This window comes from Amblyomma americanum, chromosome 9 (genome assembly GCF_052857255.1).
Source record: "Amblyomma americanum isolate KBUSLIRL-KWMA chromosome 9, ASM5285725v1, whole genome shotgun sequence".
NCBI lineage: Eukaryota > Metazoa > Arthropoda > Arachnida > Ixodida > Ixodidae > Amblyomma > Amblyomma americanum.
Window position 1 is genome coordinate 50,917,028 of NC_135505.1, and position 144,179 is coordinate 51,061,206.

The following is a 144,179-nucleotide window of genomic DNA, read 5'->3' on the forward strand; positions in this document are numbered from 1 at the left end:
ATCCGTGCGCAATGGATCCAGAACACACTGTATAGCAGCAGCGCCTTAAACCGACGAAACTGCCGGTGGCGCCTACTTTCTTTAAGTGCAATGATTTTGAAAGCACTGTGCACTACTTGTGTTTCTGTTGGTGCGTTTGTGGTAGATTACGCCTGTGGTATTCTCTGCGCTTGTGTAACTTAGTGCGCGTTGGCCACAAAACCGTACAACTTTCGGAGTTATTGCCAATACATGCAGAATTGGTGACTCTCTACCTAACATTCATATATGGCACCGAGTACTCGTATTCTCACGTTGGCGTTAAGCGGCCGAGAATCACATTGGAGTTAAGCGGCCTAGAGTGAGCAGCGACGTAGCCCTGGACGAGCGCTTCTTCCTCTTCTTCTAGCGTGTTCATCTGCACGAGCGCTGGCTTCATTAGCCCCCTCCTACGAAAGCATCTGCCCGATACTGAAAAGAAATCAGCAGGTCCCTTGAAGAGTTAGGGTATCCTTGCGTAGTAGGGCTTCAAGCGAACCACGTGGACCACCTCGGGCCGGTGGTGGCGTCGATAATGTTGAGTCTTATGAGGGACGACTTCATAATTCAGGGCTCCAAGGCGTCGCACGATTTGGTAAGGACGGAAGTAGTGGCGCAAGAGCATTTCACTCAGTCTGTGTCGTCGGATAGGAGACGAAACCCAGACAAGATCACCTGGGTGGTATTCCACATGCCGCCTCCGTAGGCTGTAGCGTTGCGCGTCTTGGCCCTGTTTTTCCTGAATGCGAACCTGTGCGAGTTAGCGGGCAGCTTCGGCGCGTTGTAACTATGACACAACGTCGTCATTTGGGTGACCTTCGACATGAGGGAGCATGACATCGAGTGTTGTCGTCACCTGACATTCTCAAACTATGGCAAACGGTGTCATGTTGGTTTTTTCCTGCGCTGCTGTATTGTATGCAAACGTGACATAGGGTGGGACTTCGTCCCAGGTTTTATGTTTCACGTCCACGTACACGAAAAGAATGTCTGCATGCGTCTTGTTTAGACGTTCCGTCAGTCCGTTAGTTTGGGGATACGAATTTGTCCTACGGTGACTGGTGTGACTGAAAATTCGAATATGGTGCAGGAGCGCATAGAAAAAAGCAGCCCCTCTGTCGGTAATCAAAACTTGTGGAGGACCATTACGTAAGACGATTTGATGAACAAAGAACTCGGCTACTTCGATGGCGGTGCTACTTTGAAGAGCTGCTGTCACTGCAAAACGTGTGAGATAATCAGCGGCTACTATTATCCACATTTTTCCGGAGCGTGATGTAGGAAAGGGCCCGAGCAAGTTCATGCCGACTTGTTGAAACGCTTGCTAAGGCGACTAAATGGGCTTGAGAAATCCGGCTGGCTTCACGGGCGGAACTCAGCGGCGCTGGCAATCTCGGCAAGTGCGGTCGTAATGCGCAACGTCAGAACCCAGGCGAGGCCAGTAGTACTTGTCTTGAATTCTGGCTTGTGTTCTAGTAACACCAAGATGACCGAAAGCTGGTTCGCCATGACAGGCGTGAAGAATTTCGTCGCATAGGTTCACTGGGACGGCCAGCAATTATTGTCTACTGTTGGCGTGAAGAATTTCGTGGCGTAGCTTCACAGGGACGACCAGCAAGTATTGTCTACTGTTGGCGGGGAGATTTTTTTCTTGAAGAGAACACCGCTTCATATGCAGAGAGACGACACAGCTCGCCTAAAGGTTTTGGAAACCCTCCTGCTGGCACCTTCAAGATAACGAATGATGTCGTGGCGGTCAGGGTTGATGCGTTGATGTTCGGCGAAATCGTTCGCTGGTATTGCATTCAAGAAGAATTGATCGTCGTCAGCAGCGTCACCCGGAGCTGCTTTCACGGGATCACGAGATAGGCAGTCGGTGTCTATGTGTGTCTGACCGGATTTGTAAATTATGGTGATATCGAACTCATTGAGCTCTCGGCCGAGAGTGAGCAGCGGCGTAGCCCTGGGCGAGCACTTCTTCCTCTTCTTCTCGATAGACGCGTTCGTCTGCATGAGCGCTGGCGTCAGTATCACTACCAGCGTAGTGGTGCAGCGGTTATTAAGCGATGCGCCGCTGTGCTGGCCGTTGGCTGCTGCTTTCAGAGCCACCTTTAATGATTATGCAACCCATGTTGCTCTTCCCGAGCAACTTCTTTCGCTTCTGGCTGGAAGCTCCCCCGAACAGAACAGAGCTTACCCGAGTTACTGTGTGGACAGAAACTGTGGACACCTTCTGTAAACGCCACGCTGAGGCAAGCAATGCTTTCCCAGTAAAAAGGTACCACTTCCAATAATTGTAATAGCTTCAAATTTTCAGGACACCCTCTGTCCTTTGACTCCTCAGGCCGCATCATCAACCTTAGAACTTTTTCCATCGAGAATTCGGGTGCTCTGAATGATTGGGGCATGCTAGAAAACGGATCGATGTTCGACGATAGTGATGTATGCCACTGCCTTATCGTCAGTATCGTACGCATGGCTATCTCTATAGCATAGGGCACAGTTGGGCCCTAAACTAGCCATGTAATAATGCGTTAATGTATTAATGCGTTATTAATTTCCTACCCCCGCCAGTGCGGTCAGAGTGCGCCGAAACCACCGAGCGCGTCGGCGGCCAAGCGCAGTTGGAGTATAGAGGGTCTCGCTTTGACCGACGTGACTTTGCCGCAGCGTAAACGCGCCTTAATAACAGAGCCTGCGCTTAGCCGCTAACCAAGGTATTCAGCGGCGACATCCATGGGAGCCACAGAAACACCCCGCCCGCTCACTGAATAAAAGTAAAGAAGTCCGGTGCCGAGGTTCGGATTCGAACCAGGGCCTTCGGCGTCTGAGGCGGAAACGCTACCGCTCCGCCACGACGGCTCAAGTTACAGCTCTCAATAAAGGCGCACCTTGTGAATGCTTTCTTCTCATGCAGAAATCTCCGCTCTATCGCTAGGTATATCCTGGCCTAACAGAGCTAGGCGATCAGGAATTTTTCTGAACTGCCTTGTACCTTGTCTCCCGGTCCCTAATAAACGATTTCCGTTAAGTAGTTTGAAGTTGACTGGCACAACCGGGAATGTGTCGCCGGGCAAGCGTGCGAATACACAAGTGCTGCCTTGTACGATCACCGAACATCGTGCCATCATAGCTTTTCATCGACCGTGGCGATCATCTGACAAGCCTTCTCAGGCTCCTTCAAAGGTTAACTAGCACTTGAAGCGGCACTTGGAGTTCCTCTGCTATTCGGCGCTCGTAAATCGAAGCGCGTCGAAAACAAACCCACGGGGCACGCAAAGCTCATAGACGCGAAGCGCCATAACAAATCGAAACTCTCCTGGCCGCCTGTGGCGCCGCCAAGCATCCGTTTTCTTTGGTTCCAACATTCAAGTTGTCTTCTGCCTGCCTTCGTTGTATGATAAAAGTGCACTATTGGTTTTAAAACAAAACTTACTTTAATATTGATCTGCGCCACCTACCTTTGTCAGCCTCAGAGATTCGCGTGCCAAGTAGGATGGAAAATTCCTCCAAGGTGGCGTCTCTTGTCCTATGGCGTCACCACGCTTGTACTTGCGAGATTGGCCTGTGGTGGCTATACCTGTATTTTGGTTCTTGCTATTTTCTACCTTACAAGAACTTTGTTTTCAGTAAGAGCGGCGTTTTTGTGATCAGGAGCTGGCATTCTATCGATACAAGCCAACTTCAATTTCTCCTCAGTGTCCCTTTAAGGAAACTCGGGAAGAGCAACCTAGTTGTACGAGGCTCTACATGTGCCTCTGTTTGAAACAGGCACCTCCCGGGCAGTGGTACATCGCTTAACCGCTGCAGCCCGGCGCCGGTAGCGCTATGAAGATTGGTTTGGTTTGTGAAGGTTTAACGTCCCAAAGCAACTAAGGCTATGAGAGCTGCCGTAGTGAAGGGCTCCAGAAATTTTGACCACCTGGGGTTCTTTAACGTGCGCTTACATCGCACAGTACACGGGCCTCTAGAATTTCGCTTCCATCGAAATTCGACTGCCACCCGCGTCTTTCGGGATAGCAGCCGAGCGCCATAACCACTCAGCCACCGCGGCGGCTATGAAGACCTCCCGCAATCTATGAATGCAATTTAGACAATCTTGACGCCATCGATATCACGTGTTCATTAGGAGACAAATCATAGCAACTGCCAAATTTTAAAAATGTGGCACTTTGCCCGCCTCCAAAAATTCAAAAGGACCCGCAAAAATTGGTGAGGCCCACCCCAGAAAATGAGTTTAGGGTATTTAATGGCTACGATTAGTATAATTCCCTAGCAGACACCAATGGAAGGTGCTAGAAGAGTCCACAACATGATGACTCACTCATTCATTCCATATAATCGTAAGCGCAATTAAACTGGTTCGAACCGGAGTTTAGTCGGAAAATAAGAATAACAATAGACACTTGTTTATAGGCACCATAAAAAGCAACCTTAATGCTACCCCTTCTTTAAGAATGCGGTTAAGAAAGTCCCTAAGTTTTTTTAGGCATATTTAAGGCCCGCTTGTGTAAAATCTAGCGAACTTAGGTAATACGAATTTGCTTATTTTAGTGTAAATTTATGTTGGCCTTGACAGACTTACAATTATTTTGTGGCGATATGTAGATTCATGAATTTTTGTCCGAATTTATGTTTCTTGTTCTACTAATAAAAGCGCACAGTGTAGATGCTTGCACCTGTATCTGAATGCGTTTGCGTTTCTGTGTTGTTCACGCCAAAAAAAATGCACCCTTCCACGTCTTCGTGTTTTTTAATAGGGGGTAAAACGCGAACTAAAAGACATTTTAAAATATTTGATGTAAAATAAAAACACAACATTACATGAGTTTCTGACGGAATTAAAGCGCACTTCAAACGCTTCCTAACAGCCACTACACAGACAGTCAAAAGCAGCATAAGTGTTTCGCATTTTTTCTTCTTCCTTTGCATCATTGGCACTCTTTTTACTCTCATTAAGACACTTTCGACAGTTGTCGATATCGCGCAACTGTATTCCATGGGATACCATGAGATATATCACAGCACATTTACTCAGCCTGCCACAAGTACTGAATCTAAGAGCTGGACCTAAGATGGCAGTCTGGAAAGGTGCATTTTATAGAAGATACTCATTTCTGTGCGTTTGCAGACGACGTGTTTAAATGACTCATTCAATTTTTGCGTTTTCAAGGGGGCGAGACTTCGGCGATTCTTACACTGGTACCTACCGGAGCACACATTTTGTGGGCGATTTCCCTGCCCGATAGCCAGCAGGTATGTAAAACAGCCTTGTAAAAACAAAGAGTGTTTACTCCTAACTTTCCAGGCATCGATAACTTAAAAAGCAAATCCAAAGAAGGGCAAACAGTGTTCAAGACCGGACGCTAAGAGTGCGAAATAGTGACAAAACGCCCTTCTATTTAAATACTGAATTCTGTGACCCGTTCTATGCAACAAAAGCGGAAGATTATGGCTTCGGCAGGATATTCTGGAGAACGCACAGTGAATAGCATGCCACCGTAATGAACAGAGCAGATGACTGCCTCATTTCTGGTCTGAAGAACTCATTCCGGCGAATATATCTGCTCGATAATTCCAGTTCATTTAGCTATTCCGCGCAAAACTTTTGCTATATTTTACTTTGACTTGCAATTAGTTTTAAAGGATGCTCGATATCAAAAAGATTTTCTTGCGCTGCGTGAGCGGTGACAGCGTTACGCACAGGCAAGAGAAGAATTTACCTATACAGACAGACGAAAAGTCGAATCAAGCAAAAGAGTTAACTGGTTTGCCCATAGAAGGTTGCTTCGCGGCTGCGGAGCAACTGGCCAAGGCAGTGGTCAGACCTTTGACCCAGTGGAGAGTGCTAAGAATCACTGGCTCTGGAGTGGCCGCCATTGGAACCTGAACCTGGCAACGTTTAACGCTAGAACCTTATCTACTGAGGCTGGCCTAGCAGTTATGTTCGAGGAACTCACGGACATTAAATGAGATGTCATAGGAAATAAAGAAGTTAGGAGTACAAGGTGAGGCCTATACAGTCCTAAAGAACAGACACACATTGTGCTATTGCTGACTAGCGGATAGATGACAACTAGGTGTGGGATTTTTCATCAATCAAGCTGGCAACATCAAACAATTTACAGTATTAGTGAGACCATGGCAACTGTAGTAATTATGCTCAATATTAGGTACAGGCTGAAGGTGCTGCAGGCCTACGCGCTTACATCCAGCCATGATCACCAGACTGTTGAAAGCTTTTATGAAGACGTCGAATCGAAATGAATAAAGTGAGATCACAATACACTGTACAAATGGGAGCCTTCAATGCGAAGGTGGGAAAGAAGCACGCTGGCGACCACATGGTAGGTGACTATGGGATTAGTTCTAGGAATAGTAGGGAGGAGCTATTTAGAGTTCACAGATAGAAGAAATTTACGGATCATGAACGCCTTCTAAAACGACCGAACAGGAAGTGGACCTGGAAGAGCCCCAATGATGAGAAAAAGAAATAGACTTCATACTATGCGCTCAATCTAGCATCGTTTAAGATGTGGACTTCCTCGAAAAGGTGCATTGTAGCGACCACAGAACGGTAATGTCTCAAATGCACCATTTCGGAAATCACAGCGCTGCGAAAAAACCTGGCGGGTAAGCGACGCATTTTGGCAAAAGTGAGCGAGCGCCGAGCGACCGGCCATCTTGTCTGCATCCTGCGTTTGCTCAGCTGTGGTGTGTGTGTGTGCGCGCGCGTGCTTCTTTTGGTTTGAAATGTCGTGTATGCTTGGTGGTGGGTGGTTGGAGGTGCACGATATTAAGTGTTACGTACCTGTGGGTCGCTTAGAGGCCGCAGCTTCTACTGGATGCGATGTTGTCGAAGTCCCGAGGCGGTGGTCGGACTTGTGTGCCCGGTTTCGACAACACGCTGAAAGACAAGAACGTTTCATTTCATGCGTTCCCTGCAAGTGAAAAAGAAAAAAAAACAGTGGGTGAGAAGAATAAACAGCCAGGCAAGTGCTGGCAGCTTCTCTTTGTGGCAACCTTATAAGCACCACCGGATATTCGGAGCCCACTTCAACGGAAGTGAACGCCGTAGTTATACAGACCGGCTGCCAGCAATTTTCCTCCATAAAGTCATCAATCAACTATCTCATTGATTCAATATCGATAAGTATATAAATTCAGGCAGTTATACCACAGTATCATAACTTCCAAATCTTCTGCAGTCGCGAAACTCAAGAAGACGAGCTCCCATACTGCATCTGCCAGCCCGGTGCTCCTTCTGAAAGAGTTGGAGATCTGCTGCGCAGTTGACGTGGCCCAATGCGATCAGGGTAAGTGAAGCTATAACTGTGCTATCTTTTTCTCAGACTTCGGAATTGCGTGTGCGCATTTACATGAAAGCGCTTTGGGCTCAGAGAGCAACGTATTTCTTCTGTGCACCGGCTTCACCTCGCACGAAAACGGAAGGTTAGTGATGGTTCAAAATTCTTGCTTTCTGCATTCCACTCTGAAAAATTATTTTTCGCATTTAACGGACTCCTATCGCACCCACTGATATAGGCGTGCAAAGGTACTGTAGCAACCGGTATATTAATAGTGACCGGCTTCGTCATCCAGTGAAAACTGACACAACTTGTTCCCGCATAATCCAGTTTTTCGCGAGTTTTTGCTGTTAGCCATGGCATGCCTGCATGCTAGGAGTGGCAGAACCTCATGTGTTTTGTTACATAAATGTCATCAGTGACTTATACCGTGCATGTGTTATTGCTTCAGCCAGTTTTCTGATAAACGCGGTACCTCTGCTACCAGTGCACGCATTGTGAAACTTAACCCAGTTCATTACTTTAACCTCGACATTGTTCTCTTTACCCCAGCTTGGAGCAATGACACAAAGGTCAGGCTATCCAAATGTAGTGCAAATTTGGGGGACATGCTGGGGGCATGAAACCTAGAATCTATGAATTTTGGTTCACTACGGATACGGTAATGCAGCATGATTGGCGATTCCACACCGTACACTGGCAGCACAAGCTGCAATGTCGTCGAACTGCATGCTCAGGAGGGGCACATACAGCTCATAGGCTTAGAAGTATAACTGGATAGAACTGAGCGGGGCTTGCTGCTTGGTGAGCTGCTTGCACAGGTGGATCAGTGGAGTGAAGGAGAGTTGGGCTCCATGGCGTTGCCATCCTGGTTCTTTGTTGTCTGTATATCAATGTAAGCCAAGAGTAAAGGTTCAGAACACCCATAGTGGGCTGAAGTGACTATTTCAAAACCTGATATCTGCATTAAAGCAGGGCCTAAGTGTTCGCAAATCAATAAGCAGTTCATTTATTTTGGTGCCGACTACTCGTACTTTACGGGACCTCCAGACGCAGCATCTGCTGCCACACTAAGAAAACTCAACCACCTTCTCGAACACTGCGAAAAACTCGAGCATGAAAATAGCTTGGTCCGCAAAGACAAATCTGTGCTCCAGAAGGAGTCTGAGGATCGAAAGCCTCAGTTGCACTATGTGAAAATGAAAGCACTCAAAGTGAAACTAAAGGTAAAGGATGCTGTCACCTAAGTAAACGATTTTGTTTCAGATGAGAAACGATTGGTTTTATACGGCCTTTAAATTGATGCGTTTGCAGAACATTTTGAAGGTGTGCAACAAGCACTGAAAATGGGTTTTGGCAGGCCACCAGCACTAAAAATGAAAGAACTGCTCATTGCAGTGCTTTGCAGGCTCAGGGTTGGCTTACAAGAGCAGGATTTGGCATATCGTCTGAAAGTGTTCTTCGACCGTGAGTACTATGTACATATTTTGGATATGCTAATGAAGAAACCACTGTGGCCATTACGCAACACAGTGGACCTGTTCATGCCAGACAATTTTAGTGAACTGTACCCATCTACACGCATTGTGCTCGACTGAATAGGAGTTTTTATCGAGAATCCGATTGACTACAATACACAAAGCGACACTTTAAGCTCGTATAAAGGACATAACACAGCAAAAGCGCCCATTGGGATTATTCCAAACGGCTGCGTTTCTTTCGTGTCTAATCTTGCTCCTGGAAGAGTCCGATCGAGAAATCACAAGACGCAGTGGCCTGTATGAGTTACTCGAGGAAGGGGACAGTGTAATGGCGGATAGAAGATTCCTCATTGAAGATTACCTCCATCAGCTTGGGGTCAATATAAACATTCCACCTATGTCGTATGGCAGCACGGAGCTGTCACTGGCAGATGAGTTATTAACACGGCAGAGGGGCATTTTGCCAATTCATGTTGAGCGTGTCATCAGGGAAGTTGCAACTTCAGGATACTAAGTGCTGTTTAAAAAATTACAGCGCGGAAAACGGGAGCTACAAGGGTAGAAAACATAGGACAAGCGCTGATTTTAAGCTAAAGTTTAATCACAGCAAACAGGCAAATATAAGCGAACAGGCAACAACCATACATTAAAACCACAAGGCACGTGCACTATGTTGGGTCAAGATAGGCAACCTCACTGTCACGCAGGACAATGAGGTTGCCTACCTTGACCCAACATAGACAATGCACAGTACACGAGCCTCTAGAATTTTGCCTCATTTGAAATTTTACCACTGCGGCCGACACTTGAAAAGGTAATGGCTGACATATGTAAAAGGAGTACGCAAGCTGCATAGCACGTGAACAAATACTCAAGTTCAGTTATGACTAGCTGTATAGTGAGCTAGCAGTAAACAGTTACAGCATTAACCCAAAATAAATTGTTAAGGCGGATGAAGACAGGCATGAACGTAGGTGCTTAGGGATTCTAGGAAGTGTTCCAAGAAACCCGAGAGTTCCAAAAAACGAAGTTTGAGAATCCTTGCTGCAGTGCGCGGCATTGAACTTGCGTTAAAGTACACTACTTCATGTACAGCAGACTAGAGCAGCACATCTTGCTCTGGTTAAGTATGTCTGAATTCATTGTGCAGCCTATTAGGGCTGCAATGACTTATTCCTTGTCGGTATTGTGCAAATGATTTGAGCATAGATTGCGGCAGTACTATATCTGAGTAATGATTGAGACCAAATCGCCAGTCTCATTGCTGAGCTACATAGACAAGATGGAAAGCTGTTGTTTGCAGCCATTGTCTTTTCTACCACAGATTGCCTTCCCTAACTTTTTGGATTGAAATCTGTAAAGTGCATTTTACTTTGTCATTTTTACATGTTTTAGTGACGTGCTCCTATTATATATATATATATATATATATATATATATATATATATATATATATATATATATATATATATATATATATATATATATATATATATATATAGTATGTATTTATCACCAGACAAAGTTAAGGAAATGAGGGGCTCGTTTGATAAACTTATGAAGGTAGCTAACAGTTACCGAAACCAAGGTGCACAGGGGAATGTTTTTTTAACGTGTAGTGCTGATCCCCAGTGGGATAATATTACTTCGATTAAACTATCGCTTAATGAAAATTACTTATAAAGCAGCAGTCATATATATATATATATATATATATATATATATATATATATATATATATATATATATATATATATATATGCACAATGAGAAAGCCACAACTGGTACGATTATCTTGGTTTATTCACCAACGGTTTCAGGCTGTGAACCGTCCTTCATCAGGGTGTTAATGCGAATGAATAGAGGGATGTGCGTATTTAGACCTAAATGCAGAGGGAGAGAAGGCACTCTTTTCTATGCGGAGAAAAATATACACACACATAACGAAGTAGAATGAAATATTGTCGGCGTCCACTAAGGGGAAAAGAGCAGGATTGTGAAACAAGTTAAAAAAAAAGTTAAAATACTGAGGTGACCGACATGTAGCAGCGGCTGAGAGGGTTGGATTTTCGCCGAGAAGACTTAAGAAAGAAAGGTTTCCTTCTGCGAAAGCGAGAAGTTCGATCAAAAGGGGAAAAATTGCAAAACACGGAAAACAAGAAAAAAGAAAAAGAAAAACACCATATTACACTGCAACAAAACACAAAAGCGCACATAGCGTGACTCGCTCCCCAGCGGTGCAATGACTCTTGTAATGTAATTTACTGTAAGCTGTCAAGACCGCGTCATTTCACCCTGCTCAGAGACACCAGTGACCGGTAGGACGGCGGCGTGCCGCCGCAGAGGCGGAAAATCGGTCGTCCAGACGCCGTGCGGAAACCCGATCCCCGATCCCGCAACTAGCCGGAGCAGACTGCAACTACTGACCGTTCGTCAGAGGGCGCCTGCGCCGCGCGTCCCACCGCTGACAATTCCGAGAAGGGGGCTAGGAGGACAAGGAGAAAAAAGGGGAACCGGCATGGAGAAAAAAAGGAACAGGTCATGGTGAGCGGGATAAAAACAAAACGAATGAAAAATAACAGACTGGAGCTTCTTTCTCAATTGGAATGGTTTTTGAGGAATTCAAAATTGCCCAAGTTATCATTGATTCCATGGGTTAATGTCCGAAATTTGTGCATGAAATATGATTCCCTTTGTTCTCTTTGTCGGCCTGTTTGAAAACCCGACTGTAGGAGGATGACCCGGATGCTTTCGAATGTATGTTGTGGCAGACATAGGTGCTCGGAAAAGGGTAGGTTTGGCAGTGTGTGAATGTGGGCCTTGTGGTTGTTGAATCGCAACCTGAACGGAGTTTCTTTCTGGCCGATGTATTGCTGCCGCACACACTGCAGTGAAGAATATAGACCACATTTGCACTGCCGCAATTTAGAGTTTCTTAGATTGTGAAAGTAAAGTCAGAGAAGGGTACCCTTTGCAATGTTTGTTGTCAGCATGTGACAGAAACCTTGCAGCGTGGTTTTCGGCAGGGTTGACACCCGGGGTTCGGGTTAGCATTGGGCGATGTTCTGGATTTAACTAAAATATCCTTGAGGTTCCTGCAGCACCGGTATACCGCTCTTTGTGGCTGCTTAAAAATGCGGCACCGGTGACTGCTTTGCTGAATAATATTAAAATGTTTTGAGAGGATATTGTTCACGCGTGTTACGTTTGATGAATGCGTGACAACAAGGTTGGTTTGCCTTTCACCTTGCTGGAAGTTTTGGGAACAACTCAGTATTTTATTTTTCTGTACATATATATATATATATATATATATATATATATATATATATATATTACAGGACGTGCTACGTCCACCGCTATGGACGAGGGTGGCGCTGATGAACACTCTCAAGGTTCGCTTACACGGAAAAACATAAATGCCCACGAAAGCAGCAGATTGGACAGCCGTCGCCGTAGCTTAGTTGGTAAGAGCACCGGACGCGATATTCGGAGGTCGTGGGTTCGGATCCAACCGGCGGCATGGTTGTTTTCTCTGCTGCTTTATTAGTAATTTTCTTTAAAAAACTAATTCATTGGCACCAGATATTAAAAAAAAGAAACATTCCCCTATGCACTTTGATTTCGGTGACTGTTGGCTTCCTTAATAAGTTTGTCAAACGAGCCCCTCGCTTCATTTGCCTTGTCTGCTAATAGCTTAACGGGGGTCTCGGTTCTGGCAGTCTTGATGCCATAGGTAGCATAAGAGGGCTCTCGCACAGTTTCCGCCCTCGCCGTTAGATGACGTTCTACGTCACACTTGCGGTATTACAGGACGTGCTACGTCCACCGCTATGGACGAGGGTGGCGCTGGTGAACACTCTCAAGGTTCGCTTACACGCAAAAACATAAATACCCACGAAAGCAGCAAATTGGACAGCCGTCGCCGTAGCTCAGTTGGTAAGAGCACCGGACGCGATATTCGGAGGTCGTGGGTTCGGATCCCACCGGCGGCATGGTTGTTTTTTCTGCTGCTTTATTGGTAATTTTCTTTTAAAAAACTAATTGATTGGCACCAGATATTAAAAAAAAGAAACATTCCCCTATGCACTTTGTTTTCGGTGACTGTTGGCTTCCGTAATATATATATATATTGTAAGGCTAAAGAAGAAGATGCGTCGGATGATTTGAAAAGACGAAGACGAGGTGACAGTGTTCTCGAGAGTTTTTGCCAGCGCTACGCTTGTGTGTCTTTTGCCGATCTGATCCGAGACTGCTGCCGTTGCCGTTCCCGTCGCCCCAGTACCTCGTAACAAACCCCCCGTTACATTTGGTGGAGGAGCCGGGTAAAAACATCGGCCCTGGAGCTCCGTAGTCGTGCTCTCCCGGCGCGCACGATGCCTGAGGACGTCCAACACCAGGCCGTACAAGTGGGCCAGGCTGTCATCTGTGCCGGCTCTCTTCGTCAACGGGACCCGACCATTTTCAGCGGGACTGACGAGAACGATGTGAAAGATTGGCTCACATCGTACGAGCGGGTGAGCGTATACAACAAATGGGACGATGTGACGAAGCTAAACAACGTCATCTTTTATCTCGCCGGTGTGGCTAACCTCTGGTATCGCAACCATGAGGCAGATATTCAAACCTGGTCCATTTTTAAGACTAAATTTGCAGACGTATTTGGTCGACCGGCTGTCAGGCAACTCCGAGCCGAACAGCGATTGCGTGAACGATCTCAGCAGGCTAGTGAAAGCTTCACTAGCTACATTGAAGATGTCGTCGACTTGTGCAAGTGGGTCAACGCTCGTATGTCGGAAGCCGACAAGATCCAACACATCTTGAAAGGCATCGATGACGACGCTTTTCAGATGCTTCTAGCGCGCGACTTGCGTACCGTTGCTGAAGTCGTCACGCTGTGTCAAAGCTTTGAGCAGTTGCGCAAGCAGCGGATTCTGACACGCCAGCGGCCACAGCAGGTTGAGTCGCTCGCTGGGCTCACGCCTGCTCCTGATCTCCGCCGCCGAGGACGGGAGACCGTTCATGTCCAGCGCCTCAAGCCCTACTACGACCCCGCCGTCTTGCCATCATCCTAAGTCACCAGGATGGCTCCTCTTGTCCCCGGGGTGATTGTAAGGCTAAAGAAGAAGATGCGTCGGATGATTTGAAAAGACGAAGACGAGGTCACAGTGTTCTCGAGAGTTTTTGCCAGCGCTACGCTTGTGTGTCTTTTGCCGATCTGATCCCAGACTGCTGCCGTTGCCGTTCCCGTCGCCCCAGTACCTCGTAACAAACCCCCCGTTACAATATATATATATATATATATATATATATATATATATATATATATATATATATATATATATATATATATATATATATATATACTGTATATAGGTACAAAATTTGTATATGTATGCTAGTATTTCATGCCAATGAAATTTGAGAGCTTTAATACCATCTCTCATGTAATGTCCTGCATAGAAGCCTTGAGAAAGAATTTATATAAATCAATGGTATCGCACTCAATACCAGGTGCAATACTCGAGATGCGGCACAAGCTTGAGCTTGGTCGTCGAACCAGTGCGAGCCCACCGCTGCTCGAATCTTGTGTATTAACCCCTCAGAGCAGAGATCAAAGTATGCTGAATGTGCACTGTGGGAGCTCTCTGAGTTACTCTAAAGCATAAGCCTTCGTTGGCTCACTCCAGGTATGTTACAAGTCGTACTGAGTGCAAGAGTACATACACTACGGAGAACACACTTGTCACTTTGCAAAGATTTTCCTTGAAACTTTCAATGCGGTTTCCTTACCGAGAACATTGTGAATTCACTTCGCCATCAAGTACAGGAAATGTAGAACTATGTAGCTGCAAAAAAACAGCGCGAACAAACGGGGACTAGACGAAGAATACACAGGAACAAGCGCTGACTCTCAACTAAAGTTTAATCACAGGAAGCACACTTATAAAAGGAAACAGAAAACGAAAAAAACACAAAATCAGAACGCATGTGTTGCTATGTGATGTCCAGATATGCAACCTCACAGTCACGCAGGAGCAGGGATGGTTGGCTGACACATAATCTTGGTTTCTTTGTCATGTTATACGCCTCGATAATTTCCCTGGTCAACTGGTCGGGGTGTTTGTACAAAATGTCAGTGAAATGCAAGGACGGAAAACATGATTGACACTCTCGGCAATGATCAACTAGATTAGTGGAGCGATTAGATTCTAATGAATTGAGATGTTCTCCGAGAACATCTCAATTCATTAGAATCTAATCGCTCCACTAATCTAGTTGATCATTGCCGAGAGTGTCAATCATGTTTTCCGTCCTTGCATTTCACTGACATTTTGTACAAACACCCCGACCAGTTGACCAGGGAAATTATCGAGGCGTATAACATGACAAAGAAACCAAGATTATGTGTCAGCCAACCATCCCTGCTCCTGCGTGACTGTGAGGTTGCATATCTGGACATCACATAGCAACACATGCGTTCTGATTTTGTGTTTTTTTCGTTTTCTGTTTCCTTTTATAAGTGTGCTTCCTGTGATTAAACTTTAGTTGAGAGTCAGCGCTTGTTCCTGTGTATTCTTCGTCTAGTCCCCGTTTGTTCGCGCTGTTTTTTTGCATTATGTATCACCAACTCGCCCGCTTATCTATCCTATGTAGCTGCCCAGGTTCCTGGGACTAAGAGTGCATTATGCATGTGTTCAATGGAAGAGTAGCAAGACGTGTGGTGCTTGATATTTACTTTTTACACACCAATTAGTTGCACTCACATTTAAATTGATGGTGGCAGCACATGCACGTGGCCATATTATATTACAAAAAAACACTTTCTTCATTTCTTCATGTACTCTAATGGAATACAAGATATTTAAAAACCAAATATATGTAAATGTGAACACATGTAAAGCATGTTATGAGTCTGAGCACCTTTGTCTTGCAGACCAATGTAACTGAAATAAGTCATTCAAATTCACACACAAGCACACTGCTCTTGGTAGTTCTTGTAGCATTCCAGAAAACGTGGCAGCATTTTGGAAATCCAAAGCGAGCTGTCAAATGGGATTCCCAGAAAAGTGCAGTCTGTGCCATTATCAACCATAAAATTACACCATGACAGTCCAGCCAAAGCCATTGCACCTGACCTGGTAAAAACACTTCTGCGTTGGTTTAAGAACTCCATTCTTCAGGTAGGATGCCGTATTCACAGCAATTTCTAATTCATCACCCCGTCCCTTGGCAGCTGAGAGGGTCTTAACTTCAAGGAGACCATTATCTCCTCCCTCCTCTACAACACGATGAGGAGTTGCGCTAAGAGAGATAACAGAGTTGACGCACAATCCACAGCAGTACATCCTGACTGCCACATTTCTCTTCTCTATGTAACGCTGCACGGCTGCATCTTCATTCCTTAAACCATCAGCCATATATTTGGTATGCGTCTTGCTAGATCCGAACAGCTGCTTAAAAAATCTTCTCGTCAGCTGGCCTCTGCCATGACAAGTCCGAGGTGTTAAACAGTCAGGCGCTTGGATCTCTCGAAGCGGCATGCTGTAGAGCAGCTCTGCATCCTAGTTGCTTGCTCGAGGGCCCATGAGTCTTCTAAAGTTAGCTCACAGGAGCCGAACTTGTACCAAGCTGGCATATGCTCAATACACAGGGCTTGGACCGGTAACCTGATTGCCATCTGACCTAGAGCCTTTTCTTGTTGTGTTCGTTTCACGCGTACGTGCAGAAAGTTTGTCCTCCAGCGTCTTGCATTGTATGGCGTTTGCAATATATTTCTGTGTCTGATGCATTCTCTTGATATGGTATTCTGTCACTCTCAGATAAACTGTGGTTTCTTGAGTCAGATGCCTGCCAGCTTTCATTGGCATATGTTTCCCAAAACGTAGTTGTGAAAACTCGCATGTGTGCACGTTGGCCTTCTTAGCCCCAGTACCCCATGCTCTCGGTTTGTCTGTACACAACTGCGTGTCTCGCGCGTAGGCTGCCACAGAGCGCTTCAGGTCTATTACAAACCATTGTAATGCAACTACATGTTTACAAACACCTGCAGCTCCAGCCGTCGCCAGCAGTTCTAGGTTCCTTCAACAACACTTCCATTTGACGAGAGAACATCAGCAGGGTTATATAATTTTGCCAAGGAGAACGATGCCTCCCCGGTTCCTTTGACAAAACTGCACCTGTCAGACTTACAAATAAGAACATTGTGAGCATTCTCTGATTTAAACATCGTGTATCCGCTTACATTGCGCTTCTGAGCACCATGTCCATTCTGATGTGCCAAGATTTCTTGTTCTGAGAACCCATCTGGCACGTCCTTACACTGCTTTGTCCATGGTCCTTTCGATAACATTGCTTGATGAGGAAGTGCATTATAAATGGCTCGTAGTGGTTCCCTGCATCTTGGGTATAAGCAAGTGTCAAAATGTTTTTTTTTGGCACTCCACATCTAAACGGAGCAGGGAAGCATACACAGCTGATCATGGGATCAGCAATGCGATCACGAAATAAAAGTATTCATACATTGCGTCTTGGTCACTTGTGGCAAGCATGCTTGAAAAACAACGCTGCACCTGCTTCGTTTACTACGCGCGGCCGTGACGAATGTTGCACAAGGACGGGCTCGGTAAACCACTAGCTAACTTAAAAATCTGAGGCTGCCCAAGCACAAGGTACTGGCGCGTCCATGTTTTGCCGGTTAGCCAAAACATCCGCCGCAGTTTTTTTCGACCGCGTTCACGTTACTTGTAGCCACGGAGGCACGTTCATATCTTGGCTGCGTCTAACTCCACTCCACGTTAGTAAGAAATAGACACCGCGACCGAGAAAGTACGAGCTGTCAAACTCGTTGAATATAGCACAAGCAGCAACTGCTAACTGTATCGCGATGCTATGCTAAGCTACAGAGAATGTAACAGTTCTAATACAAGAATTTGTTGATTCTGCTTCGTACTTGCTGCGAGCTATTCAAACAACACTATAGACAAGAGAATGTGCTGGCACAACCTAAGTGCAACTCAACCACTTCTTTCTTGCGAGGTGTACTTTATTGAACGTATGCTCTCTCCGTTTCTTTCGACAATATACTTGTTTCAGACTCGTTCGTAGATTAAATAGCACTCCATAGCCAAAAGGCTGAATCGGCAGTGCTCGATATTGAGGTATTTCCCTGAAATACAGCGCATACATTCATACAAGAGCGTATCGCACAGTTGCAACAAACATTGATGTACATTACGCTACGCACTACGCCTGCCGCCGGGACAGCCGCACAAATTTGGGAGGTTTGCGACGGGCGAGAAGTAAACAAATACACTGTTAGCGCGTGCTCACCAGCAAAACACACTTGCTCGCCGTAGGATCGCGCTCATGCCTTCTGCAGCATAGCTATAAAACGCTGAAAACGGTGCTGCTATGCAACGCAAGCTGCGAGCGCGAGACGATGCCTCACGTGCGAAAATACTTGCTTCGTGCTCGTAGCGTCGGCTGCATAACCACAAAAAAAGTTGTATGGCAATGTAAAGATCGCTTGCGCGGCGCAAACATGCCACAAAAGTATTACAAGTACTTGAAAAAGCGTTTTTTATGCCTGCTGTTGCGCGGCGTCCATGGCGTACCACTCCTGCGGTGGATCCTGCACGGTAACCTCGCTCACAATTCCTAGCTTGCTTTGCGGCGTCCGCGCAGGAGGCGCGCGCAACTTTTCGAAATCGTCTATTAGCTCAGACTTGAAGAGGGAACGCTCAGACTTGAAGAGGGAACGAAGGAAGCTTGGGAATAGAAAGTCCATTAACGCGTTAGAGGTAGGAAGGAAAATAGAGGAATTCAGTATAGCACTGCACAACTGATATTCAGATTTACCTGAGGAAGACGATATTAATGTTCATGTAATAAACGATAATCAAACAACTATCATAAAGAAGTGCGCAGTAGAAGTAGGCGGTAGGTCGATTCGACAGGATACCAGCAAGCTGCCTCAGGAGACGAGAGATCTGATTAAGGAACGCCAAAGCATTAGGGAGTCTAACGCAATAGCAAATTGGAACTAAAAGAGTTATCTAAATGAATAAATAAGCACAAGTTAGCCGACATAAGGAAGTTTAAGATGGAGAGAATCAAGCATGCTCTAAAAAAACGAATGTAGCCTAAACAAAGCGGGGAAGAGGAAACTAGGTATAGGAAAAACCCAGATGTATGCTTTAACAGGGATGGAGGGCAATGTCTTTTGCAATATGGATAAGTTAGTTAAAGTAGCTGAAGAGTTCTAAACAAATTTATACAGTAGCCAATTTAATCAGAAAACTAATGAGAGCAACCGTAGCGCACACCAAATCGTCATCCAGCCAATAACAAAAGAAGTAAGGAAAGCCTTAGGAGCAATGCAAAGAGGGAAAGCAGCTGGTGAGGATCAGGTAGCAGCGGATATGTTTTACGACGGAGGGGAGATTGTGCTAGAAAAACTAGCCACCCTGTATACGCAACGCCTTATGACCTCAACCCTAACAGATGTGGGGAAGAACGCCAGTATTGTCTTAATTTTTAAGAAAGCAGACGCCAAGCCCTTAAAAATTGCAGACAGATCAGCTACTGTCCGTTCCCTGCAAGGTATTTACTAAGGTAACCGCAATAGAGTAAGTACAATCTTAGTCATTAATCAACTAAATATTCAGGGAAGCTTTCGCAACGGATACTCTAAAATAGATCATATTAACACGATCAACCAGGTGATAGAGAAATGCAGCTGATCCGTATCATCAGAGGGAAATAACTGGAAGGATAAGAATGGAATGGAGCGCTTATGTCAGGTTCTGTTAGATCATGAATGGCCGTTAACTAATATCCTTCTAGAGAAAAGTGTACAAGAGCTGTATCTTTAGGGCGCAAACGTGGAGGCTAACGAAAAAGATTAAGTTTAAGTTAAGGACAACGCAGTGAGCCACGCCAAGAAGAATGATAGCTCTAACTTTAAGAGACCGGAACGGGCAGAGTGGGAGAGGAAGTAAGCGCGGGTTAATGACATCCTAGTCGAAATTCTTAAGGGCAACGGAGTAGATTCCAAGGGAAGACAAGCGTAGCAGGGGGCGGCGGAAGGTTAGTTGGGCGGATGAGATGAAGATTGCGGGCATAGGGTGGGCACAGCTGGTGAAGGACATGGCTAATTGGAGAGACATGGGAGAGGTCTTTGCCCTTTATGGGGTGCATTCAGGCTGATGATCCTGTTTCCATCCTGCCAATCAATGACGCTACACGCCAAAGACACCGTTGGAAGGCAGATACGGCCGCGAACTCACTTCTCTCTCATCATTGAATAGAACACACTTTAGTGTTCTGCTCAGCTCTCAAAGCATGTCTTGCTGCGCACATGGTCCATTTTATTTTGTTTCAGGCACGTCTTCAGGCCAGCTCAGATTTTTTTCTGGGCGGAAATTACGTGTCCAGGGCTGCTTGCTCGTCTTCGTGTCCTTGGTAATACCTTATCTTTTTTATGCTGTTCTTCATTTCAGTTTCTTCTATCTGTTGGAAAAGAAGAAAACATGTTCTCTGAGCTTTTTAAACGCTGCACCATTGAGCAATTTTTAAACACAATATCTGAAAAATACAACAGTCAGAAAAATATACCAACAGATATAATGACTAAGTGTATTTTTTACGTTCTAATCTTGAGACATTGGCGATACTTATGTACAGAACGATACTGTCGTCTGAAACTGCATCTCAGGTTCATGTATTGCGGCGTTCAGCTTTTATGCTATCGGAGACAACATGCAGTGCGTTCGCAAATTGCAGCAAATCATATAGCAAACATCTATGATGAATAATGTTTTCTCTCAGAGCCCGAGCTTGTTATGATTGGGCACAGACCTAAAGTCCAAGGATATCAGCTGCGGTAGCGGCTCCTATCGCACCCACACCAGCGGTGGCGACAGCAATTCTTGTGTGGAAGCAGCCAACACAGCTTTGTCAGTGCACCTTCTGCATCGACGAACATTGCTCCCAGGAATGCCGTAATGGACCACGCCTTCCATCTGACTCCAGTCACCGGTCCTGGCCGTGTCACAGTGCGCCAGCCACAAACCGACAATAACGGAGAGCACTGCTGATTTCTTACGTGCTGTGATTTTCAACGCATGCACGCGGGGTGTCGACTGCGGCGATGGAATACTAGTCTGACGCGTGATACATCGTGATACATCGTGATACATCTGCAGTTTAGAGCGTGGGGTGTTGTGCTGCGTTGATGTCGTACTAGTCTAATGCAGTGTCCATCGAACCTGATGTGTTAAGGCCGCTCAAATGGAAGTTGATGAAGACAATACCCGACGCCAGCACGAGAGGCTTGCAGCTTATTGCGCTGGGTGTTGTACTTCGATGCAACTTAAATAGAATGATTGAGCGCCCAAAAGAAATGTAAGTGCCGATTAGTTCGAACCAGAGTGGCATTCACTCTTCACTGTTGTGGTCTTCGAGACTTCTTTCTTGTGTTTGGTTGCTTAGGTGTGTTTTGTTATGCATTGTGTTTATTCGCCACTTCTTCGTAATGTTTGTAAACAGCTCATATACATACAACATTCCACCACTGTAATAAATAACACGTCGATAAAAAAAATGGCGGCTCTAATCAAGTGGCCAGTGAAGCTGATTTAATTGTGCCGGCCTTGTTTCTCAATATACATCGGGAAAAATCTTATTTGTATATTTGGTTTTTCTTAGTTTTTGGTGATGTAGGCGCAGCTTATGACGTTAGGACGTCACGTGGGTTCTCGGACCGTCTGGCGTGGACAGCAACGCTTCATGAGCAATATAATGCTTTCTAATTGAAAGAAAGGCACACTGGAATATGAGCACAAAAGATCCCATTCTCGGTGCCTCTTCACATGCGGAGACCCGCCGTGGTGCGCTGGTTTGTATTATGCCAAAATGCAGCGGCTATGTTCCAAGGCCAAGGACCAGTTTCCGTAGGTTCCCCTCCCGCGTGCCGGCGTCGCGCTTGGGGTGTTTGGTGTCGGCCCGAGTGGCGACCACCAGTTGGCCATAGGAAAGCGCTTGCTGGAAAAGAATCTTCTGCATTCTTGTGATGTATTTGGAAGTGAACAGCAAAGAACGTTTTGCACTGCTCTCTTCCGAATGGATCAACAACATGCGGAAGCTGCCATTCCAGCATGGGATGTTCCATAGCCAACTGGTGGTCGCCACGCGTGCCGACGCAGAACGTTTTGCGCTGTTTCCTTCCAAGTTGCATGTTGACATACCGCAGTTAACGCGACTTCGACGGAATCCTACCCCTGCAGCTCAACACGTGACGGGGGGAAGGGGCATGTCGAGTGAGAGTGTGTTCTGGAGCGTCAAAGTGAACTCGATACTGCACTCTCACCACGACATGGCGTCCTCGATAAATATAGTTTAGAAAATGATAATACCATAAACGTCGGCCATGATTGTGGTAGAGGAGACTCTCCCAATTGCTCCTTACGTTTTACAAAGTGTAAACAAACCAGTCCACTTCGTCCACCCTTCACCGAACTACTTCCCTCGGCGGCACTCCTGTCTCGGTTGGATTGGCCGTCTTCTTGACCTAGGATCCGCCAAGCGTTAGCTGAGGCCTATAAAAAACAAGCTCCATAGCATTTAGCGCTTCAGAAGCTGTGGTAGACAGGAAAGCATTTCATAAGCAAAGGGTTTCACAGCAAATCTTTGAAACGTGTGTCCAACTGCGCCCCACGCGTGGCACCGCTCAGAAATCATGTGACAACGCTCTGCATATTCCTCGCACTGTCTTTGTCCTATCCCAGATGGCGAGCGCGCTTTGGAAGAGGGAGGAGGTGGCAGGATTTGGAGCGAAATTGCGTTACTATACCCTGCATCGGCCCCAGCTTTTGCATTGCGTAGTCCTGCTCATCATCGGATGGAACTTGTGGTCATGAGGCGCCCTAACGCTTCGATACGCCCGTGAGATGTTGAACTAGGAGTTAAAAATCAGAAGCCATGCGGCTGGTCCTAATTTTTTAGAATCCGCTTGGGGCGATGCCCCAGAACGCGCTTCCTCAAAACATCTGCAGATATGTGCCCGCGCATTTTACAGACAGAATTTAACAGCGTTCACGCCAGCCAGCGTAATGCGGCACTCAACACATCAGTACCGCATCTCTGAATTTTGCTACTGCGAAACCCCAAAGGTAGAAAAAAATATTGGTGGCGTCTTAGCTCTGGTTAAACCTGGATTGACGCGATAGCTACTGATCGCCGAGTGGAACTTTCGCAGCTGAATTGCAAAGTCACTCTTTCGCCGCTCCGTTTAGCTGGGCGCACATTCAACATCTTCGTCCCACTTGACACTGCGCATGCGTACAGATGTGGAAGCCCGGTTTCGCCGGCGCGCCGCGCAACCGGCAGCAGCAGCTGCTCCGCACCACGTGGCTGGTCACGTGAGCAACCAGGTGACGAACCACGTGATCAGCCACGGCGCCGCGCTGCCGTCAGCAGCCCCGCCCCACGTGACCAACCACGTGACAGCTTGGTGGCGCAGCCACAGTGTGGCGGCGTGGCCAATCTGTGGCGCAGCCACGGGGCCTTCAGAGTAGCGACGCCACTCCACTCTGAAGGCTCGAAATGCTGCCTTAATGTAGCTCTCGCTACAAAAGAAAACTTTGCTGAGAACTTATCTATCGCAAGCATAGTTTACGGATAATTAGTAAACAGCCGTGCTCTGCAGGTCATCGCAACGTCATGAACTTTTCATGAATTTCTTAGCCAGCGCAAAGATTTGGCGCAGCATGCATTTTCTTCTCTATATGTCGCGCTTTATTATACGTCGCACCTTTGCAACTAAGCTCTCTTTCACGAGAAAATTCCTATTTCCAATCCGCCGACCTATATATTCCATGCCGTCATTCTCAAGTCACATATATGTTGTCAGAAATTCGAGACGCAGCAGTGCAAGTTAGGTTATTTCTTCTGCCAAGAAATCCGCTGCAGAGACTCCAAAGAGTACAGACCTCCTCCAGCTGCCCGGCAAAAAATTTTAAGAGGGAGGCACGGTAAGTGCGCCAATACGGGCATCAGATCTTTAGTATGCACTAGGAGATGCGCCAGAGACGCTTAACATTACGACGAGGGGTACAGTCGCGAGTAAAAAAGGTTCGCACTAGGGACGTGCCACAGGAGCGGCACAGAGCCACTCTCGGCACTGCGGTTACGAAGACGCCGATAATGAAAGTGTCATGTGTATTCCAAAAGCACGGCGCCCGGCAGCCGCATGATGCAAGTTTCGCCGCTACAGTGACGTCATTCTGTTATTCTTTTTTACTCGCGACGGTACGCTATAGGGTAACGTGTCATAAGACGAAAAGCGCTGTGCATGTTTTGCATGCAAAGGGAAAAATGAGCCCTTGAGCACATGAGTGAGGTTATGCGGCCAGTGTTGAGAGCGAGAGGAGATTATGAGACGAGGCAAAGCACGGTAAGCATCTGGTGAAGAGTTCTTGCTATCTCTCTCGGCGACAAACGAGACAAGCGCGGTCGACTCTTCCCGCCTCCGCGTTGAGGCACCCTTCCTGTTTCATTTTCTTCCACACCTGGCCCTACCCTTTTGATGTGACCGTTCGCAGCGCGTCCGCTTGCGCGATGCTGTTGTCCCTTATAGCGCAACCTAAAGGGAAAGCCCTGCAGCATCTGTTGTGTTGTGTTGTGTTGATTTCAGTGCTGGCGACGCTGCAATGCCAGATGTGGCCACTTCTGCATGAGCTCCAGTAAGTTCGTCATGTAAATGGAGGATGTTTGGCAGACAGCTAAGACATAAATGCGGCTAGAAGTGGTGCGGAGATTTTAGAATGCGATGCGGACGGTGGACAAATCGGCACTCTCTCCTCCTAGTAACCACCCCGAATATATGAATTTTATATCCTTGGTAAAGCGACCTCCGTGAGACTGTCTCCTATCATGTTATATATTGTTTCGTTCAACCTAGTTTGTCTCCGTTCTCTTCGCTAATTACAAAGTATCCGGTAGGACTGCGCTTGCACGTAGGCATCATACATTCTCCCGGTTATTCCGCGCACCTAGGGCGACTACATAGCCGACATTCGTACTGCGTTCGTGGTTTGATTCTTATGCAGGTACTGCGATACATGAGGTTCCGTCTTTCTCGAGCTCTCTTTTCGAGAATGCAACTCTTGTGTACCCGTTCCTGGTTTTGACTAAGCGGCTAGCGCTGGAAGAGAGGAAGGCGGAACCGTAAGGTAATAATTGTAGGAGGAGGGTACGAGAGGCAAGCACGAGTGATCGCGCTAGGTTTGGGCGGCGGTTGCATAATGACTTCCTAAAAGCGTTTACAGTCATACCTAGAACGTGCCTCGCAACCACCTGCGTAAAACTGACTGGTAGCAGGGAGATGTCTCAGCAGCCCCTCTGTTTCATGCGGCACAAGTGAGAGGGTTTGTGAAAAACAATGCACTGCCTTGCCAAAGTGAAGCGATTCCTTACTCCATGGTTGTGGACCCCTTAATTGCGGCACAGGTGCGCAGCTGGTTGTGTTCGAATCCAATTAAGCTCTAGTCAAACGCCTCTATAGAAAATGCACGGAACCACGAAATTCCTTCGTTATAGAGGCCAGTTCTTTACAACGATCGCGCCCTCATACGGCCTCCAATTAAAGAGTATTACCATTTTGACAGAAACCAAGAATTATTCTGCTAGGACGGCCTATATTAAGTAGATGACGTAGAGAATTTGATTTTTCAACGCTATGCTTCCCAGAATATGTAACACCTAATTTTGTCAATCCCGACAACATACTGAGAGTCAAATGCCTCTCTTACATCAAGGGTCATCATCACTGTCCGCTTGGTCAAGTCGCAGTATTGTTGAAGGTGGCGCTTCAATCCCACACCACTGCCACCAGTTAGTGGTTGCATGTGGGGCTCGAAGTCACTCTCTACGGGACGTGTCTTGGTGACGGTGGCGGTTGTCAGAGCAAGCGTCGTTCCTGACCTGTGGTCCCGTCAGAGTGCAACTCCTGAGCCCCACACACAGCAGTATGCATATCGGCTTGCGAGCTGCCTGCGAGAGGCGGCTGCGCTGCCCTCGCACACATCACATAAGGTGTGTCGCTACCAAGAATTTCAGTTTACCTATGCTCTCGCTGTGTGTAATTTGAAGTGCCAGGCACAGCAATTTCATACTAAGTGTCCGCCGCGGTGGCTGAGTGGTTATGGCGCTCGGCTGCTGGCATGAAAGACGCGGGTTCAATCCCGGCCGTGGCGGTCGAATTTCGATGGAGGCAAATACCTAGAGGCCAGTGTACTGTGCGATGTCAGTGCGCGTTAAAGAACCCCAAGTAGTCTAATTTTCTGGGGCCCCTCACTACGGCGTCTCGCATAGCCTGAGTCGCTTTGGGACGTTAAACCCTCTAAACCAAACAAATTTCAGACTAAGCTTCGACGCAAATCCCATTCAAATATAACTAGTCGCATCGTTCCAGTACCTTGTTTATTGCTCCTCCCACTCCCCCCACCACGGCCTAAACTGTGGTGAAACAGGTAAATCGCGAAACTCCAGGAGGTGCCTTCTTCCGGGCGATCAAATTAGATGGCACTAGCACTGCAAAACTCAAAGTCAAAGCGCCTTTGCTGCTCCGGGATCATTAGTATACGCACGTACGGATGCACGCACACATGAAAGTCTTTCCGGTGTCCGCTAGACAGGTTGTCTGATGATGTCATTGACCACAACTCTGATTGCAGGAAGTCGCTTTCGCTTCCCGTCTAAAGAACAGAGTTGTTATTGTCTATGCTGTCTGCTTAGGCTGCTTTTATTCTTGACACTGCGGCTAGTCGTGGCACTTGAATCGTCGTACCCTCTAACCCTGAAATTATTGCCGAAGGAACCGTCGTGCCTTGTCATGTATTACGATTTTAAGGTGAAAATTGTGAGATCAGTAACGCGTAAGCATTTCGTTAAACACCTAAGTTTATTGGTGTTGTCAGCACTGTAGTGGCGTTCGGAACACTGTTAGAATAGGCAGCTGGCCAAAATCAAGTTTCCTCATTCGTTAAGCAGGTCACTTCATAGGAGCAGCGTTAATTGTAGAACCGTTCGACTGTGGAACGAAAATGCTTCTCGCACTTGAGTCATGCGTGAATCGGCAGTGCACCCACTGACCATAACATTTCATGGAAACGGCAACGCGCTACTCTATGTGCGGGCCACGCCCCTCCTTCCGCTCCAAACGAAGCCGCGTCTTTTGTGGCTTCAGCATTTCTGCTTGAAGCAATGGGACAAGTACGATTCAACGCGTTCTGACAGGAAGCAGCAACAGCGGGAGAGGACACAACAACCGGGCAAGGGTTGCACCGCTATATAAAACTAAGGAGCGTTTGTTCATTCCGATAGTTTAGAGGCCTTGTGCGAGAAAGCTGCAATGCAATGCTTTGACGTTGTGCTGTTAAGGATAACTTAAGAGGCACCAAAGCTTTCTGCTTTATTATATCCGCGGTGGCTCAGTGGTTGTCGCGCTCGGCTGCTGACCTGAGGGACGTGGCTTCGATCCCTTCCGCGGAGGTCAAATTTCAATGGAGGCGAAGTTTTAGATGACCGTGTACTGTGCGATGACATTGCAAATTAAAGACCTCCTAGTGGTCGATATTTCCGGAGCCCTTTCCTACGGCGTGCCTCATAGCCTGAGTGGCTTTGGAACGTTATACCCGCATAAACCATAAAAAACATATCAGAAAATCAACCTGCGCTCAAATTTCTCAGTACAAACTACTGAAATCATCGTACAAAATTTTTTAACAATGTAGTGAACATTCCTCAGACTGCAGCACGAAACATGAAAATAAAGTTCCAGAATTGTTACCTATGTTGGTGTTTCACATATTTGTCTCAAACTGTATCTGTGCGATAAAAGTTAACAAATAACGTTTACGTTGTATTTTAAATATTATTGAAAGTGTACCTAAAGTGACAAGCTAATCAAGAGCTCTAAATTTTTTTATATTTTAAAACTTATAAATACACTATGAACAATACGAATATATTTCACGTACGGAGTCCCAGAACTCGTTACACCATTACTACAGTAATTAGGGTCTTAACTGTCCGACTTTGGCTAGGCGTCTCCCGGATGTTTGCAGTCATTGATAACATGCAAAGTCCGGAAACATTATCAGGAAAATTTCCATGTTACCCATTCACTGCAATCACATTTTAGACATCCTTTCTGGCTAGCTATAAAAGCCAGGGACCATGGTATGAATTCAAAGTTTAGTGCATGAGTTGCACGGATTAGCTGCATTGCGTTGCACGTGGCATTTGTACTGCAGCGATTTAATGTAACTCTCATTGCTGTCTGCTGCTCACAAATTTTTCGTTAAATATGTGTCCTTTCACAACTGGTGGCTCTCTCATTGCAGTGTTATTTTTCCAGTTTAGCTGAAGTTGCATATATTTGATGCGTTTAGACGTTCTTTCAACGTTGTAACGTTTTGTTGTTCCTGTAGACATTGCAAACACCTTGTCTGAGCAAAATGCTTTCAGAGAGATGTTTTGTGCCATAAATGCGATAAAACGTTATGAAATTCCTCCCCCCGCCCCCCGACTAACCCTCAGAAATATGCTCAGATGCCGGCATGGGAAGACAAAGTTCGTATGCAATTTTTTATAAGTTGATGAGAATGGACGGGTGAAGCGCGGACGGTGTTATCATAAGAAATTGAACTGCTTTTGTACAATTTTCTACCTTCAAGTAAAATAATATGCTTGCTGCCTTAGCCATTCACCTGTCATTCTGAGAAAAAGCAAACAATATATATCATAAAATAGAGCTGCTTCTCCTTCAAGGAAAGTTTGCAGACAGGTTTCTCCCATAATGAAGAGCCTTTGCAATTTACCTTATGCTCTTTGCGGACATCTCAACTCAGTACTAATGCTAATTTTTATAATCTAATTTCTCTATTCTTCAATCAAGCTTCTGCAAAGCCTAAAGAAATCTGCTAAGGAACTTTGCCTGTGTGATTTCGTGCTGTTTTTTATGGAGATTTTTTTGGCAATTCCCTTCCTTCATTCCAATCATTTGGCGGTATTTCGAGCGGTACATAACCATAAATATCTGTCTGAATATAGCCGCTGGTCTTTAAGGTTAACGGAGCGGATTCGATGAGAAGGTAAGGGTAGCAGGGAGCAGCAGAAAGTTAGGTGGGCGGATCAGATTAAGAAGTTTGGAAGCAAAGGTTTGGCGCAGCTGCAAATGACAGTGTTAATTGGAGCGATATTAGAGAGGCCTATTTCCTGCAGTCGGTTTGGTCACGCTGATCATAATGAATGAGGAGAATACGCATGTGCAAATGCAGTGATCAATCAAATGCGGCAGATCAAACAACCTAATGGGAGCAGTGGTGATTTTGCTTCAATGATTTAATAATGAACATTTTTCCAAGCGAAGCTTTTCTTTGCCGCTGGCGACGAACAATTTGATGTTGCAATAGCCGAGCTCGCTTTAATGCATTATCTGGTGGCGGTTTTTTCTCTGTCTAGCCACACACAAGGGCTGCCTGACCTGTCTTTGCTGCTCAGCGGGACAAGCAAGCCCAGACGCCTGTGGGCCCTCGTTGGAATGCTGGGGCACGGCCCGCGAAGTGGGGGTTAAAGCTGTATTCACACGGGGGACATCGGCGCGGAAGAATGATGTGATTAGGAGGTGAGCGCCGTCACCGATCCGCGGAAGTCCGCCTCTTGTCTTGGATTCTCTATTCACATAGCGAGCAGGGAGGCATCCAATCGAGCAGGGAGGCGCCTAGAGGGACGAGCGAAGCTGCCAGGCTGTGGGGGCAGAGGAGCAGGGGTCGAAAATGAAGGATGGGGCCAAAACAATATCCCCTCTAGGGGTTGTTTGTGTGTCGGGGCACTGGAGGCAAGAATAAAAACACGAAGCGGGAAACAATGGATGCCCGAAAGGAGAGGAGATAATAGAGGAAAGAAACCAGAGGGAAACCGCCAAAAAAAGAAATACGGCAGCGGGCTGCACCCCACGCATGCTGCCGAAAGCCACATCTCCTGGAGAATCAGGTATCGGCCGAATTAACGGTCCCCTCCTTGATCGGCAGCGGCTGCCGGAGCAAAACCGTAAGCTGTGTCGCCCTGAGCACTCTCGAAGGCATGACTTGTACGCAGCCGCCGTCACTTAGGGATGGATTATATCGTCCTTGTGCGTACTCCTTAAGAGTCAGGAGCACCCTGAACAAGGACTGACAATGCGCGCATGCGCGCATTTCTCGGCAGTGCAGCAAGACACTTAAGCAAAAAAGCAAGGTCCCAACAGCGCAAGCGGAAGAGGAATCAAAGCATGGCCGTGCCCCCTTATTGATATCATCGCTGATACGAGCAAAGCCCGACATCAGTTGCTTAAAGGCACAGTGCTTTCCTTCTGATCACCTTAGCGATCGGCGCTGCGTGGGGCTCTCTATTGATGTTATCCCTGGAACGATCGTCGCCACAAGTTTATAGCACTCCCCGTTGCTATGCGCGCCTTATTTGGTGCCTTCACCTCTTCATTCCGAAGGCGAGGTGCGCGAGGCTTCACTTCACCCTGACCGCAGATTCCCATTGGAGAGTAGAGTACCAGTGCTTTCACACTGGACGTGTGGGAACGCAAGGTAAATAATGTCTGTCAAATTGCCTTCCTTGAATCAAGCTTCTGTAAACCTCTTTAAAACTTGGGTGATGCGTGTTTGGATAGGAATGAAAGCCATATTGCAACAAATGTAATTTTTCATTGAGTCGTCATGACCGCGCAAGGTCCTGTCGTAATTATCTGTAGGCCGAATAGCTGAATGTAAAGTTTATCACCACGAACATTTGTGCTTAGAGTAAGATTCTTTTAGAGCAGAGGGAGGAGGGGTGAGAGACTTTAGGTTCGTCAACGCATGTGTGTTATCTCAGCCAGAGATCCCGTGCTCACCTGAAATTTGTTTCGCAGAAATCTGAATCGCCTCCAGAAATTTACGAACAGCGGACTGGTAAAGCGCAAATTTCTTTCTGCGTTTTGACCACCACCTGAAAAAAATGTACCATATGAAAATGACCCTTTAATAAATGCAGGTTTGTTATTTTCTAACAGTGGGTCTTTGGGAGCATGGCATGGTAGTAAGACAGACCTAGTTTTCACCGTTCTAGAAGATATTTGCAACGTTAAAATCGAATAAAAGAAACACCAAACGTCATGTGAAGACTCGCAAAAACGTCCCGGTTCCAGCATGATGCTTGCTCTCTCTGGATTGTTTATCTATAAAAGACAACGTTGGAGCGGATTCAAAGCGCTTTAGTAGCCGATTTTTTGCTAAGAGAAAAAACACTGTAATACCGGGAGTTCCAAGGAGAACTAACCAAGGTTTTTAAAAATAAGGAGCGCCCAAAGAGGCAAACCCGTCAATTTCTGTTGAAAGTTGTCCTAGTCAAAGTTTTGTTTTTTTAGAACCAGTATTGATGAAAAAATAGCAACTATTTTTTTTTAAATATTGGGTACAAGAATATAAGACCAAAACAGAACTTGTAGACTGCCCTGAAAAAAAAGCTCGTTGAAATGTTTGCACAAAGGAACTATTTATGTAGCTTTATTTTCAAGCCTCAAAAAGAGCACCACGAGACAAAAAATGCAACCATATGACAGCTGTGCTACTTAGCCTCCCTAGGTGCGTCTGTGAGAGAAAAAAATCTGCTTTTCCGACCCTGGCTCCGATGGGTCTTTGTATCTGGACTGCGCGAAAGACATGCTCGAGCAGCTGTCACGGTGTGGTTTATTATTATTCACGGATTTCATCTTAAGGTTGTAAAATACTTGTGTGCACGTTACATCGGTGCACATATTTCAAAGAGCTGTGCTTTAAATGCGGTCCACAGCTGCTGAAATGACACTTTATTTGCGGGAGAAAATTAGAAAGTTATCCAATTACTCCTTAGTAATTATTTGTGCTTGGTGGAAGTTATAAAAAGACGCTCAGCTGTTTTCGCTTGAGTTGGACACTTCAGCTTTTATAACCTTAGTTATTTTCAGCAGGCACTTCTAGTAGTAAAGCAGCAACATTGCAGCGTTTTTTGTGCCATTGAGTGGATATCAAGCGGATATGCAATTCCTCGTGGCAGAAATTTATGTCCTACTCGCCACATGTACACCGAAATTCTCAAGGCGTCTTAGCAAAGTTCCTTTATTTCGACAACTACACCCTGCATAGACGGCTCACCTGTCATGAGACTGAGGGCGGTTCCCAAAACCATGGTCAGCATCAAGCCGATCAGAGATATCCAGTAGTACGAGATCTGGTACAGTGGAAATACGGCCGAGCTGCGTATCAAAAGAAATGGGCGCTCTTATAATTATTACTGCACCAAACCGGAAGAATACTTGCATGCCCAGTGTACAACTCTATAATCTCTAAGTGTGTATATTGCAAACATCGATCGAAATTAAAACGTATTGTGGTGACTTCGATTTATATAAAAAATGTATTTTCCCCACATTTGGACTTACGTGCACAATCAGATGTACTGGTCTTCACAAACGTGTCGAGATTGCTCCTAGGATTACGGTTTTTAGAGCAAGTGCAAGTGTATTAGATCAACACTCCCTTCCGCGGCAATATAGGCCAGAGGTGGAAATTTTATACAATTCTTCGGCGTTTTCTGCTTGAAATAATTGATGACGAATTCGGCTCCATTTTAATCAGAGCCATAGTAGCCATGGTAGTGCGTGAATAGAATACTCGGCGCGCATTCAGGGTATCTTCTTTGGTGCCGTACCACAGCGCTTGCCCAGTGGCCGACATGCAATAACACACTGTCATCGCCAGTATCAGTGCATTGGAACGTCGCTCTATGCAGGGTTGGGATGTGGAACACCGCATGCCATAATACTCTGCCATGCAACTTTCCCAGGTAAGTCTTTACGTTAGGGGTGCAGTGGAAAACCAGGACAGCCGGAGGCACATGAGCTAAGAGTGCAGAGCCCATATGGGCAATAATGGCCATGTGGAGGACTCCAGATTAATTGCGGTCACCTGCGGTTCGTTAAAATGCACAAAAAACGCCCAGCACACACTGGTGTTTCTACGAGCTTTTGCCTCCAGCAAGAAGCGGCCACGAATGAGGGGTTAAATACCGTGTCCTTGAGCGTAGAAGCTAAATGGCGTAACTATTACGCCAGTCTTACGGGTGCATAGTACAATAGCAGCCATCCGTAAAAAATTCTGAAGTAGCAATAACAGCAGCCCATAAAACAAGATGCCCGACTTTAACAATTATCGGCGTGAACACTGAAACTCGCAGTGTACCGGGCGACCCTTTTTTAAAAGAAGCAAGAATTGCTCGTGGTACCATTACTGGAATCTGCAGGGAGCTCAAAGCGCGTTCAAAATTATTGTCACAGATAATGCACAAATGGGCGTGGACGCCGGCAAAGCACACACCGTAATTGAGAAATCGTCTATTTCCAATCGCTTCGCTACAACTATGTCGTGCGACCAATCCATAATTTTTATGTGCCGGGATTCACAACAGGCAATATGGCCCCACATTTTCAACATGATTGGTAACGTTACAGAACCACCCACTCATTATCATGGTTGGTTGGTTATGGGGGCTTAACGTCCGAAAGCGACTCAAGCTATGAGGGACGCTGTAGTGAAGGGCTCCGAAAATTTCGACCACCTGGGGTTCTTTAACGTCCATTGACACCGCACACTACACGGGCCTCTAGAATTTCGCCTCCATCGAAATTCAGCCGCCACGGCCGGGATCGAACAACTCATTATCATGACCCCTGTAGGGTCGTTATAGTGTTAAAGAATTTAACGTCCTAAAGCGGCCCAGTATCTGAGGGGCGCCGTAGTGGAAGGCTCCGGAAATTTCGGCCACATGGGTTTCTTTACCGTGCGTGGATATCGCATAGTGCACGGGCCTCTAGTATTTCACCTCCCATGATCCTTTAGGACAACCGGTTCCTGTCTAGCCAACAGGTGGAAAATTACTGTCCCCGCATGGTGATGGCAATGATGTTTTCCCGCGCTAGTGAACAAAATTATTAGAGACGAATTCAAGTGAAGCAAAGCAATTTTGTGACATTTGACGGGGCGGCAGGACTTTCTACCTGTGGCTTAAACAGCCAGTGGATGGGAAGATTTCCCCCACGGAGAGAATTGAAATTAATTTTAAAAAATGATAATCGCACAATTTCCCACTCTTTTACATCTTTCCATGAATTTCGTTCACATCCTTTCCAGAAGTAGCGTCTGCGTCATTGTACGTCGCAAAATATGCCCGCGTTTTCCCAAGCTTCTTCTCTATATGAGCTGCAGTGTGAATGCACCCGACAAAGAGCATTTCACTGGTCCAGGTGGGCCCCATTCAGGAGCTTTAATATAATAGGGGAGTTGGGGTGCTTCATAGGTATTGTTGCGAAGACTTCGCTGCAACAGCTACTCAATTTAAGGGATTTCTACATAAACTAGGACTTTAGACTACTTATGCTGAAACACGCTTGTTATATATAGAAGAAGTTAGCGCAAAACTTAGACGAAGACAGAGAAGAAACACACAAGACGACAGACGATAGGGCAATTGTCACTTCTATTTTTCGTACCCGACACTATACACCAAAAGACCTCGCACTTAGTCTCGCCAGTCATTGGCAGCGAAAGGAAAGATATAAGTGTGCGGTTCAGCAAGTGTACCGGATGCCAAATGGAAGCTATGGGCGCAAGGCGCTCCTGGCTGCCTGTACTCTTCCATGTTGTTGTAGTGGTTCGTTGAAGTAATAATAGGAAGGGAAAAAATTTTTGCTAGCCCCGGAATCTGCCATCGATACTGAAGCATCTGAGTTGGGGCAGCGAATATTAAGGGTAGGGGACAGAATGGAGAAATGAAATGAAAGAGGTGAGAGGACAGGAAGAGAAGTGCCGGCGCTGGCTTGAGCAACAGATATAGTTATAAGATATATTACTTTTTGGAAAGAGGAACAAGCATTGGGCAGATATGACAACAGCTTTGGAACAACACCTTCAAGCACGTTTCAAGCACGAAGATCTGTGCTTTCCCGAAGCGACTTTTATCGTGTGTCTGCCATTCTTTAAGCCCACGTGTACGCCACAAAATGCTTTGACCTTTTTGTTTGGTGGAGAGCGAGCGTCTATAGTCGATTGCCTTATGTAGAAGATGGATGGATGGAAGATAGGAGCGTCTGTTTTAAACGCGGTTCTGGCAGTTGCCACCGTGCTAGGTTTTTTATGTTTATTTTTATTTACCAGTTCCAAAGTTTGCTCAAATTCCTCACTTTCTTAGAAAACGTTTTCATTCGTACACTTCTAACCTTACGTCACCTCGCCGCTTTTGTCTTCAAATCAGTTTTTGCCAACTACCACAGGAGATTAATTTTCACGACCACTATTTCCTCTAAACACTACGGCCTCAGCGAGACTGACTGTGCCTGCATCGACATCCGGATCAATACCACTCCATTCGCAAAGTATTCGGAGCTCCAACTGAGTATGTCTGGCGCGTAGGATGTAATCAGATGCTGGAGAAGGAGAGTAATAGGATCCAGCTTTACAAAACTAGGTGTATACAATCGCTAGTTGCGTTCATAGTTTCCGTTATAAACGAATCTACGAGTAGACTCAGTTTTGCAACGTTCTTGAACGCAATGAACCAGGAAATGCTACATTGTTTTTCATGCATTATGAAACAACATGGCGCATTTATGATGCAAAGTTCAGGCTTTATTGAGTTTTCTCGCAGTTTTAACGAATCAAGCACTCTGCTATACCGGGCAGCTTGCTAAATTGAAATCTCGCCAATTCATGGACATAATTTTCGCGGCTATCTCAATTCATGCGCCTTCCGCCCTTGTCTTTTGCATTACAACGGCTGCTCTTTAAAGATCTGTAATTATTTCTATCTTTTCTGGAATTCTAGAGGCTGTACTGTGCGATGTACTGTGCGATGTCAGTGCACGTTAAAGAACCCCAGGTTGTCGAAATTCCCGGAGCCCTTCACTACGGCGTCTCTCTTAGCTTGAGTCACTTTGGGACGCAAAACCTCCACAAACCCATAAACCCTAATTCTATTTTTATTAAGACCGCTAAGCATAGTCTTCGGTAGGCGTTGGCGGAACATAAAACATGCACGTGTGAAAATAAGACAGGGCGACGCGCTACTGACAACAGTAGCTCATCATCCTGTCTAAATTTCACGTGAATGTTTTATGTTGCACCAACGCTTACCGAAGAAGATGCACCAACTCGCCCAGCAACAAGTTTTATTTGATGGCCGCTGAATTTGCACCGGACGCGACACTGCTTATCCTATAAGAATTCTTCTGCTCCAACTGCATCGTGCGTGGCGTCACCGGCATGATGCTTCCCGTTGAATAGCACATATTACGATAGTTAAGACAGGTGAAGATAAGCAGAAACAAAGGTTTATGCCATGCTGCCATGAAATAGGCGCAGTGACCAGAGTAAATGCATGTTATCTATTTTGTTAGGAGTTATATGGGGCCTATGGAGCCTGCCGCGTTGACGCACGAGTATGTACATCTGTGATCATCAAAATACGAATATTCATATGATTCTTGCTTTCATGAACCGAAAATATGGCGCAACTGCAAGTGAGGTGATGCAAAATGACACCCACTTTTTTGGCGTGAAGTCCCCCGCCATACTAATATTTTCTGTATTTGTATCGGTAGTGTTGGCCAAAGGCGGGCAGCGGTCCAGACTTTTTGGAAGCAAGGGAACTGGTGCAATATTCGACAGGCTTCTTCCAACTGCGTGCCACAGCTGTAGCCCGCATACCAGTAGGGTCGCCCATGCCACGCCCTGAAAAAGAACCACTCCAGTATAATACACACAGTTCGCTTATAGCGTGTCCTCCAGACAATTATAGAAACCGTAAGATATTGAGGCTATTTTGGCAATTTATTTGGTACTGTAGTCATAAATAGACCGAGCCAAGAGGTATATTAATGAGTCAAAAGCCGCATTCAGGATTTTGGTCTTGCTCTTTTTCTGTTGTTCGCAACATAACAGTATACGTGCTGTTCTTTTAACATGACTGCGTAATAACAATACCAATATACAATGGTGGCGAGAAATTGACAACATAGAAAACATAAATGATTGACTAACCTAAAATGACATCCTTGTTCCAGCTAAATTCAGTATTGCTTCCTTCGACAACAGCCTAAGTAGCCACAAAGAAATATTTTTTATTTGTTAGGGATAAATTTGTTAGACCTTCATATTATGCGTTTGCATATACCCTGAGTGACTGCTTACCTTAAGGCCCGGCCAAACGGAGTTATTTTGCAGCGGCAAGTCAGCCAAATCTACCCTACTGCGTCCACTTGACGCCCGGCGGCACAAAATGCCGGTCGCCGTTAATATAGACTGATTAGATACTGGCGATTTTTTGCAAGCGCTAGCTGGCACAGGAGCGCACACGCACACACGCACACACACGCACAAACAGGCACACACACACACGCAGACACACAGACACACGCACAGACACACACATACACAAACACACACACTTACACACACGCAGACACACACACATGCACACTCACACACATGCACACTCACACACACACTCACAGACACGCACGCACACACACATACACACCCACGCAGACGCACACACACAAGATCCGGCGCCAGTTAGCGCTTTCTAAAACTGTATCATGACATACTAACTAGCCCCAGTAGTCATCATCAGCCTGACTATACACCCATAGCAGGCCAAAAGGCTCTCCTGCTCTCCAATTAATTCTGTCCTTTGCCAGCTACGTTCACTGTATGCTTGCAGACTTTTTAATCTCACCCGCCCACGTAATTTTCTGCTGCCCCTGGTGCGCTTGCCTCTTCTTGGAATCCACTTAAGGACCAGCGGTTATCTTCTCTTGACATTACATGTTCTGCCCAAGCCCATTTCTTCCTCTTGATTTCGACTAGGATGTCATTAACCCGCGTTTGTTCCCTTACCTACTCTGCCCGCTTCCGGTGTCTTAAATTTATATCTATCATTTTTGTTTCCATGGCTGGCTGCGTTGTCCATAAATTCAACTGAACCTCGTTAACCTCCACGTTCCTGCCCCGTTGGTGAGTAAAGGTAAGATACAGCTGTTGTGCGCTTTTTTATTCAAGGATATTTGTAAACTACCATTCACAATCTGAGAGAACCCGCCATATGCGCTCCACCCCATTCTGACACTTCCAGTTATTTCTCTCTCATGATCCGGCGCAGCGGTCACTACCTGCCACAAGTAGACGTATTCCTTTACCACTTCCAGCACCTCACTGCCAACTGTGAATTGCTGTTTCCATTCTAGACTGTTGAACATTACTTTGGTTTTCTGGATGTTAATTTTTAGACCCAGCGTTCTCTGCCTGTCTAACGCATTGATCATTATTTTCCATTGTTCTCCTGAGTGACTCAGCAAGACAATGTCATCAGCGAATTGCAGACTACTCAGGTATTCTCCATTAACTCATATCCCCAAATGTTCACATCTAAGGCCTCAGAATACCTCCTGTAAGCAGGCGGTGAATTGCATTGGTGAGATTTTGTCTCCCTGCATGACGTTCTTAGTTATTGGATGAAGAGCCCCAGTAATAGTTCTTCTAGATACTGACGCGCTGTCTCCTATGATGCCAGGAGCGGCAGGTAACGTGAGCCAGTGGCAGGGCAGAAACGTTTTTCCAGGTTGACAGCTCGCACTGGTCGCCGCCTACAGAGCCGCCATTGCTAACGATCTAAGCTGTTAGCTGGGTACATCATCATAGTTTTAATTGAAATGAACACTTTATCAAGCCAATAGTGTCACTTTTAAACGCAAACGTGGCCCAATATGGCGGTTAAAATAACGTGTTCAATCCCTGGAGAAAACTTTGCAGAAAAAAAATGCTCTGCTGGTTTTAAGGAGTGATCGGGCGTCCCAGTGTATGTGATTACAGTATTCCGAGAACGCAGAGGCATGAATAGATCTATTCGCGCTTGCTACAGTTAGTACAACGCCACTTAAATGAGCACGTTAGAATTTAACAATAAAGTCAGCGGCACTGCTCCTACATACCTACGTGAATAGTGGTACTGAGCACCTGTTTATTACATTTTGCTTGGCGTCAAGAGACACTCGCTGGCGCCCGACCCCTTTTCGCTACTTGTATCAGCACCTAGCCACCACTTGTAACCATGTGACCCCGTAACAATGTGACCCCGTTGTAACCATGTGACCGAGTCGGGTCTAAATCCTGTCTCAATAGATCTTATGAGTACGAACTATTTGATCCCATTTTTATTGTAAAAATTGATTCTATAGCTATCCACGCAAATGTCGTTGTTTTTCTTGCAGCAAAATAGGGCTCTTTGCGGAGAAAGTTAAACATAAAAATTTCCCAGCCCCTGGATTCAAATTCGCGGCCTTCTGAGCCGATAAGGACGCCATGATCAGCATTTGCAAACGAATGGGTTTTAGCCTGGCCTCTTAAACCAGCGACTAAAAAATTAAGTAGCGAAATCCGCCAGTTGATGTCTAAACATTTAATTGATTTTTGACATTCTCTATCTATAAAAAGCTCCATTTGTGTGGAAGCAATGTTATTTTCGTTAAAATGCAGTAATCTGCCGTAAGGTGTCAATACAGGCTAACTTCCTTGTGTCCTCAGTGTCCCTTTGAAGTATTCTTGGGCGCTGCCACCAGACACAGCACTTAAAATTTTTATTGGTCTTTTTTCTGCCTATCAGCCTGTTCAGGTGTCGTACACATTTTCCAAATTATGTTCTCTGCCACATGTCAATGCACCGTACAATGAACGGCTACCTTGGAGTTGGTCCATGGAGAAGATATGGCGAGAAGGATAAGCCCAGTGAATGGTCCCGCCGCAGAAGTGTAGAATGACATGAAAAGCTGGAGGAAGAAATATGCGGTTGAACAGCAACCATATATAGGCGAGAAAGTCAGAAATATAAAAGGGGAGGCTGATGAAATGAATATACGTACACTAGCGGCTGTGCCCATGTACGGCACTGCAACAGCACACAGGGTCATTATGGTGCCGCTTGCAAACGCTGAAAAGAGAATCTGGTTTTTCACTATCATATTTTATTCCTATAATCAAAACTTGCTTTTACAGCACGGAAATTCTTTTGATACTTGTAGGACCATATTGGGGCAAAATTTTCTGTCTGGCGAAGTACATATCCACAATTCCAGGATGTTCGCTTCTTGCGGAGCTTCTGGATGTCGTTATGTGTGCAAAGCTAAAGAGTGAATGTGCTGATTCTATATGAAATTTATATTTGTATATACATCGCGTTTGCAATTCTGGAGTCAAGAGCGAAATTATAGCATCACCTGCATTAAAATCTGGAGGCGGAAAACATTATCTGAGCTACAGTGCTCTTATTGCAAAGGAGTTACTATGAAAACGAAATACTTAAAAATGGACACAACACTCATAAGAACTGGCAATTGATTAAGGAGTTTTTAAATCTCTCGGACCAAAACCGCAACATTACAGAAATTAATGACGGTACGCGAAGTTTAACTAACCCTACGGACATAGCAAATGCGTTTAACTCATTTTTTTCACAGCTTGTCAAAACGCCTACCGCTGAAATCACACGACCCACTCGTTGTCCTTTCTCTTTCTATTTGCGTCCAACATCCCCAGATGAAGTTATAAACGTAATAACCAGCTTAAAAAATACCGGGTGTGGCTTAGATTCTATCCTTCCATCTAAAATTAAACTTGTTGCACACGAACTGTCGCCCGTTCTCACTAATGTTATCAATAAGATGTTTAAGTCTGGTGACTTTCCATATCAACTTAAAAACGGCAATGTTATTCCTATACAGAAGAGAGGCGATAAATACAGTTTGGCTAATTATCGTCCGATAACTATTCTTCCATTTTCAGTAAAGTAATCGAAAATCCAGTTGTTAACCGTCTAATGAACTACCTTCTAAAATTCAGCCTTCTGATACCTCATCAATTTGGTTTTCGCCCTAACTATTCCACTGAGCTTGCACTGATACAATTTACTGACAAAATTAAACACTTCATTGATAACGGACTTTGGGCGGCAGCTGTATTCATTGATTTTACGAAGGCATTTGATACAATCAATCATCCCATACTCCTTTTAAAACTAGAAGCGCTGGGAATTTGTGGGCCCACTCTTAGTTTACTACGTAATTACCTCGCTAACAGAACTCAGTTTGTACAAATATCAAATACTTTATCCCAACCAATTACAATTAATCAAGGAGTTCCGCAAGGATCTGTTTTAGGCCCCCTTCTATTCTTAATTTACATTAATGATCTGCAAAAATGCCTCAATAACACTGACTGCATTCTGTATGCAGATGACACTACGATATTTTCTTCTAGCGATAACTTAAGTTACCTAACATCAAAAATTAATGCCGACCTTATAAATTTAATGGAATGGTGCCACAGCAATCTTTTACAAATAAACCCAATTAAAACAAAGCTAATGATATTTCACTCAGAACTCAAACGACTTGTCAGCGTCCCAGATGTATACCTAAATAATCACATTATTCTCCCATCAAGTTCTGTAACATTTCTCGGTGTGAAGCTTGATTCACATTTAAAATTTAACCTTCACACTAAATCTATTAGCAAAAAAGTTGCACTCGGTATACGTATACTAATTAGAATGCGTTATTATTTCCAAGAGCATATTCTTCGCTCACTTTATTATGCATTCATTCATAGCCACCTCAATTACTGTTTATCATCGTGGGGTAACACGTACTATACCCATCTTTCTTCTTTGTGTCATCTTCAAAACCAATCAGCTAGAATAATGACATTCAGCTCATACACCGCATCCAGTGCTCTCCTTTACCGCCGGCTCAATATCATATCTCTCCTTTGTTCACTCCAACTGAAACTAGGTTTATTAATTTATCGCGCCCGTCACAATAGCACTACTCTCCCTATATTTACAGGTTCCTGTTTGTGTAACGTTAATAATACTAGATTCGCCGAACAACATAATATTTTGCTTCCGAATGTCAAAACTAATTATGGCAAACAGTCCGCTTTATTTTCAGCAATCACTGTCTGGATCTCGCTACCCACAACCATCAAATCATTCCGCACCGAAGCACAATTCCATAAAAACTTGAAAAACTGTGTACTGCATAATTGCCTTCAATTGCCACGCCAGTGAAACCTGTTAGTATTGTGTACGACTTCTATTGCCTGAGTGCTTGTTCTATGTTCTCTTTTTGTGTTTGCAAAATGTGTTTTTAAAATTTAGCATGACTAAACTGTTATTTCAAATCTTACTTTTCATTGCACCTGTGTTCCGCTATGTAATTGCTATCTGTCATATATTTATCGTACTTCAAATATGCAATTAATTACAGGAGGTCCCCCTGACAGTTTCCGCTTTGGGACCTCCTTCTGTAATAATCAAAATATGTACATCTTACCTATGCATCTTTTTCAATAAACTTTCAAACTTTCAAACAAGCACAGTGATCCATACAATATGCACAAATAGAGAAGCACCAATTAATTTGCGGCTTGGCATTGCTCGACCCAAATTGTAGTTAGTAATGCCAGCTCGACTGAAGACCTCCATGGCTATCCTACATGATGCATACAATTTTTTTCAGAAAAAACCCGAGCTATAGACGAGCAGACAGAATGAATACAAAATAAAGTAAGAAAATATAACTTGTAAGGTTAAGCATATACATAGCCCACTTTTACAGCAGTTTTGCTCTGCTCTTATTCCCGTGCTTAAAAATCGAAGTGAGGAAGTGAGGAGAGTTTTTCGCGCCTTGCGCGACTATCATACAAAGCACTTAGAATCAAAAGTGCAAAACAAGGGAAAAGTATGGTATAGAGACGATGTCTGCCGATTGGCCAATGTGCTCCAGAAGGCACAGGCAGGGTAAAACGAGAGCGTAGGCAAGTCGATTAATCGTAAGAGACAGACTCGACATGTGTGCGGCACTATCACAGCCGAGGATGTGAAGGAGATCAAGTTTTTACTGGAGAATAGCTGTGTGCAGAGCAGTATTTCTAACACGGGTCAGCTTTTTCACGCCATGGACAAAAGAATACAATATGTGATAAAAACGTTTACAGTATTTACCCAGTAAGCGCATAACGAAAACGGCTCTCTGATCACTTATTTTGAAGTATGGCATGACAAGGTCGATGTAAAATATCGCAGCATGGGAGTTTACTATTGACGACACCGTGCTGTGGAAGAAAAAAAACAAATATTTAGTTGTGTCACCGTTCACTGGCTCTACACAGTATAGCAAAAACTACGATATTGTAATTAGTGTAATGAGAGCAATTTCCACACAAAATAGACGCATTGAAGTATGTGTTAACGTGAAACAGCGTAGTTTTTTGTGCTGATTACACTAAAGTTAAAGATCTTTATTGTTTCCAAGTCGCCCTTTACGGACAATATTTCATAAACATTTCTTGATGTTAATTACCGCAATTTCTCTACATATTCCAACATTATTAATTAAGGGTGTGAAGTTGGTTCGTAGTAAAAAAGCAACCAACTGTGACAGCGCCTTCTTCCCCCGCAGGAGTCGTTATTTGGCGTATTTTTTAAACTGGGCTTTCATTTAGGCGCGTATGTTTCCCACGGTGTTCTTTATTCTCGCGCAGTAGTAAAGATAAGTATTGTCTGAAAAAGCTGTGCAGAATGGGCAGCGCTGGACAAGTAACGCACTGATATTTATTGATGTTGTGACGTTCCTTGTGTGTGCTACTAGGGCCGCGTTCGACGGCGCGGCGTAGACGGAGCCCCCAGTGGCGGCAGAAGCACTCAAGGGAAAGCAATTCAGCTGGAAGAGAGGAGATCGGCGACAGCCGGTCTCGTTTTGGAAGCAGTGAGCACACATGTTTCTGCTGTATATGGCTGCAAGCAACTTGAGTGGGATTGCTTTCGGGCCTGCCGCCATGGACCACACGGAGAAGACCCAGGTGACAGCTGCGTCCAATTACCGAGCCATACTCGTTGAGAGTGAACGACCAAAACGAAGGGGTTTAAGCACAACCGGACCCCCTTTCCATAGTGTCCGCACGTGTCGAACGCCGCCGCCGCGGGGAGACGGGCGTTATCTTCCCCAATTGCCGTGACCGTGCCGGGGACAAAGGGCCTCGTTTTGACGGGCCTGGCCCCGTGACAAGACGGCGGGCATCATCACCAGCACTCCCGAGCACATCCTAGGACAAGGGACCACTTTGCCGGCCTTTTGGTGACCTCGCGTTCCGGCCTTGAGTGGAGAGTGTCATTTGATGGAGAACGGAGGTCGGTGACCCGCGGGAACCGTCAGCGGGCCAGAGACCGTCTACCACAGCCGACGCTCCCTCGACGACAACCTTCTTTCTCTCGGAATCAACACGTGACGGGGGCGAAACCATAAGTGCGGTGGTGTGTTTGCGCGCCCAAGTGAAAGCCCTAGGCCCCTCCCACTCCGGCGTGGGCGTCCTCAACCTAGGGAATGTGGGGAATAAGAAGGATATAAAAATCGACAAGGAGTACGGAAGAAAGAAACGCTCAGGACGACATCGTTCGCCAAGGGGGCCTTCAGCGCCGAATCCCGACGGCGTGCAGCTTCTGCCAGCAACCGTTCGAGCTCAACTCCGGAGCCCCTCCATCGTCCTCATGAAGTCGTCGGCACGTAAGCTCGGACACCCCAGCCTCTGATGTATAATCATAGTCATGTATAATTATTGAATATATCTGTTTGTTTAAACTGAGCCATACGGTGTCTCTTTGCCTCTCCGTCCCGTGTGGACCTGCGCATTACGGGGGTCGTCACAATGTATTGTCAAGCAAGCAGCAGTAACTGAAAGCGCCTGTTCTTAAGGCTTAATATTCGCACACTATATTCTTACGACGGTGTTGTCACGTAAGACTGTTTCCCTGTGACCGAATAATATCTGGATTGCATAACGGTCGACGGAAATGTTTTGCCCAAGTATCTGTTTGCATCTGATACCAAATTAACGCGATAGCGTTAGAGGCGTTGGGGCAGCCTTCATTAACAAATCCTCATTGGCCAATAGGATTCTGATTTATAAACACTCTTTCGCTAAAAAAAGAAAAAAAATCGGTTAAGCAGAATCAAATCTCTGCCTATCGGTCCGGAAGCTGGGCACGCTACTTTTACAAAACTGAGGAAAAGTCGATCAATGGGTTAAATGGAAGCCTTGTATGGGCACCTCACACAGCACAGTACGCCTGTTATATTGCAGGAACACTTAGTTAATTAAGGTCACTAGCTAGTGTTACTAAGTAATCTGGACTATAATGTCTAATAAAGCAATTTGCGACGGCCACAAGCGTGTATATAGAAGTCTACGCAAAAGTGTGTCAGGGAACGCCCAAGCGACCCTAAGAACCAGTTAACTCCATCGCGTCATACCCTTGAGGTAAATATATGTGAGCCACAAGTTTTTCTGCTTGTTGTAGTGCAGTGCGTCCATCACAAGAGAGAGATACAGCCAGAACACCAGCAGTAGAAAAAATACTGGCTGACTAACTTCAAAATAGAATGCTTCCGGCAGGCTCAGGTGCGCGGAGTCTTTCTTTATATGCTTTTTAGTTTACAACTGGTTAACTTTTTTATAGCATCAGGCATGCTTACAAGGAGCGGATTTAACAAAAATCTCGATGGAGCCTTAATGTCATATATGAAGCAGAACTGCCTCACTTCTCTTGCAAAACCTTTCTCTGTGGTCAATTATGTGCTCAGATAGGACAATTTTCGAATAGCTGCCCTTTGCACAAAGGAAAAACTCGCAACACATGAATCATACCGAGCCAAAAAAGTCACAGTGCCTACAGCCGTCTTCCTATATTGAGAAAGGCTCCTCCCGCCGCTTTATGTAAACGTCCCATTGAAGACGAAGTATGCGTCTCAATTATTGTGTTTCTTATTTGACTTAGATATGACGTTCGCATTCGAAACTCAAAAAATTTCTTTTCATTGTGGTTGTGGCTGAAAAGTGCGTTCAAACCTACTGTTACATATTCGATGTCCTAGCTGATAATTTTATATTTTCATCTTCGAAATGACTTGTTATATGATTATCCTCTTCATAATAAAGCTGATGACAAGCACTGAATGAGAATGCCAGGGAAAAGCGCGGGTGTCAGACCTTTTACCTAAGTAATGCAGATAGCAACTTCTCACCTCGTCGAGGCCCCAACTAATCCAGCCAAGAAGATACCCCTGAGCACAGGAACGTCAGAGAGGCTCGTCTTCAGGTAGTAAGGAACGACCTGATAAATGAAGGAGACGGTTATTACAGGCCGATAATGAAGCAATCGTATGAGAGGCGTTCAGTACGTTTCGGAAAGACAAAGATGGGTGTGATACTTTCCTGTTACATCATGATGTAATATTTGGGTTAACACAAACGAACGAAGAGACCACATTTTGAGAGTACTTCGTAACAATTTCTTCTATAGAATGTAGCCGGTAGATCTAACACTATATTTCAGTAAAAGGTAATTGATCTGTTTAAGTATCAATATTGCCTTGACACCACGTCTTGAAAGCTCTTGTCTAGTGCCTAGTAAAGCGCGTAATGGTTCTAAAGACCATGTGCTAGCTTCCAAACTGTAAACTGCATTTGTTCCAGCTAAGCAGCATTAAGAATTGCTTGCAATACCGTTTACTTTATTTCTTAATAGGAGATAACGTAACCGAAACAAACCAAAGTTTTCCGAGTGCGGCTTTAAAAGCTGTAACGAATTCACCCAAGCTCTAAGCTACAAGGACAGAATTACAACTTGGTAAACAACAAACAAGTTCATTTACCTTCTTTCACGGCGTATTATATTGTTCTTTAATTAACCACTGACTCACGGTGATTTTTGACCGGCAGCCATTTCCGTACTGTATACAACAAAATACAGATTAAAGATGCTATTGTAGGTAGCCAGGCCTCTAGCAATAAAGAATATAACAAGTTCAATCTCCCGGACACCTGTTAATCCAATAAAGTTTCCCCTCTGCGGATTCCTCATCGTCCTACAAGTGTCTAACAAGAAGTAGCAGAAGGCAATGCTATTTGGTCACTTTCCGTGCAGCTCTCTCCGGATCACTATACATGCAATTGTCACGACATGTATTGCTTTCTGAGCGCAAACATTCGAAAAGTGTGTATTTTCATATAAGGACTGCGATCGTCGCATAAGACGTTTGTTATCTCAAAATTATATTATATGCAGCTAAATTCTAGAGTGAGTGAGTGGCTAATTTACAACTGAACGTGCTCAGCGAGCTATTGGGAACGTGCTGGCATAGAGCCTGTTTGAAATAAATTCCTGTCCTGTGTCTTTAGTGGGACCTTTGCGGTCTATGAATGTTCTAGGCTACTCATAGATGAACGTCACCTGATCGTAACTTGTGATGCTTCCACGCAGGACAGGGTCACAGTCTCTGAACCAATATATGATGGCGATGCCGGTGCAGTCTCCAAGGAAGAAGAAAACAAACACGAAAAGAGGGCCTGCGATTGCTATTCTGAAAAGCATTTTGAAATAAAAATTTTGTGGGATAAATATTTTGATAAATTAACAACATTTAATCAAGCCAGCGCTTTGAGATGCGACACACACCCTTTTGCTTCCCGTAGTGTTCTGGCAGCCATGAACCTCTGCACTGCCATCTGGTCGAAGCCCGTACGGACAAAGCTGAAAGCTAGGGCTCCTGCCATTCCACTCCAGAAGTTCTCGTCATTCGTCGCGTCGAAGCTGGTCCTGCGCGTCAGCATGAGTGAGTTTAAAGAATATATATTGACTAATATGCATTACACAAGCCTAAGCGCCTACATCCTTCATGATGACCAGACAGTGAAAAGTTTCCTTGAAGACATAGAGTCAACAATTAGTAACGTAAAAACAGTGCACTGTAGTGACGAGCGACTTCAAAGCCAAACAAGGCAAGGCGCAGGGAGAAGACCAGACTGTGGGTGACTTTGGCTATGGTTTTCGGAAAAGCACAGTGTGTTATCAGTAGAGTTCGCAGAAATAAATATTTGACTTTTCATGAATATCTGCTGCAAAGCGGAGAGCCGTAAATGGGCTTGTATCAGCCGGATAGGTAAGACTGAAAGGAAGCAGACTTCATATTGTGTGCTTACCCTAGCTTCGTGCAGGGAGTCGGGGTGCTCGGTGCGGTGAGACGAATTCATCACAGGATAGCAAGATTTCAGATTAGCTTAGACTTACAGAACTAGCGTTGGGCGCCACGGTAAGCTTTGGCCCTAGAAAAGGTCGCGGCTTATCATAGATTACGTAACCCTGACAGCGGAAGTAAGTCGCGTCCTTTCTCTAGGGCCAGTTTGCCGTCCCACCCAAAGAGTTAGGGCGATAACATCTTTTTTTGTTCGCCAGGTGTCTCAACAAGCTTCGACCTAGGTAACAGCTTGCGGTATTTCGGATGTTGTTGAAGTGATTGACCGTTGAGAGAACTAAGAATCCCGTCTACTCGTTACACGTGTCCCATGTTTTCTACGCGACTGGTCTCTGTGTTCTTCGGCCGTACAGAGAGAGTGGCTTCGTTGTTCAGCCTAGTGAGGTATTTAAATCAAAATCGACAGATGCTATCTCCTCTAAGCTTCGCGCTTCGCATCCCAAAGCATCTAAGGCTAAGGGACACCGCATTCGAGGGCTCCGGGTAATTTCTACAAACCCCGGGTTCCTTAAAGTGTACTGACGTTGCACAGCTCATAGGCATCTAATATTTCGCCTCCATCGAAATGCCACCACAGCGGCCAGGATTGAAACCGCGTTTTCAGGTCAGCAGCCGAGCACCGTAACTGAGCCTCCGCGGGGGCAATTACCTCTATGTTCAATTTCGAACGAAGGTGTTTCTGAATAACTATAGTCCAGCACAAAGAAATTGTGGAACCACTCAAACTTTCAAAACTTTGACGAAGGCGATCGATAAAAGCAAGAAAAAAATTAAAGGACTTTCTATTCCAAAAACGCATAATGTTGACGCAGAACAAAGAATCATTGTTTTAAAACATGGACAGTGGCAGCACTCAGTTGGTCTCTTCTTTCAGCTTCATATAAATTTTTGTCGGTGGACAACGCTTTCACCGTAATTCTAATCACGTTTTAAACAGAATTGAACACACACAAGAGCTGCCAGTCTTTCTCTCATTTGGTATTAAATATTTCTTTTATTCTTCGCCCCAAAACATTATTCTTGAATGCATTGGGCGTTCTATCGACAAAATATGGGTCATTGTTTAACAAAAAGCTGCCGGGGTTAACATTAATATCGATTAATATCTTGGATCAGGCTGGTTGGTGAGTCATCATGACAAGTGGCAGAGTGAAGCCATCAAGGACGAAGGAGAGACACAACGCAGTGCAAGCGCTGACAAGCGCTGAGTCCGCGTTGAGTCAGCGCTATCCCTCTGTTCTTTTGTCTCTGTTTAGTCCTTGTGGCTTCGCGCTGCCGCTGCCGAGGCTCTAGTTTATTGTTTTTTTAATACCTTTTAGCCTTTTATATACTGTCAATCTACATGAAGCTCGAAGGCTCACTGCACTTCCAAAAATATGGTGTAGCATTGAGACCTGCAAAGCCCCAGTCATCATTGACTTAGTACTTGCTCATTTTAATCGAGTTCTTTACGCCTCGCTGATGGAAAAGAATGTTCTTTAATACTTCGGCTTTGTGGATGACTGTTTAGCTGTTTTAAATTTTTAACAACGCGCCATTGAATGCGGAACGAGAAGGTGATGACAGTGTTCCAGAATATCATCAGCCCGCCGTAAATGACCAAAGTAGATTTTTAGATTTCCGGCTGCGTTTTAAAGGTGTTGGTCTCTGCTGGTGCTATGAACAGCGCGCCAAACAACCACTTCTGCCTTTTTACTCCGCCCACTCAAAGCTTGTTAAACAAGCTATCGCCACCTTGTACCCAAAGCTCAAGGCAAATCTTGGCGGCGCCTTGTCCCAGATGCGTTCAACCATCAACCTGAAAGATTCCTTAACGCCGGATGCCTTTATAATCTCATTTCGGTCACTGATAGCCTTCTAAAAAAGATGTGCACAAAGCTTGCAGATGTGAGGCCCGGGCACAGTGTAGGCCGAAGGTGGCTGTGAAGCCTTACGTTTACACGTTATCGCACAATCTTGAAAAGGCGGCCTAGCGTTATAACGCGAAAGTCGTGTTCTCTCCTCCAAAAAGCTGCCAGACCTCTGCCAAATTACACACCTAGCTGCATCCCAGCAACGTGACTGCAGCATGAAGCACAGGGGCCTTTTATTTAAAGCGCAGAAGGCGTAGTAAATAAAGTTCGGTTAATGTGCCGAAAAGTGTACGTTGACCAAACTGGAAGATATGCTAACGGCAGGTAAAGGAAGTGCGCGGAGAATGTAAAAAATGCGCGTGCAGTTACACTGAAGCTGCGTAACTTGTTGTCCTTGTAAGCAAGACGACAGGCATACGCGCGAGCCGCATGGCCATCGCCTGGTGCATGCTCCTGGCTGGACTAGCGGACCTCGGACTGCTCTTTACCCTGCTCTCGTTAAGAAGCTTCTCGGAATAAACCCCACCTTACATTTGGTGCTGGTGCCGGGTAATAACCTCTCGCACTGGAAATCCACAGCCGAACACTACCCCCTACCCCAAAGCCTACGGATGCAAACCACCAAGCCGTACAATTGAGCCCAGCTGCCGTCGTCTGGGCTGGTTCACCCTGCCAGCGAAACCTCGGTGTCTTCAGTGCCACGGACGACCACGACATTGAGGATTGGCTCACATCGTTCGTATGAGCGGGTGAGCGCACACAACAAGTGGGACGCGGAAGCCAAACTGAACAATCTAATTTTCTATCTGACGGGCGTGGGTAATCTGGTATATCAGAACCACGAGGCGGACATTACATCATGGTCCGTTTCCAAACCAAACTTCTCAGAGGTATTCGGCCGTCAGGCTGTCAGAAAACTCCGTGCCAAACAGCGCTTGCGTGCGCGGTCGCAGCAGGTAGGAGAGAACTTCATGAGTTACATCGAGGATGTCGTCGATCTGTGCAATAGGGTGAACGCACAGACGTCTGAAGCCGGCAAGATCGGGCATAATCTTAAGTGCATTGATGACGACGCCTTTCAGGTGTTGTTGGCGCTATAGACCTGCGCTCCGTCGCGGAAGTCGTCACCCTATGTCAGAGCTTCGACGAACTACGCAAGCAGAGGGCTCAGAAACACGAACACACCGCGAACGTCGACTCGCTTGCTGACCTGAACGATGCAAGAGACCGGTCATCGCTCCTGCCGCACATCAAGAGCTTCATCCGTGAAGTTGCTCGGCAGCTGTCGCTTATTTCACGGCATCGAGAGCCATCACCACTCATAACTCCGAATCTGCGGGACATCATTCAAGAACAGGTCCCTGAGGCTCTCCCGCAAGCTCCTCAGCACACAGCTTTCGCGGCACCGCTGACATATGCGGACATTGTTGCGCGACCTCGCCCATCTACCTATGCTCCACCTCCTGGTCCCGTTCGAGAGCACGCTGCTTTTATTCCACCGCCTGCGCATCTGTGAACCTCCTGAGGCGGGCCTGATAATATTCGACCACCTGCTCAACTGGGAAACTCCTGGCGCGCGGTTCACAACCTCCAAATCAGCGAGGTTTGCGGCTTGCCAGATCATGTGGCGCGGCTTTGCCGTCGACGCATAAACGTCTCACGACCACCTCCTGAAGTTTCCGGTTACTGGTCCCAGCGTCACTACTCACGTCCTGCTCAGCCACCCCCTAAGCCGCTCTCTGTCTCCTGAGCGCACCGCACCGCCTTCTCTTGACGCAGTTCACCTTCTCCACGTCGGCGCTCCATCTCTCCCATTCCGACGGCGTCCCTGGGCCGCTAAAGAGGAAAACTACGTGCCGCAGATCATGAGGCGAGAACTGCGCAGTCGTCAAAATTTGAAAGGCCTCGTTTGTCTGCAGCTAACTTAGTTAAATTTTTTTTAGAGGGCGTATCTGCGAATGCGCTTGTGCTGCGATTTCTGTCATGGATGCAGCGCCTTCCCGCTCTTTGAGGAAACTGAAGACGCGCCTTTCTGGCCTGCCGTTACGAAATGGAAGTGCGCACCTCATCCATAATAATAGAGGAGCGCGTATCAAAACAGGACAACAGGAGGAACACAGAACTACACGAGCGCTCCTGTTGTCCTGTTTTGATACGCGCTCCTCTATTATGATAAATCACCAACTCGCCCAACAAGCAACACTTCGGCACCTCATCCAGCCTTAGCAGCGTGCACTGCTCAAGCAGTCACTAAAACATTTTATATTTGGTCGAGTTGATTGTTCTACCTTCAAGTTTACATTCCATCACATTGGGCTGGGAATTCCTATCGCTCCACGACGCGGTCGTCGACTGTGCTCGGGCTCAAGTAGCGCTCTCTACGTTGCCGAATCTCGTGCCAAAACATTATATTTATGGCGCCCAAAATTCTGCCAAAGCTTTTGTCGCCGACAGTACCAATGTTCCTGCTTGCTCTTTCATGATTGTGACTCTCTCCTGTGACAGTGTTCGCGATGCCAGTATCATCTTCACGCAGTCTCCTACTTTTCTACGCCGTCATTGTCTGTCGCTGCCTTATGCCCAGCTCACTTTATGCGCCGGCCTCACCGCACTGTGGGTCTTCAACCCGTTTTCAAGCGGCTTAATTTTGCGCCGAGGGGATTGCGTCGGAACTTTGCAGCTCTTTATTTATTCTGTTTTCATCCACCCCGACGCTGCCGCAAAATCACCGCCGGTCGCCATCGACGCCCTCAGCTCACCTACTCCTGCACCAGCCCCGTCGTCGACCGACCTATTCATTCGCCCTATAGACACCAGTCTTCTCCAACTCAGCGAACCCAGCTTCTTGCGCTTCTTGAAGAGTTTCGCTCCTCCTTTGATTGCCACCAATGTGGTTTGGGGCGCACGTCGACTGTCGAGCATTGCATTGACACCGCCGCCCATGCCCCTCTGCGAGAGCGCCCATATCGTGTTCACACCCCTGAACGACGAGTTATTGAAGAACAGGTAGACACCATGCTTTAGAGCAGCGTTATTCAGCCTTTCACCAGCCCCGGGGCCTCCCCGGTTGTCCTCGTCAAGAAGAAAGATGGCTCCGTTCAATTATGCGTCGATTACTGCCGCATTAATAAAGTTACACGCAAATACTCCTACCCTCTGTCTCGTATTGATGACTCTATGCGCTGTGTACAAGGCGCAGAGCTAAGCTATTTTCTTTCCTCGATTTGCGCTTCGGTTATTGGCGGATCCCAATGGCAGTTGCAGATCATGCCAAAACCGCGTTTGTGAGCCCTGATGGCCTCTACGAGTTTACCGTTTCGCCTTTCGCTCTTCGTAACGCTCCTGCTACTTTCGAGTGAATCATGGATACCGTTTTGCGTGGCCTCAAGTGGAAGACATGTCTGTGCTACCTGGACTATATAGTTATCTTTTCGCCTGACTTGCAAACGTATCAATGTCGCCTGAAGCACGTCTTGACATGCCTCACAAACGCAGGCCTGAAGCTGAACCAAAATAATACACCTTTGCTCCCCGTGAACTAACACTTAAGTCACGTATGTGTCGAAAGACGGTGTACGTCCTGACCCCGCGAAATTTCTTACCCTGACTCAGTTTCCCAAACTTTGTAACCCTAACGAACCAGCAGTTTCTTAGGGCTCCGCTCTTGCTTTAGGCGTTTCATTCCCAATTTTGCCTCAATTGCTGCCACTTTGACTCAGCAGCTCGCACCCAATGTCGATTTTTCGGCTTGGTCACCCGCATGCGACGACGCCTACAACACCTTGCGTCGTCTCCTCAAGGCAACACCCTTCTTGCGCCATTTCGACTCGGCAGCCCCGACTGAAGTCCGCACGGATGCCAGTGGTATTGGTCTCGGTGCAGAGTTCGCCCAGATAAAATATGGATTCGACGAATATGTCGTTGGCTATGCGAGCCGCACACTTACCAAGGCTAATTCTCACTACTCTCTGACTGAGAGTGCCTCCCTCTTGTGTGGCCTTAGGAAAATTTCGCCCTTACGTGAAAGGCCATCATTTCGATGTTGTTACGGATCATCACGCCATTTGTTGGCTTTCTTCACTGAAATATCCTTCCGGCCGCCTGGCGTGATGGGCGCTGCGTCTTCAAGAATGCAACATCCGAGTCGTCTACCGGTCGGGCCGCATGCATCAGGACGCCGACGCCTTGTCTCGCTCCCTGCACCCGGCCGAGCTTGCCAGCCTCTGCTAAATCGGAGCCCCTGCGCCATCTCCCTCCATCAGTGATCTGCCTTCTGAACAGCGCAAGGATCCCTGGATTGGTTCTCTTGTCAATATTTTCTTCGACCCGTCGGCGGTTGCACCAGCCCGCGCGCTGCAGTCGTCAAGCTTCCCATTTTGAGATCCGAGATAACCTGCTGTATTGCCGTAATTATCAATCTGATCGACAAAAATGGCTTCTCGTCATTCCTCGCCACCTACGGTCCTATATCTGCTCATGTTTTCACGCTGACTTGCGACGCGGTCATGAGGGCCTTTTCAAGACTTACACGCGCCTCTGCCTCCGCTACTACTAGGGTGGCATGTACAATTTCATTTTTAAACACGTACGCTCGTCCCTCCACTTCCAACGCCGCAAGACACCCACTAACCGTACTGCTGGCGAGTTGCAGTCTCTATCTTGTCCGATTCGCGCTTTCGACAGCGTTGGCATTGATTAATTTGGGCCCCTCCCGTATACTGCATCTGGCAAACGATGGGTCGTTGTCGTCGATCACCTCACGAGGTATGCTGAAACCACCGCGCACTCTGCTGCTACGGCACAGGTTGTGGCATCATTTCTTCTGCGTCGGTTCATCCTTCGATATGGTGTCCCTCGTGAACTCCTCAGCGACAGAGGCCGCGTCTTCCTATCTGATGTCATCAAAGGTCTGCCCGTGAGTGCAACGCCATCCATCGGACTTGCATCGCTTAGCACCCTCAGACCATCGGCCTCACTGAACGCTTTAACCGCAATCTGGGGGACATGCTGGCTATGTACGTCTGTTCGAAGCACACGAATTGAGACCTTATTCTCCCGTATTTTATGTTCGCGTACAATACTGCTACGCAGTCTACAACAGGATTTTCTCCTTTCTTCCTCCTTTATGGCCGACATCCTTCCGTTCCTGTTCATACTGTTCTCCCCTACCTACCATCCTGACACTTCTGAGTGCACCACCGTTTCCGAAGCCGCCAGGCATGCCGAAGACTGCCGCCAGACCGCCCGGTCGCTCACGACAGCTACCCAGTCCCTTCAAAAATCCCGCCACGATGAAGATAAACCTCCCCAGCATTTCTCGCCCGGCTCTCTTGTCTGGCTCTGGATACCTCCCCGCACTCCAGGCCTCTCCCGGAAACCTCTCGCTAAATATGAAGGGTACAATCGCATCTTGAAGCAAACATCTACAGTCAACTATATTGTTGAGCTCCCCACATCGCCACCCGATCTCCGACGCCATGGCTGTGAGACTGCCCACATCCTGGGCCTCAAGACATACTACGACCACGCTGTCTTCTCAGCCCATTTAGTCGCCAGGGTGATAGCGCCTCACCTGTCCGGGGGCCATTCTAAGGAATAGGACCGGCGTGCGTGCGAGCCGCACGGCCATCGCCTTGTGCACGCTCCTGGCTGGGCTATCTGGCCTCGGATTGCTGTTGGCCCTGCTCCCGTTAAGAAGCTTCTCCGAATAAACCCCACCTTACTTCCTACATGTTCCAACTAGTCTGCAGCCTCGCCAGCTGTGTGTTTGAGACCGTCATAATATTCACCGGTGATCCGTTCGTTCTGCGCCCCTAGTGGTTGTTCGGGCAGCTCAAGCACTGAGGATTGCTACGGTGCGTCAAACATCAAAACAAGAGAAAGACATTGAGCGCGCTGCCCTGTACTAGAAAAGAAAAGCTGCTGATAGCGGCGTCGTCTAAAACACCAAAAGCGACGAAGGCTGTCGTGAGTGCTCTCCAGCTTAGAAAATCTGTGATAGGGGGGCCCTTCTGAAGACAAGAATACAGCAAGTGACACCATGTCCATTGCACAGCTCCAATAACACGAACATGTGAGAGCAGGGCACGATCAGCTTCCGGATGGCTGGAGCCATGCCCGAGTGTGGGTACCACCATTAATGAGGCGTGCACGAAGCACTCCACCATTCCTGCAGTGCTTTCATGCTTACTACTATCGACGATGAGAGCGACTATCAGCATTCCAAACAAAAGGACACTAGATTTTTTACTATAAGTGGATTCTTACAACGGTATCGGAGTTGAAACCTAGTGCCTCAGGCACGTGAGGCGATTCCTTTACCTCTACGCCACCAGCGCATCTGAAAGACCTCAATCCGTCAACACATCGGTGCATGAAATAAAGAATTGTTAGCTGTCAAAACGATGAAAAAATTAACAGTTCCCGTCTCTGCTCCGAGAGCACTGTACTATTCTCGAGAAGTGTATAAATTTTTTCCTCGTCTTGTAAATATTAGTGATTTTTGAGAGAAAAAAACTGACGGAGTAACTATCTCACTTCTCGGTGAGCACCTCAATCGTGCTGTAAGAAAAGAGGGAAAGATGGCAGTGAAAGAAGGAAGCGGAAAAGTGGTTTCATAGTGAAGGGCTCCTGAACAATTTCGACCTCCTGGGGATCTTTAACGTGCACTGACGTCACACAGCACGTGGGCGCCATTGTGTTTTTCGGCTGTATCGAAACGCGACCGGCGCGGTCGTGTTTGAACCCCAGTACTCCGGCTGAGTATACGAGTGCCTTAACCACGGAGCCACCACGGCGGGCTTGTCTTGTAACCTCCTTCTCTCACCACTAAGTTCCACCAAAGAGATAGTCAAAAGGATTTGTACGACATTTTCTGCCCCCCATTCCTCGGCTCTTATTACTGCTGAATCTCGCATAGAATTTTGTGTAGTGTCTCAGGGCCGTTTTCTTAATCCCCCTCGTCATTTGGTAATCAGCCGCACTCTTCACGGTTGGAGCACCCACCGCAGTGGCTTTGAGCTTACTGAGGTGGAATACTTAGCTGCGAGCCAGGCGTTGGCTGTAGCGTTTCGATGGAGGCGAAACGCAAACTCCGGCCGTGTTCTGTGCGATGCCACTGCACGATAAAGATACCCAGGAAGTTCTCTTTCGGCTTCCACACCTCCGTTACGGCGAGGTTCAAGGGTCCACCAAGAAATGAGGGTGTTACGGCACCTCAACTTTCTTCAGAAGCAATTTTTAAGGTTGCAGCGAGAATAGGAAATATTTTATGGATAAAATTTTGACTTAAACGGCAGTGAAAACTTCCCGAATGTAAAAGACAAGTAATTGAACACTGTCAAGCATTTTTTTCATACTGGCCCTCTTTAAACAAACGCAGCTTCCTTAAAAGGGCTCAAAGCATTTCGGCTATAAGGCGCCCGCCTGCCGGATATGTCTCGATGACTTACGTTTTGAGGCAAATTTAAGCGTAAATGAGTTCTCGCCATTTACGTCGTCAATCTGCGTAACCCGGTGGAAAGTGGCTAAAAACTGAGCTGCCTTCCTTACCGAAACCAGAAGTCAGTGAGGTTAGCATCCGTCATCGGTCTTAATGGAGGGCTGACAAAGTTGGAGTCATAGATGACCTTGGAAATGATGACCAGGGGTGAGAGGACCATCACGAATGCTTGAGCGCAGTCCGCCCACACGACTCCGCGCAGACCGCCCTTCGTGGAAATGACAAGCACGCTTGAATGCAAGAAAAATAAGTGTGCTTACTCATCAACAACTGTCATTCCTTTCCTTGGTGTATTATATTGGCTACGCATCATAGCTCCTAGTGCAGAAATTGCGGCAGTAAAATACGCAGCACACAACTTCAAAATGATATTGACAATCAGCACAGTAATTCACCAATTCGACAATTGCAGTTGGTACAAAGCAGACGTGGAATGTCTCAGTCATTACGATGCAAACTAGCGAGTTACAAAATGAGCCGGCGCTGAGGCAGCGATAGAATATCGAGCGTTAACACTCCCAACATAGGTCACCGGCTCGAATACTTGCCTCCAGCTGGACGTTAACTTAACCAGGCAGGTTATGCTGCGCAAAGCGCGAAATCGTATGCCACGACCCCGAACATTGCGACAAACGGTTGAACCGCAAAGCACATATGAAGATTCTAAAGCCGTGGATTTAATGGTACATAGGTCGCCGGTTCGAATACCTGCTATGAGCTAGGCTCTAACTTAATTATTAACTTTATGCCGCACGAAACGCTGACCCGTATGACACCATCCGGAACATTTAGCGGCAAACGGTTTGCCCACAAGTTTTACACGTATGTCTGGACCAAGTGGCCCGACAATGATATCTGCCAGACAAGGATATATATATGTGCCGGGTCAACATAAACTGGGTTCGGGCTGTAGCGCTTGGTGATCACGCTGCTGGCTTTTGTTATTTTATTTCGTTATGCAACCACTGGGTTACGATTTGAGTTATAACTCTGAGACCCGAAACGCGAGTAGAAATTAAAGGACTATAGACATCTAATTTTATGGCATGTTTTTTTTTTCTTTTTTATAAGGCAATATACTTTATAATAGATGGATCACCGCATGGTTTTCGTATGCAAACGCTGAATAGTACATAACTGAATTTCTTCACATATTGTTTCGGTTTCGCTTTCATCAACGGACCGATGCCAGTGGCGTGTAGGTGATGCTTAGGTCACGAGAGGCAACAAAAAAAATACACCAATGTAACTGCTGATTCTTCTTTTGTTATAATTTTATGTATTGATTCAGGCTGTTTTATTTGCTTTAGTGAGTTAGAATCAAGTGTCAGTGTTTTTATTGTCGTTTTTTTTATGCGTCCTACAGCACAGCCATTGTTCGGCTGATGAAACCTAAACTGAAACTGCGTCAAGAAAAATTTAATTATAAATTATTTAGCGGTCATAGGTGAATACCGCGGGGTGCTTTGTGAACACCAGCGTGTAGAGCGTCGTTTGAAAGAAGAAACACGCAAGTAAAATTTTTGGTGTCTATATTCTTTTAACATTCTAATAAAATGTCGCTGCTATGGAGGCCGCCATTTTCAATTATAACCGTGGTAGGATCATAACTCGGAGGCTAGAAATGCGACCAGTAGAGATAACAATAAAACACTCTAAAACAGCATAAGTGACGGATAATGAGCGAAGTAGAAGCAGGCAGGGAGAGGGCGGGAGAGAAAGATGAACAGAAATGCAGGAAGATTAATTAACTAGGCAACGTCCAGTATGCTACCCTGCCCGTCAGGAGGGGAGTAGAAGCAGAAGTAGAAAGGAGACAAAGGAATGGGAAGTCACTGAAACAGGAAAAAACGAAAAAAGCATTCGAAGCGATTACGACTGCCCAGCCTACTAAATCACCCTTGGAGGGAGGGTTTGAAATGGTGCAGCACTTTAATTACCGGCGTTAGAGCCGCTCGTTTTCATACCAAGTCTTCGATTATCGCTCACAAGTGCTAATCGTTTTTACTAGCATCTGTGAACTGGAACAGAAAGAGATTTTCACAAGTCGTATAACTATCCAGATGGAATGCGCAAGGAGACTTCTATCGTTACCGCAATTCGAAGCTGTGTTAAAGCCAAGCACGTGAATCTGTTCCGAGATAAGCAACTGATATTGAATGTTTATACCCAATAAACCCTGGCATTACCTTTTTACGTACTTTGATCCGCCTGCATCCGTTTATATTGTTAGGTTTTTTCGACAGAGCTCTTTCTTGACTTTATTTGTAAAGCTGTTTTCGACGTTCCAGCAAAGTAAACTTTTTCAACCCAGTTGTGTGCTGCATGTTGATTTGTCTGCACTGAGCTGCGGGTGCCGGAGTTTGGCAGCCATCTTTTTGAGACAAGCATCCAGAATGTTCCACGTCAAAAGGTGTAGCAGGTCCTCACCAGAGCCGTGTAAATGGTGCCAGCCAGTCCAATTCCGATATCACAGTACGCCAGCGGCACTGGAAACACTGAAGAACGAAGAAAATTTTAAGGACTTTAAAGAGACATTACATTTCGCAAAAATGCAATTCTTATTGCCGTCTCTCTATTCAACGAGGCTTTCCAAGCACCCTTAATCAGCTAAAATAAAAAAAAACATATTATGAAGCCTTGCATCAAACAGGTGCGATCATGAAAGGAGGCCGCACTCACAATTACTCTAGTTTTTCTATATCTAGCCACTGACGGGTTCTCATAGAGGATGCGTCTTAAATATTAGCTGTAATTAAGCGCAGCCGCCAGAAATAGGCATCGCGCATACAGAATGCGTGTTCTTGCTTCTTTTCAGTTCCTCATATATATGAGAGAGTTAGAGATAGTGAGGCGTGTATTCCCTGCACACTAATCAAAATTCATATCTAGTCACATTACTGAGGAGCAAATTCTAAGCCTGCAAAACTATTTTCCCGCCAGTGGGACACATTGAATCCTGCGAATTAATTTCGTTAATAGTTCAGTAATGGCGGGCGAAAGCGTGGACTGTCGCCAGAAAAAAGTACAAAGCATGTTTTCTTAAAAAAAGAATTTATTTGTTCAACCCCTTACGTGAATGACCAGAGTGATCACGCCGAAAAAGATTTTTTCCGCACTCCTCAATCACATCAACGTCCACTGCTGATATATGTTTTTGTTGCGAAAGCAACACTACCCCAGCCAGCGAGCCATTTCGGCTCGTCGCGCACTTCAGCCATGTGCCGCATGCCGTGGCCGACGAACGACCTTGAGCCGCCGTTGCCTAGCAACGCCGCAGCCGCGCTCCAACAGATGGCGCCGCCATCGACGCCGCTCGTTGTGCTCTGCTGGGTGAGGAGGTGTCGCCTCACAGTGGATATATATATATATATATATATATACGCAATAGAGTGGGCGCACGGTGGAAAAAGTAGCAGTCGTTATTCTAACGTTTCGACCAGGGTCTGGCCTTCGTCAGAGTACTCTGGCGAAGCGGTGGCCTTGTGGTAGAGCATCCGCCTCGCATTCGGGAGGTGCTGGGTTCGATCCCCAGTGCTGCCGTGTACCCACCGGTTTTTAATAGGTACAGGATTTCCCCCGGCCTGGTGCTCGGCTCTTCTGGGTGAGATGCTTGGGAAAAGGGTCTTGACCACAGTTGCTCTGATGATTCAGCGATAAGTTCCGCAGTCAACAACGTTAAATCCGCCTCGTGCGGTAGAAGCCCATCTGTGGCCCTTTTTTTATGAATATACCTTCTAACCACGTTGGCCGAAGGTTTACGTTCGCTGATGGGCGAGAACTCGACCCGCGAAGGCCGCAGCGGGGTTTACGGAGCCTCTCCCAAGCGAACACCCCTAAAGGAAGCCGGGGGCCGCTTGTACCCATTTTTACCGGTTGGTGTCCGGCGGTGGGTTTCGAACCAACCACCTCCCGCAGCCGAGACGGGCGCCTAACCAACTAAGCCACGGCTGCGGTGTTTCCCCCGGCCAGGGTTTCTACCAGGGTCTGGCCTTCGTCAGAGTACTCTGACGAAGGCCAGAGTGTGTGTGTGTGTGTGTGTGTGTGTGTGTGTGTGTGTGTGTGTGTGTGTGTGTGTGTGTGTGTGTGTGTGTGTGTGTGTGTGTGTGTGTGTGTGTGTGTGTGTGTGTGTGTGTGTGTGTGTGTGTGTGTGTGTGTGTGTGTGTGTGTGTGTGTGTGTGTGTGTGTGTGTGAGTGAGTGAGCGTGCGTGCGTGCGTGCGCGTGTGCGTGTGCGTGTGCGTGCGTGTGCGCAAGCGTGCGCGTGCGTGTGTGTGTGTGTGTGTGTGTGTGTGTGTGTGTGTGTGTGTGTGTGTGTGTGTGTGTGTGTGTGTGTGTGCGTGCGCGCTCTTCGCCTCAGTGTATGGAAGTTGTTATGGAGAGCGCGAAAGAGAGGCACCGAAGCGAAAAAGAGACAACGCGCTCAAGAGACGCCAGAAGAACGCGCCGCACGACTCGAGAAGCGTCGTAACGAAGGTGCGGCTAGAAGTGCAACGTCCTGCAGTCACTCTTCAACTGCGGAAGAGACCGGTTTGAGTTCTTGCGAATCTCGGAATGAGACACTGCGTAGACCACGTGCTGAGGAAACGAAGCTTTCGCAATTCAACTAGGGCTAACCAGAGCTAAAGCACAGCAAATTTTTGTTCCTAAATTGTGCAATCTTTTCGCTGCTGTTCCAGTCACGTTCAGCCGAACGCAGTTTCACAATAGCCGTCAAATCTGCGCCAGTATTAATGACCTTTGATGTCGAATACAACTCTCGAATGTTAATAAGCAGAGGAACAATTCGGACTTGTAATTAGAATTCGAACCAAGGCTGGTTCAAATGGAGTTGCTTCCTTTTCGCACGCCTCAAACCATTCGAGAATTGTCGCAGCAACCCAGAATGCGCACTGTAGCTGGTGTAGACGTTTTTTTTTTTATTTTGTTAACACTGCCGTTTAGCTCCAAACCACTTCCCGTGCGCAGAATTTGGATGGGTGCATTTTTAGAAAGCTGGTGCTTCACCTGCGCCTGCACCGTCTCAGATAAAGCGCGGAATGCTTCACTTGACACGCTGCCTCATCTAAACCAGAGCCACATGCGTCCTGTAAGTGAGCGCTCTTTCAATCGCCGCGCGACACGCGTTGTTAACACCGGCGCAAACATTATCAAACGCCACGCCTTTGATAACGGAAGCGCTAACGGAAGTACCAGGTGATCTAATAGTCACAGAAAAGTTAAAAATTAAATACTTACAAAAGTCTGCATACTATAACAATTCTGCTATCCCATAAGTGTATAAAAATCTCATCAGATATTTTATCTATCAATTAAAAAAATGATTGTTATTTTTCACTATCTATTGACATAACTAACGCGCTATATGTGGGTGGAAAATATCATTATTGTGGCAATAAAATGTTTACTTAAAAAACGTAATTTTTTAAATATTTCAGTGAAACACCCTATTGCGCTACTTTCAATACTTTTTGAGTGACTGACTTTTTAAATTTTCTGTTACTTTTTCAATACCCTGTAGGCGCGCCTCATTGTTAGGTCACTGAGATTTTTCTTAACGGAGCCAATTTATCCCCATGGGGAAGGCTTCAGATGTAGTCCAACTTCACTGTAGCTGTAGAGGGGTAGGTTTAGAATGGCACGAAATTAGCCTGCGCCGAACAGATTGCAACGCACTATAGTCGCGGTTTGTGTGCTTGGATGGAAGCACAGGTCCGTAACACATTGGGCTGCCAGAAAGCAGTAGGATATAAAGCTTTCCAACCTGGGGGCAGCCACATCGCTCTCTGAGCTGCTGTGTGATCCTGGCGCTAGCGCTTCCAACGTACTTGGGCTAAGTGCACACAGCGGTCGAACGAAAAGTTACTCCCAGGGAGCGCTTGATAACGCCACGTGGACAAAAGAGGCAAATGATCAATACGCCGCAGCCAACGTTTGAAAGGCCTGTAGATTCTCACGGTCGTGATCGTCTTTTTTTATCCGTTGTTCGCTCCTGATCAGTCCTCAGTGGCAGCCTAGTGGTCGCTGTACAATGGAGCGAGCCGAATGCAACCAATAGAAGTATCTACTAGATAAGGAACGCTGTGCGGGTCCGACACCAGAGCGAGGAAAGGCTCGTTGTGTCACCAACGGCAGCTTTATCGCGCTGGAGAAAAATTCGAAAACGCTGCCAAAGCTGGCGAACACGTCGTTGGGCCGAAAGAAATGCGACCTCGACTGCGACGCGTCAAGCACCGCAGACAGTAGGTTTCCTAGCGTGGCGTGCAGAACAAAGAACAAAGCGATAAAAGGCTGCGGCCTGTATTACGCACAAGAGATGTCACCGAGACATAATGAAACAGTGCGAATACCGCCACCTGTGAACCGCGTTAAACTATGTTAAGCGGCGACTCCACGGAGGCCTGCGAGGTGTATGCACATGCGTTTCTGTACCCAACGCCACAGCGCACCAGGCATCGAAAGGGGGTATGCATCTCCACATGGCTGCTGCTGGCTGTCCGCACATCTCACGCCGATTGAAAGTATTTCAATCCGTGAAGAATTCTCGAGGAAAGCCCGGCGGTCCTCAGATTTTTGCCAACTGGCGGCCGCTTCCGACGTGTGCGCCTGTGCGCGAGAGCGGGCTCCGAAAAGTGTACAGCTTTGTGCGCCATGGTCGCGTCTGCTCGCGCCGAGTGCGAGCGCATGCGCAGACTGGCTCAAGAATACGAGTGTGTGCGTAGGCGGGCAGCGCTAAGCCTCAGAAGTGCCCTTGGGAGTCCAGATTTTACGCGTTTCCTGCTATATATTTCATGTCTGCACAGATTTTCCCGAATGGTTAAAGAGCAGCTGCAATTATCGTTTGATTTTTCGTTTCAGTCGATTTATTTTTATAGCTTCGATAGGATTGTCAGTTATGACTTCCGCTTTAAAATGTCGAGTGCACTCAATCATCCGTTGCCTTCTAGCAGCGTTATTTGCAAGTGTACATGATATTTCTGTTTTTAACGCTGACGGTTTTTTATTTTTAAAACGTGAGAGATGCATTGGTTTTGTTCTGCGATGCATCTTACTGCTAGGCAGATATTATGTTCTTAATAGAGGTGAATGACTACACAAATTATGATATAAATTACATAATTACGTATTTGTTTTTATCTTAAGGAGGCAAGATAATATTGCGAAATTGAACGGCGTCAACCTCGAAAGTGCGCCTAGTCTTTAACTGTTCTTTATCGGCAGCCTGGTTCGAAATGTCGAATTTCATATTTGCGCACTTCCAAGCTGGGCGCATCGGCGTTCTCGCTTGGCATATTCATGAAATATCACTGGGCGTAGTATTCTTGTTGAAATCACGTTAACTGCTCCTCCGTCATAAGACACACTAGCGACGTCTGTGTCTGCAGCCTTAGAAATGCGAGCTACGCAATTCATGAATTTCCAACGCGCGAAAAGCAAATAAAAGACCTTTCAGATTTGTATTTTGGCCGTTTTATATTTATAACCCTATTCTCGATAAACAAAATTAAAATCTGAACTCGTTTTGGACGTTGACGTCCTTCAATTTCGCACCATATAATCTCGCCCCTTAAAACCAAAAGTAAAAACTCTGATCGCTGAGTTATATTTCATGAAGTGCCTTATTACTGATTTCTTACACGTTCATTTTGTCAGCCTTGCCATACAATCTACCTGTGTAGACTGAACCGACACATCTCCGGTAGCTCTAAAGCAAAACCCTCTGAACGTTTAAATATTGCCCGAAAATATGAGGGCTATAATTAGTTGGTGGAAGCTTTCACTCCTGCGAAAAACCTTTTGCATAACAAAGACGAGTAAACTTCTTCGACAACGTTCTTTCGATTTAAATATTCAGACAGATAACTTACTCGTTGATAATGCAATTGCCGAGCTGAAGATTCCCACTGCACCTACACTTTGCTGCAAAAAAACATATTTCATGATGTGAATATAAAGAGTCGTGATTTTTGGTGCGAACCAAGAGAATCCGCTGGTAAATAGAGCATAAGCGACTGCACTGCTGCCATAGTAGAAATCGGCGCTCAATCTGTCTAGGGAGAGTGGATAAAAAAACAACCGATGCTAGCTTTTAGTGAGCAATCATCAGCTGGCGCCATGACATTGCACTAGTGGGAGCCGGCCAAACTAAGACTTTTGCTTCGTTCTGTTTGATTCGGGAGACTTCCCTGTTTCCTAGTAGGTTCCTTTTATTGCATTTTGGTTCAGTGGGCGCCATCAGGAATAATTAACGAAGTAATTGAATTGGTACAAAACATTCAACCGGAAAGAATGCAGGCCCATTCATTTTAGGTTTTCAAACTTCTCTGGTTGAAATGCCATGCGTGCAGTTTAAGAACATTCTTGAGCGTCATGATCTTCCTGTTAATCACATTGGTTTCTGCGTAGCATTGCTGTCCTCAATTATTGTTGTAATAAAATGATTATTCCTAATGCCACCATAAGTCACATCCTCCGCCGATCCTCATTTTGAAAGAGCATGCCGTGGTGTTGCACCAACAGTTAAATGTAAGCATTCTTTGGAAGCAATGTAAATTTCGGGAAATCTCGAATTCAAAGAAGCTTTTAATTTTTTTCTCTTCACCCACAGCTCTCTATAGTGACTAAATATATACTATGCGACAGCGACACAGCCTCTTAAGGAAACTGCTGCGGCACGCAAGGAATCTAGCACTTATGGTATGTTTCTGTACTCTTTACTCAGCTGCCTGCCTATTATTATTGATATTCTTCTTCAACTCCTTCCCCTGACCATGCTGAAATTATGGCGCTCAATTCAATAATAATAATAATAATAATAGCTTTATTTCCATCAAAACGATGGAGGGGCCGTGGGTAAAAGCTGCTGAACAGCTTGACTAGAGCCCACGGTCCCCTCTACAAGGCAGTACAGGAGCATACATGAAACATACAGGAATACAAACATACAGAAAAGCAAAATTGATTCCATTTATTGTATCAGAAGGAAATCAATATTAGAATTGTTCAAAAACATGACATATCACGTGGCGCAGTTCACGAACTGTAGTGCGACCTAAATCAATTCCACATTTATTCAGATCATTAAGAAGTTTAGGCAAAATGTACGATAGTGTACCCATAGAATAGTTAGCACGGGGAGTGACCGCCTTGCAGTATTCAGACTGACGTATAGTGTACGATGTAGGCTTTATTTCTAGCTTGGCTAGGTTGCGAAAGAAATTTCGATTTTCTTTGAATTCGTACTTAAAGGCAACAATTAGTCTATAGCTAAACAATTTCCAGACAGGCATTATATCTGCTTTAATGAACAGAGCATGTGCATGAGAATGGTAGGGGACATCAAAAATAAGCCTAATTATCTTTTTTTTGCAGGACGTAACCTTTGTTAAGTTTGTTACTGTGGTAGATCCCCATACCAAAAAGCAGTAAGAGAGGTGAGAGTAAAAAAGAGAATTATATATCAGCTTTTTTACGCTGAAAGGTAATATAGACCTACATCTGGATAAAATACCAACGACACTTGACAATTTAGTGCAAAAAGAATCTACATGAATATCCCACAGCATATTTTGCGAAAACGTGACTCCAAGAATTTTAATACTATTTACTATTTCTATTTTTCTGGTGCCATAGATAAGATCTACGTTCATATTTACCTGCTTTGATTTCGGTCTAAATAGCACAGCCTTAGTTTTGTTGGTGTTAACTTCTAACTGATTTGCTACAGACCATTCCAGAAGTTTTACAAGGGCGGAGTTTGCTATATAGCTGATTTGCTCACAGTCTGTAGCGGAAAAAAATATGCTGGCATCGTCGGCGTACAATATATATTTGGCTTCAGCGCATGTATTTACCAGACCATTTATGTAGATATTAAAAAGAAAAGGTCCAAGAATGCTGCCTTGAGGCACTCCTCTTGCAATCGGTTTTTGGTCGGAACAGTGCTCACCTATTTGAGCATACTGCCTTCGATAGCCAAGGTAAGATTTTATAAGATTCCAGCAATGGCCACGCACTCCATACAATTCAAGTTTTTTGAGTAAAATGGAATGAACAATGCAGTCAAATACTTTCGTGAAATCAATGTACAGGCCCAGTACAACCATCTTACTTGAAAACTGTGATAAAATAAACTCTTTTTGTTCTATCAAGCCTAGTTCCGTGGACCTATGCTTTCTAAATCCAAATTGAGCTGGGGTTAAAAGGTCATATTTCTGAAGAAAAATTGAAAGGCGCTCATGAATATTCTTTTCTAAACATCTCTATTATAAAGTTTCTTTATGCATCATTCTGTACCCACCTCATTCCTTGCCTGCCTTTCACTGTGCCAATAAGCCGCTGTTTTTGTGAGCGAGAGAAATGCCAGTAGTATGTTCAGTGTTGCCGAATACCTCACTCCCGCAGGTTTGAAAGGTGCTCGCTCAGTAATTCCCCATTGTGAGTGCTGAACATAACGCCAGGCAAGAGGGAGCACTCCAGATTTCTCTCTTCGTTTCTTCTGAATATTCGGTCTTCTTGCCAGTAGCATGGCCTCCACGCTTGCTAATGCATTTCATCCCACACGTGCCAAATTCAGCGAGCATCACCGCTTGAGAGTCGCCAGAGTTTGCGGCCGTACTTTTTCGTAACATCTGTCAGAATTGCCCAGTAAAAGCGAACACCATCGCGATGGTTCCTGAGATCCGCAGACCTGCCCATGCGCTATCGCGTCCCTTTGAACATGATCAGTTGAGTCAAACATACTTCACAATATAACGTGTTTTGTATGCCTACACATAACAATAAAAAATTCCAACAGCCACCTAAACCAGGGAAAGCATAGGGAATGCTTTCTTTTCTAATTGCTCTTTTAATCAACAGAAGATAAATAGCGTATATTATGCCCTAAAAGATGAATGATTAAAAAGTAGAAGAAAAATCAACCATATGACTGCAGTTACATTCGAACCCACGCCGGTATGGATGAGGATGACACTAGCGAACATCTCAAGTTTAGATTACCCACAACATAAATATCATCGAAAGCAGAAGATTGGACATTCGCCGCCACACCTAGACCTGTGTAGCACCGTGCACGAAATCCGGAAGTGCTAGGTTCTGATCCCACCGACGGTAGAATAAAAAAAATACTAGAAAACCTTCTCTTATGCTTTTCATGGTTTTGGTTGCTGTTAGCATTCTTCCTTTTCATGTACATACTGGCTAAGTTTTGTGTACCTTGCAAAATGCTGAATAGACAACCACTCTATACAGATGATGAGGTTGTGTAGCGGTATCAAAAAAAAAGGACCCAGTTGAGGTGCCAGAAATAATGACACGTCCCAGCAGTATATATCGTACTATATTGTTTCGTATTATTATTAATTTGCACATGAATTATGTTATCATCATAGTACACTTTTTATGTGTTTATAACACAGATTAACATGTGAACGTCCACAACATAGAAGCCCACGCTAAAAAAAAAAGTTAGTGTTTCACATTGGTGCGAGCAAAACTGCTTTGACTTCCGTTGCATAGTCGGCTTTCTGGAAGTGCCTATTTTGCATTCTTGCAGTGGTAAACTAAAAAAGGGAAATTTTATCACTTCCCACTTACGCTGAGGATGAAGTAGACGACACACGCTGTGACGCCAACCTTGTTGTCGAAGCGCATGCGTAGGTACTGCCATGAAAAATAGAAATAAAATAGCAAAAGTTTTTGTTTGCCACTTGTTAGAACTCTCAAAATATAAGCGCTATGTAATAATTAATTACTACTGAGCCCGACTGCGTTGTCGCTCATGCTCGAATCTCTGCCTTTCCAGAACCACACAATCGGCGACGGAAATTTTACTGTTTTTTGATGAAGGTGATTATACTTCGATATCTGAGGAGCTTTCCAATTTTTTGCTGATTACAGCAGCCATTTAGTTAAATAGAAATAGCCTAAGGGAAGCACCTAGCCACAACTTAAAACTTAATCTACAAAAATATTCGTGCTAAACTTTTGACACTAGTAAGACGCAGAGATAACCCTCGCGTATACCGTCAAACTTAATGAGTCATCTAGATTCAATTAGCTTCTTTTATCCCCACCAACACGGATTTTGAAAACACTATTTTTGTGAAACAGTTGGCCGAATTCACTCATGACATCCTACACTTTATGGACTTTCAAATGCACTTTATTTTTTAGACTTTTCCAAAGCCTTCGACCGTGTTCCTTATTCGCACCTGCTCGCAAAACTCTCCACCCTATTCATTCCTCGCAACCTAATGACCTGGATTGATCATTTCTTAAATGGGCGCATGCAATTCACTTCATGCAATGGCTACCGCTCATCCCTTCTTACCGATGTATCATCAGGTGTCCCACAGGGGGCTGGCTTATCCCCACTGCTATTCCTCATTTACATCAACAATCTTCCATTAAACACAAGCACCAAATTAAGACTGTTCGCGGACGACTGTGTAATACACAGCCCCCTTCGTGATCCCACCGATAGTCACCTGCTACAAAAAGATATCGACAAAATAGCCACATGGTGCGACACATGGCTGATGCCTTTAAACCTTGATAAATGCCAACTGTTGTCGTTCTCTCGCAAATGCGCAGCTATTCATCATTCATACAATATAAGCCCAGTCCCAATTGTCCCAACAACGTCATATAAGTATCTTGGATTGCATCTGACATCTTCGCTATCTTGGGTAAACCATGTCCAAAGAATATGTTCAGATGCCTCCCGTGTCTTAGGTTATCTACGACGTAACCTCAAGTCAGCATCTCCCGAAGTAAAAAGCTTGCTTACCTAACATTTGTTCTTCCCAAACTTGAATTTGCATCATCCATCTGGCATCCCTCTGAAGCCTACCTCACCGCCGAACTTGAGGCCATCAATACCGCGCGACCCGTTTTATCACCCCAGAATACACAAAAGAAACTAGCATCACTGCACTCAAAAGTTCTATCTCCCTCCCCACACTTGAGTCACCCCGCATTATTTCACGCCTTTGCCTACTACACAGCTTTTTTTACCATCCGACGTCAAAGCACCCCCTGCTGAAACCACCAATCCGAACTTCCAGTCGCCTCAGCCACAGCCACCCCATAGCCAACATCAAGAGCCGTACTTTAGCTATGAGCAGCTCTTTTTCCTGACGCAATAACCCATTGGAATGCCCTGTCAAACGACATAGTTTCATGCAACGATCGCAAAACATTTCGCGCGAAACTCACTAGTCATTTTCTGAACACTTGAACCTGTAGTTTCCCTGTACTTTTTCCTGCACTTTTTCCCCTGTATTTTTGTGCTTTTTACTTTTTTGCTTACCGTTTTTGTAACCACTTGATCCTCCTTTTTTAGTGTTTTTTTAGTGTTTACAGTTCCAGTGTTAAGTTCATTGTGCCTATGTTTTCATCATGAGTGCATTTACACAAAGCCATTTGTAAGCCCCTCGTTATGTAATGCCTTCGGCCCTTTAAGGATGAAATAATTGAAATGAAATGAATGAAACTTGTAACGCTTTGCCTACCACCCCGGGGATTTGGGACCCGCGAATTGATATTCTTTCACGTACGCTTGGGGGGTATATAACCGCGCCGCTCAATTTGTTTGTAATAATTGCAACTTTACTTGCAATGCTACTTTTGCACCACTTTTTAAGGATTCGATGCTATTCAAGGGTTCGTAGCTATAGAAGCGCTATGTAAAGCATGGCAAGTTCTTTCGCCCTAGTATTTAAAATATTGACGTAGTCGTCAACTAAATTTTACGCTTCTTCTCCACGCACAGCAGTTGTGCGGAGAAGCATATTAAGACGTCACGGAATGCAGGATTTCAAATTTCCGCTGCCATCAAGCACCCCCTGCCATGCCTCTTTGGGTACTGTACACAATGCTCAGTGGCATTTGCCTTCAGTGGCGTTGGTTTTTTTTCTTGAAAACAAAGGTTTATACGTTGGAAATGTGCAGGTACCGTCGATGACGTCATGACTCCCCTACCCCCCCCCCCACACCCGCCCACTTGGCGCCTGGGACTGCGAACAATGTTAAAGCCGTCGTGGTTTTACCGGCGATTACATCAGCATCTGAAACGCTAGCCCGAAACATCTTGTCTTGATTTATCTTAAAGTTTCACACTTTTGACCCCTTTATGCTCGGTCGATGTCTAAATTACGCATGCAGTTGCGCTTTAACTAAGGGTTTGGACGGGAACTATTAAGCAAGGGCAGAAAAAAAGACGCCGTTAGAGATATTCTTCATAATTTCGGCATATTTCGGCATAGTTAAAGTAGACAGGAAAACTTTCAATTTGCTTCCTCGTTTTACGCCTAAGAGGCGCGACCATAAATAAAAATAAGAGAATTTACTTGCCGAACAGTCTTTCACTGCTCATTTCTTCCGAAGACCATCAGCTGAGAGAATCAACTGAACAAACAAATATCTAATGCGAAACGAAGTTTCACTTCGGGCAATGTTGTATGTCTCTCGGTTCGCACGATTGCCAATTTTGTTATTCGTAATTTTGCTTTCTTTGAACCGTTAGCTGTTTATTGTTTATTTCCAAATGTGGGCTTCATGGAAATGATCTGTATTCTTTCCCCATGCAAAAATGCCTCAAGGCGCTGCAGGCATTTTAAATACATAATATGTTCATGGTTCCACACAAGCTCAAGTGCACATACCCATTCGCTGCACGCAGTTTGTAGCGTCCCATGACAATAGCGAGTTTGCCCGTCACACAACACCTGTGTTTTTCCCGCACCTAGAGCAGCTGGCATAATTTCGAGGCTGGCACGATGTGACCGGTGTAGAAGGCGGACTGAAGCCGTCGTTGCTGCCAAATTAAACGTCAGCAACTCCATCCTAAGCACTCCTTTTTTAGATTGCGAGCGCAGCAAACAGGCATGTGTTTGCACTTTTTGCGGACTATTCTAAGCTGCACTGCTCCGCTTTTTACGATGCTGCGGCAGAGAGCATTGAGCAGGGGTCTGCCGCTTTGTTGCTTAAATAGCGAGCGCTGTGAGTGACCTAACAATCTGCAAAAAGGCAAACTGTGGCTTGTGCACGTTATTTTAATACACACTCATAGCTAAAAGTTAAACTATGGGCTCAATTTTTTTAAATATTTGTTCTAGAGCATCGAAGCGCTAGAGACGTGATGCATCAGCTCAACTACGGAGAGGTTTCCGTGAGGGCTCGGTCAAATTAGCGATAGTTACCAATGGTTTCTCACGGGAATGTGTGAGCTATATTTTTCGATAAACACGCCATGCAAAGTGCACGCATTTGTCTGATATAACCACTGGAAAACAGGGGGGGGGGGGGGGTTGAACTTCGAGGTGCGTGTATCTGGAATAACCGTTTCTCCTGTGATCTAAAGCTTATAGTGTGGAGCTGGTTTCCCCGAAGAATGTTTGAACAGTTGGGGCATTGGCTTACCCTAAAGTTTCACGTAATTTTGTCCATGTTAAGGGGATATGCCATAATGCCCTCACATTGTATGCGGTGCATTTGACAGTTGTGCTGCGGCGTTTTTCGGCACGGCTGAACCCAAACACAAGAACAACTATGTGTGTGAAGTGCCGCCTCTCCACTGTTGCAACACCTTAGCAAAAATAAAGCTTGCAAGCGCGGTGCGTGTTCACAGCCATAAGCATTTTCTGAAGAAAGTATTCAGGACCAGTTAAAAAGGTTTGGCGATGTAAGAAGCAAACTGTTGATATTTTGTGATGTATCAAATCCCGCAAGCGCCCTGAACACAGCGCTTCAGCAGGGGCTTACAAGTCCATGGCCACGAGGAATTTTTTGATTGCCTCTTGAATATCGGACACAGAGACAGAGTTCGTTTTCCCCTGAACTTTCGGCGCGACCAAGCACTGCTAAACATCAACGGGTCGCTTGGCACACCAAAAATTGTCCATGATTACAATATTTTTGGTATAACAAACCAAAGCAAGAAAGCGCTTCACCGGAAGACGTTGCCTTAAATAGACATTACCATCACACATTTATGAAGTGTTTCATAGGTCTCAAATGTCGACAAGACGTTTAAATAGAAGAATTTTTAAAACTAACGATTACAGACGACCCAGTAAGGCAATTTTGGGTGGTGAGACAGAGTGTACAGTTGTTAATATCGTATGTTAATATCGTATTGCAGTGTAACCTTCTGCCCTTCCTTGTAGTTGCAGTTCGTCGTTTCAGCAAAATTGAGTCGTGAAAGGGCCTGGCCTTTGTGGCTCGCGGCTACCGAAATTTGCGCCTTTCCTAATGACGGGGAAGACTGCAAATTTTTAAAAAAATTAGCGCAGTCTTCCTCTCACTTATTTAATATTTTTCGCCAACAATACCCACTGCAAAACGTTTCTCCATTACACTAGCTTTCAATTTTTTTTTTAAATGAGTTTAACTTGTCTCATATAGGTCGCGGCATCAGGTTCTGAACGCCCCACTTCAAGCCGAATGGTGACAATGAACCACTTTCAAAGTTACGTCGTTTATTAAACATCTACACTCGACTTCGAAGCTTAGTCATTAGCCAAGACTCAAGCGGTTGGAGCGGGGTGTACAGGTAAATTTACAGCGCTTTCGCATATACGCCTAACATGATATTGTGGACAGTCTTTTTTATATCAAATTAAATCAAGGAAAACGTAAGGAAGAGCTATGTGTGCGCAAGATGTCAGGTTGAAATGTTTACACAGACCGAGGATAAATTGGCTTCGAATTGCGCATGATTAATACAGTAGAAACTCGCAGCCGGAAGCATATCTGTGGCGTGTTGTTCCGAAACCTTACTGGATACATCACAAATCATTGATAAACAGCTTTGGTGCGTGTTGGGCTCAATATTTTTTTTTCTTGCCGGACGTGCTCACCTGGCCTAGTAGAATAAGCGAGCCCTCAAAAATTATTGCGCAATTCGCATCTTTTGATGTAGGCCTGTTAATAGATAACGCAGGGATGTCACAAGTTTGCGCACAACGCGACGACGCCAAAACAGAAGAAAGACTTGCGAGCCAGATTGCCGGAATGAGTCTTCTGGAGCACCAAATCCGCTTCGTATCACAGGTAGCGTTTCTGTAAACTGACAGCTGTTTAAGTAGAATCTTGAGCGAGAGCTGGTGCAAATCTAGAATGGCGAGCAGCCGGAAACACCTCCTGCTGCCTGCAACGACAAACAGCGAGGTTGTCAAGTACAGATTGTCACACGAAGAGCAACTGTAACGACTTTTGTTTTTTCCAGGAATTGTCAGCGAAGCGCTCTAGTGGCGTCTTCGTGTTCCACTTTCCTTTGACGCTTTCTTGCCTCCCCTTCCAAGGCAAGAAGTGAGAGGTCTTCACGCCATATACTCGTTGCGCTGGCTATAGCTTCGAACGCTGCGGGATCTTGTCGCCGACGCCTATTTGGCTAGGATTCTGCGTTGCAAGTGGAGCATTGTTCTTGTGGGCTCGCCTCTATTTTTTCCTGAATTTAGCACGCAGCACGGCCTGTGCAGGATCAGGACCTTATAACACTTGTGGCCGACGGGCGCCGAGCGAGGCGCCTTAACACTCAGAAGTGGAGAATAGGAAGAAACGGCTCATGACCACCGGTGCGCTCTTCTTCTCCGCGGAAGCTGACGCTGAAGACAAAACCCGTTCCCTTTACAGAAGAGGAACCAACACCCATTGCTCTAGGAACCTTAGTGCATGAACAAATAACAACTGTGAGGGTATAGGCGCGTCATTTCTTGAAACCACAGTGTATGCAGCTTTACATTTTGCTGTTTTTTTAAGCGTGCGCACTCACCTGAAATATGGATGCCACGCGGTGGCCATAGAGCACAGGCACAAGCGCGAACGCTGCCACGAACGCCGCCAGGGGTATTCCGACCAGGACCCAGTCCACGTGGAAACCATATGTGTAGTAGTGGCCCACGAAGCTCACCACACTCGCGGCAGTCGCCACCGACGCCAACACGGATACAGCGAGTGCACTGGCTGGTAGGGTTCGGCCACCCAAGAATGCCTCGAGCACGGCTGACCCTCCTCCGCTGTCACCGGGCGTCACCTGTTGTCGGTTCCACAGTTAGGAGTACTTTCACAACCTCGTACACCACGCGTGCACATCGCTGTGATATGTCGTTGACAATCACAGTTGCATGCTCTGTGGTAATATAAGCCGAGGGCTGGATGGCAATAGAGGGCACTAGACACTACTAGATGACTAGCTACATTCGGCTAGTACAAAGCCAGTCAACGTCATTGGCTATATCCTTCCTTACAACCTCTCAACCGACACTCAGAACACGGGAGCGCCATCATAGGGTCTTACAAAATGCGAGGCATATCCTCAGTTAAGCCCTCCAGCTCAAAAAGTGGGTCAGTAATTTCAAGGATAGACATTTCTTCCTAAAAGCCAGGAACTCTATCAACGAGCGGAAAGACATGACAGCAGGCATGAACAACAAGCCTGCGCCACCTCAACTACAGACCCTACAGGTCTACAGCAATTCCCAGATATCACAAGCCATTATTCGAGGCACTAAACCAAGTTATACTTGTTGGAGAGGCAACGAGCCAGAGGAGAAGGCGTAACATCGACGACGACTGTGGAAAACGCTTCACTGGCTCAAAAACACCATAATTGGAAGGAATCATCGCCAGAACTCCCTCAATAATGCTTCCCAACGAGAAACGACTACACAGCAAGGAGATGTGCCTAATAAGCGAACAAATGTTAACAAATAGCGTCCTCCTGCTCTTAAAATGAAATACTACAGCATGTCTCCGAACGTGAAAATATTCTGTATAAATACTATACTATTTCAACTAGGAGTGATCGTCTCAATATAATATTTACTGATGCCCGAAGGGCAACATAAAGACCCAACACAAACCTAGGCCTGATAAGAAACGCCCTCCAGCAGTAAGCTCATGTTCTCGTCTTGATGCAAGACATGAAGCATTTACAAAGCATTACAACACCTAAATGCACGTCAAGCGAATTCATACTCGGTATAAAGACTAGCTTTAACTGCGCGTCGTTTAATGTTATCTACATGCTTCAATGCTCGTCTTGCCAGATACAACATATCAGAGAAAGGGGAAATCAATGAGCGCCGGACTAAATTGCCATCGATTTGGCACAGTAAAGAACGTACAGGAGGAGTGCCGGAACCTTTATTCAACGTGGTAACAGCTTCGATGAACTTAAGCTATCAAATCATCAATTTGGCTTCAAATCTGTAAGGGATAGAATATAGAGAGAGGCATTCCTGATGCAGATATTTAAAACCTTGCTACAAGTAGGGATCAACATGTCCAGACGCAACTTAGAATCTCTCAGGTACATTCACGCCCTTGCGTAATTCTTTAAAAATGTCTTGCAGATTGTCAGAGGGGACGAAAAATTGAAACCGATTTTTGGAGCAGTTCACATCCCCGCTTTGTGGCTGATTTCACCCTAGCGCCCCATTCCGGCCTGTCCTTCCCCCTTTAATTTCGTTTCCTCCCTCCTTTCCTTTCATGCTTTTTCTCTTTATTTAATTTACTGTTCTCTTTTACTTTTTGTCCTTAACCTCCTGCTATCATTACTCAGGGACCCTAGCCTTCCACCCTTTCTCACCTCTTTCCGTCCTTTTGCGCTTTCGACGTATTTCCCCCATTTTTCTTTTTCCTTTTATTGCATTCTTTTGCCCCCAGCATCCCCCCCCCCCCCCAAAGTTGGATTCCTGACTCCTTGTTTTCCAGGTCAACCCAGTCAGTCATACCATGCCACACGTGGCAGCTGGACACAAAACCTTTCCAGCTCATGTTCACTCTCTTCACGCTCCACACCCCCGGAATTGTTCGGAATTTTGCGGTAGCAGATTTTAGGGTACTCCTAAGTGCTGCCACTCGCACTCTTTTAGCCGGTCTTGAAATTATACAAGCGCTTAGCACGGAGTTCGTATGTTTTTTAGGCGTTAGCATCTCGTTCGCGTGCTGTCCTAGAAAAAACGTTGCCAATCATTTGAATGGTACTGCTCTTTCCTGTAAAACACGCGTTGTGTTTAAAATTTCCGGACGTTGTTGGGCTCATCCGTCATCCGGTGTATAACTACTGCCACGGAGAGTGTATGCGCAGGATGATCGTGTCAAACTAGAAGATTCACCGGTGACGGTAATACTAACATAATCCCTGTTCAAAAAGCCGTTATATATCCTGGCGCCGTCGTGTGAAGCCGTGCACGTCTGCTGCAGCCCCGTGCAGAAGAGGCAAACCGACTTCGCAGCATCTGCAGCGAATCGTGGCGCAGCATGCGCGTCGCGTGCACTTCCGTTCGCATTGTCTGTTAAACCGTCAAGAGTAACTTGCTTTCAATTAGTTTAAGAAAGTAAACGTGGGCTCATTTTTATTTTTTTTAAATATCACCTTTTTTGTTTTTAATCCCCACTGGTAAAAGGTGTACTTGTGTTGTTCAAATAACTGAAAATGAGGATTTAACTTAAAATAAAGAAGTACACACGAGTATTGAGAGTCTACAATAAAAAATTTGGCACGTTGTCTCTTTTTTTGTTAATCATGCTCACGAAAATAAGTCAGTCAGTTAATTACTTCTATTGAGACATGATTTGTGTAGGTTACTAACATGAAAATCCCTTAGACTGGCTACAAAACCAGTGAACTGAGCCACGTTATGGTTTACATAATAACGTCCTAGAATTGAACTTTTTTCAGAAATCTTATGTGGGCGCAAGCACTTCGAGACTGGGAGGGCGCTGCTTCCAATGCATAAAATGTTGGCAGGGCGACCGCACCCCCCCCCCCACCCCCCGTCTTCATTTCTTTGAGTCACTACATGCATTTCAGTACTTTTACAGCCCGTTTCTTTAAGAACAAGTGTTTCTAGATGCTTCAGGTCTGCTTATTCTTACCGTGTCTCTGTCGATGTTGACCGAGCTAGAATTATCAGTTTCGAAACTTTTTGACCGAACTTATTTTTTTCATTCTCTTTGCAGAAAACTTGCAGTCTAGATGGGTACCTTACAAAATCAAGAAGTTGGCATCAGGCTACAAAAAGGTCATGTGTTTTTCCAATAATGCAAAAAACCGGAGAAAAAAAGAGTTCTTGCAATATTGGAGAGTGTAAAGTAAAATATACTTCATTTTTTAGAGAAACAAAGCACACTGAAATAATTTTTTCTGTAGCCACTGACATATAATGAGAAGCAGCATTAATGTTATGCTCATTTGCTTGTTCTTTACATCCATGGCCTCCTTAGTTTTTGGTTTTGGCACCTTGCTCAGTAAAATCATTCAAACAGCGGTCCATTTTGAACAATCATATCCTGATTTATCTACTCGGGAACAACCCAAATGCCAAGGCACATCATAAAACACGGCATAGCACATTAATTCATCAAATGCTGATATCACCGAATGTGAGCTTTGGGTCGCTCACATTCGGTGATATCAGCATTGCCTGACTTAATGTGACATGACGTTCTTACTTGAACATTTGGAAACAGAGTATGCCGCCATCTTCAAATTTTCGCGGATGGTTCAGCGGTCAAGCTCAAACAAGCTAGCGTAGCGGCTTTTTACATTCCTTCTTTGGACTGTAAGTGCTCTGTATGCTTTACTGCTGTCGTATCCTCCACAACGGCCGAAAGTGTTGCTATTGAGGCGGCTTTACGGAAGTTAGGGTCTTATCCTGCTGAACCTGTTGTCATCCTAACTGATTCAAAATCTGCCCTTCAGAGGTTAGAGCGCGGATTCCCTGCTGATGCCTTCTTCTATAAGCTCTCTATCCTTGGTGCGGAGTTTGCACAGCAGAGGCTTTACTCTATATTTTCAATGTGTGCCCTCTCACATAGGAGTCAGAGGCATTTAGGTGGCAGACAGTCTCGCCTATAAAGCTCCGTTATGGAATCCATCAAAAAAAGAACCTCAAGATGAAAAAAATTCCCTATAAAAAAACGGTGCTCTATTTATTTCAGTACCCTGTGCAGTGCGGCCCAGAAGCCATGTGCGACCATGGGACTGAGAAGATCCCAGGTCACTCTACTACATCGAATTCGCACGGCCTCTGCTCGCACTCCTGCCTGGATGCATAAAACGGGAATGGCATTGTCTCCGCTAAGTTGTTTATGGGTTGTGTGCGCGGATATCAAACAATATATAATTTACTGCCCAGAGTACAACGCGGAAAGGTATGCGATGTTCGCTTCTTCCAAGAAGACAGGAGCCTTTGGCAATGCAGTTCAGGACATTGTCTACCCGAGTGGAAGCCAGGCATGCAGAAGGAAGGCTGCACGCCTTCTTTTAACAATCCTGCAGGACACTGATCTTGTTTCTAAATGGTTACAGCAGGAACGGACTATGATCTACTGTGATTGAATGTGTGCGTAGATGGTGTCTTCTGTAGTAGACTACGTTATAATGTGAGTGAATGTGTTCATAGATTGTGGCACTGCAATGGACCATGTTCTACTGTGACAGAATATATGCATAGATAGTGACTTCTGGAGTGGACTGTGGGGTGGACTGTGTGGAGTGAATGTGTGCATAGATGGTGGCAGCGGAAGTGGAATATGGATTATATAAGCGACTGTTGGCATAGCGGGGCATAGGACATTATTACCATAGAAATGACGCTACGATGGAGCGATTGCCGGCAAAATAAGCAAGGTTAATCCCACTTGTAGCATTCAACACCTCAACAGAACTCAGCTTTGGGTAGGAGATGCTAATATTGAATGTTGAATTTGAACGAAAGAACTCATTTGTGCGTGTTTCAAGACCACTTGACTACTTGAGTTGTTCATATTTTCGTTTGCCCGTAGAATTACTTCTTCGAATGTTTTGGCTCTGATAGCTGCTAGAAGCCTGATTTTGTGAGTGCTTTCTCTGCCCGAGATGAAACAGGCACAGAGTGAAGGCAACATAAAAAAATACGGTTTATTGCTCACATTCCAGACTTTGTTCCATCAAAAAGTAATTGCAGAGAAGGGTGAACAGGACACAAGAGCAGGCGTCCAGAGACAGAGAGCGACACGCCATTCTTCTCGTTAAATACTGCCGCAAATATTTGCAGTCTTTGTTCGTTCTTCAAATCTGCCGCCACACCACATTATCGCTTTTTTGCGACGGAAGACGCGACAAGATTTATCTCGATTGATCGCAGCCAGGCAGAGCTGATTCTACGTTGTTCCGGAATGTTCTAGTAACTTTGCACGCTTTTTCTCGAAAGTTCGCTATCAGTTCTAAATTGAGCACGGCTGACAGCGGCGGGCATTCTGTTCGACGACAGCCGAGGTCCCTTGTCGATTCGCCGCCGCCGAGTGATTCAGTCTATTTTGGGTGCAAGTCAGCCAAATAAACAGTTTTCTTTTAGAAGGCCCTTTCGTCCGTCTTCATCGCTGCTTCGACTGCCGTCACCACTACGTGACATCTGGTGGAGGTGCTGGGTAGCCTTCCATGTTCCGGACGCCCCCTTCAAGTCGTGAAGCCAGCCCTAAGCGCGTCGCATCCGAGGACGAACCAGCAGCTCAGCGAGCCAGCCGACGTCACCAGGGAAACACCAGTTTGGGAAACTGCCGGACCGTACAAGGCAGCGAAGACGCTGCTATGGGCACCGCAACCAGGCCGAATATGTCGACACCGATCATACTACAGCAGCCGCGGGTGCCGCTAACTTTCAATGGATCCCTAGGCGAAGACCCTGAAGAATGGTTGGATCAATTTGAGTGCGTGGCGTCGTTCAACAAGTGGGATGATGCGGCAAAAATTGCACACGTGTTCTTCTCATTGGATGGCTCCGCACGCACGTGGTACGAAAACTACGAGTCATCCCTTAAGACATAGGAGCTTTTCAAGAGAGAACTATTGAAGGTATGCACCAGCGTCGTGAGGAAAGGAAGAGCCGAACGACTCCTCGAGTCCAGGATCCAGCTTCTGAATGAGCCCGTGCACGGTTATCTCGAGGAGATGAAGCACCTATTTCGCCGCGCCGACCCCGAGATGACCGAGGAAAAGAAAGTTCAGTTTTTAATGCGCGGCGTAAAAGAACAACTCTTTGGCAGCCTCGTCCGCCAGCCGCCAAAAACAGTCGAGGAATTCATGCAAGAAGCGTGCACTATTGAGAAGACCCTCGACGTCCTTGCTCGGCAATACAACCGCCCTTCCTCTGCCTGAGCAATCCGTTCGGACACGCCGACCACCACCAGCGACAGCTTGCGGGAAGTTATCCGCGAAATCGTTCGAGAGGTGCTACGCCGATTACTGCCATCCTTCCCACAGCCACAAGCAGCGACTCTGATGGACTTGGTACGGGAAGAAGTGCAACAGGCACTTGGCACCTCGACGGCCACAGAACCCCAGGCCCTGACCTACGTCGCTGCAGTAAGGACTGCTCAGCCCCAACGACAACCCCCACGTCCTCCCCGAGATGAGCCACTTGTTCCACAACGCCGCCTCCTAGCCCCCGCCCGCCCAGCCTATGACCGACGCTCAAGCCCCAGGAAATTCGACGCCTGGAGGACTTCCGACAACCGGCCGTTGTGCTTCCATTGCGGTGAGGCCGGCCATATTCTTCGTCACTGCCCGTACCGACGTATCGGGCTTCGAGGATTGGCTGTTAACGCCCCACGATCACGCTTCGGACAACGTCCGGAGGAAATCGACGAGTACCTGCGTCGAGAAGATTACACGCCGAACCGCTTTTCGTGCTCACCATCGCCGTCAACCTCGCGCTTTGCGTCGCCACGCCGCAGCTACACAGCCGCGATACGAGGAAGGTCTCGCAGCCCCCGTAGGGAAAACTAAAGGCAGCAACTTCTGGAGGTGAGGTTGCTCAAGAGCGAAACGCCGAAGATCCTCCGCCGACCACGCCCAATGAAGACGCTGCACCCGCGACGCCACATGAAGAACCGGCACTCGTTGCACCGACGCCGCACACAATGAGAACCCCGACGACGAAGCAGGCTGTCTTGAAAACGACGCCGCTACCCAGAAGAGTTTCGACCACACACCCCACCCACGACTCGCATACGCGACGAAACCGTGACCCGACGCCGACAGTGACATACAAAGCAAGAGCCAGGACCTCCGACTTAGAAGTGACTATCGACGGCCGAAAAGGTACCGCTGTAGTCGACAAAGGAGCCGATTACTCGGTGATGAATGGAACATTCGCTGAGCAGCTGAGAAAAGTCACAACGGCTTGGGACGGCCCACAAATTCGCACCCCAGGGGGCCACCTCATTACGCCATCAGGATGGTGCACAGCGCGAGTGACTGTCAAAGGACGTACCTATCCTGCGACCTTTGTTGTGCTACCGCAATGCTCCCGCGAAGTGATCTTGGGTATAGATTTCCTTAATGAGTATCAGGCGAACATCGACCTCCGATCCAAGCAGATCACGCTTTCGATGGACAAAGCCATCGCTTCGCTGAAAACTGGGGAAAATCACGTTTCCCTGAGTGTCCTGGACGAAGAAGTGAGCGTCCCACCCCGATCAAGCGTTATCGTGACCGTAGGGGCCACGAAACCCATTAACGCTGAAGCCATCATCGAGGGGAACATGCAGTTGCTTCTAGACCGCGGAATCAGCATCGCAAAAGGCATCGCACATTTCCGCAATGGCCAGGCCGAAGTACTGCTGACTAACTTCAGCGAAGAATACCGGCACATTACCAGAGGAACGATGATTGCTTTTTTCGACGAAATATCTGATGTACGAGACTCCTTCGCTATCTCCGCCCACTCCGCAGAAGATTCCCCTGACCAAGCGATCTCGCCCACTTTCGACATCAACCCAGCCCTGCACCGGAACAGTCAAGACCAGATCCGCAATGTGCTTCAAAGCTACAGTGAGTGTTTTTCGACATCGCCGAAGGTGCGACACACAGAATCGAAGTCCGCCGTCTTTCTTTCTCACTAGAACAACCGGTGCCGCCCATGGGCTGTTTGAAGGCTGGATGACGTCGTTGCGAAGCATTTCTTCGACTTGGTCCCGGATGTCTTGTCGTTCTCGCGGTGACAAACGGTAGGGGCTTTGACGGAGAGGTCGGATGTATTGATCCGTCATAATGCGATGCTTGGCAATTGGCGTCTGTCGCACCTTATATATATAAATATACACGTCCGACCTCTCCGTCAGAGCCCCTACCGTGTGTCACCACGAGAACGACAAGCCATCCGGGACCAAGTCGAAGAAATGCTTCGCAACGACGTCATCAGCCTTCAAACAGCCCATGGGCGGCACCGGTTGTTCTAGTGAGAAAGAAAGACGGCGCACTTCGATTCTGCGTGGATTACCGCCGCTTGAACAACATAAAAAAGAAGGACGTCTGCCCCCTCCCCCGCATCGACGACACACTGGACCGCCTCTGCAACGCCAAATATTTCTCATCGATGGACCTCAAGAGCGGCTACTGACAAATTGAGGTCGATGAAAGAGATCGCGAGAAGACAGCATTCATCACTCCGGATCTGCTGTTTGAGTTCAAGGTGATGCCATTTAGTCTCTGTACCGCACCAGCGACGTTTTAGCGAGTAATGGATACAGTGCTGGCAGGCCTGAAGTGGCGAATTTGTCTGGTATATTTAGATGACGTCGATGTCTTTGCCTCGAACTTTGAAGAGCACCTCGAAAGACTTCACAGTACTAGACGCTATCAAGTCATCTGGCCTAACCTTGAAAGCAGAGAAATGCCACTTTGCCTACGAAGAGCTGCTGTTTCTAGGCCACATAATTAGCAAGGAAGGAGTACGCCCACACTCGCAGAAAACAGCTGCTAATGAACAGTTTCCACCGCCGGCCGATAAGAAAGCAGTGCGCAGATTTCTCAGACTGTGCGCATATTCCGACGATTTGTGAAAACCTTTTCGCGCATCGCCGAGCCCCGGACCCAACTGACGAAGACGGACGTGCCGTTTAAATGAGAAGCGCCGCAAGCAGAAGCTTTCAAGGAATTTCAGCGTCGTTTAGAGTCCCCACCGATCCTTGCGCATCTTGATGAAAACGCCGATACTGAAGTTTATACCGACGCAAGCAGCGTGGGACTTGGCGCCGTCCTCGTTCAAAAAAGTGACAGGCTGGAGAAAGTCATCGCATACGCTAGCCGTTCCCTTTATAAGGCCGAGGCTAACTATTCTTCAACTGAGAAGAAGTGCCTTGCCATCATCTGGGCTACGTCGAAATTCCGCCCCTACCTTTACGACCGTTCAAGGTTCTCAGCGACTACCACGCGCTCTGCTGGCTTGCCATTTGAAGTACCCCTCTGGCCGACTCGCTCGATGGAGTCTGCGTCTCCAGGAGTTTGACGTCATCGTCGTTTACAAGTCCTGACGCAAGCACTCTGATGAAGATTGCCTCTCACGAGCCCCTGTAGATGCACCGCCGCCGGACGACGATGAGGACGCCTTCCTGGGACCCATCAGCCCCAGCTCTTTTGCTGAGCAGCAACGCTCGGGCCCCGACCTAAATGGCCTCATCGAGTACCTGGAAGGCAAGGTTTCTTCACCCCCTGCTTCATTCAAGCGAGGACTGCCTTCCTTCTGTGTGTAGAATGAGATCCTTGTGAAGAAGAAATTTACAGCGAGCAAAACAGCCTACCTCCTTGTTGTACCTACTTGCCTCCGTGAAGTTCTACAGGCTTCACACGACGAGCCGACAGCTGGACATCTCGGGTTTACTCGCACCCTCCGCCGCATTTAAAAAAAGTATTACTGGCCCCGACTGTCTGCCGATGTCGCACACTATGTGAAAACCTGCCGAGATTGTCAGCGACGAAAGGCTCCTCCCACACAACCAGCAGGATTTCTGAACTCCCTTGACCTCCCTCAAGGCCCTTTCAACAGATCGGCATGTACTTTCTTGGCCCTTTTCCAAACGTCAACATCTGAAAATAAGTGGATCATCACAGCGACCGACTACCTGGCCCGCTACGCCGAGGCGAAAGTCCTGCCGAACGGAACAGCAGCAGAAGTCGCCAAATTTTTCATGGAGTGCATTCTGTTTCGACACGGCGCCCCCAAGGTGCTCATCATTGACAGAGGAACAGCATTCACGGCGGAACTAACGCAAGCCATCCTGCGCTACAGCCAAACCAGCCACGGGAGGACAACTGCATACCATCCGCAGACCAAAGGACTGGCCGAGCGCCTGAACAAAACCATCGCTGATATGCTCGCCATGTATGGCGATGCCGAACAAAAAACCTGGGATGTCATCCTGCCTTACGTCGTCTTCGCCTAAAACATCGCTGTGCAGGAGACCACCTAGATGACGCCTTTTAGACTCGTTCATGGCAGGGAGGCCACGACCACGCAGGACGCCATGCTGCCCAACGTTAAAGAAGAAGGAAACGTCGACGTTGCCGCCTACCTTAAACGCGCAGAATAAGCTCGAAGGCTTGCCCGATTACGGATCAAAGATCAGCAGCGGTCCGACTTCAGACGCTACAACCTACGAAGACGAACGCGAAATACAAGCCAGGAGACCAAGTCTGCGTGTGGACGCCCATTCGCCGCCGTGGATTGAGTGAAAAGCTTTTGCGCTGCTATTTCGGCCCGTACAAGGTTCTTCGTCGGCTAGGTGAACTGGATTATGAAGTCATCCCTGACGCAATGACTGCATCCCAGCGACGCCGCGTACGACCAGAAGTTGTCCATGTAGTCTGTCTGAAGCCTATTATGCGCGCTAAAGGCCGCGGCATTTCCATGCTCTATTTTCGCAAGATCCGTTTTTTCTCTTACTAGTCGCATTATTTGTTTTAATGCATCGGGTCGATGCTTCTTTGAGAGGGAACTAATGCCGCGAATATTTGCAGTGTTTGTTCGTTGTTCAAATCTGCCGCCACACCACCTTATCGCATTCTTCGCGACGCAAGACGCGACTAGATTTATCTCGATTGATTGCAGCCAGGCAGAGCTGATTCTACGTTGTTCCGGAATGTTTTAGTAACGTTGCACGCTTTATCTCGAAAGTTCGCTATCAGCTTTAAATTGAGCACAGCCGACAGCGGCGGGCATTCTGTTCGACGACCGCCGAGCACGCTTGTCGCTTCGCCGCCGCCGAGTGATTCAGTCCATTTTGGGTGCAAGTCAGCCCAATAAAAAGTTTTCTTTTAGAAGACCCTTTCGTCCGTCTTCATCGCTGCTTCGACTGTCGTCACAACTACGTGACAATAACTTACCCCTCTGGCCAGTTCTCTCCAACAAAACTGGGGGAATCTCTGCTTCGGCTGGAAGTTGCAGGGGTTGCAGAGTGAAGGACGTGCCACTTGTAGGCGCAGAGCGCCATTTAAACAACTTAAATTGTGAAAAGAACTGATTTAGGATAATGTTTGTTTTTTGCAAAAAATGCCCATTCACTGGGCTCTTGAGCTCACAAGTGTTGCAATTTTTCGAGCAAAGTACACGACTGGCTTCTTTGTCGCTTGCAGATATTTGCGAATACGTGGCGCTAACAGCCTGAAACATTCTTTAGTAGCCTCCAACCGAAATTGAAAGAAAATTGAAAAATAATCATAAAACAGTAAATAAATTATACGCCACATGTGGTACGCGCGAATTTTGTGCTTCTTTACTTCCAATGACACTACTGTATCCTTGCCTGCACCCTTCGAGTAAAATATTTCCCACAGTCGTTCACGTGTTGAAAGCAAACTAAGACGTAGTACACGGGGGCTGTCCAAAATACCTTGGGATATTACACGGCCGCCGTGAAAAAGATGTGGCCGCGCGCCCGCATAGATGCATCCAGCAAGTGCACTTGAAGGGCATTTAATGAAAGGCATGTTTAATCTATCAACCGCACGAGGCAAAATAATGAACAGCAAAGCGCATTAGCGTCAATAAAGCATACCATGCACCGTTCTAGCAATGCTCAACTGTTTTTGGAGAACCATTTCCGAGTTGAAAACTTCCCACTTTTGCAGTTCTAGCATTGCCTAACTGTTCTTGGAGAACCTGTACAGAGTAGAAAACTTCCCAGTTTTGCTTTTTAGATCAGGGCTTTGAGCAGGTATACGTGCGACTGCAAGCTACAGAGAAACGGGTCTTCCAACTGCCGACTTGATTTCAAAAACCACACTTTTTCTGCTCTGCTAAAATACTCTAAAGCATGTGATTCTCTGAAATATATTTAAGAAGGTTTTGAAAAACGGCAGTAGAAGAAAGCAGTTGTGGTCGTTTTCCCAGCGCAGCCCATTCTGTGTTCCCGCAGGACCGGCCCGTTCTAACAGTGCGACAACGTGGACTCTCCTATGTAGCGCGCTGAATGAAACGCAGTTCAGTCTGGCCAACCAACCGGTTCAATTATGGAGTAGCTGCCAAAACGCTATACTTACTATTATGTTAGAGCCGTCCCACATATCAGTCAAGCATACCACCCTATTTATGCCACGAAATGTAGAGATCCATTACAGGGTGCTTAAAAACCTTTTTTTTTCTTGTATATATGACTGCGTTTTCGGCGGAAACTCTGGGAGCTGAAAGCATTTCTAGCTAGATCAGTTTGAAGTGGTCCCAGTGTACACATTTCCGCATAATATCTTGAAGTATGTCCGTTATAACCAGCCTTATAGCGACTTGTGCGATGGTACCCCTTCATTAGAAGCACTTTCACTGGATATTATGGCCTCTTCATGTGTCTGAATACAGTGGTCGAAAAAAAACCGCCAAGATAACCAATATTCTTTGCTATAACGCAATGGTACACGATAATAGCACTAATAACTCAATTTCAACAACATTGTTCAGCTAAGAATTAAGTAATGTAGGCTGCATTGTGAAGCGCAGTTTTTTCGACAGTATTCTGTATTACGGATCCCCGGCCACAAGCTTTCGATACAGAAATATTATAAGTTATCTCAAGACAGAGGCCAACATTTGATCTAAGGGGAGTAATAAAGCGCTGAATAAAATATCTCCGCGTAAAATCCCGTCCAAATGTTGTGTTGATGAGCCATTACGGAGAAATAAAAAGGTGCTTACTAACACACAGGCGAAATGTTTTTACATCTTGACGCAATTAAAGAAAGTATTTGACGTTGTTAAACTTTCAGTTTTCTGGCGCCACTAACCCTTTTCACTTTTCGTTCTTTAGTATTAACAAAATTATACCAACTGGCGCATGTAAAAGGATGGCACGCATGGCTTTGTTTTCTGAAGAAATCTAAGCAAGCAAAACTCTAAGAAAACAGTGTCCGAGCTGAATTGCAGTTTCTTTACGCCATTCTAGCGTTGTTGAGTCAACATTGATACATCGTCATGAAAGATAACGCAAAATAAGCAACAGTCATAAATACTGGACCTTCACAGACTGCCGCGTCATTCAGGATGTACTCACTCGACTTATGAGTCACAACTAAATAACATCGCAAACCCACAGTCGCATTTTTTTGCGAAACAGTTACGGCAAGCGCTGCCTTGTTCGGAGGCATTTATTGTTGGCCACCTACTACACTGTTAACTAAAGCATACCTGACGAAACCTGCGAGCGAAGGAGAAGTAGAGGCCGACCAGGTATCCCACAGCCGTGAGCACACAGAAGACGACCACGTCGACGACATCGAGGCTAGACACTGAAGACACGTGGCCTGGCATCGTTCTTTCGGATGGTCTCTTTTTAGGCAAGGCTTAACGCAAGCCTTCCTCTCGTCTGAGGTAATATTATGCTGACACTAGAATCCCTCCAATTTTTTATTCTAAGCAACTAAGCACGGCGGCACAACGTAATTGGCCAATTCTGGGTACCGCTCTTTATGTACTGAACTCGTGCCTCGCCAGACGCGCGGCAATGCAGAACTCCGTACATTAGAGTCGTTGGTTGCCCGTGTGCTGCATACTGAGGCATATGTCGCTATAGGTATCACGAACAATAAGTTCCCTGCAGCACGCGAGATGCACTAGAAGCCCTCACAGGTTGCATTTCACAACAGGTTTCCGGTGGCGCCAGTTGTTCTAAAGCCCGCATCCAGCTAACGGTCCTGGCATATGGCGGATAATGGCATTAATTCGGTGTGCGTCATAAAATACAATAGAAAACTACAAACGGTCCTTCCTCTCAGTTTTGGTGCGCTCGGTACAGAGCACAAAAAATACGGGCTGCACAACGCAAGCGCTATACCTTCTTTTCTACTCAAAATAAAACACATAGAAACCAGCTGTCACAGATTCTATCCACACACACATATAAACTCTCAGCTAAAGCCGCTTTGAAGACACGTAACTGGAGCGGAAAATGTCCGTCTGTTCTTTTCGTCAACTTTTTAATTTTCTGTGCTTTCTTTTTCGTCTTCCGCGCAACGCATTCTCGCTGGACGCACCACGTAAGCGCACTTTCAATGTATTTTTTCTTCAAACGAAAATTCATCGACGTCAGTCTCCACCCTATTGAAAAAACGGATACAGGATCATCAAAGCATATATAGGTATTTAAAGAAAGTGTATAGGTATGTTTAGGTTCTTATAGTTGGAATCCGGCACAGATTTAGAAATGTATAAGATTCTATAGGCGCCTTCCTTCGGAAATATAGGAAAGTACAGGACGCTATAGGAGCCGTACGGCGAGCACATAGGTTTTTCTAGAAGCCGTCTCTATACAGACAAGTTTAAATGGATCTCGCGTGAACCTCCTGCCTCATCTAAAATTTAACAGGACCAGCTTGGGCTACTTGAGTAGGTTCAAATTGGGCTGGTCAAAATGCACTCTAGCGCGCGTCGACCTTTGTTGTAGCCCGTTAAATGGTGATTTCGAAAGCAAACTAGGAACACTTCCGCGCTTTTCATTAACATGCTGCGCCATGCGTGCCTTGAAACTAAAGAATTAGATACCTTTCTCTTCACTATGTCTTTTTCGCATGGAGAGTGCTTTTGAACTGCTTGTGACAGCAGCTAACGAAACGTAAAAGTTTAAAATGGCCGCCACCGCCAGCATGTGAGCGCCCTGAAACGTGAACAGTGTCTTCACTCCAAAAGCTCCACCCAGACATTATTTGGTCAACGATCTAGGTAGTTGTGACTCTGATAATGTTGCCTTATCATCTGACTTTAGTTCAGCGCCTTTTGTTTATTTGAGCCTGTCTTGCTCGGCACAACGGCCGTTTTTAAAAGGCTATATTCACATTACAGCTGTGATTTGTCTCATTTCTACTGCTTCCAAGCCTCCAAGGTGGGCCAGTAGTTAAGGCGCTCATCTACTGATCGGAGTATCTGAGTTTGAACCGGACCACGCCGGCCGCGTTTCGAAGGAAGCAAAACGCAAAACGCGTCCTTGTGTTGTGCGATGTCAGTGCACGTTAAAGAGCCCCAGCTGGTCGAAATTTCCGGGGCCGTTCACTACGACGCCGCTCATAGCCTCTGTCACTTTGGTACGTTAAACCCGCGTAAAGAAAACCATTTGTAGGACTGCCATATCATTTGGGTCTTGCTTGATCCTGCCTGCGATGCGAAGTGTTCGCCTGACTGTTTCGCCCAACGGCGTTCCCACGTATACAGCTAATGAATCAAGTGGCATGCTACTTTATAGGCAGAAAAATGCAAGCGAGTTCTCGAATAAGCTCGATTTTTTTGGTCAGAGACATTTACTGTTTAATAGGCACGTCGAAGTTTGGTACATTCGAATCTTTATTACATTTTATTGTTTCTTATAGAATCATAATTCCGAGAGTTTTGTTTCAATTATGTCGAAAAAATATTTCAGAAATAAAATTTCATGATGAGATATCAAAATACTTTCATGGAGCTCATTTGATTAAAAATACCTTTTATTTCGCTCTATAGTTGTTCACAGAATTGAATTATAGCTCAAATAATCCCACAAAATACGGCCATTTTGTTTCACGGTATGGAAAAGTGAAGAGGTCTCGTTCACACCCTTAGATTCAGGAATTACCAGAAGAGCGAAATATTATAAAATATGTACCAATATTAAGCCAATATTAAGGACCTATTTAATAATGAACTGCTGTTTACTACTTGGTGCTGCTAATATAATTGTGATTTAGATGCCTGTCATGCGTTTTTAGTTGGAGTTGTCAAAACTAAAATTTGGTTCTGCGAAGTTCCAGGCGATACATGTGCGACAACAATGATTACATCCACTGGTTTTTTGACAGCGTACACGTCAGACGGGCCTTGCCGACATGCCTGAACATCTCGCCGCTTCAAACTTTGTACGCGTTCTAAAGGAGCTGTATTAGAATTGGAATGTTGATCACTACAAAATTATGCGCGGCGCTGGGGCAGCGGGAATTCAAGAGTGCCATCGGCGACATGTAAGTTGCCGCGAAAAAACATGTTAAAGAATGCATTATATTCAGGCGCGCAGAAACTAAAGCACAAAAAGGAGATCAAAATCTGGATTCGTTTCAACGCTGTCACACAGTCTGTCCTGCTGCAGCAGGAAGTTTGTGGGTTTATAGTGGTTTAACGTCCCAAAGCGACACAGGCTATCAGGGACACCTTAGTGAAGGGCTCTGGAAATTTAGACCACCTGGGGTTCTTCAATGTGCCCTGACATCTCACAGTATACAAGGGCCTCTAGAATTTCGCCTCCATCGAAATTCTACCGCCGCTGCCGGGATCGAACCTGCGTCTTTCGGGCCAGCAGCCGAGCGCCAGAACCACTGAGCCACTGCGGCGGCACCGCCGCAGAAGGGATTAGATGCACTGCTGTAAATATAACGTCGCTATGTTTTTGCAATGACCTACGCAAGATGTCTACTATGCTGAGAACGCCATTAGTCTTCCTGATCCCGTAGTAGCTGAAAACAAATTGAAAACATAAGTACTCATAGAAACGAAAATCAACCAATATTCATGCGAATGAGTACCGCAGTATTGAGACTGTGCCCTCAGAAATCATACATTTTGAACCGCAGGCGAAGCAACAAATCATAAATCAATGCACATTGTCCACTAGAGACAAGTTCTGGCAATTACATGGACTTAAGCGGACACCAATGCTGCCGAATACAAGTTTTAAAATAGTTTAAGTATCCTTTTCTTCCCCTGGAGAAACTGAAACAAATACTAATTTCTACGGCAAGCTGCCACCTGTATTCCTTTTTGTATTTTCCGGTTCCGCCTTTCGGGTCTGCTTCGAAGTGTGCAGACGGTTCTTGCAATAAGTTTCATGGATTATGCAGCTTATGGTTCGTGTGGTACCTTCAAGAAACGTGCTGTTCTGTGTGCGTTGGCAAATGTAGAAGCGCATGCGCTCACGTGCTGTCGTCAACGGGTCGCGGCTTACTCCAAGGATCATTTCTGTTCTTAGTAGCTTTTCAGTGTGTATTTGTTGTGGGCTCTGGCCAACGTTTCCTCAATTTAGGAACCACCGAAGAGGCACGGTTGTCTTTGGCGCTCTGTGTCACGTGTAGAAAGGTTGAAGTCCTGGGAGATTTTATTGTGCGCTACTATGCGGTAGATGTGCCAAAGATGCCGCATACTGTGCTGGTCGGACTTGTTTCTGCGGTGCCGGTGATGTAAAGCGAAGAGCGGTTTGCATGATTACCTAGTTACATTAGAAGGTAAGCCTTATTCTCAATTTATGCTAGTTGTGCATATACCAAAGCATCGTTTACGAGAACGACGATCTATCGTAATGCAGTGTTTCCCAATAGAGCTCCAAAAAAGGGCTGGAGGCAGTTTTCGGCTACTTGTTGCACGAAAAGGGCACAGGTAGGAGCAAGAGAAGGACTCGCGGCTGCTCACATTTTTGAGTAAAGGAATGCTATAAAGTATTAGTTTGTCCTAAGCTTTTCGTGTCTTTAGCATTTGCAGGGGCTTCGTGGCGCGCTTTTCTCAAACAGCTATTGTTAAGTGCTAATATGCTCTGTCTGGTTGTGTGCATTTTTCTCTCGTGCTAGTTCTCATCATTTTGCACGTTTAGAGCAAATGCATTCTGGCTGTGAGTAAAATGAGAGCAGGGGCATTCTGCGTGTGAGTAGAATGTGCCGTTGATGTTCGAGAAAGCGCTTGGAATTTGCGTCCTCGGGGATTCAATCCTCCACGCGTCGCCTATGGCGCATGCACTACTGTCTAACCGGAACGAACTGGAACGCACCCGGGGTGAGTCGACTGAAGCTGTCGCTTTATAGGCCATCAAAAACCTCTTTACAAGCCGCAAAACGGGCCCAAATGTTCAGTGCACTGCTATTTTATCGGCCGCTTAGTGGACAAGTTTCGAGCACCGCTGTGCTCGCGCAGCTTCAGGCTGTGCGTTGCGGCTCATATTCTGCATGATAGCACATTTATCTGTGTCATGTTTCTGAATTATGCTCGGGTCATGCGAGCATCTATTTTTCTTTTTATGATGTCACTCTTGTGTCTGATTACCACGCAGTGCCGCATTTTGATCAATGTCACTGTATAGTGATTCTACGCAATGAACGCATCGAATTACTCTCCTCCATCATGACTACAGGCATGCACATGCACATGTGAATCCTCATTTTACTAAGAAACTTGTATCACAAGTAACACTATCACAGGGCATGGGTACAACAAACACGTGCAAGAAAAGGCCTCCAAATTCAGCTAGAGCTTCGCGTTTTTTTTTCGCAGTTCTTGAAAATGACCTCAACTAGAAAAACAATTGCAAAATTGGCTACAGGATGCGGGTCTAAAAATAACGCACAATCGAAAATACAGACTTGACCTCGATATGAACAAACGAACTTGAACCCAGCATGTCTGTCACGGATCTCTCCTGAGAACACTCGGACCGAAAGAACGGACTAGGTGACGGGTGTACCCACACAAACGCACATTTAATACAGCCTAAGTGACACACACACTAGAACACAAAACTAACAAAACAAACACAAAACACAAATACTATAAATACACACGACCCGGGCACACTGCTATCAGCGTCTACTACTAGCGTTCGGTGTTCGTGCTCACGTTTGGTTCGGTGTGGCTGCGGCGTTGCATGGATCCAGTATCCGGCGTCATGGCGGCGTTCGACGTGCTTGGGCTGGCGTCGCTGGCGACGTTCGACGCGCTTGGACGGGCGTCGCTGGCTGCGTCTTACAAGCTCCAGCTCCAAGCGCCCGTGGAGGTGATGCCGGTGTTGTTGGCGTTGGGGGCACCACCCGGATGGGTGGCAACAGCGCTGGAGACACCCCTGGCCGTAGCAGGTGGTATCGTCCTCAGTTGACTCCCCGGAACGGGCTCAGGCACGGCAGGAAGTCCACGATGCGATGCCGTAGAACGCGAGCTCACCGGAGCAGTAGCCGGGGTCGCTCTCTTCCAGCCAAAGTGTCCTTGACCCGTCGGAGCCTCCGCCTCTCTCCTGTTCCCCCCAGTGCCTCGATCTCACTCGCCCTTTTATAGCCTCGGTGTTAGTCCACGTAAGCCTTGTCGTCGTCTTCTTCTCTTCTCCACCAATCATTTCTCTCCACCTCACCGAATGCTTATCCCCCAATCCTCTCTCTCCACCTCACCGAATGCTTCTTCTCCCTCTTTTTATTCTTCGGTTAATTCACGTCGTCTTCTTCACAACTCTATCCTTTAAAATTTAATTAAGGCTCCTTAATTTATGTGACAAGGGCCCCCTCTCTCAAGAGTTTTTCCATGAAAAACTGTTCACGTCATTCTCATCTAAAAGCCATCCAGCCAAACGACTATCTTCTGTGGCGATTCTGTACCCAACACTTAACACACCGCAGTGGCGCAGCACACACCAAACGCGTACCACTAACGCAGTACACCAAATTGCGTTTGCAGAACGCTAACACACCACTGCCGTTGTCCGTACAGAGTCCTTTATACGCATGTTGGTCTCCGCAACACTTCTTTGTATAATCACATAACATAACAGCCGTTGTCCGTACAGAGTCCTTAATACTTATGCTGGTGTCCGCAACACACTTCCTTGTATAATCACATAGCACCAACAACAGCAACAACAAGATAAATCCCAGAGACAGATTAACACAGCAACAACAACATACATCCCGGGTATACCTAGAGCTGTTCAGTTAGCTCTATCTGCATACAAGTCTAATTTGCAACATATGACCTCCGTTTTGTCTGTTCCTTCCGAAAATATCTCCCCTTTGATTTGAAGTAGAGCTGTAATCGTCTGTCTTCATTCACTTTGGGCTTCATTAGTACCTTATCGCCTCCTGCATTTTTCTCCCCGCTGCACGTGGGCCCCTCGGCAACATCACCTGTCTCCTCGGCCACTACCGCACATCCAACCTTAGGGGCGTCCCGCACGGGACCCCTTTCTTCGTATTTCGTCAACATATTTACATGGAAAACGTTCTTAGTGTCATCTGCCAATAATTCATAACCCAAGTCCTTTTTCCTCTGCGTCACACCGTACGGGCCCTTCCATTGCATCATTAACTTATTATGATCCGTGGTAGCAGTACAAAAACCCTGTCGCCCGGATTCAGATTTCTGTGAAGGGCTTTCTTGTCATCATATTGTCACTGAGAAACGCTTGGCGTAAACAGGGCTGGTTTATTTCCTTTAATTAGACGCGCAAGACGTTGGAACGCGCAAGGCAGCCGGCAGCACGAGAGATTAAGAAGAAGCATCTAGCCCCGAGATGGCACAAGGCTTGCCAACTGCCAGGAAATGCAGTTTAGCCGCTGTATGGCGCCACTAGAGTAGTTAGTAGCGTAGCATTGCTTTCTCTCTCTTGAAATCACCGACTCGGTGTGGTAGTAATTGCAGGCAGGACCACAAGGGTAGTCGTACGTGTCCGGCGTGTGGTGTAGGCACGAGCGAGGGGCTAGCGGGCGTTGTACGGCTTCATCCGAGCGACGTGGACAACTTCGGAGGTCGGCCGTCTAGAAGAGCGAACTGTTCCTTGGGGAAGAACTTCGTAGGTAACTTGACTGAGCTGGCGGAGCACCTCGTAGGGGCCAAAGTATCTGCGTAGAAGCTTCTCAAAGCGTCCCCTCATGCGGATTGGGCTCCACACCCAGACTTGTTCGCCGGGCAGGTAACGCACATTCCGGTGGCAGAGGTTGTATCGCTGAGCGTCGTGAACTTGCTGGTGCCGGATGCGCTGTCGAGCGAGTTGGCGGGCGGCCTCAGCGTAACGAACAAATTGGGCAGAACAAATTGGGTAGCGCTAGCTGGAAGCAGCACCGCATCCAGCATGGTTGGGGCTTCGCGACCATGTACTAAACGAAATGGAGTGAAGCGTGTCGTTTCCTGGACCACAGTATTATAAGCAAAGGTGACGTAAGGGAGTATGGCGTCCCAGTTCCGGTGGTCCGCGTCGACATACATAGAAATCATGTCGGCGATCGTCTTGCTGAGCCGTTCGGTGAGGCCGTTCGTTTGAGGGTGGTAAGCGGTTCTTTTGCGGCGACTGGTGCCGCTTAGGCGCATAACCTCCTGCGTAAGGGCCGAGGTGAACGCTGTTTCCCTGTCAGTTAAAACGATGGTGGGTGCACCGTGACGAAGCACAATGTTTTGAATAAAAAAGTTCGCAATTTCGTCAGCAGTACCACGGGGAAGAGCTTTAGTCTCACAGTATCGGCTGAGGTAGTCGGTGGCGACCACAATGTAGCGGTTACCCAGAGAGGACTCCGGAAATGGGCCGAGCATGTCCATGCCAACTTGGTGGAAGGGAACCTGAGGCGGATCAATAGACTGGAGTAGGCCGGCTGGCTTAGTCGGCGGCGTCTTGCGACGCTGGCACTCGCAGCAAGTTCTTACGTAACGTTTCACAACTGCAGCAACCCTTCGCCAGTAGTATTGCAGCGGGTAGACGCCGACGACGACATTGAGTGAGTGAACGAGTGGACGAGGAAGAAGACGAGAACTCATCTCTGGCTGTGTTCTTAGTGCCGCCCGTAGCTTTTCATTCGTTTTTGTAAATAACTGTAAATATATTCTTTCCCGCAACGTATTTGGTGGAGGTGCGGCTTTCCTCTACACCTACCGAAGACGGAGCTCCGCAGCGGCCGCCAGCTGACTTCGCTCACCATGACCTAAGACGCCTCCCAGCAAACATCACAATCGGCAATGCCATCGCTCGTTCTTTCTTCCCCTCGTGACCCTGGGACATTTTCTGGCACTGACAACGTTGACGTGGACGACTGGATCAACATGTATGAACGCGTGAGTACGTACAACCGCTGGGATCCGACTCTTATGGTCGCGAATGTCATCTTCTATCTAAAAGACACCGCCCGCGTCTGGTACGAGACTCACGAAGATTACTTGACCAGCTGGGACGTCTGCAAGCAGAAACTGTGCGAGCTGTTTGGACGGCCGCTCGGCCGAACACTCGAAGCTAAGAGGGAGCTTGCGTCTAGAGCTCAAACGTCTACGGAATCCTATGTTTCCTACATTCAGGACGTGTTGGCCCTCTGCCACAAAGTTGACAATAACATGCCCGAATCAGACAAAGTGGGTCACGTGTTGAAGGGGATCGCCGACGACGCCTTCAACCTGCTCGTCTGCAAGAACTGCACTACAGTCGACGGCATTATTAAGGAATGTCGCCGCTTCGAGGAAGCTAAAAGCAGACGTATTAGTCAGCCGTACACACGCCTCCCCAACACGGCTGCGACTTCCTCATGTGAAGACCTGCTGCACCGGCAAACTCCTGCGCCTCCAGAAAATGTGGCCTGCATCATTCGACGCGAACTCGAAGCTATGTCCCCTGCCTCCCTGCCTCTACGTGATGGCGACAACCACTTGCCCACCATCTCGATGGTACAAGCCGTCGTCCGTCAAGAGCTTGCAAACCTTGGTCTCCAGCCCGTCAGCCCTGTGCGTCCTTCATCACCACCCGACATCACTGCGATTGCTGCTGAACGACCTTCCTACTTCGCTCCACGTCGCCGTAACCCTAACGACTGGCGGACACCCGACGACAGACCCATTTGTTTCCTCTGCCACCGCATTGGCCACATCTCCCGTCACAGTCGCAATTATTGGTCTCGTCGTAGCACATACAGTCATCTAAGCTCTCACCGCAACGATGACCAGCCCCGCCACTTCACGCCCCCTCCAGCCCAGCAGAGTGCTACCGTTGACGGCCAGATTTCCCGCTCCAGGCGCTCCCCGTCCCCCCTGCAGCTCGTTCGCCCCTACGCCGTCGCTCTTCTCCTGGCCCCTACGGACGCTCGCAAGCGGAAAACTAGACGCTGCAGTGTCTGGAGGTGATGCTGCAGTACAGCCCCAGTCCCAAAATCCTCGCTTAGCCCTTCGCGCACACTAAAATTTGCTCGCTATTCATGCAGATGGAGTCCCTGTGAGAGCCCTGATCGACACGGGCGCGCACGTGTCCTTCATGAGTTCCACCCTACGACGCCGCCTCAGAAAGGTACTGACCCCTGCACCCACAGCCGTTCTCCGCGTTGCCGACGGCGGAACGCCTCCTGTGGTTGGACTATGCACAGCCCGTGTGACCATATCCGGCCGCCATACATCCGTTCTATTCTCTGTTCTGGACCAGTGCCCTCATGACGTCATTCTTGGCCTCGACTTTCTGTCTGAGCATTCAGCCCTCATCAACTGCGCCACCAGTGTTGTCCAGCTTGACCTTCCTTTTTCTGCTGAGTCGCCGTCCTCAGTTGTACCTAGTCTTTGTGCTGTCGACTTTGTCCGTCTACCGCCTCAAGCCGCAACTTACATTTCTTTCTCATCTGTTCCCCCTGTCCCTGATGGCCCCTACGTAGTCACTCCGGACCTTGACGTTGCCCTCACGCGAAGTATTGCGCTTGCGCGCACTGTCTTTACAATGTCGGCAAACCGTGCGTACCTTCCGGTTCTGAACTTTGGCTCGTCTATCCAACCGCTCCCGCAAGGCATCTCACTCGCCACGCTGTGCCCTGCTGCCGAATGTGTCATATCAGTGGTGGACAGCCGCTTACCTTCCACTCATCAATGCCTGTTGCCTGCGGCAACATCACCAGAAAAACCAACGGATGACTACGCCGACATGATCTGTTCTGACCTACCAGCGAAGCAAGCTCACGATCTTAGGTGCCTCTTATCATCTTTTCGCGACATCTTCGACTTTGATGCCCGTGTTTTGACTCATACCTCTGTGGTGACGCATCGGATAAACACCGGTGATGCCGCTCCTCTCCACAGACGTCCGTACCGCGTGTCCAGCGCTGAACGCACCGTCATAAATCAAGAGATCGATAAGATGCTCGCAAAAGACATCATCGAGCCCTCGTCAAGCCCTTGGGTTTCTCCAGTTGTCCTGGTAAAAAAAGAAGGACGGCAGCTGGCGCTTCTGCGTTGATTACCGGCACCTAAACCGCATCACAAAAAAAGACGTATATCCTCTCCCGAGGATCGATGATGCATTAGATTGCCTCCACGGCGCCAAATATTTCTCTTCAATTGACCTTCGATCGGGGTACTGGTAAATTGCCGTAGATGAAAAGGACCGTGAAAAGACCGCATTCGTGACGCCTGATGGCTTATACCAATTTAAAGTCATGCCATTCGGACTCTGTAACGCGCCGGCTACCTTTGAACGAATGATGGACTCCCTTCTTCGCGGCTTTAAGTGGTCTACCTGCCTCTGCTACCTAGACGATGTTGTGGTTTTCTCGCCTACTGTTGCCACGCACCTCGAACGCATCTCCAGTATTTTGACAGTGTTTCGTAACGCCGGACTCCAGCTGAAATCATCGAAATGCAAATTCGGTCGCCGCCAGCTCACTATTTTCGGACACCTGGTTGATGCTTCTGGTGTACGCCCAGATCCAGTCAAAATTCAAGCCGTGAAGGAGTTTCCTCTTCCTAGGTCGTCGAAAGATATGCGCAGCTTTGTCGGCTTGTGCTCGTATTTTCAACGTTTTATCAAAGATTTCGCCGGCATCGCTCACCCCCTCACCGACCTTCTTAAGAACGACACCCCCTTTATCTGGGGCCCTGGTCAAGAAAACTCATTTTTCTCCCTCGTTCATTTGCTAACCTCTCCGCCTATCTTAGCCCATTTTGACCCGTCGTCTTCCACAGAGATTCGCACCGACGCCTCCGAATATGGAATCGGTGCCGTGCTAGCCCAACGTCAACAGGGCCAAGATCGCGTCATCGCTTATGCCAGCCGCCTACTTTCCGCCGCAGAGCAAAATTACTCCATTACTGAGCGCTAGTGTCTCGCCCTTGTCTGCGCTGTCGCTAAATTCCGCCCGTACCTGTTCGGCCGCTCATTCACTGCCGTCACTGATCACCACGCTCTCTGTTGGCTGTCTTCACTAAAAGATCCCACCGGTCGCCTTGGGCGCTAGGCTTTGCGCCTTCAAGAGTATTTATACTCTGTCGTGTACAAGTCCGGTCGTCACCACCAGGATGCTGACTGTTTATCCCGATACCCTGTGAAGCCACCTGACCTCGAAGACGCTGAGACCCTACCCTGCCTCTTAGCTATCACTGCTCTCACCGATATCGCCAACGAACAGCGCAACGACTCAGCTTTACAACCTATCTTTGGTGGCCTCCGCTCTGCAAACCGATCTCCGTCTCTGCACCTTTATGTGCTCCAGAATGGCATTTTGTATCGCCGCAACCTACGCTCCGACGGTCCTCCGCTGCTCCTCGTCATACCCCAACATCTACGTTCTTCTGTCCTTGAGGAATTGCACGATCTGCCGACAGCCGGCCACCTTGGCGTGTCCCGCACGTACGCTTGATTGCGGCACCGCTTCTTTTGGCCTGGACTGTATCGTTCCGTCAAGCGGTACGTTGCCGCTTGCGACCTGTGTCAACGCCGGAAAAGGCCCTCCACTTTGCCTGCCGGTCTTCTAGAACCCATCGACGTACCTCCGGAACCTTTTCACCGTGTTGGCCTTGACCTTCTGTGTCCTTTTCCCACGTCCCTCTCCGGTAACAAGTGGATCGCTGTCGGAACTGATTATACGACTCGGTACGCCATCACGCGTGCTTTGCCCACCAGCTGCGCTACTGATGTCACCAATTTTCTTCTCCAAGACGTAATTCTTCACCATGGCGCCCCTCGTCAACTGCTCACCGACCGCGGTCGTTATTTTCTGTCCAGATTGATTGATGACATTCTTCGTTCGTGTGCCACGCAGCACCAGCTCGCGACAGCTTACCATCCACAAACCAACGGGCTTACGGAACGGTTCAACCGCACGCTCACCGATATGTTAGCAATGTACGTCTCACCGGACCACCGCGATTGGGACGCAGCCTTGCCTTATGTGACATTTGCATATAACTCTTCACGGCATGACACAACAGGCTATTCCCCTTTCTACCTTTTGTTTGGTAGGCACCCCCTATTGCCTTTGGGCACACTCATGCCGCCTTCTACAGTCCCAACCACTGCTTACGCTCAGGACGCCATCGCCCAGGCCACGCTGGCTCGCCAAATAGCCCGTATTCGGCTCCGTGCCACTCAAGCTTCCCAGAAGTCCGCCTACGACCACCGGCACCGGGCCGTCGAATATCACCCCGGATTACTCGTCCTTCTCTGGACGCCGTCGCGCAGCGTCGGTCTCTCCAAGAAGCTCCTTTCTCACTACCGTGGCCCTTACCGTGTGGTGCGCCGAGTCACCGACGTCAACTATGAAATTGCTCCCCTTGCGTCCTCGCCATCGTCCTCTGGCCCCTCTACCGACATCGTCCATGTATGCCGCCTCAAACCTTATCACGACGCTCCTACGCCACCACTCTAACGCCGAGACGGCGTTTCATCAGCCGGGGGTCCTGCAGCGGGTAGACGACGACGACGACATTGAGTGAGTGAACGAGTGTACGAGAAAGAAGACGAGAACTCATCTCTGGCTGTGTTCTGAGTGCCACCCGTAGCTTTTCATTCGTTTTTGTTAATAACTGTAAATATATTCTTTCCCGCAACAGTAATTTTGCCTTATTCGTGCCAAAGTTCGACAAAAACCCAGGTGACCAGAAGATGGGTCATCATGGATCGCCTGCAGGACTTCGTCGCGAAGGGCCGTAGGCACGACGAGTAGATAGACAGCGTCTGTTGGAGTGTAGTTTTTCTTATACTGGACGCCGTCACGTAAACAGAACGACGACAGCCCACGCGAAAAGATTCGCGGTGGAGACTGAGCGCTTCCTTCTAGATACTCAATGAGGGGCCGTTGTTTGCTGTCGTCCCTTTGGTGTTGAATGAGGATGGACGTGGAGATGGCACCGAGAAAAATAGAATCTTCTTCGGGGTCAGTTCGGTTGTTTTGATAGGAGCACGAGACAAACAGTCGGCATCACTGTGCTTCCTACCAGACTTATAGACGATGGTGACATCGAATTCTTGAAGTCGAAGGCTACAGCGTGCAAGCCGTCCCGAGGGATCTTTGAGGTTCGCCAGCAAACAGAGCGAGTGGTGGTCGCTGACGACCCTGAAAGGGCGGCCATATAGGTACAGGCGAAATTTTGTTACTGCCCACACAATGGCCAGGCATTCTTCCTCGGTGGTGGAATAGTTCGCCTCAGATCGTGATAAGGTGCGGCTCGCGTATGCGATTACGCGTTCGAGACCATCCTGCCTCTGCACAAGGACCGCACCGAGGCCGATGTTGCTGGCGTCTGAGTGTAGTTCAGTGTCGGCTGACTCGTCGAAGTGTCCAAGGATGGGCGTATTTTGGAGACGAGTGCGGAGGTCTTCAAAGGGTTGCTGTTGCTCCAGACCCCAGAAGAATGGTTCGGAATCTTTCGTGGGTCGCGTGAGGGGCTCAGCGATCTGGGAGAAGTTCTGCACAAAACGCTGATAATAGGCGCAGAGACCCAGAAAGCGGCGCACACTGCGCTTATCAGTGGGCACAGGAAAAGCAGCCACGGCAGCAGTCTTATCGGGATCTGGGCTAACCCCTTTAGCGTTCACGATGTGGCCCCGAAACTTCAACTCTACGAAAGCGAAGTGACACTTTTCGGGATTCAGGGAAAGACCGGCCGACCGAATTGCTTCGAACACAGCGCGCAGGCGTCTCAGGTGCTCTTCGAACGTGTCAGAAAAGATGACAACGTCATCCAAGTACACGAGACAGGACTGCCATTTGAGATCGGCAAGAACGGTGTCCATCATCCTCTGGAAGGTTGCAGGAGCCGAGCACAGGCCGAAAGGGAGCACCCGGAATTCGTACAGACCGTCCGGTGTAATAAAGGCGGTCTTTTTCCGGTCGCGTTCGTCCCCCTCGATTTGCCAATAGCCGCTTCGTAAATCTAGCGATGAGAAGTACTTGGCGTGGCGCAGACGGTTCAGAGAGTCTTCAATACGCGGGAGAGGATAAACATCCTTTTTAGTGACTTTAATTAAACGTCTGTAATCAACGCAGAACCGTAGGGTTCCATCTTTCTTTGCCACTAGAACAACAGGCGACGCCCACGGGCTCGTCGACGGCTGTATCACTTCGTCCTTGAGCATTTCTTGAACTTGGCGGCGAATGGCATCGCGCTCCTTCAAAGAGGTGCGGTAGGGCGGCTGACATAACGCCGTTGGTTGGCGTCAACTATAATTCGGTGCTTTGTGAGCAGTGTCTGCCTAACCTTGGAGGTCGAGGCAAAGCAGTCGCAGCAAGACTGGATAACGCTTTCCAAGCAGCGTTTCTGGTTAGTTGGGAGGTTTGGGTTCACGCCAATCTTTATGGGAGTGGTCGATTCCTCCACTGATGCCGGTGCTCCGGACAAAGCGTGCTGTGCCGCGAATTCGCTGTGTTCCTCGAAATACGCAATAGCTGTTCTGCCAGGCAAACACTGAGGTTCCCAACCAAAATTGGTCACCAAGAATTCGGTTCGGCCCTTGTCCAGTTCAACAATTCTTCGAGCAACATAGACTTGCCGAGCAAGGAGCAGCGACATGTTGGTCTCAGCAATGACACGCATTTTGGTGCTGTTATCGCACTCTACAGTAACAAACATGCTGGATCTTGATGGGATCAAGACATGGTCGCCACAGACGCATAACGTAGCCCTGCGTGGCTTGGTATCGTCGTCGACAGGACCTTGGGTGGAAAACGACACGATTAGCTCCTGGAGGTTGATAACGGCACCGTACTCTTGAAGGAAATCCAAACCGAGTATGAGGTCTTTGGAGCACTCGGGTAACACAGCAAAGCAGCCAGGGAAAGTAACGCCGCGAATCTGGATTCGCGAAGTGCAGACACTGATCGTAGTTACCACGTGGCCATCAGCTGTCCGGATCTGCGGCCCAGACCAAGGGGTCACAAACCTTCCTCAAGACAGTGGCTAATTATCTGCTCATTACCGAAAAATCGGCGCCAGTATCCACGAGTGCGGTAACGTCGTGGTTGACGGCGGATACCGGAATTTTGGCGGAGGCCAGTCGGTCGCAGCGCGTCGTCGAGGTCGTCGGGTCAGGTCGTCGTCGGTCGGAGCGTCACGGCGAATCGTCGGGTGGAGGCTCTTGACTCGGTCCAGTAGCGGCAGCCCTACCCCCAGAGGACGCCGTCTTCAGTTTTCCCGACGTGGGGACGTACCTCTGGACTGGCCAGAGGATGACGGGCGGCCAGGCGAAGAGAACCGCCCTGGGGATGGCGATCGGGACTGGCGTCGCAGCGAGGTCGAAGATTGCACGTTTTCAGCCAGGTACTGTTCGATATCCCGTGGTCTTTCACCGTAGCGTGGTCGAGGTGCACCAGGTGAAAACCCCCTTAAACCCATCCTGTGGTAGGGGCAGTGGCGGAAGATGTGGCCAGGCTGTCCGCAGTGGTAACATAGCGGCCGATTGTTTGGCGCGTCCGCCAATAGAACGCAATAGAACGCGCCCACCGCATTGGTCAATTCTCAACGGAAAAAAAGCGACCAATAATAGTTAAAATGAATCACTACAAGGCAAAAGAAAGCGTGCTTGCATGTGGTCGTAAATTGAAAGAAACACCTTACGTTATCCGAGAAGACTTCGAATTCGCCACTCGACTCGCTCGCTCCAAATTGGTTCAATTCATTAAGCCCCGAGGGTGTAGCTTTAAGCTTCGATACGATAAACTTATCGTTGGCGAGAAATATTACACCTACGATCATGCCTCTGATACCATAACAGAAACAGATACGAACACCAAGCCCGCGGCAAAGATAAATGGAGCACAGGACAATACACAGCAGGCCTCAGAGCAAGCCAAGTGACACTCTACTGAACTGAATGAACCGATTCCGCCAAGCAATCGTCATTCACCCGCACTCATCAACATCGCTTTTACTAATATACGGAGTATTCTACCTAAACGCCATCAGGTTCACAGTTTCATTGAAGTCACAGACGCCGATATGGTCATACTCACAGAAACTTGGCTGCACCCAGAGATAGAAAACCACGAATTGTTCCCTTCAGACTTCCATTTCACCACATACCGCAAAGATCGCACTAACCGAAAAGGGGGAGGAGTTCTAATAGCCGTTCGTAACACTCTGCAGTCCTCGATTATCCGGCATGATAATATCCTAGAAATGATCTGGGTATGCCTTCACAACGCCTCCGGAAAGCTAGTGTTCGGTGTCTGCTATAGACCCCCAGACAGTCACGTATCATTCCCCGATTCCCTACGCCATGAATTAACGATTATGAGGAATGAATATCCCAAAGCACCCATATTTCTGTTTGGTGATTTCAATTACCCACAAATTAACTGGTCATTGCTCTCGACCCTAAGTTCGACACCTGCAAACGAACAGAAACTTTTTCTAGAACTAACCCTTGACTTTAACCTTCAGCAAGTGATAACAAGTCCAACGAGAGGAGACAACATCCTAGATCTTTTGCTCACAAGTCACCCGGACGACGTAAAATCCATTACTGTCCTTCCTGGATTAAGCGACCACAACCTTGTTCACATCTCTATGACGCTACCTTTAAAGAAGAAATCACCAACCAGCAAACTGATAAAAGACTACAAAAGGGCTGATTTTGATGCTATGAACAATGATCTTGAAAAATTTTTCGACAACTTTCGTTGCACCTATCTAAATCGCTCTCCTAACTCGAACTGGAATTTGTACAAAGACACCCTACTACATTTGGAAAGTAAGCACGTTCCAACACTACTTATTAAATCAGATACCAAGAATCAATGGTTTAACAAACGCCTCAAGTCTCTCCTTGGCAAAAAGAAGCGCCTGTATCGAACAGCAAAACTTCAAAATAGTCACTTAGCATGGGAAAAATATCGCTTGTGCGCCCAACAGTATACCACAGAACTGACAAGTGCTAAAGATAAGTTTTACTCTCAAGATTTACTATCAATCCTTCACTCTAACCCCAACAAATTCTGGCGCATGCTATCTAATAAACCACAAGATCGCCATGTACAACTCCTAGATGCTGATGGAGAACCAATCAAAAGCGATGACTGTGCGACCGCGCTCAACAATTACTTTACGTCAGTTTTTTCCGCTGCTAACGTTGCTGCTAATGAACACATTCCAGAAATCTCACTCTCAGAAATGCCTAAAATCGAAATTAACCCTGATGGTGTATCACAGCTTATTGCCTCACTGAAAATATCTACATCTGCCGGCTGCGATCAAATTAACAGTAAGCTACTAAAAAATACCATTTCGTTGTCTAGCCACGTACTGCATCTAATTTTTACGCAATCCTTAGATACCGGGATTGTCCCTGACGATTGGAAAAAAGCTCAAATTACACCCATATTTAAAGCGGATGACCGCACGTGCCCTAACAACTATCGTCCCATTTCCCTCACTAGTATACCGTCTAAACTACTTGAGCACATTATTTTTTCCAATCTTATGACCCACCTAGAATCAATGAACTTTTTCTATCCGAATCAACACGGCTTCCGGAAGCAGCTGTCATGTGAGACCCAGCTCGCCGAATTCACCCACGACATTCTACAATACTTAGATAACCTTGTCCAGATCGACGCTATCTTTCTCGACTTTTCAAAAGCATTTGATCGTGTTTCCCATAATCTTCTTCTTTTTAAGTTGTCATCGCTCGGCATTCCACAAACTTTGCTCTCCTGGCTAGAGCAGTTCCTTAAGGGACGTAAGCAGTTCACCTGTGTTAATAACTGTCGCTCAGCTTTTTCCGACGTAACATCCGGCGTACCTCAAGGTGCAGGCTTATCACCTCTTTTATTCCTCATCTACATCAATGACCTACCGATCAACACAAAATCAACGCTACGTTTATTCGCAGATGACTGCGTAATTTACAGCCCCATCCACGGCGCTAGCGCCATTGCCGCTCTTCAACAGGATCTAACAACTATCTCAGCGTGGTGTGACAAATGGCACATGCCTCTTAATCTAAATAAATGCCACTCCATATCATTCTCTCGCAAAAACACAGTTATTGATAGCACTTACAACATAAAATCGGTCGCCGTCACGAGAACATCATCTTATAAATACCTAGGAGTACACATCACATCATCGCTGTCATGGACAACACACATTCAGACCATCTGTTCCAAAGCATCACGCACACTTGGTTTTCTCCGGCGCAATCTAAAATCTGCATCACCTGAAGTAAAAAAGTTGGCATACATAACATTCGTACGTCCTAAATTGGAGTACGCGTCATCTGTCTGGCATCCATCACAATCGTATCTCATCTCAGACCTTGAAGCCATTCAAAATCGCGCCGCCCGTTTTATTACTTCGCAGTACTCAAGAAATACCAGCGTAACATTACTAAAACGATCCCTCGGCCTTCAAACACTAGCAACTCGCCGTGTTATTTCCCGTCTATGCCTCTTTCACTCTTTCTTTTATCGCTCACCAAGACATTTGTTGCTGCAGCCACCCCCACGTACTTCATCCCGCCTAAACCACAGTAACCCAATCGCACGCATTAAAACCCGCACCTCCGCAATGAGCAGTTCATTTTTTCCCGACGCCATAGTGCTCTGGAATGGCCTTCCCGACAACGTAATAACATGCTCCGATCGCCGCCTTTTCCGCGAGAAACTGGCTAATCACTTCTCATAAACATATTCATACTGCGACACCGAAGTGCCAATTGTTCCTTGTTTTCTTTTTGTATGTTTATTTCTTGCTTTTAGTTTGTATATTATTGTACACTTTTTTGGTACCCCGTGTATTTTTCCCCCTTTCTTTCTTTTGTGTTCTCTGCTACTACCCTCCAACCTGTATGTACGCCCCCCCTTATGTAATGCCTTCGGGCCTTTAAGGGACAAATAAATGAAATGAAATGAAATGAAACGTGCGCTTTGCTCACGGGGGGCCTGAACTCCTTCGGCATGGAGGGTGCTGTTGCGATTGGCTCCTGCAGGTATTGCACAGGAGCGATGGGGGAAAAGGCTCGCATCGCTGGCCTGGGACTTCGTAGCGCCTCGCTGTACGTCATAATGGAGGGCGCCGGGTGTGGAGCTGGGGGTCGCTGCACAACTCGTCGGATTTCTTCGAAGACCACGTCCGTAACGGCAGCGACGCTGACCTGTGGAGCTTCAAAGCGAAGTTTCGCCAGTTCCTCGCGCACAAGGCTTCTTACAAGCTCCCGAAGGTCCTCGGCGGGCAGCGACGTAGGCGTGTACTGGGACTGGGAAGCGGCTGCTACAGTAGCCTGACGTCCGTAGTGGGCGCCCCGTTCCTGTAAAGAGCGCTTAATACCAATTGCCTCCTTGGTGAAGTCGGACACTCTTCGTGGCGGGTCACGGACCAGTCCGGCAAACAGCTGCTCTTTTACGCCACGCATTAAGTGGCGTACCTTCTGGGCTTCGGGCATAGCAGGGTCTTCCCGATTGAACAGTCGGGTCATGTCCTCGATAAGCATCGCGACGCCCTCGTTCGGCTGCTGTGATCGCGAGCGCAGGGCGATTTTAGCTTTCTCTTTTCTTTCACTGCTGGTTAATGTCGCTAGCAGCTCTCGACGAAAAGCCTCCCAGGTGGTAAAGGAAGCTTCGTGGTTCTCAAACCACGTTTTGGCCGAGTCCTGCAGCGCAAAGTAGACGTTGCGCAGCTTGCGCTCTCCATCCCACTCATTGAAACCCGCCACTCGGTTAAAGCTGGCCAACCAGTCTTCGACGTCCTCGAACCTGTCCTCGTGGAACGGTGGCAGCGATCGAGGTGCGTGAAGGACAAATGGCGGGGCATTCCCGGAGTGCTGACTTGTCTGGCTAGCCGCGATGGATGTCATGGCCCTTACCGGCGCTGTCAGTTGGCCGAACTCGGGTTGTAGGCCTCGCAGGCGGCGGCTCGCCTAGTGGAGTGGTGTTGTAGCCACGCGTTGAGAGCTGACGTCAAAGGTGTCCTCGAGGTCAGCGTACATGGGCCGTTACCCCGCACCTCCTACAAATATATCACTGAGAAACGGCTGGCGTAAGCAGGGTGGTTTACTTGCTTTAATTAGACGCGCAAGACGTTGGAACGCGCAAGGCAGCCGGCAGCCCCAGAGATGAATAAGACGAAGCATCTAGCACCGAGATGGCTCAAGGCTTGCCAACTGCCATGAAATGCAGTTTAGCCGCTTTATGGCGCCACTAGAGTTGTTAGTAGCGTAGCAATATCTTTTATAGCGTTCGCGCGTCCTTTCCAGGCCCTGATGTGCAAGTCTCCATGTTTCCTTCAACCTGTCCCGCAACTCAAGCACGTACGTGTATGTTGTGTTGAGGTCTGATGCCATCTCTTTATTAGCTCACAGCTCCTTGAATATTGCAAGTGGACTTCTAACGGTCCTCCCAAACAACATCTCAAAGGGCGAGAAACCCAGACTCGTTTGCGGTACTTCGCGGTAAGCGAATAAAAGAGCTGGAAGATATCTATTCCAATAAGTAGGTCTCTCCTGGCACATTTTCTTGACCATGTTTTTGAGGGTGCCGTTGAACCGCACTTCAAGCCCCTTACACATGCGATGGTAAGGAGTTGTCAGTAACTTCCTTACTGAGAAAAGGCGGTTAACCTTCTTCATTAGCTCCGATGTGAAGTTCAAGCCCCGGTCACTCATAACTTCCCTCGGTAACCCATAACGCGAAAACATTTCCACGAGACCCTCCGCCACTTTGATACTGTCAATAGTTCTCAGTGTAATAGTGTCAGGATAACGAGTGGCCACGTCAACCAGAGTAAGCACATATCTATTGCCTTTGGCGGATACTGGAGAGATTGGCCCCACAATGTCAACCGCCACTCGCTGAAACGGTAGGTCGATGGCTGGCATCTTGCCCAGAGGTACGGGACCAACTCTTCCCTTCGGAACTGAGCGCTGGCACACGTCACCTGAGCGAACAAAGCGCTTAACGTCACTCTAACACCCGGCCAAAAGAACTCCTCGGTGATCCTCGACACCGTTTTTTGAACACCCTAGTGTCCGGCCACAATCGCGTCATGTCCTAAGCGTAGCATGGTCTCTCACATATCTCTCGGTAACACCAGCTGTTGGACCCGCCTTCCTGAACTAAATATGCATTCCCTGTGCAAAAAACCATTTACCAATTGATACTTGAATGACGTCCGACTCCTTTCTTTTCACCTTTTCCCCGACTCTTTCGAATCAGGCTTTCAAGCGCGGGTTTTCTTTTTGTCTAATTGCAATTTCGCCCGGTGTTACGCTCAGGCACATTGTAACAGGAGTAGAGAGCAGACGCTGCATTGCTCGGGCTGTCGCTTGAGCTCTTGTCTCCACTGCCGACGAGAAACTGACTGCACCCGTCTGAGCTGTCGCAGGTCTTTCCTCCTTTCGATGTTCTTCAACGTAGAGCATCCTCCACTCGGGATCGGGGTCTTCGACACTTCTTGCACCCGTATTGTTCCCCAAGATGAGATCGTAGATGTGTTGGTCTACGCATTTTGCCACTACCTGCCCCGTATAATATGGCGTGAACACTAGAATGCTTGCTTCAGGAAGGTACCTCACTGTGCTATCTACAAGAGTGATGCCCGACGCTTCATCTGTAAGATCCTCGTCCTTCACCAGGCTTCTACGAACCAAGACAGTGTTAGGTCCGCTGTCTCTAAGCATCAATATAGGACGGTCCCCTGTTTGCCCAACCACCACCGGCATTTCTGCTTTCGACTTGGGTGTTCCACGCACTGCCTCATTTTCCAGCGGCGTTTACTCTCTTTTCAGCTGGGGAACTTCGGGTGGCGTGACAAGGTATGCCCTAGAGTCGACAACGCATGCATCTCGGTCCTGAGTTCTGTATCGGCACTCATTCAGAGTATGACCCCTCCTCTTACAACCTTGACACACAACCTGTGTTTTCTGGGCAGCGCTACTAGTCCGACAGTCAGCAGCAGGTTGTCCCACCTTGACCCAGAGAATACACCTTACTGGCGCCTTAGATGCACCGCCATATGATCTTGGTTTTGCCGCATCTGTCTCTAAGGTATTTTGGGTTTCCTCCTTTGCCTTACTCCAATTTCTTAACCCTTGAGCCTCGAGGAATTGGTCTGCAGTGCCGGCGAACTCTTCCAGCGAACACATCTTTCTTTCTTTCAGGGATAGCGCCAGCTTTGAGCTGCAACACGCTAAAAATTGCTCTGTGACCTGCTTTTCACGCACACCTTCAAAACTCTTTTCTGTATTTGACATATCAGCCACCTATCAAAATAGGTGGATAGCCTGCAGGAAAACTGCTTAGCGGTTTCCGAATCCTCATATTTCGCGGTGCGAAATCTCACGAAAACCCTCTGCCGTAAGCCCGAATCTTTGGAGGACTGCCTTTTTTACTTTCTCCTAGTCCATGGAATCAGCAGGAGGCATCCTTCCAAACACATTCAGCGCCTCTCCGACTAAACACATGCTCAATGCTGTGGCCCATTCACTGCGCTCCCAGCCTTGCCCCAAAGCTATCCGCTCGAATCGCTGCAGACATGCATCCAAATCATCTCTCTTGTCATGGAAAGGAGCCATCAGCTTTCTTGGACAAACTCTGGCCGGTCTGGGAGATTCTGTACCCGCTAAGGAACGCTGATCATTGTCCGTGATCTCCTCATAACCTCCCGCGACATGCGCCTGTTTCCACAAAATAAACACCTTCTCCCGTTCTATCCTCCTTTTCTCCTGTTGTTCTGCTTCCCGAGCTCTCTTCTCTTCTCGCTCTTCCGCCTTGCGAGCTCTTCTCTCTGCCTTGCGAGCTCTTTTCTCTTCTCGCTCTTCTGCCTCGCGAGCTCTTTTCGCCTCGCGCTCTTCTGCTTCACGAGCTCTTTTCTCTTCTCGCTCTTCTCCCTCGCGCGCGTCTGCGTGTGCTTGCGCTCTTTCCTTTCTCTGCCTCTTTTCCTCCTCCTGATAGAGATGAATAGCCTCTTCCTTGCTTAACCCTAGCTTGAGCGCCAGTTCTAACGTTCTTGCCAAATCCATCCTTTCTGACGTCGAGAGATCGGAAAGATCAGATCAAACCAAAAAAAAAGGAAATGAATCCTGGCACAAGCTCGCCACTTATCTTTGTCACGGATCTCTCCGCAGAACACACGGACCGAAAGAACGGACTAGGCGACGGGTGTACCCACACAAACGCACATTAAATACACCCTACGTGACACATACACTAGAACACAAAACTAACAAAACTAACACAAAACACAAAGACTATAAATACACACGACCCGGGCACACTGCTATCAGCGTCTACTACTAGCGTTCGGCGTTCGTGCTCACGTTTGGTTCGGTGTGGCTGCGGCGTTGCATGGATCCAGTATCCGTCATCGAGGCGGCGTTCGACGCGCTTGGGCTGGCGTCGCTGGCTGCGTCGTACAAGCTCTAGGTCCAAGCGCCCGTGGAGTTGATGCCGGTGTTGGCGTGTGGGGCAGCACCCGGATGGGTGGCAACGGCGCTGGAGACACCCCTGGCTGTAGCAGGTGGTATCGTCCTCGGTTGACTCCCCGGAACGGGCTCAGGCACGGCAGGAAGTCCACGATGGGATGCCGTAGAAAGCGAGCTCACGGGAGCAGTAGCCGGCGTCGCTCTCTTCCAGCCAAAGTGTCCTTGACCCGCCGAAGCCTCCGCCTCTCTGCTGTTCCCCCCAGTGCCTCGCTCTCCCTCGCCCTTTTATAGGAAGGAAGGAAGGAAGGCCTCAGACGTTGCTGGCACATACCCACTACGGGGGAGTGGCCAAGACACAGGCGGTTAATTACTGGATACAGGAAATTTTTGACGGGAAAAGCAGTGGAAATAGTATGTAGTCTGATAGATTGGAAGAGGGAAGGAAAGGGGTCCAGTTAACTTGGAGATCGAAGACGGGACAATTGCTTAATGTGCATAATAGTACACAGTGCCTGTAATGTTGCAATGTCTTACTGACAGAGATCAGGAAAAAGAAATTAGAATGGGAGTCGCTGTGTTTCTTGAAGAAAATTTTGCACAGCAGAGCGCACACTCCTGTCGCTTCGTCCAAGCAAAGAAGCGCCAATGGAAAGAACAACCGCGGAAGACACAGGGAAGCCCTTTTATAGCCTCGGCGTTAGTCCACGTAAGCCTTGTCGTCGTCTTCGTCTCTTCTCCACCAAACATCTCACTCCACCTCACCGAATGCTTCTCCACCAATCATCTCTCCCCACCTCACCGAACGCTTCTTCTTCCTCTTTATTCTTCGGTTAATTCACGTCGTCTTCTTCACAACTCTTTCCTTTAAAATTTAATTCAGGCTCCTTAATATATGTGACAATGTCCCAGGAGCAAATAGCTCGCTAGACGCTTCAAATGTTACACGCTTCAAACGGGCATGCAACAAAGTTTGTGTACACTAAGAACAAAGCATCCGCAGCTATATCCTTTACAATATTGCTTTTCGCCCATTTCATTGCCCCCGCTGCTCACAGAAGCGACAGTCCCGAAAAAAAATGGCAATTATTTTATAATCGACACCAGTCGCAATCGCTGGAGTGTTGCAAGAACATGCATAAGTAGCAACGAGGTTTCACTGCCGATGGAATCGGGAGCACGAATGGCGCACGCACACCGCGCGCACAATACACGAAACGTTCCCAAAATACGCCAATAACCGCTCTGTAGCGAACGCCGTATTGAATCACTGGCGGGCTAAGAGAGAGCGCGAATGCCCCTCACTGGACAGTGGCGCCCTCCCGACGGCTCCGAACAGTGTCGCAGCAGACGAAATAGCCCTGCGATCTTTGTCACCGAGTACGTTCAAATAAGTGCGCGCAGCAACAAAAGTTTTACTCCAAATTCCACCATGAGATGTGAGTGAAAGGCGTCAACGTCAGCCTGCGTGCACAAGCTGTGAGTGAGTGAGTAAAACCTTTATTGAAAAAAAGTGTAGATTCGTGGTCAGTAAGTGAGGTCCAGACCATGTAGGTCTCGTACCGCACAGGCCCATTCGACAGCCTTGACTTGAGTGCCTCGGTCGTCGCTGACCTTTACTGAAAGCCACGCGTCAGGTGAGGGAGCAGCCATGAGATCTGGGGGTGGGGGATGTGCTTTACAGTCCCAGATTATGTGGTCTAAAGTAGCTTTTGCACCGCAGAAGCGGCAGATAGGGCTGGAGGTTGTAATAAATATGTGCGAGTACACATTTGGGTTGGGGAAAGAGTCGGTTTGTAGTCTTCTTCACGCCACCTGCTGCTCCCTTGACAGGGAGGGGTGCGGCGGCGGGAACTGCCTACGTGCGAGTCTAAAATGGGTGGTGTGGTCGTGATAGGAGGTTAGCGCTTCACCGGTTGCCTCCGGGTTCGGACCGTCTACTGGTCGGCCGGCTTTAACTCGAGCTTGTGCGTTGGCGGCCTCGTTTTCGGGGTTTCCGGCGTGCGCCGGGACCCATACCAGGTCAATGTCTCGGAGCGGGGATGTGTCTTTAACATTTTCCAGGATATTTCTGGCCGTGAGTGAGATGCGGCCTTTGGCAAAGTTCGAAATGGCATATTTGGAATCGCTAACGATGGTTGTAGCGTCCGTAAAGGCAATAGCAGCTGCAATTGCAGCTTCTTCCGCGGTTTCCGCGTTCTTGGTAAATACTGTAGCGGCCATGAGTGTAGTGGCCGGGTCCGGGTCCTGAGGATGAGATGCCCCACAGATGTCGAATCTGTGGGGGCTGTCTTAGTAGTTGGCTGCATCGACGTAGATGACGTCTTGAAGACTCTGCAAGCGTCGATGCAGAGCTCTGGCTCTTGCTTCCCGCCGACCCTGTTGGGTTTGCGGGTTCATGTTCTTGGGTAGACGTAATATGTTTATCTTTTTCGGATATGGCTAGGAACGGGGCCTGGACGGTCCGCCATAGGCTCCCCTTCGATGCCAAGTCTGTCCAGGATGATTCTGCCCGCTGCAGTGCTGGAGAGGCGAGCCGTCTGTGTTGTTAGGTGGGCTTCCTTAAGTTCAGAAAAGGTATTGTGTACTCCCAGGGCGAGGAGTTTCTCGTTGGCTGTGAATTTAGGAAGGCCCAACGCCGTTTTGTATGCATGCCGTATTAGGGTAAAGATCTTTTGTTCTTCTCCTTTCTTGAGATGGAGATATGGGAAGGCATATGTAATTTTGCTGATGACGAATGCTTGAAGGAGTTTGTATAGGTCGTGCTCCTTCATGCCTCGTCTCTTGTTGGCGATGCGCCTGATCATGCGCGCCACCCGGTGTACTGAGCTTTCGAGTCTCCCCAGTGCTACAGTGTTGCGGGAGGTGTTGGAGATGTGGAGTCCTAAGACCCGTATGTTCTCCACTTCATCTATGTTCTTGCCTTGGACCTTAATGTTGATGGGGATCCTGTCTTCAGGTTTCTTGCTCCGCCGTACGATTAGGAGTTCTGATTTTGGTTGGGAACACTCGAGGCCGGCTCTCCTTGCCTCCAACTCAACCGTTTCAGCCGCTGCTTGGAGAGCTTCTTCAATTTGTCCATCGGAGCCGCGGTTCGTCCAGATAGTTATGTCGTCTGCGTACAGAGTGTGATGGATGTTTTGAATTGCGTTGAGCCTGTCTGGAAGCTTGATTAAAGCTGTGAGCACGACCAAAAACATAAACTCGAGCAGTTGAGGAAAGTGCGCCTACGCTGCACGGCAAATGGTACACCGCGGCTCACTGCTACTCTCTGGTTTGTAAATAAGATCTTTGACGCCGTTGCTAATCTGCGCCCGGAAAAGATGGGCTCCTGATTTTAAAAAACCGTGTTGTTTCCTCCACACTTTTCTCCCAGGCTGTTGTATGAGAATGGCCTCTCCTAAGTTTTCCTTCCTCCATGCTGGAGAAGAACTTCCGGGCCTCGTCGTTTGCCCGCGTGGTGGCGTCAGAGAGGCATTTGTGCTGCTCGCCTGTAGAGCGCATGGAGTTGTTCCGCGCAAAATTCCTTTGATGCTAGTGCAGTTAGCAGGTCGATGCCTGTCACTGGTCGGTGACGAGATATTCGAGGCGTGCCGAATAGGTGACATCCGTGCCAGGCCAGCCGAAACCCATTTAAGCTTAGCGGCTGGGGCGGCAAATGCAGAGGGAGCTGTGCGTCTCGTGATGCTCTTTGACGGCAGAAAGCGGAGACGTCGTTTCGTCTATATGTTTGACTTGTCAATACCAGTCATTCTGGGAACGGATTTCCTCTCGAGCGAAGTCATTGTGCTGGACATGCAGGAGAATGGCGATCGCTACAGCCCTCTCGCCCTCCCCCCCTCCCCTCGCCCCTTCTTACCTTCGAAAGTGCACCCCTTCCCGACTGGCCTGGAAAAAAGGCGCAGGTGTCCACGCCTACGCGACAAAAAGGTAGGGGGCTCCCTCTAGATGCTAAAGGACGCTGTCCAGTTAGAAGTAATTATTGCGTCTTTCTCAGGACACAGTAGTCAGCGACGAAGGCTTGCGGAAACTTTACTCCCGTTTTCAGATTGCTTCACGGAGAAACCTGCTTCAGCACGAGACTGAAACCGGTGAAGTGCGCCCTTTAAGGTGTAACCTGAGGCGGTTGAGTGCGCATAAGAAACAGCTTCTCGACTGTGCCCTTGACGAAACTATGGCTCGGGGTGCGGCGAGACCATCGCAAAGTCTCTGGACGTCACCAGTGTTTCTAGCCCTGAAGAATGATGCATCAGTCAGGCTCTTTGTTGATTATCGAAAGCCCTCTCGTTGACGCCCTCGGTTCTGTGCTCTTTCCAGTCGACCGAGAAGGTGATGTACGCGTTTGGGACAACGAGGCACTTCACAGTCCGAGATGCAACCAGAGGGTGCCTGATGATTGAGGTGGGAGAGGTGACGTCAGAAAACCGCAGAAGAGCTCATCGTGGGCTCTTCGAATTTGGTCGATTCCTGTATGGTTCGTTTAATGCCCCGACCTTCACGCGACTAATGGACATCGTACTGGGCGATGCAAGGGTCAACTACGCCATGGCATACTTCGCCGATGTTGTGATATTGTAGCAGTCATTCGAGGAGCACCTCATTCTCTCCTCGCAAGAATGAGACGTACCAGTCTAACCATCAACACGAAGACAGTGCGCTTGGCATCTAGGAGAGTGAACCTCTTTGGCATTGTCGTGGTTGATGGCACATTAAGACCAACTGAATATAGCTTCCAGGCAATTCTGAGGTACTCCTGCTCGATGGATGTGAAGAGCTTGCAGAGGTTTCCTGGATGTTTTCGTTCTAGAGGCAATTAATCTCGCTCTGTTCGGAGCTTGCAAGGCCCCTCAATGTTCTGTTGCGTAAAGGCTCGAAGTGGGCATTAGGGAAGGAAAAAAGTGACGAATTTATTCCCTTGCCTCGCGCAATAGCGAACGCCTCGAGTTTGCGCCTCCCCGACTTGAACGAGCAGTTTGTCTTGCAAACAGATGCTAGTGCCTACGTGGCTGGACAAGTTTCTTTTTTCAAGAACGCGAGGACAAGCTGCGCCCTGCCGCATTCGCTCAAGCCGCACGCTCACATCGGCGGAGCAGAATTACTGCGTGACAGAAAAGGAATGCCTAGCGATCATGCTCGCATTGTCAAAGTTCGACATGTACCTAGACGGAGCGGTCTTCACCGTGCAGACAGATCACTAGGAACTCATAGAGAAAGGAATTCATAAAGAGGGGACACTCCCATAGGGCCCACCGACCCAACTCACTGTAGCGCAGCAAGTGGCTGGCTGAGGGCACTTGTGATTTCGGTTTCAGGCGCGCGTAGTTTGAATGCTAGCATGAGGTGCGATGTGCCGCGCTCAGCCGCTCACGTGGTGCTCTATTTCTGTTCAGTATGTCTCCTGTGATCTAGTTTCACTCCATAAAAATGAAAAAAAAATAACTTCCGCGCACTCTTTACCGATCGTCAACGCAGCTGCACCATGGCCTTCGTCACACAGTGCCAATCCAGAAAAGCCACCACGTGCTTTGTGAAATGAACGTTTAGTTCGCTTCAATATAAACCCGAAACCTATACAGGAGCCGTCACCATCTGACATATAGCTAAGCTCATTCTATGCTTCATGTGCGTCCCATGTTGCTGAAACACGCCTCACAGCACTGGCTATCGCTACCACCGTGCACCGACAGCTTAAAAACATAAATTAAGAGCAAGTGTCACTCTGATAAAGCTTCCACAATAACTGTGCGAACAGGCGAAACACGCGAAAGCGGCTAAGTTGCGAGCAAGCAAAACATGCTTTTAGGAACCCCGTATGCGCAACATTTATGCACCGCACACAATAGTACAAGATATCTCCCAATGATTTACAACCATTCCTTTGTTCCCCGACATTATTCTCCGCCCCCCCCCCCCCCCCAGAACCTGTTAAATTCTATTCCGCGGCAAACTGTGCGTTTTGTTCGAGAAATGTTTGGCACCATGACGGCTACCCCACGGGGGCCTCACAACCAGTCGCAAACAGTGTGCTGGAGCACTGAAAACATACGCGCGGATGCAATTTGTTAGTCTTCAGAAGCGTGGAAAACAATTTTTGGCGCACCATATTCTTGTTTACATAAGTGTTTACTTTTTACTCCTGGTCAAGGGCATCCGCAGAATTTTTCGCAGGGTGGCAGGGGGCGTTGGATGGCGCTGGAGGGGAGGGGGGGCAGCGTTATGTCTGCAGCAAAAAGGCACTATTTGCAGAGGAAATTTATTATTTTTTATATAAAAAAAATTAAAATACACACAAGAAAGAAAAATTACAAAACAGCCAATTAATGCGTAGTTTATTAACGAAAGGACAATTAACATTAATCAAAAAAGCAAAAAGATCGATGTTATCACTTCGCGGAAAAGAGTGCTCAGTCTGGGTGCATGCGGGTTCTCTAGTCACCCGAATTGCTGACCAGCCCACAGCACAATCTGTTCACAAACACACCACTACAGTCACTCAGTAAGTCTTCCTTGAACAGCAACTGCAGACGCCTTGGCTTTTTCTAGACGAATTGCGTGACGACACGGGTGATAAAGTCATTTTTGTGATTCATTACACGCTCTCGGTGCACACTCATCATAAAAAGGCCGTCCAGCCTTTCGTTTGTCTTCGCTGATCATAGCCAGGTTTTACTCTCCTCGTCGTACTGGAGGAGCATTCCACCGTACAGGTAGTAACTGGCAAAGCCAGAGCCACCTCAATGGCTTTTGCAACACCAGGGAAAAATGTCTTGGCCTGATGTAGAAGGTCGCACTCGCTTATTTCTGATGGGTAACCAGTTTTGTTGCACCACATCTCGTACCAAGAGATGGCATCTTCCTTGAAGTTGTCGATGACGTAAAAGCATTGGAGTTCTTCGGCGAGGGCAGCGAACTATGCACGGCTCAAGTTCTTCATTTTTATGGATGCAGCTGGAGAAGTTTAAAGCTCCTTTCATTGCTTTCAGAAAAGCGGGGAGCTAAAGAAGCAGTGAGTCAGACTACGGCACGTATATTGCTTCAATGTAGTATTCCTTCGATGACTGTATCCCGTAGTTGTCTCGGCGGGCCTGACAAGAGACTTGTCTTGGTACAGATATAACCACATTTAAGTGCTTTGGTGCCTCCCTTAGGTTCGAAAGAATCAGCCCGGCATTCGTCAAAGGCTTCAAGATTGCAGCGACGTTGCAAGCGAAGCTTAATTGCTCCAGTTTTACAAATCACAAGAACTGCTCTCGAACACACACTTCGTTCTCGACTTGTCAATACAGCAAACGCATACAGACATCTGCTCTTTTCTTGAAATATCTGCAGTTTCGCCAGCAAGAACGAAAAACGCAAACGCTGCGTTAGCTTCGGCAACTATCTGCTCTCTCAGGATGTCGCCAGAGATTTTGATGATCTCGTTCTGGACGCGAACAGAAGTGTACTTAGCATTGCCAGCAGAAGAAGCGAAGTGCTCCTTAAGTCCAGTATCTCCAGCTTCTACCCGTAATTCAAGGAGATCATTGAAGACTCCACTATGGGACTGCTTGCCGCGAATTGGCAAGTCATGCATCGCGCAAAAGGCAATGGTTGAAAATACTCGAAATAGTTTCTCACGATTCCTTTCAACTAGTTTGTGCAGTGCTCTGTTCTTCTGCTGTTCAACGAGTAGCTGCTTGCCTTTCATCACATCCATAAAGTTCTGTGAGGCCGTCATTGCCTCCTGGTGCCATTGGGACTTTACGTGACCCTTCACGCCTCGTGCATTTGTCTGTAGTTACTGAAGGCGCGCACGATAAAACGACCTTGAGTACCCCGGTGAACACGAGGAGGAAAAGTGACGCAAAAACGACAAAAAGTGCCTTTCGCTATCGCTAAGCACGCAAGCCAAGTGACGTAATCTCCCCGCCACTGGGGGCGAAAATGCCTGATTCCAGGTGTTGCAACATTCTTAACGTCGTATGTAACGTGTTGCGACCATGACTTAGTAAGAATACGTGACTTCAAAAAGTCCGGGATGCCGGTGAGTTTAGCTTTGCCTTGATACACTCCTGATGACATATTCTCAGGGCAATTTAGTTGCTTTCTTGGTGTTGTCTCCGGACTTCAATCCCAAGCAAGGAGGAAGGGAATCGTCTTATCTTACTGCGTGACTGGAGCTCGCTGTTTGTGGAGTTCCTTCCATGGAGTCGACGGCATCGGTTACTGTCCGGTGATGGAAGTTTGCATCGCTTCGACCAAATCCAGACTCCATTCCTAAGAAACGCGAAAGCGAATCATCGCGGCCTGCTGCTTCACTTGATCTCACTGTTGGCGGTGTCCCTTCCATGAAGTCGACATCAGGCTCAGCTACTGTCCGGTGATGAAAGATTACATCACACTGGTCAAATTCTACACCGTTCTCACATGTCACACCAGAATCTTAAGGGGCGCAGTTCGATAACGCTTCGTCAGACAACCGCTAACGTTTGAAGAAGCGTCGGATGTCTATTTTTTGGGACCGCGCAAGACAAAGCTGGCTATCGAGTTCCACGTGGTTGATAGTGTTAGAAAATATATGCACATTGATTGGAAAAACAGTTCAACGCGTGCGTTGAAAACAAGAAATGGCTATACATAAAAAATTATTAACAGGATAACTGCGCGTTCGCCGCTTACACACCTCCCTCGATCATGCTTGCGCATCCGCATAGTCGAGCAACCGCACATACACTGCTCGCCGCTCGTCGCTCTCTCATCCGCTGTCTCGGTTGTTCTCAGCTCCGTTGACAACCGGGAACTTAACAACACCGAAGCACAAAAACACAGAGGTGCGCACACGTGCAAGGGCTTACTTGCCGCAATGTCCCCAAGTGGGCACTTTGGGGGTGAAAGGAACGGCGCACTGCTTCCAAGGGGAAGGGGAACTCGCCACTCGGGTCGTAAAATTTGTTTTGTGTGTTGTTATGGGTTTTAGAGTCTCAAAACGACTTAGGCTATGAGGGACCCAAAACGACTTAGGCTGTGAGGGACGCAGTAGTAGAGAGCTCAGGGTAATGTCGACCACCTGGCTCTCTTTACCGTGCACTGATATGGCACAGTACATGGGCGCCTTCTGCGTTTCGCCTCCATCGAAACGCGGCCGCATCGCCCGGGATCGAAACCGCGTACTCGGGCTCAGCAGTCGAGAGCACTACCCGGTGAACCACCGTGCCGAGGCTCCGGTCACAAAATGTAAAGGAGGCACTCAGAGAAACAAACATATACGTACGGAAAGGGCGCCATGTAAAGGGCGCTCGATTGCAATAGCATTCATACGAGGTGGATGGGCTGCGGGTCACACCGAACATCAGAATGATGGCAGTAACGTTAAATGCCGCATTGGAATGTTACCCTAATATTGAACATTATTAAATAACATTGTGTTATAAAGAAAGCATTAGTTCAACCTTTAGAGGAAACAATACTTTTCTATAGTGATTTTTAATGTTTATATATTGTTAAAATGTACTATACAATGTTGTGCGTTGTGCCAAAACATTACTTTATTGCTCCAAATCAACATTGTATCATTATAGTCGTATCAAATTTATTACAATGTTGGAATCATAAATATAAACAAAAGTGCAATATGTTTGTCCTAGGCCTTTTATCACTGTTCCTTCAGTAAATATGATATTCGACTAGCTGTACGTTTGAACTAAATATCTCATATAGTGCCTGCCATGCATTCTATGCACAGCTCCAATATTTCGTTAGGAAGTTTTCTTTATTACCAATTCGTCACTATTAGTTACCAGCCACTGGTTGGTAGCGGCCGGGTGTATAGGCTTGACACGATAGTAGCCGTTCGGAGGCGAATGTAGGATTTTCATGCCTTGCTGTGTGTAGAGCTCAGGTGCCGCCCCCGTAGTTCGTCTTTGAAAAGTGTCAACTTCTGTACCGTCACAACTGGTGGACCCGCATACTCGTGGGAATTTGCTTTAACATGTTCGAGAATGTTGCATTTACTTTTTATTGATTTTTATGTAGCGCTATAAAATCAATAAATATATAAGATTGCAAAACATTAGCAAAATTGCATCAAGAACTAAAGCAAAAAAGTAATTGTTATCATGTTTCGGTCCTACATGGAATCAATATCAGTGGATATGGTGGAAATATGTGGTGGGCAGTAGATTACAGTTTTTTATTTTGCGGTAGCAATTGCCTCATCTAGCTTGGAATATGTTTTTCCTTCCTTTCCAAGTTTTATTATGTATGACGCCTACCCCGAAGAAGATAGAGCGGCGCCACTTTGCCGGAGACGGGCCTGCTAAGGATCCACCCGAAGTGTTTCTCATTGTACAAAGATGCACGTGCTGGGAAACACGTGGCCGTGTCGGCTCCTCTTGTGGGAAGATGGTCGGAATAATTTACTCGCTGCCGCTGCTATGGCGAGGCCTATCCCGCTGGAGGGGTACTCAGCCAAATGCACATTCAAAATGGTCGCCGGTCCGGTGGCCGGCATGCGAACGTATCCTGATTACAGCTAGTGATGAAGGCAAAAACAAGATGCCTTGTTCACTGTCTGCCTCCGTGTCGCTATCTCTCTAGAGATAAAAGAAACAGACACCCATCTCAAGACTTCTCGAAACACATGCTCGCCGGTGCCGCTGTATGTCTGCTACAGGTCACCCCTCAACGGAGCTAACTATGGCGTCGTTTGAAAACGGCGGAACGACGCGTGCTGGAGCGTGGAAGCGGGGCTGTTTTTACGCTTTTGGCTGAATGCACCGCCGCCCCGGCGTGCGGCGCTTTCCCTTACGTTTTCGCTATTGACGCAGCCATCACTCACGGTTCAAGTGAAGAGAGGAGGCGCGTCGTAGTAGCACTCAATGCGAGGATGACGGTGGCGATTTGTGTGTGTGTGGGGGGTGGGGGGGGAAGAGAAGGCTCCCGATAGGAGAGGGCTCAAACGCCTTTTCAGAAAAGGGGGATCTTGTATTTGGTCCCGATGTACGAACATACAGCCATACTGCACCCTGTATTTTTTTTTACGTTGCTTTGTGTTATTGGCCGGGCACTGGGTTTGAGGCTGTAGTGAGGCGGCAGCTTGAAAAGCAGGATCTGCCTGTTTTCGGTGCCCTAGGTTCTTTGTAAAGTAGCTGACTCGCTGGTCACTAAGAGCGTCCTGACGTTTTCCAGCGCCCGTTCTCGAAGAGTGTCGGGTATGTTTTATTCCCGTCATTTCCCCTCTTTTGCCGTTTCCTATGCTTTTGCTTGTTCTCTCCGAAGCCTAGCTGCGGCGTTCCTTTATACCTGCTTTCATTACAGTACGGAAAAAAGCGCGTGGGCCTCCATTTTTGGTGTTTCTCACGAACGCTTTCTTTATATGAGAAAAAACATTGCTTCCTTCCTTTCTCTCCGGCAAATCATACCGCAGACGCACTGCAGCCGTTTTCATGGGAGTGTGGCTCTCTGGGTGTTTACACTGTATAAATTGGTCCAAAGCGCTTGACAATCGCTTTCATATCCAGAAAATGTAGCAAAGGATAGACTCCTACGATTTACACTCTACCATTAATAAAAAAGCTTATTTATTTGATCACCTTATATTTATAGGTAGCCATACACAACATTTAATTGCGGTTGCATTTATCTGGGACCAAAATTATTATGCGGTTTCATCTTAAGTTGAAATGGATCGCATAATGACACTACTGGCCTCGGCTTTCAATGCACTACAAGCGTACAAGCGTTTTGAGGGGCGTGTTTATATAGGCTTGGATTGGGTGAGGGGTGGTCGAAATTTCCACATTTCGGCAAGGAGTGTCTACAAGCGAATGTGACGCCACTGAAAGGTGTCACACTTTTCTTACTAATTGTGGCGGTCTAGGCTTTTTCCGGAATGTTGCCGGCAATTTAAGCGAAGGCGGAAGTTTTCGCGATAATTCTGCGTAGATCTTGAAGTTCAAATAGAAAACCTCAAGCGTTCCTCTCAGAATTGTTCGCCATCTTCAGCTTGTCATTCTTTCACTGCAGTGTCACCAACAGCAAGATTACGCCATAGTGTACAGAGTGCAAAGTTTGCTCGCAAGCCTGAATGGCACTTCTACGGATATAAGGAAGCTGAGTGTGCTAAACAACTTTTTGGCTCACGCGAAAAGAAATTTTGTCGATATTTCCAGGGGGGTGCAGCCGCCCCCTCTTGCTTCCCCCCCCCCCCCCCTAATGAAAGGCGTTGAATCAGATGGATGCCTCCCAGATGCTCTCTAATGTCTCGAGCCTTTAAGATTCCTAAACAATTATCAAGTCTTTAACCAAGATCTTCACCTCTCATCAGCGAAACAAGCAACAACACCGCGCTAAAGGCTTTCGCCTCACCGCATTTAAGGCCAACAACGTGCCCCTGAAGCTTTGCGCCGGCCGGCGTGCTCGACGAAACTGCTTGAAATGCAGCGTAGCTTGGAAAAAACTACACATTTCTCACCTTGACACTGTCGAAAACAGCTTGAGTGTCACGAACCACGCAAGAGCAGCCAGAAGGCTACGAAGTGTGGGTGCCTCTGCACGAACTGCATAATTCAAAGTGCTCATCGGCCGGCGTGGTCAGCATAAACGGCTTGAAGTACAGAGTAGTTGGCAAAAAACAGTTCTCACCTTGGCGTGGGAAGATACCGCACAAGTTCTGCGCTGAAGACCAAGGCAGACGGAAAAACGCAGTCTGCGCGCTAAGAAAGACGCTACACACTGACAGGCGCAGCCGCGTAGACGACCGTCCCGTGGTTCCGTTCTGCCTCGTCTGCTTCCAAGCCGCCCGCGCACGCTTCACTAAAGAGAGGAGTCACCTCGCGTCAACCGAAGCTATAGATTCAGGAAAGCTACCTAAATGCTATCCGTATTTGTTCTCCAACAAATCGCATATTATATTACGAGAGAAGGGGATCCTTTTTGGAGACCGAGTTGTGCAGGGCTTAAAACGTTCGATAGCGGGAGAACTTGCAACACAGCTTACTCCTGAGAATTCATTCCACTGCGGAAGCGACAGCAGTTAAACTTGGGGCAGAAATGGATGAACAAGGTTTGGTAAATTGCGCTAAAGAGGCACTCGAGACTCGTCAACCTGGGCATGACGATCCGCGGAATGAAGAAATCTTGGAAATGAGCTTTTGCCTACAGTGTCAAGAATTTTCACGACGCTGCTATGTGCGAACCGAGAAGAGCTAGGTATGGAACAAGCAAATGGCCCGAACATACATGATACCAGAAAGTTCTACAGAAAGAATAAGGTAGAAAAAGAGAATATTGCTTTCCAGAGTAGAGGCGGTGTGCTTTATCGCTTATATAAGGATAAGCGTGGAGTGGAGCGATACCAAGTAGTCGTGGCCCCCAGAAGTACCGAAAAGAATTACTGAGACTTTCCAATGGCAGTTCATGATCATGCCGTCAGGGAATCAGCAAAACAAAGCAGAGGCATTTGCAAGACAAGGGCATGGAACGTTTTATTACATCGTGCGGCATATGCCAGCGGGTCGGAAAGGCGCAAGATAAGTGGAAAGCACCGATGGTTTTAGTGCCGATCACTACTGAGCCGTTTCACCGGTTGATGGTAGATGATGATGGGCCACTTGCCGTGACAGAGTCAGTGGGTCGTTTTGCTGTCACCATGTTATGCCCTGCCACAATGTTTCGAGAGGCTGTCGCGCTTCGCGAGGTGACGTCAGAGAGTGTTGTAGGTTCACTATCATGGGTCTTTGCCAGGGCTGGATTACCTTCCGAGATCCAAAGCGATCAGGGCAGAGTATTCACTAGTGCCCTTAACACCTCATTTCTAGAGCGGTGCGGCATTAAGGTAGTGCACAGCTCAATCCATCATCCGCACAGCAGCAGCGTAGAAAGGTGGCATTCTGTTCTAAAGCGCGTGTTTAAGGGAATGTGCTATTAAACAAGCGCGACGGGACGCATGCCTGAATGCGGAATTTTTCGCTTTGCGGTCAGTGCCGCATGAATCCACTGGATTTAGCCCCACCGAGTTGGTGTACGGAATGTCGCTGCACTCACCTCTGCGAATGGCACACGAAGCCTGGGAAGGGCTACCCGACGGACCCGACCCGAAGGACCTGAGGCAGAGGACCCGACCCGACGGTAGTAAACCCGACTGTAGGATCCGCTAGATTGTCCACATAACCCTAAGGAACTCGTGGAGGAGAGCATGAAGTCAGCCCAGGCTCGTTTTAAGGTCTCCTATTATCGGACAGCCCGCCAACGGCCTTTTGGATTGGTGACAAGGTAATGTTGCTGAGAACTTCAAAGCAGAATAGGCTCGAATTACAGTGGGAAGGGCCAGCTGAAGTAGTTGCCAAGCTCTCTAACACCAACTACACTGTGAAAACCGAAGGAAGGCGTAAAGAAGTGCGCATTTACTATTTCAATATAATGAAGCTTTATGTGTAGAGGGAGGCTGCGGTTTATCTAACGCTGAACCTTCTTGAGGAGATGAGACACCCCTATCTGTCTAAGCGGAGAGGAAAGCAGCGTGCAGGAACTCCTCACGATGACTGAGTGGAGAGGAGAACTAAAAGAATCTCAACGTAGTCTGGGTATCCGCCCTCGCGGGAAACTCTGGAAACGAAGGGGGTCGACCGACTAGCCCGAGGCCTAACCAACAGGGCGGCCAGCCTCACAGATCCAGACGCTCTTGCTGAGGGTGCCCACATTATTGCCGAAGTCACCAACCTCAACAGAGAGACCAGGCGCCAATTCCCGCCTCCCCACCCGACCTCAATCGCCCACAAGCCACCATGCTGCGCAGTTTGCAGACACATTCGATGCTTAGCCTTTCTAGATTATCACTCATAACAGACGGGGAATACGACCCGGCCTGCCAAAATTGTAACCAAGGAGAAATCGCCACCCAGGCACATATCCTGTGGAGTTGCGCGCGAAACCGCCCCCCCCCCCCCTCACACACCTTACTGCCAGCTTCCTCCGAGGAGGGATGGAACCAACTCTTCAGAACGCCAGACTAGACCATCAAACTGCCACTCGTTTTGAGGCCTCAGGAAGTCGCCCCACCTGTGGGCTACACCAAGCCCACGTGCCATAAATCTCGACATTCTATGGCAATCAATTTGTTTTTCCCTCTTCAAAGCGTGATTGAGGCGTTCACAGACCAAGGGAGCCAGTTCTGCGCCCTGCCGTTCCTCAATAACATTGAAGTCTAGAACGCTGTCAACGCCTGCGCCAATGACACAGTGGAAGCTGACGGCCTCCACTGTAAAATCAGAAGGGGACGCTCGGCTTCGGCGGCAGCGGCGGCTAAGTGACGTCATGGCTGTCACGTGGTTTCTCCTCGTTTCAAGGACAAACTCGCGCAACGGCGAAGAAGCTGCGGAGAGGAGTTGTAAAGCTTTCGCTTCGAAAACGAATATAAATTTTTCCAGTGTTCTGCTGGATGTCAGTGCACGGTAAAGATCCCCAGTTGGTCGAAATTATGCCGGAGTGCTCCACTACGGCGTCTTTTTTTCCTTTCTTCTCTCAGTGCCTCCTTAGAGCCTCTCCTTATGATGCTGTTAAGGTGTCCGCCGAGACGTGAGACAGATACTGCGCCATTTAGGTTCTCCAAAAATCAATTTTGCTCCTATATTGCGAGGCGACCGCTCAACCCATAGGCCACAAAGCTCCATTGTCCTCGAATAACAGTGAACCTAGCGTGTGCGTTGCCTTACGACTATGGTAATGAGTAGGCGTGTCATTAGAAAGGAAGGAAGAAATAAATAAAAAAATTAGCTGTTTCCCTACTGCTGAACATGGTTAGCGAGCGAAAGCTGTGGTGTATCGGGAAAGTAGACGCAGCTTGGCGTCTGTAACGCTGAGTGCGTTCCGCATACTGGATAGGCAGCGCGCCCACCCTGCCATCCGCGGTGGTGGCTCAGTGGTTAAGGCACTAGTGTACTGAGCCGTAGTATATATCCGGGTTCTATCCCGACCGCGGCGGCCGCGTTTTTTGATGGAGGCAAAACGAAAAAGGCAACCGTGTGCAGTGCGGTGTCAGTGCACGTTAAAGATCCCTAAGTAGTAGAAATTGTTCCGGAGACCTCCACTACGGGACCTCCTTCTTCCTTTCTTCTTTCATTCCTTCCTTTATCCCTTCCTTTGCGGCGCGGTTCGGGCGTCCGCCGAGATTCACGAGACTGCTACTGTGTCATTTCGTTTCCTCAAAAAACAATTTTCATATTCCACCCTGCCATCATGGCAGGTTGCAGTTAATTCTTCATCCCGCGAGGTTGGTCACGCAGTGAACGCGGCGGCCTATTCTTCCTCTACTGGTGAACTGGTACGACACCATAGTGCACCACCATGCCACACTTGAAATCTGGCTCACTTGAAGGTCAACCGTCAACGAACGGTGAAATCGGCTTGACCTAGCATAGTGAAGCTTTCGCTTGAAAATTGATGCTTAAAATTGGATGTGTTGGTGGACAAAGAGTATGGTGGAGCTGCACAGCACCACATTAGACTCCATGTTCTATGACCACATCGGCGGGTGCGAGAAGACACAGGCCATCATTACCGCCATGTTAGCCACGCAGCGGCCGCCGCCACGGGTGTCTTTAGCACGACCGACTGCCATGGCATCCCTGCCTGTTTTTAGAGCATGACATGCAGATTAGCGACCTATGCGTACTCGCTCCCTGGATGCTGCGTACACTTTGCTTATGAAACAAAATGCTTGTGTTCTTAGCTCCCAGATAAAATCTTTAACTATGTACTTCAAATCCTCATTGACTGTTTGTAATAGTCAACGCCTCGATGCTTAAAGTGATGCCAACACTTACTAGCACTGTTCTGTGTTAATACATGTACAGGGTCTGCCTACAATTTAGGCTGAGCACACAATCACGTGTTTCAGCTAACAGTGGACGACCCTGTACTTTATGTCCAATAGAGCATAACGTGATGTTTCGTGTATTCTCACAAAGAGCTATTTTCCGGGCAATAAAAGCAATTGGGTGTACGCTCTCCTTTTGCCTGGCGCTGTTTGTGCATGTAAACAGGTGACCAATTTAATGTACGTAGAGTATTTCTCGCAGTCTTGCGTCCCCTTGCTCTATTTAGATTGGCTGTGAGTGCATAAACATTTGCCGCACATGAATGCGCTACCGCAAGATATAAAAGGTAGCCTTCGGCAAGGGAGAGACCCTAGTGAAAGTCCATGGATGTGAAATTAAGTTCGCAAAATATCGTCGTCAAACACCGCATGCATGTTTATGGCAATAAATCATGCGGGTATTATAGTTTAAAAAACTTTTTAACGCGCAAAATAATTTGAAAAAAAGGCCCCCAGCGTCTGGAAGACGTTAAGAAACGAGCGTTACCAAATTTATTGGCCATGCGTACAACGAAAGCCTTTCCGCATCGTGCGGGACCAGTGAAAAAAAAACCCTGAGCGGTTCGGAAAAGTAACAAATTTTCCACCTTGCGGAGCGATCGACGCCTAGCGTCATCTATCAGAGAAATTATGATGCATGTCTACCCGTTGTCGAGTTACACCAAATCAAGATACGTCCCAAACTGAATTTGCTTCGTTTAGGGGGTCAACGTGGGTATAGAACTCTCCTTGCAGTGCGACATGGCAATGCTTCAGTTAGTAATTGCATCTATACAATGTTTACCTATTACTTAATTGTGGTTTTATTTCTATACGACAAATCATTGGGCTTTATTTGCCTACCAAATACGGTACACAACTGACCCGGGTATGTGCCCCTTGTTATCGGAGTATATGTAGCGCAACGAATGCACTCATATATAGCTGACCCGTAGTGGGACAGGCTGCAGGTCTTTGTAGAAGCGCCGCACCAGCCTGAAGGGTAGCTGATCCTTGGACCCCGCCACCCCACCCCCAGCAGAAGGCCTCACCTCCCTGCAGGATTGTATACGGAGTTTAATGTATGCGGAAGATATTGTACTGCTAGCAGATAGCCAGGAAAATGTGTGAACTCTGGTTAATTGCCGTGGAGCCGAAGGACACAGCGTAGGTTTCAGTTTTACCTCAAGTAAGTCTTGTGTGATGATTTTCAACGATACAACTGATCAGGAGCTTGCAATACAAGGTCATGAAATACCCCGAGCGGCCGAATACAAGTATCTCGGAGTATGGGTAAACGAAGGGCAGATGCACACAGAAAAGCACGAACTGTCACTGGTAGCAAGAGGGTGAAGAGAGGCCGGTATAACGAAACATAGGGCATTGTGGGAACACAGCAGGTATGAAGTACTGAGAGGTACTTGGAAAGAAATAATGGTGCCGGGGCTTACTTTCGGGAATGCAGTTCTTTGCTGAAGGGCAGAAGTTCAGTCGAGATTAGAAATAAATCAGAGAGCTGTTCGAAGGTTCGCACTAGGTGCCCACGGAAAAACCACAAACGAGGCAGTACTCGGGGACATGGGTTGGGCATCATTCGAAGCACGGGAAGCTAAGAGTAAAATACTGTACGACGAACGCTTGAGGAAATTCGACGACAACAGGGGGGAAACTGAGGTATTTAAATACCTATAAAGAAAGAGCATTGATTCACACTGGCAGAAAAGAGCTACGAAGCAAACCAGTAAGTATGCCGGATACGAGGACGCAGAAAGGGCATTAAGCAAGAGGTAAAAAACGCGGAAGGTAAAAATCGATAGTTTCTATAGAAAAGAAGCATAGTGTGGAAATATGTCAATACTGCAAAAGTCAGATCAGGAAGGGAAACGTGTTATTGTAACTCAAAAGGCAGTGCGCTAATATTTGAAGCTAGCTCAAGATGTGTTAGAACGCGCAGCTACAAAAGAAATTTAACGAAGATGATGACACAAGTGCTGTATGTAAAAACAATAGAGCACCTCATACTAAAATGTGATGAAATTCATCCCGATATTGTTCCAGCCACAACCACTCTTCCTGAGACCCTAGGGTTTAGAGATAACAATAGTCATATAAATAAGTCCCGGCGGAAATTAGTTAAACTAAAATAAAGCAGAAAAAAGCTGATCATGGTTGCAACGGCCATCACGCTGTTTCAAAGGGGACGCTCCTAACTTCCATCTACCCATCCATACATCGTCGCGCCGGCACCGGCTTCTGGCCGGCTACCCGGTAATTCCTGCCGCCCTGCCGACCCCGGAGCCTGGTGGAGGTGCTGCCCGCTGCCCCCACCCCCTCCCAGCGTCTCTCCCGCTGATGCCGGTCCCCGGCCGTGCACCAGCATGGCATCCAACGGTCTCCCTGGATTACCAACGTTCCGCGCGGCTCACCGAAGGCGCACTGTTTCAAATTTGTGTTGAAATTCGACGCCTCGGGCGACGACATCGTAGACGGCATCGAGCCTATTGTCCACCCCAAGGGGCTGTAGTCTCTATAGCACCAGGGCACCAGCCTCGGCTGCGGCAGCGAGAAGGTGCTAGCAGAGGGAGCCTTCAAGGTGAATGGCGCCTCCGTTCCGGTCACCTGCGTCGGTGCTGCAGCCGTCACCATCACTGCGATTCGACTGTCCCTCAACGTGGGCGACTCTTCGTTGGCCTCGGCACTGAGCCCTTGCACCATGTAACAGGCCCATTCCTGGAAGACCACCGGCACGGCGACAACGGGAAGCGGCTTGTGCGCATGGAAATGCGCATGGCGGAAAATCTTCAAGCGCCTACCAATCGTTAAAAAGGATGACGTTTCGGCCCCGGCTTACGGGGGCCTTGTTCACAAGGCCCCCGTGTCCCGCCCACGAGAGTCCGCATCTCTATCCATCATATTGAACCGTGACGTTTTCATTGGCACACGGCAGGTGGTTTTTTCTATAATGCTATTGTAGATAGCGCTATTGACTCTGTGCGAGATGCGCTTTTTTCTAGTTGGTGTCACAGATGGCGCTCAGATCTCAGGGTGGTAGCAGACACCACAAAATCTCGAAACGCGGTGAATAAGAGCTAAAGTTAAAGGGGGAAGAGCTAAAGGGGTAGGCCACATAGCGATGGTAGGGCACATAGCGATAAACGTGAGTTGGATTGGCACCGTTCGCGGAGCTTTGGCTTGCCTACACGTCACAATTCCTGTTCTTTTTTTCAATTCCAAAATGACTACTCTTTACGTTCTCACTCTTAACGTGCAGGGGTTCCGCAATGTTATGAAGCAGGCCGAGATGGTCGCCTTCGCTCGTTCATCGGGCTACGATATCCTCTGCCTGTAAAAAATCAATTTTTTCGTCTCAGTGATGGGTTGGAATTTAAGCGTAGGTTTGGCGTCAATGCTTTCTTTTCATATGCCAGCACACGTTCTAGCGGCGTTGCCGTTGTTGTTTTGAACCGCATACAACTGCGAGATCATCATGTTACCAATGATGCGCTTGGACGCGTGCTGGCGTTTGACTGCACGTTTAACGCGTTTCCCCTTAGAATTCTTTGCATCTATGAACACCTGCGCATTTTAATTTGGTAAACACATTCTTTGAAGATCAAGATGTGTACTTTCTTGGAGGACGTAACGTTGTGATGTTGGGCGATTTAAACTACGTGCTCGATACGGTCGCTGATGTGCAGGGCCGTGGTAGGGGCAGGCCAGGCTGGAATGCGCGCTAGTTGCGACGCCTAGTCAATTAGTTTGTGCTCACAGACGCTTTTGAGCTCCTGTATGGCAGCGTCTTTTTGTGGACTCGGCGTCGCGGATTACCGTCGAGCAGGTTAGACAGGGCGTATGTACCGACGGGCCTTACGAGGACAGTGCGTGCTGCTAGCATAATTACGCTGTCATCCTCGGCGGTATACATATTAGACCATTGCCCCTTTCTTCTGTTACTTGGGGTTCCTGCGCCTGCTGTGTCTTCTTACAGACAATCGTGTTTGGATTTGCGCATCCTACACGATGCAAGCACGAGAGAATGGCTAACGTGGTCCTTAAGTTTTTCTGTTGTTGTTAGGACAGCGCTTGGTGACAGGGACCGTCTGAAGGAGCAGTGGCGTCACCGTTGCACCGCTTCTTGTCGAGCCCTCAAGGATCGCGTCTCAGCTGAGGTGGTTGTGGTGACGGCGAAGCTGCGTATAGCTCAGCGCACCCCGTCGCCATCGTCGCTTATGTGCGCATAGAAAGTGGAGCTTTCGGAGCGTCTCCAGCGTCTTTTACGATCATCCTCTTTGACAGCGGATGCATGGCGTGGTCAACGCAGTCGAACTGCTCATCCTGAGGTGCTTCGGTTTGCACGCCAGATCAGAAATAATTATTTCCAAATGGTCAAATAACTCCTTCTCTGGAAACCTTTACGGTGCCTGGACTCTGAGCGTTTAAAGTCCTTCTGGTTTGCACATCGATAACGCCGCATCATTACTCCTCAGGAAGGAGCTGAGCCAGTCTTTTCTTGCCGTCTTGCAGTCTCTGTTAAATAGATCAGAAATTTCGTTTGCTTCACAGAAATGATAAACAAGCTTCCAAACATCCCTGCACGTAAGTTCAAACAGGGATTTCTTCATAAAAAAAATATGGTCTACAAGCATTTCTTCTTGCTTCGAGGAAAGAATTCGGCTTCTTAATCCAAGCTGCTTACTGCAAAACACGTATAGACTATGCGTATAGAGTGATTTTGCTCCCTTTGAATTTACATTCTTATGCACAGGGAAGGCTTTCGCTGCAGCACGAATAGAATGCTTCAGCTGGCACACGCTTCCGAGAACCTTCTTCTTATTCGCCTCGCTCCATGCAGCCCTTGTCGTCTTTCGTTTGTACGTACGGGCCATTCTAGAAACGAGACAAAAAAACAGAGCTAACGTTTGCACTTAGCTCGAGCAGAGACTGTAAGTGCTTCCTCCGGGTGACGAACTGCCGCTTAAAGCACCTTCTTAGGCTGCTAGTCAATTAATTTCATAGTCATTAATATTACCACATAGAGAACTGTAATTTATGCCACAGCTAGCAAAGGGGATGAAATAACAACACAAATACGTCCCTTGTTGCAGTATCTCACGGCTACACTGCTGGACAGGTCCTAAGAAACAAGGCGTTAGAATTTCGCTCGTTTTTGGCGGGATATCCACTCCACGAAAGTGGCTCCAGATATTTTTTTCGGAAGTAGGCAAAAGAAGTCTCCTGCCATTTTTAACATAAATTTAGTGCACTGTTAGTGGCGCCTTAAGTTGGTTCAACAAACCTAGGTAATCTAAAACATTTTACGCTAGATGTCGCTAGGTGAGACATGTCTCATTTGGCCCCATGTCTCATTTTGCCCCACTCTACCTCCTACGACGCGAAACCTAGGAACGGCTGCTTAACAGGTGTCGCGTTAATAACTGAATATCTTTGCAAAATAAGAATTTTAGCGCCGTTAAAAGAAGTCAGAACGCGAAGTGAAATAAGACAACCCCGAATGAGTTTGGTGGCCTTATGGCCAAGAAATGGGGCTTAACATCATTTAAAAGACATGGGATGTAATGAATAGAACCTGCGCGGAGACTTTAAGTTCGCTAAATAGAGATTTGAACATAAGCGTGACCGACATACAATTTAGAGAAATGACACCCTCTAAGTTCAGTCGTCATCAATTGTCAAACTGGCCAAATAGCACGGAGTAAAGCCGGCTTCGAATCTGCCTTGAAGTATGCATTATACGCAGTGGCTGTCTTGTTGGTTCTTCGTAATGAGGATGAGAGCGCAGTAGCAACACGGGCAAGAAAGAAAGACGAAAACACTCTATGTTTATATACAATACATATATGACATATATAAAACTGCTCTGAAGCAGAGATATAAAGAAAAGCATGTCTGCAGCGTCATTCTAGGAAATATTGACTGGAACATAGTTTGACTGCACAGGGCTTAGCAGCGCTACTGATTACTCTGTTACACCTGGTATTTGCTGCTCGTGCACATTTCAGAAAGAGAGCCCAGCAGCCTCACGCCGAGGTTCGAAAAATACTTCGGCACATTATTTACCTTTGTTGCCTTTAAGAGCAGTATTAACTTTGTTACCCTGAGGATCTTCCAAAACATCTGAGCACTGCATCTTTAAAATGGCGGCGGGACACTGCTTCTATCAGTCTCATAATGGTTACTCAAGAGAGAAAGAAAGCAAAGCAATATCTCGAGAAGAAAATATAATAAATTTCATAATCGGCGAAAAATAACTACATAAAACAAGCAGTGGGACATAAATCTTGCTGATGCCACTTACGCTTACGACACAGCATGGTAGAAGTCGAGGTGGACCGGACTTAAGTCCGCAGAAAACTGTACCCGTATATGTCGGCAAGTAATTTTAACACATCGGCATCGGTCGGTGCGAGATTGCCCGTCGACTCGAATTGGATCATGAACTTGTCTTTGACCCAAAAAACCACAGTTTTACTGCGCCTGACCTGAGATAATGTAAGCCGTACACCTAAAACATATTTTAGTTGACTTTCTGTTTTTCTGGAAATCTGTCATTTTGGAAGCTGTTTTCAGTGCATTTACTTCGTTTATATGTTTCTTAAACCATAGCATTAGGCGTTACTTGTAAAAGAGATGGATGTTTTCATGTCTTCGCTCCGTGTTGTTAGTTTTCTGCACAGGGCCATGACATTCCCCAGGTATGAATTTTAATGGTGTTCGCAGAGTGTACAGCTTGATGGTAGCGGTAAGTGCACGACGATCTGTCTATTCATGTCGATGTTAGCACTTCGAGACAAACTCTTTTCCCACTAGATCACATGGAGGAGAATGCAGGCATTATTCAAGGAGTGCAATTCTATTAAAAACTCCTGCTCTAACGTGTCTCTCTTGTAGCCGCCGATTTTACTTATTAAAATACATCCGTGTGCAATAGCTTGGCAGCTGAAAATAGAATTCTGAAAAGGCTGAGCACCGCTCGCGCTCGTGCCGAAACAGCCGCGTGTCACTTTTTATTTCGTGAAGATTTGTTGCAATCTTGTTGGCGTGTCATGCATTTAAAGCCAAGCACCTTACTCATGCGGTACCATGTGCACCCATTTTATTGCTATTGTCAAAATGCGACTTCGGCTGTTGACATCACTTTGAGTAAAAGTGCGCAGAGCGCAGCTATTTACGAAAAATTTCCCGTCGTGCTGTACCGGAGAATAATGGGCACTTTGGGATGGTAAAAATGAGAAACCGTTCAGACAACAAACAGCAGTACGTCAAAAGACATTTACAAAAACAACATGTCCTTTTTTTCTTTAGTCTCGCCTGGGCGCTTTTCAGTTTTCTCAACGCGGTGCACGTAACCTTTGCTCTCCTCATATAGTTGTGCAAGCGTTGACGCAGAAAAGTAAGAACCTGTGCAAGAGGTTAAAAACACCCAAGTCTCGTCTGTGGCAAAGGTTAGGCTGCGTTTATAGCCACTGCCGTAACTTCTATTAGCGTTTCGACCGTGACAGTTCGCCCGACGAAGTCTATTATGAAGAATAGCAACTCCTATGATGTGAATGCTAATACCTTTTTTATTTATTCCGGATGAAAAATATTTTTACATGTTATTCCAGATAGTGTTTGCATCAAATGGGGTAGCGAAATATCAGAGGTCGTGCTAAATGTCGCAGCGCTTGATGGCACAACTGCGTTCGTGGTGACACAGCCTTAGAAAGGTTGAATGATAGGTTTTTATTCTCGAAGCTTTAGACACATCGAAATATACGGGTGTTTAGTCCAAGCAAGAAACATACTCCTGCCCCTCAAAATGGCAGCTCTCAAAATTTGCTATAAAGCAAGCATCGGGCGCCTACTAAAAAGTGCTCGCAGCATCCCCACTGGCTGCACAATTATTTTCAGCTGAGGTGCCCAACATCTGTACTGATAGTTTCGTTAGGGCGGCGCACATTCACTTAAACTACCTGAATCTTATTTCCGCCCGCATTAGCAATATAGTGAGTGCTGTGTTAGCTATATAGCCTTTGTCGCCTGTGTAACGCTGTATCGCCTGTGTGATCGCCAGTACAGCTTTATCACCTGGGTTAGCTATACTACTTGTAAAGTAAGCAAAGAGGGAGTTTAGAGCTACCTCTTAGCTCCGAGTGCGCTTGTGTTGGTTAATCACACTGCTGCCAGTCGTTTTAGGTGGTAAAAGTAATTACGGCTGTTTTATTGCAACTGCATTCGTTTGCTGTTTTGAACGCCACTGTAAAACGTCCTCGTACCACGTTCCACATGTTTCCCCGGTTGTGAAGAGGAGAAAACGATATGACTTTGAGCATGCTTGCTCAACACATATGTCTTTATAAAGACCTGGGGAGCAGAAAGTTTGGCCAGTTGGTTGATATGCCTACTGAAGAAGTTGGCGTGGAAAAACGAGGAGAAGCGTAAACAAAGACCCCCGAGTGATACTCACAAATAAAGATTTTTTCCAGGCATATGCTCGAATAAACGAAAAACCAACAAGAGCAAAACAATAACGTCATGAACATCATATGTTACCTCGGGAATCTCAATGGTTTTGTCAAGAACTGATACTCGCGATCAGAGAAGCGAACGGAAGTCTGACTAATGCACTTATCTCCGCTGAAGCGCATATAGAAGGCTTCCATAAGCTCACGCGTGAGTTATCCCTTTGCCTGGATAGGAAGGTTGTTTTGTCGAAAAGCATTTTGCACTGCATTTTCTTTTTCTTGTCGTTTGCGCTACACGTACGTCAATGTTTAGGGAGATTATCAAGGGAATCTCTCCTCGAGTAATCTTTGGTTACCTCCCATTTTTTATTTGACGCATCGTCCGGTTCGGCCGATGTGTAGTGCGCCACAAGATAACGGCCATTCGAACATAACCCCCCTGGCACACGTTACGAACGGGGCTTTGCGTTTGATGCTTCATTCATTTTGTATCTCTCGGGCCATCCTTTCGCCTTTTTCTCCCATGCGGCTTTCTACCTGTGAACATATTGCTTCCAACTTTAGAGGGACGGAAGCACAATCAGAATGCTATAACGCACTGCTACAATTTAAATCCATGTGCCAATCTGTGCACGTATGCTAAGATGGCAACAATTCAACGCTGTGGTTCTTGAGGTTGGGGTCGGGACCCAGCCTTGATCCACCTTGCCAACCTTCCACGATCTTCAAAGATTATGTGCTAAGGGTATCCACTCCCTTTTAGCCTCTTAAACTGGGACGCAACGCTTCCATTACTTACATGTGGGGAAAGACTTCGTGGTGACCGCCTTCAGAGTAGAAGTAACTATCCTCTTCTTTATGACTTTAGAAGGGCCGGATGAATAATCAAGCAATGCTGTTTTGGTCTGCGGGATACGATGGTGGACGTCACGATCGCCGCTGGCGTGGGAGGCGAGGGGGGATACAATGTTATCCCCCTCGTCTCCCTCGCCAGCGGCGATCGTGACGTCAACGTACGCGCTGGCCACCAGGAATGTGAAGAGAAGGCACCGCTGGTACTCTGCTCATTTACGGCCCAGCACTGACCTGACGTCACGGCAGCGCGCTGCCTACTGCGGAGATGGTTGCATGCCGGAGCATGACGGCAAAAATTTGCTGCTAGGGTGGCAATGCCCGAGGGGATAAAAGGAAGAACTCGCGGCGGGAAACGCTGTCTCGCTGCCGGACCTATCTTGAGTGTCCGAGGAAACCCTTCGCTGCTCGCCGGCATTCGAACCCAACGCCGGTCGACGTCAACGACTTGGTGAGCCACTGAGCATCTATTTTACGGATACAAGATTCTTCCGCAGTGTACTTTGCCTCACGTTAGAATAATAAACTATTTCCTAGCGTGCCCTGGTGTTGACTATTTCGTCGGAGCCTGCCGAGGCTGTGACTCCTCGCCACGGGTTCGCGAAACGTGTTGCGTACTTGAATAACGCCTGGGTGTAGCTGGCACAGAAGCTCGCCTTCCCGTCCAACTGGACGCAAACTGACCCCATTGGTTGCAGAGTGGTATGCTTGTCTGCCTGATGACTGCGGAGATTTATGCATGAAAGTGGAAATTTGAATCTGTCAAAAGAAGAGCATTGCGTTTTTTATGGGACAAATGCTCGTCTTTGTCTGTCTAGGCTTGTTCCCGTTTTTCTGCGCCAACTTTTGTCTATACGTAATTTGTCTTAAAGAGGCCTACAATGATAACTGTCTATTAAGCTTACCATTCGAGAACTCCGTCCTGGCCGACATTCTAGGTACGAGGGGACTTGAAGCGGATCAATTGCACGCGCAATGTTTCCTTTATTACAGAGGTCTCTCCTGGCTTGCCCGGTGGACTCTCCGCTGCGGGGCCAGAGTATCTAAAGACCTGGGAGGACTGGCAGACCATGCTTTGCTAAGACGAGCCGGCCAGGCAGACAATCGCCACCCACCGAGCTGCCAGTGTTTTGGACGTTGAAAACAAATATTTCACGTCAGTGGAGGTGGTGTGCGGGGACCCAGGGGCGTGCATGCTCCGAATTCCTTTGTTCAAATAATGTTTGCCTGCCTGCCTGCCTGCCTGCCTGCCTGCCTGCCTGCCTGCCTGCCTGCCTGCCTGCCTGCCTGCCTGCCTGCCTGCCTGCCTGCCTGCCTGCCTGCCCGCCCGCCCGCCCGCCCGCCCTCCTGTCTGGCTGGCTGGCTGGCTCTTTGATTGGCTGCCGCTGGCTGGCTGGATGGCTGGCTGCCTGCCTTCCTAGTTGCCTGCCTTCCTGCCTGCCTGTCTTCCTGCCTGTCTTGCTGCCTGGCTGCTTGCCTGGCTGTCTGGTTACCTGCCTTCCTGCCTGCCTGCCTGATGACTGCGTTGAGACTTATGCCTGAAATTGAAAAATTGAATCTATCAATTGAAGAACACTGCGCTTCTTATGGGGCCTTCGAAGCTATTACGCGTGAAGAGCTTTCCTCCGCCATTAGTTTGTGGTGTGTAACGGTACAACGCACATGTTAGAATTCGCGTTCTTTATTTATTGGCCGAACTGTGGGGATGCATGGTGTCAGTCAACTTATTCTTGGCGATTTCTGACTGAGGCAGAAATGAAAGAGACTGCGTTGACGAACAGCAGAGTAATTAAGGGCCGTACGTACACCTACAGCTTACCGTTGTGCTTTAGCGCGCAAAGATTTTGCGATCTACGACTTAAGTTTTATGATTTCTCTAGCCCACGCTTCACAAGAAAATGGTGAAGTGGGCAAGGACAGTTTTTGTTTTGATGTGTAGCGCTATCATCGATCACAAGGCCATCAGTTGATAGTCCGCACTTGACGATATTTTTTTTCATCGTTCGTAGATGGCTTGGAGCTTTATTTCATTTTATTCCTAATCTTGCCATACAAAATATCAAAACACTAACTGAACCTATAGCCAGAGACTAGTGTGCGGTTCGGAAACAACATACATGGTGGCAATTACACAGCACTTGTGCAAAAAGAAAAGCACAAAATCACGGCGAAACACCAAAATACAGCATACAATAAGGAGAAAATAAAATATGTGCATTTTACAGCAGAATGAATAAACATCTGTCATGAACAGCACGGTACAGCAAACACAAACCGAAAACGACTGTCACATAGGTGATATAAGGCCCATAAAGTGTGTTCTTAATGTTTTATTTCTTTAATGGACCTGCTTTATTTCTAGCGTACAGCATTCCAAACCATGCCTCCTGAAAACTATACCAACTTTTCGCTGTAGATATTAATATTCGGTGGAAGATTAGAGTTACTATGTGTGAGATATCTTGTGCGTCGAGAAGAAGAGCGAAACATGGAGGCATTGAAAAGTTGATTATATAATACCATTTTGTTTACACACACCGCTATGTTTAACGGCCGGAAAAAGTAAGAAGGAAGGAAATTTAATAACTGGAAAAGTGGTTTTCTGGGCTCAGTATAGTTGCTTTCGGTTATAAATCGGATAGCTTGTATTCGTAATCGCCAGATAGGATCAAGGTAAGTGTTGTGTGTCAAACTCCATGATTCTATACATTATGTAAATGGCCGCTAACAAGGGCTAAATGAAGAATACGCAGCGTATGCATGTTAAAACAATAGCGGGCCTGTAATATGGCATAACAGACAGAAGCCAACTTCGAACAGATGGCGCTAATCTGATTTTTCCATTGAAGAAGTTCATCTAGAATGACCACAAGATACTTAAATGAGTGTGCTCGTTGAAGTGAGTGGTAGGTAATGAAAATGTTAATTTAGTAGCTGTCAATGACTTTTGCTCGTGAGCTAAAAACAATATTTTTAGTTTTGCTTGAATTAATCGTTAGCTTGTTGGTAAAAACCAGCTTGAAATTTTTTTCAATTCAGCGTTTGTTTTTGCTTCTAAATCCCCATGTTTGTCATCTGTAACTATGATCGCAGCGTCATCTGCATACATTAATATATCAGAGCAACATAGGGTTTTCGGCCAATCACTGAATTAGAACGAAAATAACATGGACCCTAAAACGGATCCTTGAGGAAACCCGGTCTGTAAATATTGAAGTGACGATATAAAGTTATTGATAACTGCAGCTTGTTCACGGTTTTCGATGTAACCGGAAAGTGAGCTGTTGACTTCGCCACGGAATCTATAATGATTTAATTTGCTGAGTATAATAGCGCGATCCACTGTGTCAAATGCTTTCTTTAAATCAACAAATACAACTGCAGCCAGTTTGATCTCATGTAATGCTCTATTAATTAATTGAGTCAAGGTTAGGACTGCAGATACCGATGAATGATTTTTTCGAAATCGATGTTGCAGTTGACAGAGTAAGTCATACTTTTTTAAGAATTGGCACATATAGTGGGGTAGATATCGTAAATATTGCTAATAACATTTAGTACAGAAATGGGTCGGTAGCTCGACGCGTTGGATTCGTGTCCACCTTTGTATACTGGGACAACTTTGGCAATCTTTAGTGTGAAGGGGTACATTGCATGTTTTAATAATTGATTAAAATTTTGCATAAGATGGGTATCAAGATATCAGTGTTTTTCTTATGTATACGTGGGTTAATTTTCGTCCACTCCGGCTGATTTAGTGCCTGCTAAGAAGATAATAATTTATATAATTTCATCGGGTTCGATTTAAAACATTCCAAAAGTATTGATAACTGAATTCGATGCAGCATTTTCTTGTTGTGATTCAAGAAGTTGATCAGCCAATGACGGGTTGATATTGGTGAAAAATGAATTAAATCTTTCTGTAGTACTGTGACCTATTCTCTCCGCGAGAACGCGGCGCAAACTGGCTTTGCCAGCGAGTTCAGTTATTATTTTCCAGACCTTATTTGAATTGTTGGAAGGCTGCACAAAGAGACGCGTGTAATAAGCTTGTTTTCGTACCCTCAACAACAACACGGTTCTATTACGCAGGCGCTGAAATTTGTTTAGATAGTAAACATTTTTTTGTGTGGCTTCCACTTGCTGTACCATGAATCTTTTTTCTATTAAAACGGAGAGGATTGGCTGAGTATCCAAGGGCACAGTGGCGCTTCGTAACACCGAACACTTATATTTCTGCTGCAGTTAGTAACCGTTTTCGAAAGCGTGTCTATTAGGTTACTTAGCTCTGTATCGACGTCGTCATGGTGTAGTACACTGGGTCGACGGCCGATAGAATTTCATGCAGTCGGGCATAATCACTTTTAGATACATACTTCTTGCTCCCATGCTCTGGTTTTACATCCGTGCCAAAAGCAACAAAAAGTGAGAGGTGAGCGGAGATGGGTTCGCTGTAAACCCCAGCGTGTATCTTAGTCGGTAGATTTGTTAATGCGTAATCAATAATGATGAAAAGAAGGAAGTTAGACGCATGGATGTATAAATCATATTTCGGAAATTGTACGATAATAGCACATTCTCGTAGTCATTGTGGCATTCAGTACTTCTATCAATGTTTAAATCGTCAACAATAATTAGGCGTTCTGTGTGTGCAGCAAGCGTTTAAAAATTTCTTTAAGTGTGTGGTTTCTTGCATGCTTAAACCTGGCATGCTCTCACGCAAACACACGCCACGCGGTTACTCCATGCGACTGAGGTAACCTTCACACGCACATGGCAAATCTGGACTAGCTGTGCGTTCTACTCTTGGTGCTCTCTGTGCTGAGGCTGAATCGCTGCTCTTCGGCGACTGCGGTTCACTCACCATATGCATCCGCGGAGCACCCTCCGTTCCGCCCCAACCAGAACTTCCTGTTTCACCCACGCCGGTGGAATATGTGGATGCTTGGTGTTGTCTGCCTCAACTGCTGGCCAAATGTCGAAACCTCCACATTAAGAGCACATCA

At 47.1% G+C, this 144,179-nt stretch overlaps 1 protein-coding gene across 1 annotated transcript; it reads right to left on the minus strand.

The window, feature by feature from the left end:
• Positions 1 to 20,160: 20,160 nt before the first annotated feature.
• LOC144103341 (sodium-coupled monocarboxylate transporter 1-like) lies at positions 20,161 to 89,000 on the minus strand. Its single transcript, XM_077636085.1, has 16 exons — positions 88,878 to 89,000; positions 75,209 to 75,469; positions 69,028 to 69,093; positions 65,298 to 65,349; positions 59,862 to 59,929; positions 57,482 to 57,639; positions 47,501 to 47,641; positions 47,276 to 47,405; positions 46,068 to 46,156; positions 42,992 to 43,101; positions 39,852 to 39,919; positions 39,672 to 39,758; positions 36,482 to 36,666; positions 32,038 to 32,138; positions 30,759 to 30,853; positions 20,161 to 20,320 (listed from the first exon to the last, which is right to left on the minus strand). Exons 1-16 carry the CDS (start codon positions 88,998 to 89,000, stop codon positions 20,234 to 20,236), a joined length of 1,821 nt encoding a protein of 606 aa, XP_077492211.1. The 3' UTR covers positions 20,161 to 20,233.
• Positions 89,001 to 144,179: the final 55,179 nt, after the last annotated feature.

Bases quoted from the DNA above. Each gene is read 5' to 3' on its own strand.
- LOC144103341 (XM_077636085.1), bottom strand. From the start codon at position 89,000: ATGCCAGGCCACGTGTCTTCAGTGTCTAGCCTCGATGTCGTCGACGTG. The intron at 46,157-47,275 runs GTGACGTTCATC...TTCATTTATCAG, and splicing joins GCATCACAAGTTACGATCAG to GTCGTTCCTTACTACCTGAA. The intron at 30,854-32,037 runs GTGAGCCGTCTA...CATTTTTTTCAG, and splicing joins CGCCCTCAGTCTCATGACAG to GTGGTGGTCAAAACGCAGAA.